Genomic DNA, 138,179 nt, shown 5'->3' with positions numbered 1-138,179 from the left:
GTTATTAGTTACCTTTTATGTTGCTTAAAGTCAACTATAGGCTTGTATATATCTTGTATCAATATGTTATGCATATTAAGTTTTCCAACACTGAAATACACGGCCTCCTCTTATCAAACCCTAAACCCTACTATTCTCTATATGGTATCAGAGCCAGGGGACGGGCCCGTACTGCCACGTGATTGGGTGGGTCCCCATTGGCCCCGCGTGATTGTCCACGTAGGCCCTAAACCCTTTCTCCCGAGCTAACGCCGCCCAACGTTCGATCCTCTCCACGCACCACCCCACTCTCCGCTGCCTCTTCTGCTTCCTCTCCCTCTTCCCCTATGGCCGCATCTCCTGCTTCCCTTCCCACCTTCTTCAACATCTCCCACACCATCAATACTCCCATGGACCGCAATAATTATCTAAGTTGGCGTTCTCAATTTTCCGACATCCTTGAAATTCATGGCCTGGAAGATGTCGTGACCCTCAATACCAAACCTTTCAAGAAACTTGATGATGAAGCTCTTAATCCGAATTATTCTCGCGACAAACTTGTTCTCAGTTGGATCAAGTCTACTTGCTCACCCTCTATCCGTTCTATCCTGCTTCCTTGCAAGTATGCCTTCGATGCTTGGTCTCTCCTGGCAAAACGTTTGTCTCCTGTCTCCAAAACTCACATCCGCACCCTTCGTGAACAACTCCGCACCCTCAAAAAAGACTCCGAGAAGTCCATGTCTGACTATTTGATGCATGCCAAAAGCCTTGCCGATTCCCTTACTGATGCTGGTTCCATTATCTTTGACGACGATCTCATCGAAAGTCTCTTGGACGGCCTTGGTCCTGACTACAAAGAGTTCACCACCGCTGTTCATCTTCGATCTCCTCTCACTTATGATGACTGCTACGACCTGCTCCTTCAAGAAGAACATCTCATCCACAAGATGTCCACACTCTCCTTGTCCAGTATCGGTGCTTTCACTGCCTCTCGTCGTCCTGCTGGCTCGTCTCCGTCGGCTCCCAACGGCCACCGCTCCTCCTTTTCCCATCACTCGTTTGGGCAAGGCAGTGGTCGTGGTCACTTTTGGCGTCATTCCAAACCTAACCGTCCAACACACTGGCATACCCCTCGCCCTACTCCCCGTTCCTCGACCGACACTCGCCCACCTCTTCTTACCACACCGTCCCTACCACCTAAGCCACCAACTTTTGAATATGATGGCTACTGTCAACTGTGTGAAGACTATGGTCACAAAGCCCGCCAGTGTCCCTCCCGAGGCAACTTTGCTTATTTAGCCACTGCGGACTCTCCTTCGTCAACACCTTGGGTGGTCGATTCCGGCGCCACCAACCACATCACTAATGATCATTCCGCTCTCACACAAATTCGTCCATACACAGGTACTGACACTATTATTGTGGGCAACGGCAATCACCTCCCCATTTCTCATGTTGGTAAATCCTCCATCTCTGGTTTACATGGACCTATGTTCCTCAAAGATGTGTTATATGTACCTGCCATTAAGAAGAATCTCTTATCTCTTCGTCGTTTTTGTTATGATAATCACTGTTTCTTTGAGATGGATGATAGTTCTTTTCGTGTGAAGGACAAGAAAACGGGCCAACTCCTTCTGATTGGGCATAGCTATGACGAACTTTACTACATTCGAGCTGCTCCTCACGTTACTCCCAAGCTTGTGTTTTATGGTGAACGGACAACTAGCGACGTGTGGCATGCTCGCTTGGGTCACCCATCCCCTGCTATCCTTCAAGTTTTAGCAAATAAATATCACATTCCTATTAGTGGTGCAGTTTCCTCAAATAACAAATGTCATGTTTGTCCCCTCGGCAAGGCATGTCGCCTTCCATTCTCCTCTCGGACATCTATGACTCACCATCCTTTAGACATGTTACATCTTGATGTATGGGGCCCTGCTCCTATGATATCCAGTTTTGGTTATAAATATTATTTATCTATAGTGGATGATTATTCAAGATTTGTGTGGTTGTTCCCTCTTGTTCGAAAGTCAGATGTCATGCCTACCTTTATCACTTTCAAACGCATGATTGAAAATCGTTTGACTCGCACTATTAAAGTTTTACAAACAGATGGTGGTGGTGAATTCACTAGCATTGCTTTTCGGCACTTTCTTCGTGATCATGGCATCTCACATCAACTTTCTTGCCCACATACGCCGCAACAAAATGGCATCGTCGAGTGCAAACATCGCCATGTTACCAAAATGGGTCTCTGTCTCCTTGCTCAATCACACCTCCCGCAAAAATTTTGGGTGGAGGCATTCACAACTGCTGCATTCCTCATCAACCGGTTGCCTCTTCATCATCTTGGGAATGTTTCTCCTTATGAAAAACTTTTTGCCAAGGTTCCTGATTACCGGTTTCTTAAGACGTTTGGATGCACGTGCTTTCCTCACTTGGTTCCTTACAACAAACACAAGTTGATGCCTAAGTCCATCCCATGTGTCTTCATTGGTTATGACAATCAATACAAAGGCTACCGTTGTCTCGACGTTGCTTCTGGTAAGGTGTATATTTCTCGCAATGTACAATTTGATGAACTCACTTTTCCGTATCACAATCGCATGGCAGATTCTCCTCCTCCTGAGCAGTCTTCTCCACCACTATTTTTGGAACCACTACTGCCTGCCGTCACACCTTTGTCTCCCAGCACCGCTCCACCACCTGCAACAGCACCTGTGTCTCCCTGCCACCTTCTACCACCTGCATTTGCCTCTTTTACGCCCCAATCTTCATCCACGGCCGGTGACGCGCCTCTACTCCCTTCACCAACTGCCCACTTTCAGTCGTCTGCCACTCCCACTGCTGCATCACCGTCACCTGTCCCTTCTCCCGATTCTACTCCTCCACACAAATTTGGGAGCATCAATGCTCTTACTTATACCTCGCCCCGGCATCCCCTTCCTCACGGGTTAACTGTTGTTCTTGCCGATCCACTGTCCATTGAGCCCACTAGTTACACTCAAGCCTCCAAATTTCCTCATTGGCAGCAAGCGATGAAAGAGGAACATGATGCACTTCTTTAAAATCACACATGGTCTCTTGTTCCTGTTACTCCCAATATGAATATTGTGGGCTGCAAATGGGTCTTTCGTGTTAAACGCAAAGTAGACGGCTCCATTGACCGACACAAGGCTCGTCTTGTCGCCAAGGGGTTCAATCAACAAGTTAGTGTTGACTATAACGAGACCTTTAGTCCTGTCGTTAAACCAGGTATTATTCGAACTATTCTTGCCTTAGCCGTCTCACACAACTGGTCCTTGCAGCAACTTGACGTTCGGAATGCCTTCTTGAATGGTATTCTCCACGAGGAGGTTTATATGAAACAACCACCTGGCTTTGTTGATCCCACTCACTCCCAGCATGTTTTTCGCCTTCACAAAGCTCTTTATGGCCTCAAATAAGCACCTCGCGCTTGGTTCCAACGTCTAGCCTCCTTCTTGTGCACTCAAGGCTTTTCCCATAGCAAATCGGATGCATCCTTGTTTACTTACCATTCCTCTACACACTCCCTCTATGTTCTGGTATACGTTGATGATCTTATTGTCACAGGTTCAAACAATGATGCTATTCACAAGTTTCTTGATCAACTATGTACCACCTTTGCTAGCCGCAAGCTAGGTGACCTCCATTTTTTTCTTGGCATGGAAGCTACTCGCCAAGGCAGCCACCTATCTCTTGCTCAAAGCCGTTATGCTTCTGATTTACTCCAAAAGTTTAAGATGGACCAGTGCAAGCCCAGCCCCACTCCATTCCTCTCCTCCTTGCGTCTCTCGGCTTCTGATGGTGCTCCTCTCTCGGAACCTGAAATTTATCGGAGCATGGTTGGTGGACTTCAGTATCTAACTCTCACCCGTCCAGACATTTCCTTTGCAGTTAATCAAGTTTGTCAGTACATGCACAACCCTACCTCCACTCACCTTCAGGCCGTCAAACGTATCTACCGCTACATCAAAGGGACTGTTGAACGTGGTCTTTTATTTCGTTCCTCTCCCGACTTCACTCTTCGCGGCTTCTCTGATGCTGACTGGGCCGGTTCCCTTGATGATCGTCGATCAACCAGTGGTGCCTGCATTTTTCTTGGTCCGAACCTTCTTACTTGGACCGCCAAAAAGCAATCCACCGTGTCTCGTTCTAGCTCCGAAGCCGAATATCGTGCTCTTGCCACCACAGCTGCTGAAATTCGTTGGTTCTGTTATCTCTTCCCTGAACTGGCCATTCCTCTTCGTACTCCACCTTGCATCTTCGTCGACAACATCTCTGCTCTTCACATGGCTGCCAATCCGGTGTTTCATGCGCGTACTCGTCATATCGAGATTGACTACCACTTTGTTCGCGAGCTTCTTGCCCATGGTGTTCTTCAAACTCGCCACATCTCCTCTCATCATCAAGTCGCTGATATCTTCACTAAAGGACTTTCCCGCGATCGATTCTCTTTTCTTGGTTCCAAGCTCAATCTACACTTTGTTTCGTTTCGCTTGAGGGGGGGTGATGAGAGTATTGGATCCACCACCAATCTCTCCACTGCATCTGCTGTCAAGACATGATTCCACCAATCTCTCCATAGTGTTTATGTAAATAATCAAGAGTTATTAGTTACCTTTTATGTTGCTTAAAGTCAACTATAGGCTTGTATATATCTTGTATCAATATGTTATGCATATTAAGTTTTCCAACACTGAAATACACGGCCTCCTCTTATCAAACCCTAAACCCTACTATTCTCTATATTCACAACCCGAACATTGCACTAAACATGCAATCAACTGCGCCTGGCTGTTGCCGAACGATGACAAGAGTTCTTTTATTACTTAAGTGTTGATAAACATGTTCATTTCTATTAGTGTCAGGTGACACATCATTTAGTTTGTAAATTTTGTCTACAAATATAGTCTCCCTAGTATTACCCTTTAGATAAGTAAGTCCCGTTGCTCCATTTGACGTTCACCCTACCACGTATGCAAATTCATAGAACGGTGAAAAATAAAGTTCTTAAATGATTGATTCAACTGACGGTTCGTTTTCTTTGAACATTCCTCATAGCAAGTGGAATGGATAAAATCCTTGACATTAGCCAGATTAATAAGCACGCCAATAGTGGAATTGTAGGCTGAGCTTCTATAATCTATGGTGAAGTAGCTAGCTAGGTATTCAAGTAACCAAGCCCAATGGTTCCGATCTCCATTCCAATAACGACATAGCTCTGCAAATAGTTTGACTACTTTACCCTATGCTTCGAGTGTCTGGCGATTTTGAAAGAGGCAGCAGAAAAAACTGGGAAGTGAAGCAGCCGAGTTATCTAGCAAGGTTGGAACCAAAAGGAAGCTGCTAAATTATACGTTCTTGTCAACTTGTCCGCAGCGCAAGCAAGATCATCAACATCGTCGTCATTACCAACTCATCTATTAATCTCTAGAAGTCATATTTTATTCGTACATCAATGTATAAGCTTTGCATTTTAAGTGACTCATATCTACTTACTAAACTACACGTTAAATTCTTCATCGCGCATTCAACATTGAAATCAATAATGCATAACAGACATTAATATACTATAAAATTTTAACCATACATAATATTGTTTGCAAGCCATTCGCCACAAAGCCTATTCGGTACAATCTCGATATTAACATGCTCTAAGAGAATAATAATATTATTTTTATGTAAGTATTTGGAAGGGAAGTTTTCATGCCTTCTTGTCTTTTGCTTGTATGCCCAGGAATTTGTCAGCGGTGAGGTTTCTCACTTCATTCTTCTTCTTTATTTGTTTGGAAAGTTATTTTTCCTTAAGGTTAGTGCTACAACAAGAGGTAGAGTTTGCTAACGTATACGAGTCTCATCTCTATTGGAGAAATGGTATAAATAGATGGTAAGAATAATTTTTTTTTGTTTTCTTAAATATATACGAAAGAAAGAGATTGAAATAGTATAAAAAGCGGATCCATATGGAACCTATGAATATATTCTTTCTTTGTTTTTTTTTTTTTTAAAAAAAAAAAAGGAGCAAGCTGGTGGCTTCGCCACAGTTGTTCACTCTTTCAGAGATGGGAAGACTCAGAGGCATTTTAGCCTCCCCTGGTCAGCATTTGTGATTCACTAGCGTAAAAAATTGAATTGAAGACGTGCCTTGTAAAAAACGGACCTAAAATTTTCCCAATCACTAGGCCACCCTGTGGTGGTTCTATAAAATATATTCATACAAAATTATAAATTGTAACGTACGTAGCACAAATGATTTTGAAGTAATGCTACACTTATCACTTATTTGTACATTATTTGTATCATCTCTCTAATAGAGGTAGGGCTCGTCAACACATGTGAGTTCCATTTCTATTAAGAGAATTCTCTCCCCTCCTAATCTCTCTCTCCTTCCCTCCTCTCTTATTTGAACGATTACGATTAAATCACGTCAACATTTTATATTGATCTTTTTATAGAGACAAAAAGATAAAAAAACAAAATATAAGAGGAGAAGAGGAAATAGGAGAGAAATAAAAGGGGAGAAACTCCTACTCCAGTAAGATTAACAGTTTTGGGAAAATTATTGAGATGCCACCTTTAAAGATAACTTTTAATATTTTTTAATACATAAAAAAGACTACGATTGCTAATTTTTAAGTCCTCCATTCCATTATCTGGTAGCCTTGACCAATCTGAGGGCCAATTCAGAATTTCCGATCCAGGCTTGCATCTAGAAAACGGGTTTTGAAATTGTTCGGCTATCTGACTCTAAAAAAAATTGTTAAACCGGCTAGGCCTTAAATTGTTGGGCCGGTCCATTTTCTTGTACATCAGGAATGTTTTTCTTTTTGGTACATTGTCATCAAGAAGTTGATTTCATGGTTTGTTAAAAATTTTGACATGTTTATAATAAAAGTATGTCTTGCAGAAACACTTGTGAGTATAAGGCCTCATTTAGTATGCCGTTTAAAGTATCGTTTAGGACTAATAAGATGGAGTAGGTGTTTGGTGTCTGTATGTATTAAATAGTCATCGGATTAAATAATTTAGTTCAATTAATTTTATATAGCTCACACCCGCTTAGTTGTACTCTCCAAAACTACGATATTATTTAGTCAGGTTGCTCTGTCCTCTCTCGCCATCCGCTCTCTCCGTCCCTAGATCCACCACACCCACTGCCAAATCTTGACGCTATGTCCTTAGCGAACCAGAAGGCATCACGGAAGACCAGCTGATGCCTCGCCGACGATCGTATCACTGATGAAGTGATGCCCTGATTACATATCTGAAGAGGATGGTGAAAGAGATGATGAGTAGGCTCTTTGTCTCTACATCGGCTTCATTTCATCCTCCAAAAAAAGGTTTTATAGACTTACCTATCTTTTTGTGTTTAGAATTTCTTTTGATATGGAAATGTGAGCAAAATTGTGAGAAATTCCAAACCACAATATCACCAATGTGACTGGCCATAAAAAAACAACATAACTCTATTTTTTAATATATACCACATAGTATTACAGTCTAATAATATTTATTTTTACTTGCAAGCGAGTTTGATATCAATTTATTCCTCTATTTTTAAATGTAAATATTGTATCAAAAACTCTACTTTTCAATATATTTTGCACACCAAACCGAGGGGTGTCTAGGGTGTGCTCCAGCCCATCCCAACCAACAAAATGTCCTACCTTTAACCTACTCTTAAACTACCATCCTCCCACTTAAATGGCTCATCCCTACCCCAGATTTGGGGCTGAATCCGCGCCTCACTATATCAAACAATTGAAAGAAAAGAAAAAGAGGTTGATCAACTATATAATTTTTTCATTTTAGCATTTATGATTGAGGCTGGTGGGTACATAAAAAAGCCACAAATTTTGCAGAATATAACATAATCACATGAAATAAAGGACATACACCAATAAGTAAAAGTTCCATAAGGTAGCCCTAACCCACACACATCTTATATATATAAACACACAAACATGATTTGATACGAACGAAATAGTCGTCATATCACATGTTTTTATTAGTCACACACATGCAGATAGATCATGATTGCAGCACACAGATTAATCACAGATCATATAATTAAGCCTTAAGCCTTCTGTGCTTATTTTGCATCGGTGCTTGTAAGGTGAGCATCAATATCTTTGGAGACCTCAAATGCAAACTGGAGCAATGTATGTGGATCTTCAAAATCGTCATGGTGCTTCTCATACTCCATAGTCCAGTGCACGTTGCATCCCTCGCCTTTCGGAGTTGCCTGGATGGTGACCTTGAAGCTCTTGTAATGCTCCAAAAGATCTCCTTCAATCACTTTGAAGGTGATCAGATTATTTTCAGCGTCTATGGCTTCAACCAACTCCTCAGCAAATTTGGCTTTTCCATCGGCATACATGAAAATCTCACATAATTAATATGATATCACAAGCTTGAGCTTAGTTAAGTTGGCTAGAACATTGTAAGTTCAAATTCACTCCTCATAAATTAGATATATTTAGTATAAAATGTCGCTTGTGTATTTTAAGGTGGTACATATATATAAAAGAGTAATATAGTTGATATTAATTGAAGCAAGGTAGTTAGGGTTTTACCATGGAAATAATTCCAGTAGACCACAGATCCGACGGTTCCCCAATCACCTTCATGTAGGTCACAGCGCTGAATGTTTCTATTGCTAGCATTGGAGATGTGGTGTGGTTTGTGGGAGGTGGATTGTCTGCCCTTCCATTTCTATACTCTCTCCATGCCCTCCTGTTTATGTGGTCACGGTTAAGCCACGTCAGTATTGTATATTTCTATTACTTTTTGTTTTATTATTTCTATAAAAAAATTAATATAAAATATTGACGTGGCTTAACCGTGACCACACATCATAGGAGGGTATGGGGAGAGTATGGAAATGGAAGGGCAGACAATCCACCTTTGTGGTTCGTGTGTGAACATTTCATGTAACTTAGCAGTAGAAGCCTTGATTTCAATATCGGCCTCCACCTTACCACAATTGCTAGACATTTTCACCAAAAAAGGGTATTTTCCAAGGATTGGCTGTCCTCCCACTTCCGGTGCCCTCCCGTGAGAATGGTGATACTTAAGGATATTTTATCTATATTATAGTAATGTCAAAATGAAAACATAGATATTTTTGTATTTTGTAACTAAACCGAATTGTGAACCTTACATTAGTTTATATTACATGAATTTTGTGTTGTTCCTACATTAATTCTTCATTCACGCCCCTTCTCGATCTCTTAAGCTTGCTTGTTTGTGATGGTTAAAAATATTATTAAAAACAAATGCGAATAAATATTAGAAAATATTGGACTTGACATGTTTTGTCGGCACAAAAACAATTAGCCGACAAAAGATTCAACCAACGAATTATTTTGTCTACACAAGTAATTTGAGCCGACAAACCAGTTTGTTGGCATAGGACTACGCAGCCGAAAAACCATTTTGTTGCGACAAGATTACTTAGTTGACAAAATGTTTTGTCGCGACAAGATCACTAAGCCGACAAATAACTTCATCGTGAAAAAACAACCTGTGCTGACAAAATATTTTGTCGCAATATTGTTTTGGTGACAGGCATAGTTTGACGGCTGAGATTTGTCGCCTTAAAAATGAGCCAACGAAATATTAAGATTCGTCAAGAAAGATCTTGCGCAACATGCTTTTAGCGACAAAATTGCTGACAAAATTTTTCGTTGGGAAAGGCTCTTTGCCAATGAATTTTGACTTTTGCCAACAAACTAATTTTGTCGGCAAAGTGGAAATTTCTAGTAGTGAAGGCAGATAATCCTTGTCCAGTTTCCAAATATTATAGGAGTGTAGTTTGTCGGCAAAGTGGAAATTTCTAGTAGTGAGGGCAGACAATCCTTGTCCAGTTTCCAAATATTATAGGAGGAGTGTAGAGTCATAGAGCCTATATATAGAGTACTTCGTATTTGAATTAAACTGATTGGAACCTTGCACTTATAAAGACGGAGAGGGTGACTACATTCCAACAACAAATAAAACACATGTTTAATAAGTGAGCTGAAATAATTGCCTCCACTCACATTATGTTATTAATTTAAAATATAGCAGGTAATAAAAGGATTGATTGGACATGTCTAATATAACATATTATCTATAGTATAAGGTATATATACATTCATTTTCACTTCCCGCACATCCTTATTATATATATATATATATATATATATATATATATATTTGAAGATAGAGATAAGATAATATAATTTAGCACACCCACTAACTCTCCAAATACCGTTGAAATTCCCATAACAAAATATAAATCTTCAGTATGGCAGTTGTGATCGCATAATTTGTAGAAAAGCTTCTGCAAGCAACAAGGAGAACTTCTGCATTTGGAGTAAGATACTGCTCTACTAAAGATTTTAACCTCCAACACATGAGGTGAACATTCCGTATTGATCACACAGTAAAAATTTTTGTTCCCTGACAGATACGGGTACATGTTCATCTCATATGAAAATACGAGGTGAGGTTCCACCAAGGACATGCTGGTGATATCGACCCCATGCCCAGCGACCTATCTGAATCCAAGGGTGAATGAAACTAGAGCTATGATGATTGTTGTTAATCTAACCACAAGTCACTGCTCATTACAAGCATGCAAAGAGAATCACATGTATCACATGAAAGGGAAAAGGTCTATGCATGCTTAGCTTTATCAAAACCAACAGGATCTTCTTCGGATTATTTTGTTGAGAATTTTAGAGATTCGTGAATTGTATCAGTTCATCATATATTGTGCGGTCAATTTTTTTCAAGTATTGTTTATGTTTAATTTTAAATAAAAATATTTAAAATAATTTCTAACTGCAAGATGTATGATGAACGGACATGATTGACGGATCTTCGGGATTCTTACAAAGAGGATCCGGCGAGGTCTTGAAAGGGTTATGGTACTTTCTCATGATATGATTAATGCTAAGGACACTAAATTTGCAAACTAAATTATGTGTCATCAATTGAAATGAGCACGTTTATTAACACTTAAGCAATAAACCAATCATCAACTTTTATGTCCTTTAGTTTTCAAAATTAGTTTACAAATTGAGTATATGTAGCATTTCCCCCGTAATATTATCTCATAGGGTAATGTTAGGAAAACTAAGTTTTTAAACAAAATTTTGTAAACTAAATGACATGGAAGTTGATGATTGGATTATTACTTAAGTGTTAATAAACGTGTTTATTCCTATTAGTAATACATCATTTAGTTTGCAAATTTTATTTATAAATTTTGTCTTCCTAGCATTACCTTGTTACATATTCAATTATCTGAAGATATATTATATTCACACACCCCAAATTACTTCTCATACACCTTTTTAATTTTTTAATATTTTCTAAACACCACTAACACTTGATAGAAAAATATTAAAAAATTAAAATGACGTGAGAGAAGTAATTTGGAATGTGTGAATATAATCTCCCTTATCTGAAAACTAATTGTTTTTCCTCGATTAATTCGGGTACTTTTTGCATCTTCCCAAGCTGATCTTGAGATTGTATTAAATGTGGATCGCAGTGGCGTTGCGGATAACAAGGGCAACCCCATCAATGGTGACAAGCTGATTGCTTTGATTTCTGCTATTGTATTAAGGGAACACCCCGGAACCACCATAGTGACTGATGCGCATACAAGTATGGTGCTTACAAGATTCATCACGAATCGAGGGGGTCACCATTGCTTATAACGTCTTGGTTATCGAGAAGTGATTGATAAGGGAGGGCAGCTTAATCAGACAGGCATTGAAACTCATCTCATGATGGAAACATCTGGACATGGTGCTCTTAAAGAGAACCGTTTCCTTGATGATGGTAATTAGCATTGTGGTTTTTGCATGTTATGTTTTTGCTTCCTTAATTTTGTTCTAATTTAAATTCCACTGTAGCTTATTTATCGTATTTGGGATTGAATAACCGTTCATTGGGGCTTACATGGTGGTAAAGATCAACATCGAAATGGTACGCATGAAGCTTGCAGGATGGGACAAAAGGGCTGGAAGCATCATAAAAGACCTTGAAGAACCATCAGAGTCCATATAGCTAAGGATGGACGGAGTTTTAGAGCCTAGATATGCAAAAGAAAAAGCGGTTGAGGCCATTGAAATGTTCCAAGAGTACGTTGAGGCAACCGTTTTGAGCTCAATGAATTATAAGTCCATGCAAGGTTCATTTAACTTACTGACATGCGACAACTCTCCACATCCTAATTTTTTATACAGTATGTGCATTGACTTGTAGGAGGGACGACTTGAAGGGTGGGAGTTAGATTTGTGTGGCGATTGTTGGGTCAGCGAAGAGTGTTTGGTAAACTCAATTGTTGCAGCTGCTGGAGTTGATGCTCACATGTACAGGTGCTGTACAGAATAGAGTTGAATTTGCAATTGATCAAGTTAACCATGGCTACATTTCTTCATGTTTTAATTGAAACTTGTATATTTCAGAGCAAAACTATAGGATGAAGAACATGGACAGCATGGTTCGGTACACATTAGGCAGAAGAAAAAACTGGGAAGTGAAGCAGCCTAGCTAGCTAGCAAGGTTGGCACCAAAAGGAAGCTGCTAAATTACACGTTCTTATCAATTTATCCGCACCGCAAGCCAGATCATCAGCGTCGTCGTCATCACCAACTCATCTATTAATCTCTAGGAGTCATATTTTATTTGTACATCAATGTATAGGCTTTGCATTTTAAATGACTCTTATCTACTTACTAAACTATACGTTAAATTCTACATTCAACATTGAAATTAGCAATGCATCACAAACATTAATATACTATAAAATTTTAACCATGCATAATATTGTTTGCAAGCCATTCGCCACAAAGCCTATTTGGTACAATCTCAAGAGATTAATAATATTATTTTTATGTAAGTATTTGAAAGGGAAGTTTTCATGCCTTCTTGTCTTTTGCTTGTATGCCTAGGAGTCAGTGGTGAGGTTTCTCACTTTATTCTTCTTCTTTATTTGTTTGGAAAGGTATTTTTCCTTAAGGGTAGTGCTACACGAAGAGGTAGAGCCTGCCAACGTATATGAGTTTCATTTCTATTGAAGAGATGGTATAAATAGATGGTAAGAATAACTTTTTTTGTTTTCTTAAATATATACGAAAGAAAGAGACTGAAACAGTATAAAAAGTGGATCCATATGGAACCTATGAATATATTCTTTCTTTTTTTTTTTTTTAAACAAGGGGAGCAAGCTGGTGGCTTCACCACAGTAGTTCACCTTTTCAGAGATGGGAAGACTTAAAGGCATTTCAGCTTTCCCTAGCCACCATTCGTGATTCACTAGCGTAAAAATTGAACTGAAGACGTACCTTGAAAAAACGGACCTAAAATTTTTCCAATCACTAAGCCACCCCGTGGTGGTTCTATAAAATATATTCATATAAAATTATAAATTGTAACGTACGTAGCACAAATGATTTTGAAGTAATGCTACACTTATTACTTATTTGTACATTATTTGTATAATCTCTTTAATAAAGGTAGGGCTCGTCAACATATGTGAGTTCCATGTTTATTAAAAGAATTCTCTCCCCTCCTAATCTCTCTCTCCTTCCCTCCCCTCCTATTTGAACGGTTACAATTAAATTACATTAACATCTTATATTAATCCTTTTATAGAGACAAAAAGATAAAAAGCAAAATGTGAGAAGAGAAGTGGAAAGATGAGAGAAATAAAAGGGAAGAGACTTCTAATCCAGTAAGATAAGCATTTTTGGAAAAATTATTGAGACGCCACCTTTGAAGATAACTTTAAAATTTTTTTTTTAATACATAAAAAAGACTACGATTGCTAATTTTTCATTCAGTAAAAATATTTTGGATGACTCGAGATGGGGGTCCTTCATTCCATTGTCTGCTAACCCAGACACATCTGAGGCCCAATTTAGAATTTCCGATCCAGGCTTTCATCTAGAAAATGGGTTTTGAAATTGTTCGGCTCGAAAAGAATTTGTTAGACAGGCTAGGCCTTAAATTGTTGGGCTGGTCCATTTTCTTGTATATCAGGAATATTTTTCTTTTTAGTACATTGAAATCAAGAAGTTGATTGTTAAAAGTTTTGACACGTTTATAATATAAGTATGTATTGCAGAAACACTTGTGAGTATAAGGCCTCGTTTGGTACGTCATATATAGCACCGGTTAGGACTAATAAGATGGAATGGGTGTTTGGTGTCTATATGTATTAAATAGTCATCAGATTAAATAATCTGGCCCTACCAATTTTATACAGCTCACATGCGCTTAGTTGTACTCTCCAAAACTACGATATTATTTAGTCGGGTTGATCAGTCCTCTCTCGCCATCCGCTCTCTCCATCCCTCGATCCACCTCACCCACCGCCAAATCTCAATGCCATGTCCTTAGCAAACCACAGGGCATCGTTAAAGACCATCCGATGCCTCGCCGACAATCGTATCACTGATGAAGTGATACCCTGATTACAAATTTGAAGAGGATGGTGAAAGAGATGATGAGTAGGCTCTTTGTCTCTACATCGACTTCATTTCAGCCTCCAAAAAAATGTTTTACTGACGTACCTATCTTTTTGTGTTTAGAGTTTCTTTCGATTTGGAAATGCGACCAAAATTGTGAGAAATTCCAAACCATAGTATCACCAATGTGGCTGGCCATAAAAAACAACATAACTCTATTTTTTAATATATACCACATAGTATTACGGTCTAATAATATTTCTCTTTACTTGCAAGCGAGTTTGATATTAATTTATTCCTCTATTTTTTAATGTAAATATTGTATCAAAAACTCTACTTTTCAATATATTTTGCATCCCAAACCGAGGGGTGTCTAGGGTGTGCTCCAGCCCATCCCAACCTACAAAATGTCCTACCTTTAATCTACTCTTAAACAACCATCCTCCTACTTAAATGGCGCATCCCTAACCTAGATTTGGGCTGAATCCGCGCCTCACTATATCAAACAATTGAAAGAAAAGAAAAAGAGGTTGATCAACTATATAATTTTTTTCATTTTAGCATTTATGATTGATGCTGATGGGTACATAAAAAAGCCACAATTTTTGCAAAAGATAATATAATCACATGAAATAAAGGACATACACTAATAAGTAAAAGTTCGATGAGGTAGCCTTAACCCATGCACATCTTATATAAATAAACACACAAACATGATTTGATACGAACGAAACAGTCGTCATATCAAATGTTTTTATTAATCACACACATGCAGATAGATCGTGATTGCAGCACACAGATTAATCACAGATCATATAATTAAGCCTTAAGCCTTCTGTGTTTATTTTGCATCGGTGCTTGTAAGGTGAGCATCAATATCTTTGGAGACCTCAACTGCAAACTGGAGCAATGTATGTGGATCTTCAATATCGTCATGGTGCTTCTCATACTCCATAGTCCAGTGCACGTTGCATCCCTCGCCTTTCGGAGTTGCGTGAATGGTGATCTTGAAGCTCTTGTAATGCTCCATAAGATCTCCTTCAATCACTTTGAAAGTGATCAGATTATTTTCAGCGTCTATGGCTTCAACCAACTCCTTAGCAACTTTGGCTTTTCCATCTGCATGCATGAAAATCTCACATAATTAATATAATATCACAAGCTTCAGCTTAGTTAAGTTTGCTAGAACTGTGTATTTCTCCCACTGCACTTAAGTTCAAAACCCCTCTCCATAATTTAGATAAATTTAGTATAAAATGTTGTTTGTATATTTTAGGGTTTAGGGTTATATAGAAGAGTAATACAGTCGATATTAATTGAAGCAAGGTAGTTAGGGTTTTACCGTGGAAATAATTCCAGTAGACCACAGATCCGATGGTTCCCCAATCACCTTCATGTAGATCACAGCCCTGAATGTTGCTATTGCTGACATTGGAGATGTGGTGTGGCTTGTGTGTGAACATTTCATGGAACTTGGCAGCAGAAGCCTTGATTTCAACATCGGCCTCCACCTTACCACAATCGCTAGACATTTTCACCAAAAAAACGTGTTTGCAAATTATAGGAGGTGTGGAGTGCTTTACCCTATATAGTACTTCTTAGTTTGAATAATACTTACTGGAGCCTTGCACTTATATAGATGGAGAGGGTGACTGCATGTTTTCCACTCATAATATGTTATTAATTGATAGTAGATAATAGAAAGGGCCCACCACCAACATGTGGGTCTCATTGCTTTTAAAAAGATGGTACAAATGATGGTGTAAATATGTAGTAAGAGTATTATTTTTGGGTAATAAAAGGATTGATTGTATATATCTACTATAGCATATTATTAAGTGTAATTCTAGAGTGACTAAATTTTTTTTAACTAAATGACATAAGAGTTGATGATTGAGTTTTTATTAACGTGCTTATTTTTATTGGTGATACATTATTTAGTTTGTAAATTTCATTTACAAATTTAGTCTATTTAGCATTACTCTATTATTAGTTATTAGTTATTATTATTATTATATACTTGAAAGATAGAGATGAGATGATTGAGCAAATTAAATAATTTCAGTGGGGAGGCAAGATCGTGACGGGGGAGCTAACTCTCCAAGTACGTCTATATATATATATATATATATATATATATATATATATATATATATATATCACCACATAATTTGTAGAAAAGCTTCTACAAACAAAGAGGAAATTAATTCTGCATTTGGAGTAAGATAACGCTCTACTAAAGATTTTAACCTCCAATAAATGAAGTGAACCATACCGTATTGTTCACAATTAAAAATCTTTGCTCCCTGACAGATATGGGTATATGTACTCATATATGAAATTACTGGGGACAGAAAATTAAATACAAGGTCCTGCCATAGACAGCCTTGTGATATTCAACCCATGTCCAGCGGCCTAGCTGAATTCAAGGGTGAATGAAACTAGAGTGGGAGAGTAATGGCTCTGTCTTCTATGGCCAAAGTATTAAACACACTTTAGTACATAACAGGCTGTGATGATTAATTGTTGTTGATCTAACCACAAGTCACTACTCATTACTGTTGAAGATAGAAACCATATCAGCAGAAGAGTGTCTGTTAGAAATGCTGTTAGTAGCTGTTAGAGTTTGTAAGAGTTTTTTAAGTCAGTTAACTCCAGCTTAAGACACAAGAAAGCTCATGAGAGCTATATAAAGTTGTAGTAGTATCTATGTAATTCACTCAGAAGTAATACACTCAAATATTATCTCTCTCATCAATTCCTTTCTTTTCTGCTTTCTCGTTCATTTAATCTTTCTCTGAGTTCTTCATGTTCATCTGTTAACAATTATAATACTAATTGCATTTCACATAATAACATCTATAGAGAGGTTCTGTTCTAATTTAGGTATTAAACCAAGGAAAATGCTAATCCGACTGGCCCAAAAGATAATAGCATATCAAAGGAGAAAAAACCACTTGCAGAGACTTTCCATTATCGTGCATGCCTTAGCTAATTAATTATCATATCCTGATGGTGGTTTGCTCCATAATTTTCAAAGATTTTCTGGATAATGGTTTATTTTATTGGATTATCAAGTTTACCATCCGGATCTCACTTCCATTGTTTATGTATTTATATGTCTGTGGATCTTCAACGAACCTACCAGCTAGTAGCTGTTAAATGGAAAGTCTCACAGGATATGCTAATAATGATTTATTTAAATTTAGTAGCTGTTAAATGATAATGATGTGTCTTTGGATCTTCAACTAACATTCCACATTTAATAGTACCAGCAAACTTGCTGAGACATACCAGAAGTCTATCGGATCGTGTTGAAAGAAACATTAATGATTGATACCTCCATAGCATTATTGGAGTGAATGATTGTATATGATATTAAGCCGTTAAGATCTTTGGATATGAAGTGTGTGTGTGGGTGTATATATTACATCACGATAAAACTAATTTAAATTTGTATTATTTTAATTAATGATAAGATTAAAGAAATCAATGATTTATGTTAGGGTGCTTTAGATTTAGCCCCTTACAACTGTTGAACTCTAGACATAAACTGTGACATCCCACATCGCCCAGGGGAGTGATCCTTATATGTATATTTCCATCTCTACCTAGCACGAGGCCTTTTGGGAGCTCACTGGCTTCGGATTCCATCGGAACTCCGAAGTTAAGCGAGAAGGGGTTAGAGCAATCCCATGATGGGTGACCCACTGGGAAGTTGCTCGTGAGTTCCCAAAAACAAAACCGTGAGGGAATGGTAAGCCCAAAGCGGACAATATCGTGCTACGATGGTAGAGTGGGCCGGGAAAGTGATCCGCCCCGGGCAGGGATGTGACAATTTGGTATTAAAGCCTAACCCTGGCCGTGGTGTGCCGACGAGGACGTCGGGCCCCTAAGGGGGGTGGATTGTGACATCCCACATCACCTAGGGGAGTGATCCTTATATGTATATTCTCATCCCTACCTAGCACGAGGCCAAGTGGTCCCCCCAGGCCAGGATGTGTCAGTTTGGTATTAGAGCCTAACCCTGGCTGTGGTGTGCCGACGAGGACGTCGGGCCCCTAAGGGGGGTGGATTGTGACATCCCACATCGCCCAGGGGAGTGATCCTTATATGTATATTCCCATATTTACCTAGCACGATGTCTTTTGGGAGCTCACTGGCTTCGGGTTCCATCGGAACTCCGAAGTTAAGCGAGAAGGGGCTAGAGCAATCCCATGATGGGTGATCAATTGGGAAGTTGCTCGTGAGTTCCCAAAAACAAAACCGTGATGGAATGGTAAGCCCAAAGCAGACAATATCGTGCTACGGTGGTGGAGCAGGCCCGGGAAGTGATCTGCCCCGGGCAGGGATGTGACATAAACCCACCTATATTAAAACATCTAAATAAAACCCACATTTTGAATTTGATGCCATGTAAGATAAAAGATGTCCATACATTTAAATTTATTAACAACACCATGCCACCAACATATTATGGCTATTATGGTTTTTTTTTGTAGACTTTTAATTTATTGTCTTTTGTTTGTCAACAACATTCAATTAGTTTAAGTTTTTTTTTTTTTTTTTTGCTTTTAATTCTTTTTTTTTTTTTAAAAGAAGTTCTTTTCTTCTTTTATGTGAAATCGCCTAATCCAAATCTAATAAGTTCAATATACATTCTATTGATAAAGTAGATACATTAACTTGTGAAAATTAAAAAAAAAAAAAAAAAAAAGGTAAAAATAAACTAGTAGATACATTGTTTCTTGTAAAAACTAAACAATTAGTTACATTATTTTCATAAAAAAATAAACCATATGTAAATTTTTTTTTTTAAATTACACAATAGGTGCACAATTTTCGTAAAAATTAAATAATAGGTACTTTATTTTTGGAAAAAAAAAAAACCTAGTAGAAACATTGTTTCTTTTAAAAATTAAACAATGAATTTATAAGGTAAATTAGTTTGCATGTATTTTGTGTATATGGGTTTGTTATTATGTAGGTAAATTATTTTTCATGTATTTTACATATACTGGGTATATTATTTTTCTTTTTTTAAGCAATCTAACATTTTAAAATTTTAATAGTACGTGCACTATTTGAATCAAATGGTTTTTTTAGTAGGTAAATTATTTTGCATGAATTTTACATATATCAGGCATATGCATATATATATATATATGTGTGTGTGTGTGTGTGTGTGTGAAATAATTTACCTACATTAATATGTAAAATATAATTTTATTGACTTAATTAAGCGTGTATAATAACATATATTAGACATGTTTTATGTTATTATATATTAGGCAATGAATTTATAACATTAATGTTTTTTTTATTTTTTATTTGTAAAATCATTAATTCTCTCTTAGCATCCATCCGCATGACATTAATTATATACATCAAACATTCAAAGAGGGTTTATGAATAATAAAAAAAATATTCAAATAGGGGTATTTTATGTCACATCCCGGCCCGGGAAGTGCCCAGGGCGAATCACTTCTCGGACCGAGATGTGACATTTTAGGCATGCAGAATTTTTTTTAATGTGTGAAGTCAAACATAATTAATGAATTTGCTGATGTGAATCTAGTTAATGGGTTTTATTCAAGAAAAAAACTTATATCAGGTTTTATGTAGAGAAAATTAAGTTTTAGGGGCTAAAGTCATATTTTCAGTTTATGTTATCTTGCCATATTTGTAACCTAAGGGCTGGTTTTGAAATGTTAGAGGTCTTGTGCGGAAGATATTAGATGAGTCTTTGTATAAAAATTCATGCTACAAAGCTAAATTATATGTCTATAGTTGTACTAATAAGTGATCTAAATGGAGTACCATTACTTGAGTTATAATTGAAATCAACAAAGCTAATATATACGTCTATAGTTGTACTAATATGAAAATTGGGTTTTCCCTATTGATATAATTGCTAGTGCTGCCCTTTCTGCTATATTCGCAATAATGCAATTTTTAGGATAACATTGCTGGAATGGAAGTGATATTATTATTTTAATTAAAAAAAATCAACAAAATCGTGAAAAATAAATAAATAAAAACAAAAAAGATAGGTTGTATTGGCATACAAAATAAAATTGTGACACGTAAACAAATAATTGCCCATAAAATTGCTAAATTTGATCACACACTACTAGAAATTTGGCTATAAGCCACCCTTTCCATTGGTGACTATTGTCAAGTGTTGCCACTCACATTGGTGGCAAACCTCTATGGCCACCAAGCACCCACTAAACTAGAGAGTGTGGCCTATGTAGAGGACTCTATTGTAACAATGGCTACCAATATTGCATTGGTGCCTTTCCTGTAGTGCCACCCTAATTCACATCGGTGGCAAAATTGCAAAATAATATTAAAAAAAAGGATGCCCTCTGTGGGCACCCAAATTGGAGTATCATATTTCTTTTTCTATTTTTGGTGAGAAACAAATTGTTATATCATTAAAATATAAGAATACAACTATAAATTTGCATAACTGATATTTTATAGAATTTTGTACAAATGTTGGAACCAAACTTTCGAACACCTTGTTTCCAAGAGTTTAATCATCTCAATAACTAAATTGCTCATCAAGTACAATAACTCTTTACCTTCAGCGCTCTTTCTCTGTCCTTCTTGTATTGCTTAAACAGGCTCATCTTCTCTGCCACCTGATGGGTGCACACACATAAAAACCAAATTGAGAAGGGCAATTCGTTGTCACATGCCCAACATACCAACACTTGTATACATCTGTTATCTCTAAAGCGACATATTTAAGAAGAGCAACTTCATGAAGTTGTCCTTACAGATATCTCACAGTTGTTCATTTCATGTTAAGATTGTCATTCCATGTTACGACGCAAACAGAAATATTTATACTACAAAATTTGTCCCCACAAGTAATTTACGTGTTAGAATGATGTCACAAAGTTAATTCTACAAAATCGAGTCAAAACTTATTTCCCAAATGCTACTTGAAAATAATTTTTTCAAACAGAGTTTATATGCACTACTAAACTGAGAGTGATTGAAAATATAGAGACAAAGCGCATATTCTTAAGTGTGAAGTATTCAAAATCACCTGATGGTCAAACTCTGCTCGCTCTATTGCCCGCACGTCACTGTGGAGCTTCAAGTCTGTTGGTATTGTTATTTCTTTTACTGGAGGTTTCAGTAAGCACTGAGATGACAAATACAAAGATATGCATACAAGTTAGTGGTTCGGTCTTGTCTGTCTTGCAATAGCAATAAAATCACTTAAATATAGTTTTTTTCATGTGATTTGGGACATTGAATTGGTATCTATACCTTTAGTTCGTCAGTTGTCCATGGGAGGCCCTGAGTAATTGGTATCCGCTGTCTCTCCTCCTCCATCATCATCTCTTGTAGCTTCTTCGTGAACTCTTCCCCCTTTTGACTTCCCATTTCCTGCAGTGATATCACAAAACAAAGTTACAAGCAACGCAAACCAAGTAAACTTTCGAGTGCTTTTCGATACCATTCATTTTCAGCACACTTTACCTCTATTGTTAGCTTGAATGGCTTAGCACTAGTGTCTCTCTATTGCTTCTTCTTCTTCCATCTCCTTCATCTGATTGTGCTAGAAGATTCAGAGCTCTGAAATTCAAATCGGAATACAGAGGTAACCTGAGTTAGTCAATCATTTTCAATCTCCAAATAATGTAAAAATAGTAAGGACAAGAATTACATTTCTTCGGCTCTTTTGCCTCCCATTCGAAGTCCTGCTTGAGACACTGTTTAGTCAAAAGAGCACAACCAAACTCAGTTAGGACATACAACAAACACTTGATGTGCATCAAATTCTCATGCTAACTTTAATCAAGTATAATTGCTAACCTTCCTAGACTTCCATCCCAAGAAGAAGAGACTGAAGTTTGCCGATCCAGACCGAGATTATTCAACGTTAAGAACAAGTCCGACGGGAAAAACAAAGAAGACGAGACCTGTGTTTCCGGCGCCTTACAAAGAGGCTGCATCCCGGGTAATGCCCACTTCGCCACCTTCTTCCCAATCTCTTCCGCCGATTTCTCCTCCCCATTCGAATCCTTGGAGTTCAGAGTCGAAAGCAGCTTCTCAAACGCCAGAACAAAATGCATCACCTTCCCACTCCTCGCCACGCTCTTCCTTGCCTCTTCTAGCAACTAAGACCTACAAAAGCTTCCATCCTTCTTGGCCCAGGTCGCATGCAACCTTGATTCACCTTCCTCATTCCCAATCTTCGACATGCATACAAAAAATGGAATTAAGATTTGAAATCTAGAATCGATCAAAAAACTGAACGTTTTTACTTTGGAAAAGAACTTACACTGGAGGACAGCCCATGAGGAGAGGATTATCTTTACCTCTTAGGTCGAGGTCCAATTCCGGTAAGCTTGGCCGTAAATTGGCCGAAAAACCCGTGGTTACCGTTTCTTAGATATGAAATTGAGGAAATTCAACTTCGAATTTGATGAAACTAACTTGGGAGTTGGAAAGAGGACGGGAAGAGGATTTTGGAGGCATAAGTTGACGGTCATTGGTGTTCTCATCGCCGTCGTTTGTGTTCGACTCCGGTTGTTGGCACTATTGCGTGAAGAGAAGAGCGAGAGGAGAGAGAGAATGAAGCGAATGAGGTGTTGGACGTTTGTGAAGGGGGAGAGAGATGATTTAGATTTTTACACAAAAGCAAGACACCAATCTCAGCTTAAAAGACACCAAAAATAAAAGGCCACCAATCTCAAATTGGAAGGCCACTAGTATTAGTGGCATTAACTAAAAAGACACCAAAAAAAAGGCCAAGAGTGCCATCTTAATGTCTATAGTCACCAATTGTAAATGGTGTGTAAATATTGGTGTCCTATAACTATAATTCTAGTAGTGACAATCTATTGATTAGTCTCTTGGGTTAGCTCTCCGATCTTTAGATATTGAAGAACGTTGAGGTTATACTATAAAATTAATTGACAATATAAGGAATAGCTCAACTTACTTATAAGCCCATGCAAGATCACTCATTCCATCAATGTGAGATTCATTCTCAATAAGTGCTGATGATTTGTCCGAAGTTGCAACATCCTCAGTTAATTTCTCAAATTCATTCGACAATTTTGCAAGTGGGTGAAGGAGCCTCGAACCCAGATGAGGAGAGATGCTTTATTTCCAATTGGGTAGTGTTATTCACACATTCTTTTTTACCTCCCACACACACTTGTTAATTTTTGTTAATTGATCTTCTTCAATTCATTCGATCTGATGCCACAAATTGAGAAAGGTGTGTGAGAGATAAAAATGAGTGTGTGAATAGTACCACCCTTTCCATTATGGCAACTCTCCTTTTATGTTGGTTATATTCAGCAAAAGAAAATTGTAATTGTCCTTTAATGACCAATTTCCCTTGTTTTTAGTTAATTTTATGCTGATTCAAATATGAAAATTAATTGACTTCGTCTTCCAAGTGCGTGTAACATGTATTGTGAGAATGAATGACTCGAATTTGTTTGTCCACAATATCTTTTTTGTCAAGAATCCTTCTACTTATTTAATGACATATGACGTATGTGCTTGTGTTCTGAACACATTAAAGAATATCTTTTTTTATGTTCAAATTCTCCGTCCGTAATTTAGAGAATTCAGGATATTCTATAACTTGTCAAAACAAAAGATTGTTCAACAGCAACCACCATTATATTAGACATTACGGAGTGTCCACAATCCACATCCTGGAACCATAAACTCGTGGTAGGATGAGGAGGAAAAATTCATCCTCACGCGTTTTTTAAGAGAATTATTGGTACTTGTTGTATATACAATCTTCCATTCACTTTCTCCAATCTTCCACGTAACGATTTCTTGTAATACAAGTCTTCATACACTGTGGCAGCGTGGTGCAATGTTAAATAATTGATATTATTTATAGACAATATTTTTTTATGGTCTGAATAGACTATATGTATAAATAATGCAAGTCAGGGATGATCCATTGGCAATGAAAATCTTCAAAGATCTAAAAATATATATTTTTTTAACAAACGATATTATCTACACTAAGAGAAAGAGATGTGCTTAGCTTCACAATAGACTATCAATAATGTGGTTCAAATTTGCCTTTGCGCGAGAATCGGACCAAAGATCTCTCACTTACAAATAAAGATGAATATCACTAGACCGTAGTATTAAGTGATATAGATCTAAAAACATTAATTTAGCAAGATTTTGTGAATCTAACATTTGTGGATACCCTTACCTCATCAGTCATCCCCCTACTTTTTTTTTTTATCATTTCTATTTTGTTTTATTAGAAAGTCGGAGTTGGTAATGACTTTTTAGCAGCAAGAAAAAAAAAGAAAAAAAAGGTAAATATCAGTTTACTACTCTCATGTTTCGTGATTTTCAAAATTTAGTACATTAAGTTTTTTTTTTTCGTCCTAGAGTCATACCTAAAGTGTCAATTTTGGGACAGACTCATACATCCGTTAGTCAAACTGTTAAATTTGTCGTTTACTGAAGACGTGACGCCTATGTGGACAATGACTAGGCGTCACGTGTCATTAAGGGGTTCATGTGAATTTTTTATATTTTTTTTAGAAGGGGTTCAAAAAAAAAAATTAATAATAATAATAATAACCGAAACAAAGCAACCTCCCTTCTCTCCACCTTCTTTCCTCCTTTCTCATTTCTTCTTCCTTGTAAAGTCCCAGAAACAAAGCAACTCTCAGACCCAGAAACCAAAAAATGTAGAAAACCCATGATTTTGCTCTGGCTGAGATGAAGAAATCAGTGGCAGAAAGATCTTCTTGCAGGGTTTGTCCAAGGTGGGCTCGGGCTCTGATTTTGGCAAAGTAGGCAGGCTTGAGCTCTGAGAAACCGGGGCGCTGTCGAGGAACATCATGGTGGTGGGAAATGGGTGGTGTAGCGGAGAAGATCAGGTCGGGGTCGGGATCTCTTCAATAAACCCTAGAAATTGCAGAGAAAGAGGGAAAGATGCTTTCTCTCCTCCGTATTTGAAATTGGGAAAAGATTGAATCTTTGCTAGATTGGAGAATGGAGGGAGGTACAGAGGTAGAGAGAGAGAGGTAGAGAGAGAGAGAGAGGAGAGAGGAGAGAGGAGAGAGAGACGTAGAGAGAGAGAGAGAGAGAGAGGGGGGGGGGAGGGTGAGAGGGTGCGGGGGTAGAAGACGGTTTCGGTTTTTTTTTTTTAACCCTTTCTCAAAAAAAAAATCCATGTGGACCCCTTAATGACATGTGGCACTCAGTTATTGTCCACATAAGCGCCATATCATCAGTTAGTGGTAGATTTAACAGTTTGACTAACGGATGTATGAGACTGTCTCAAAATTAACACTTTAGGTATGATTCTGGGATGAAAAAAACTTGATGTACTAAATGTTGAAAATCACAAAATATGAGGATAGTAAACTGATATTTGCCAAAAAAAAAATAGAGAAAAATGATTCTCTCTCATTCCATTTCCCTTAGCTCCGGTTCTCTCCTCTTTCATTTTTTCTTCTTTTCCTACAAAAAAGACAATACAAAATGTTGACGTGATTTAATCGTAATCATTCAACTAGGAAAAGACTGAAGAGTGGAAAAAAAATAGAAAAAAAGAGAACCCTGATAAAAAAAACAGACGCATTACAAATCAATCTATCCGAAAAAATAAATAATGATAATAAACATATGTACGCACAATATTTTACTAGTGTGATGGTCAACTACACACAATGTTTTTTTTTTTTTTTTTTGGAAACTACACACAATGTTATTTGTGAATTGATAACATATACCGTCCTATTGTGAATTGGTAACATATACCGTCCTATTGTGAATTGATAACATATACTTTGTCATTGTTTAAAACTGAAAAGACACTATAAAACGGAGATAAATAAACAAACCTTCCATCTATCAATGCATATTGTGAACTTGTCTTCATATGATTCCAATTAGAGAAATACCAAGGAGAATCTCAAAAGTGGAACTCTTTTCATAGATTCTTTGTCACCTTATATTTTTGGCACAATATTTTACAATGTTAATACGAGAATTGATGTTAAACTGTGAGGTGATCGCAGAGAATTCATAAAGAATCTCATTTTTAAAGAGTTGATTTTGCATTCAAGAAGTATGATTTTAAAAATATATGACGTACTGTCTATCATGTGTTTCATGATTTAAATGCTTCTTAAATTGGATGACCCACTATTAAAATATTATGCAATTTAACTCTAGTCACTTGTATTTAAGGAGGTAGGAGCCGAAATTATACACACACTTTAACATTCTTCTCTTATAATTTCTGAGTAGCATCCATCAAAACTGCTCATAAACATGGTGTTGCATGGTAAAATTGGGACTGAAATAGAAATTAAGGCACCAGTTGACAAGTTGTATAACATCTTCAAGAGCGCCCACCTCATCCCAAACATTTCTACTGCCCATATCAAAGGAGTTGATGTTCATGAAGGAGACTGGGAAACACATGGCTCTATTAAGATTTGGAAATATGAACTAGGCAAGTACAAATTCAATTTTTATTCATGTTTAAATATTAACTATATACGTATGACCTTAACAGATGTGCTCAACGTCATCATACGTTCATAGCATGAGTTTGCATGTTTGTATATATACACCATAGGACCTCTTAGTTATGTTACTGTTTCCTTCAAATTTTGCTCCGGGCTATGAGTTTCCAATACGGTAAATACATGTTCCCTACGTACATGCAGTCATGTTGTCCTGTTTTTGCCAATGGAGCAAGATCCTGATCACTGGAAGGGGCTTCGATCTATGTATACACACACACACACACACACACACACACACACACACACCATACAGAGAGTGAGAAAGATTGTATATTTTGGTGTGGTGAAATTAAACATGAATGCGTGCATGCATATATAGGGGACCATGTCGGAATATTCAAGGAACAGGTGGAGCTAGACGATGAGAACAAGGCCGCAACTCTGATTGGATTGGAAGGAGAAATGTTCAAGTATTATAAGAGATTCAAGGGTGTCTATCAATTCACTCAAAAAGATGAAGGCACGGGTATTGCAAACCTGTGGATTGAATACGAGAAACTGAACGAAGATGTTGAAGCTCCAGATAGATACATCGGTTTGATGGTTAACCTCGTCCAGGATCTAGATGCTCACTTTCTCGGGGCATAAATGAATTAATTAATGAATAAAACCATATGGGCAGCATATGCAACGGTTGGAAAGAGCTTCTACTGGCCTTGTTAAACGTAATTATATGTAATCATGCATGCATTTGTTCATCAATGCGTACGTGCATAAATAAAATGCTTTTCTTAATTATGTATGTGTGTATTGTGAGAAATATACGAAGGGATGTCCTATGTATGGCATAGTTATGTGATAGATTATGGTTATGAATCGCATCTATGAAATAGAGAAGTCTTTGTTGATTTCTCCCTAAATTTGTAGAGTTTGACCAACTTTTTCTTTGAACTTTAATTTTAATCAATTTCTTCGTAAACTCTTATAATTATTCAGTTTTGTCCCCTGCTGTTAAGGTTTTTGAATTTTTCATCCAACATTTCATTAACGTTTGCCTCGTTTGCAGCTTCAAAGAGTAGAAAAGTCATTTTTTATTTTATTATTATTTTTTTTTTATTTTTCTTTAAATTTTTATTTTTTTTATTTTTCTATAAATTTTTATTCTCTCTCTGAAACTCTCCTACACGTCCAAGCCATGTAGGAGACCTCCATCATTTCCAAACTTGAACGCTCCTCTTCCAACAATCAACCAGATCGGTGATATCGGACCCTATAGATTTCTGCCATGTGTGGAAAAAGAGGGTGGTGATTGGGAGTTTGGGCCTCTGGTGGTGGTGGGAGAAACAGTGGTTAAGCTGGTGAAAATGTGCGGCCACGAATTTAGGGGCAGTGGAGGAGCAGTCTTTCCTGACAAAACAAGTAGAGTAAAATCGTAAGACAATAGGTTTTTGTTTTTCCATTGTTGTGAGTGTGGAAATGATGTAGGTCAGGGGTGGGTAAACAGATATAGGAACTGCGGGTCGGAGCGGGTAATGAAGGTTCAGGACGGGTACGGGCCGATTCTTAATTTTTAAAAAGAGAAACGGGGCGGGGTGGGGCTTTGAAATTTTAGGAGCGGGCCGGGTTCAGAAGTATAAAAAAAGGGGTACCCGAACCGACCCGTTTGTGTAACATCCCAATTTAAAAATATCATACAACTTGCGAAAATACCCTTGTGTTGGGTTCTGTCTCCCAGGCCACTTCCTTTTGTTCCTCCCTCGTGATAGTTCTCACTCTCGAGAACACTCTCTCCTTGTCTCCTTGTCTCCATCTCTCTTATCTCGATGCTCTTTCCTCTCCGAGAACACACAGACATACCCCCCACTTCCCTGTGTTTCCCCCTTCCCCAATCTCTTAAACCTTCTCCCTTATTCCTCTCCTTGTTTCTTCTTTCCCCATCTCTGCAACTCTCCTTCCTAGAGAACAAACACACCACACCCACACCCCACCGCAACCTTCACCGCCTTTGCGTACACTCCGGCGAGCACTATCACCACATGTGGACCGTTCCTCCTCCCTTTCTCACCTCTCTGCGATCTCACTCCTTCTCTCTCGACAGTCAACGTGCATTGTCTTCCCCGACGAAGGCAGAGGAGTTGAGGGGTCGTGATTCCTGTGATTGGGACTCCAGGGGCTTGAGGGATTCGGGGTTGAGGGGGCGTGGCCTTGGCGGAGGGAGGCGGAGACGTTAAGGGGTCAGGATTCCTGTGCTACTATTTTCCCAAACAAAAAGAAAAAGAAAAAAAAATCTGTGGACCCAGCCCGGACCGGCCCATTTGAAATGGGCCGGGTTAGGTCCGATTCCTGTATTGAAATATAATGTACCCGACTTGGCCCGACCCGTTTCTTTTAAACTCAGGTCCGGTCTGGTTCCTTCAAAATTGGGCCGTGCCCAACCCTATGTAGGTTTCCTCCATGGCCTGGTCGTTGATGAGTTGAGACTAAAGAGAGAGTAAGCATTTAAATTTAGAAAGAAAAAAAATTTAAACAAGCAAAATGACGTTCAGAAACTTAACAATAGGGGGAATTGACTAATTATAAGAGTTTAGGAAGGTAATTGGCTAAAATTAAAGTTTATGGATGAAATTGGTCATTAAGGGACAATTACAATTTTCTTTTGCTGAACATAACCAACATAAAAGGAGGGTTGCCATAATGGAAAGGGTGGTGCTATTCACACACTCATTTTTACCTCTCACACACCTCTCTCAATTTGTCGTATTGGATAGAATGAATTGAAGAAGATCAATTGACAAAAATTAACAAGTGCGTGTGGGAGGTAAAAAAGAATGTGTGAATAACACTACCCAAGTGGAAATAAAGCATCTCTCCTAATTTGGGTTTGAGGCTCCTTCACCCACTTGCAAACTTGCCGAATGAATTTGAGAAATTAACTGAGGATGTTGCAACTTCGGACAAATCATCAACACTTGTTGAGAATGAATCTCACATTGATGGGATGAGTGATCTTGCATGGGCTTATAAGTAAGTTAAGCTATTCCTTATATTGTCAATTAATTTTAGGGAGTTTTAACGAAACACTCCCAGTACTGTTTACTTTTAACGAAAAACCACATTTTTACTTTTTTTTCTGGTACTATTCACTGCACCTTTATTTGTCATTTTTCATTAAAAGTAAATTCTTTTTGAACTTTTCATTAGTTTTCCTTTAATTTTATAGTATAACCTCAACGTTCTTCAATATCTAAAGATCGGAGAGCTAACCCAAGAGACTAATCAATAGATTGTAACCAAATTTAGCAATTTTATGGGCAATTATTTGTTTACGTGTCACAATTTTATTTTGTATGCCAATACAACCTCTCTCTTTTGTTTTTATTTATTTATTTTCATGATTTTGTTGATTTTTTTTAATTAAAACAATAATGTCACTTCCACTACATCAATGCTATCCTAAAAATTACATTATTGCGAATATAGCAGAAAGGGCGGCACTAGCAGTTATATCAATAGGGAACACCCAATTCCCATATTAGTATAACTATAGACGTATATGTTAGTTTTGTTGATTTCAATTATAACTCAAGTAATAGTACTCCATTTAGATCACTTATTAGTACAACTATAGACCTATAATTTAGCTTTGTAGCATGATACAAAGACTCATCTACTATCTTCCGCACAAGACCTCTAACATTTCAAAAATAAAAACCGGCCCTTAGGTTACAAATACGGCAAGATAACATAAATCATTGATTTCTTTAATCTTATCACTAATTAAAATAATATAAACCTAAATTAGTTTTATCGTTATGTAATATTTATACACATACTTCGTCGTGCCAAATCCAAAGATCTAATATCATATACAATCATTCACTCCAATAATGCTATGATATCATATACAATCATTCACTCCAATAATGCTATGGAGGTATCAATCATTACTGTTTCTTTCAACACGATCCGATTGAATTCTGGTATGTCTCATCAAGTTTGCTGGTACTATTAAATTTGGTAGGTTAGTTGAAGATCCACAGACACATCATTATCATTTAAAAACTATTAAATTTAAATAAACCATTATTAGCATATCCTGTGAGACTTTCCATTTAACAGCTACTAGCTGGTAGGTTAGTTGAAGATCCACCGACATATAAATAGATAAACAATGGAAGTGAGATCCGGATGGTAAACTCGATAATCCAATAAAATAAACCATTATCCAGCAAATCTTTGAAAATTATGGAGCAAACCACCATCAGGATATGCTAAGGCATGCACGATAATGGAAAGTCTCTGCAAGTGGTTTAATACCTAGATTAGAACAGAACCTCTCTGTAGATGTTATTATGTGAAATGTAATTAATATTATAACTGTTAACAGATGAACATGAAGAACTCAGAGAAAGATTAAATGAATGAGAAAGCAGAAAAGAAAGGAATTGATGAGAGAGATACTATTTGAGTGTATTACTTCTGAATGAAGTACATAGATACTACTACAACTTTATATAGCTCTCATGAGCTTTCTTGTGTCTTAAGCTGGAGTTAACTGACTTAACAAACTCTTACAAACTCTAACAGCTACTAACAGCATTTCTAACAGACATTCTTCTGCTGATATGGTTTCTATCTTCAACAGTAATGAGTAGTGACTTGTGGTTAGATCAACAACAATTAATCATCACAGCCCGTTATGTACTAAATTGTGTTTAATACTTTGGCCATACAAGACAGAGCCATTACTCTCCCACTCTAGTTTCATTCACCCTTGAATTCAGATAGGCCGCTGGACATGGGTTGAATATCACATGGCTGTCTATGGCAGGACCTTGTTTTTAATTTTCTGTCCCCAATAATTTCATATATGAGTACATATACCCATATCTGTCAGGGAGCAAAGATTTTTAATTGTGAACAATACGGTATGATTCACTTCTTTTATTAAAATCTTTAGTAGAGCGTTATCTTACTCCAAATGCAGAATTAATTTCCTCTTTGTTTGTAGAAGCTTTTCTACAAATTATGTGGTGAGGCTGCCTGATTGAAGATTTATCTTTTGTTATATGAATTTCAATGCGATTTGGAGAGTTAGCTCGCCCGTCACGATTGTTGCCTCTCCATTGAAATTATTTAATTTGCTCAATTGTATGATCTCATCATATATATATGACACACTCCGACCCGGAATGTACACTTGGACTTCGATTCGAGTTGTGCTGGTGGACACCTGGAGGGTGACGAAGCCATAAAGTGTAGTGTAGTATTAAAAGGATGTGAATAAATTTAAACCTAAAAGTGCCTAGTCAAAAGAGTGCGTTGGTGAGCGGGATTGAACCCTTTTCACACGTGATGGCAGAGCATAAGAATGGTACAATAAAGTAGGGTGAGGGTTATACCATTGAAGATTACCACCTATTGAGATTTGCCAAAATCCTCGTTTACACATAAACACAGCTACTAAACCTGGAGGGGCGAAAAACAAAGTTGAGTGGGTCAGCAAAACAACGTTTGTAAGAAAACTTTTATTTTCGAACATAGTAACCCCTCGCTGTAAAACAAGTATAGTTTCCTTAAAACATAATACGTAAGTATGTAACAAAAGTACAATAGCAATATAATCAGAATTATGTCAAGTCATGATATATCAAATGCCCCAGTAATATAATCATGTGATAATCAAGTATAACTAAGTGCTCATCCATCTAAGCTGACACACGAGTTCGTACAGATAATTTCTGACACGAACATGACTGGGTGTAATCAATACGTTTTAGTACTACAATCACGTGAATGCAAGATCTCCCATAGTGCATAGACGCATATATTTTCTCACATTTTTTTTATTTATGTCATTCATATTGATTGAATTAAAAGAGAATTCAAAAAATTAAATTAACTCAAAATGTGTAAAAGGAGAAATGGGTGTGCAAATGGAGATCTTATTCTAAATTTATCCAACTCGATACATATGAACAATTTACTACACAACTTGCCAATTCTCTTTAGCGCATGCCTTAAGGTATTGTGAGTAACCTAACTGTGATATCAGTTTCTTTGTATAACTTTTGACAATCATGTTGTTCAGGATGTATTCTCACTGTTAATTACACAATGAATTTTGAGTTTTTCTTTCGATAGTTCTCCAATATATATGCACTGTGAGGATGTAAGGACAAAGTTCCACATCGGTGAGAGATCAAACCATGTAAGGGTATATTAGAGGTTAGACTGCTTCCTGTATTGTCAATTGATTTTATGATGGAACATGAAGTTTTTTCATTATATCGAAACAGGTTGGTCCATGTGTGAAGTGCCCAACAGCCACTCCACATCACCTATTTGTGTTGTTCATGTGTCCAGCTTGAAAATTGTCATACATGAAGGGGCGTGTGAAAATGTGAGGTCAAAGCCTCACGTAAGTAAGGGACCAAACTATACAAAGATTTATAAAATGTTGAGCTACTCTTTATATTGACACTTGATTTTATTGTGAATCCCAACTTTTTTTCGTTGCACTTGATTAATTACACAGCTTTTAAAAATGGGGAGTTCTTTTTCCTTGATAAAAAATAATAGGGCAAGGGAGTTGGTGATGACTTCTCAACAAAAGAACAAACTTAATACCTAAATTTTAATCTATCCAGAAGGGACAAAAATGTGATAATTGAAAAGGTAAAATATAATATTGTAAAAAAAAAAAAAAATCCAATGATTGGTTAATTTGGGTACTGCCACTTGTACTAATATTTTAGATTACAATAATTTCATGGTGACTCTCTTGGACCTTATCTGTTCGAAAGTAAGAAATAATCACATCATTTTGTACCTAAAAGCTAAGCAAAATAGGGAGTGACTTTAATATTAGGGTGATATTATTGTTATTTAAAAAAAGGGTTTTTGAACTTTAATCCTTGAAGAACATTAAAATTCAATAAAAACCTAATGTTAGATTGGATATTGATTTTAGTCGTCTAATGTGTGTTTAATTCAAATTTATATTATTTTTTAATATTTAATAGATATCTTATTTAATTTCATTATATTAAAATTAAAATTATTTATTATTATACACATTTTAATTCATTATAGTTATTTTAGTTCTTCCAATTAGTCTACCTAATTAAACGTCCGTATCATAATATATTTTACTAAATTAGTGTACCGAAATGTCATTTCCTAAATATATTGTAGTGAATTAGTGGCACATAAGAAAATATGCAAAAACATAAGTGTACCGAAAAATTCCGTACCTAAATATATGATATTAAACTAATGTACCGAAATGTTGGTACCTAAATATATTATAATAAACTAGTGTACCGAAATGTTTGTACCTAAACATCTTATACTAACCTAATGTACCGAAATGTTTGTACCTAAATATATTATAATAAATTAATGGCACATAAGAAAATATGCAAAAACATGTGTACCGAAAAATCTTTACGAAAATATTTTCTTATATAAGATAGTTACCATAATGAGAATTAATATTTATAATATTTTCATAAAATTATAAATAAAAAAGAGAAACATTTAATATGCTGGCATTAGATAGAGTCTAGGGACTAAAATCAACTTTTAATCTTGTGTAAGACATTTTTCTAAACTTCATCTTATTTAAGAATTAAAATCTAGTTTTCTATTTAAAGGATCTTATTTAAGCACTTTTTACAAGTGTATTTTTCATTATAAATATATAGAAAAAATTATGTGCACAATATTTTTTTAAGATATCAACAATAGCATCCTAGAATTATTATTGATCCAAATCATGTACTTAACTGAAAGTTATTACGACATTTGTCTGATTTCCTTTATCTGAATTTTTTTTTAATAAATAAATGTGTTTCATGTTTCCTCAAAAAAAAAAAAAAAAAAAATGTGTTTCATGAAATTCATGTGATCCTTTCAAGCATTACATTTTCAAAGTTATCCAATAAATTAATATTACACAATTGAATATTGTAGCAGTAAGGGCAGCCCTTCAGTTTCTTTAAGAGCCTGCCTTGTACGAATCGCTGAGTACCATAACAAAGGATCATCATAAACATGGCTCTGCGCAAGGTTGAGACTGAGATTGAAATTAAGGCACCCGCTGAGAAGTTCTACAATATCTTCAAGAGACAGGCTCACCACGTCCCAAACATTTCTTCTGGCTGTATCCAGGGAGTTCAGGTGCATGAAGGAGATTGGGAAACTCATGGCTCTATTAAAAGTTGGAATTACAGTGTAGGTAAGGCCATCTGTACATAATATATAAATATCTATATGTATTTGGTGTGTATCTTTTTTCTTGAAGACGAGAACACAATTATATGTTAATCATAATTCAGCAATATCAGCAGGATCGCAATTAACGGAACCCTAATTCACAAGTGAACAACTAACCCATGAGTGAAAAATACATACTGATATAATGGATAATTAAAACAATATATCATATTTAAGAATTGGAACTGATTTTGAATTCAATACTCAAATGTCGGTAAAGAATCTAGGTGTGCCACAATAATGCAGTTGGTTCAACTCAAATTTGAAACTTAGACTCCATTTTGACAACCATTTCATGTTTAGTTTTGAAAAAATGAAAATTAAAATCAAGATAAATTTACAAAAACTCACAAAAATAACTTCAGTTTTCATTTTTGTGAAAACTTAAAACAAATTGTTTATCAAATGTCTATTTTAGTGTTTCTTTGGTTAATATATAGATTTCTTTCTTGTGAATACATAGGGGACGAAGTTGGAGTATTCAAGGAAAAAGTGGAGTTTAACGACGAGAACAAATCCATAACACTGAATGGTTTGGAAGGAGATGTTTTCCAGTATTACAAGAGCTTCAAGCCAGTCTATCAATTCACTCAAAAGGATGAAGGCAACATTGCGAAATTGTCGATTGAATATGAGAAACTGACTGAGAATGTTGCAGCTCCAGACAAATACGTCGGTTTGATGGTTAACATCGTCAAGGATCTTGATGCTCACTTTATCAAGGCATGATTAATTAAGGAAAGGAAAAGCATGCAATGGTGAAACGGGACGTCCATCGTTAATATGTAATATTTGTGTTAATAATGCGTGCTTTGCTTGATAAAAATGCTTTGTTATGTGAGTTTGCCTTATAATAAATGTACGTGAAGGGATATCAGATATAGGATTGTGATGCATAAACTATGATGTGGGATTGTGATGTATAAACTATGGTTTATATGTAAAATAAAACGTGCAGTGCACCATCTTCACCTTGTTGCTCATCATTACATAAAATGGCCTTAATTAGTCTTCTTCTTCTTCTTCTTTCTTTCTTTCTTTCTTTCTTTTTGTGTGTGTGTGTGTGTGTGGGGATATGATCCTGGAAGATATAAAATGAAAAAAAAAAAATATATATATATATATATATATATATATATATCTCCTCATTTTTAAAAAAATTATACGGTGAATTAACGTTGAAAAAATGATTTACATCATATAAATTACGACCAATCACTCCAACAATACTAAGAGCGGAATCGTTGAAGTTTCTTTCAATATGATCCGGTTAAATTCTGCTATTATTGGATACTTTTTTCTTTCCACTTATTGTTGATGTCTCATCATCAAGTTCGCTATTACTTATTAGAATTGAAATATATTGAGCATGCAATGCACCTTAGGGTTTACACATCTCATGATGAATAACGGGATGGGATCATCGGTGGATGCATAATTGTAATTTTTCATGTGAATAATACGCGTAGGTGGAAAGGCCGAGACATTGAAGGAAAAGGCTCTGATACCATGTCAAGATTGCAGAAACCTTGAGAAAAAGATTCAGAATGCAGAAAGAAGAAGGAAGATAGAGAGAGAATCAAGCTAGAGAGAGAAAGAAATCGTTGTATTTCTTGACACACTTGCAACTGTTTACAAAATCTGTTTATATTTTGTTACAAAGCTTTTCACTAAGCTAAGGTTAACTGCCTAACTACCTTATAACAGCCTATGTAATCTCTTGACAAGTGTCATTCATTTTTGCCATAGATTCATCTTTCACTTGGATGTTGGTTTTCTTTACTTCACTATTCGTACACTTTGGAGGGATCAGATGTCCTGGAGCTAGACAAAAGCATTAAGATAATTCTCCAGGTCACTCCAAAGAGTGAAGGAAGTTCCACGAAAATTGCTAAGGAATATGCAAAACTTAACAAGACCGATTCGTCTCCACATAAGTACCTCAGCTTTCTGGTGTCATTCAAGATATTGATGCCCATCTTCTCAAGGAATAAGCGCCAAGAAAAAGGTTTATACATGCATGGAACTTTGAGTAATCTTCAAGAATAAAGACTGGAAGAAGAGCAAGCTAGCCTCCTTGTTTAGTTCCGCCTTGGATTGTCTTTAATTTTATGAGCAAGAATGAATGAGTATAATAGCATTGTTATGTTATGGTGTGAATAAGTTAATCGATTGGCGTGTTTATACTTACATATAAGGGTGGAGTAAAAAATTTCATAAGAGTGGGCTATAATTTTCATGCTTTTACTGTACACCTATGGAATCCAAAAAATATTTTTCAGTTCCACAACACAATGTATAATTCAATATACGAAGACCAAAAATTAGATCCACAACACAATGCATAACACAATGAATAAAAACAAATCTTAAAAGTGAAAACAACTTAAAATATTAATTTGTTTTCAGGTTTCATTTGGTTTGCTTTCCTTTTATACATTTATGCTACATACCCGCTCTTTTGCATCCCACATTTGACTTATGTATTTCTCTCTACCACTAACACAAAAAGTGAAAACCAAAACAACAAAAAAAATTTAAATGGTTACCAAAAGAACTGTTAAACTTTATGGTTTATAATAGAGATTATTTTCTTGTGAAACCATAGGAGATGAAGTCGGGATGTTCAAGGAAATATTAAACGATATAAGAAAAAGTCCGTAACTATAAGGGCACGTTTACGCACTTGGAATCGGAATGAACAATAATTGGATTATGAATGAATCAAAGTTAGCGTGAAATGGAAAGATGGATTTCCATTAAAATGTACCAATTACCTCCCAGGAATCAAAATGATGATGTGAAGGCAGTTTTAGTTAAAAATTTTATTCACATCCCCCTCCTAGCTCAAATCTCACCTCCTCTCTCAATGCAATCCTCAAAATTGGACCATCTAATGCGGGACTCGTGCATATTTTGATTCCTCTAAAATTAGTAAACAAGGGAATGTCATAAAATGGGAATGACATTCCGTGCATTTCCTTTCCCTATGAAATGGATTGAAAGAGATGTCTTCCAGTATTACAAGAGCTTTTAAGTCAGACTATCAATTCACTCAAATGATGAAGGCAGCACCCATTCCCCCTCAGAGCATCACCTAACTATTGACAAAAAAAACATGCCCAACAAAAGGTGTGACACACTTCATGTCTCAAATTCCCATGCATACATACCGCATAGAACACCACGATCGAGTTTCTTACTATTGTTTTCATCTTTGCAAGACTTTGCAGGAGATTGTGATCCAAATTTCTGCAGTGTTAGGCTTCCACCTCCAGAGAAACAAGAAGCAAACATGAAGAATTCATATCGAAAACAAACAAGTACACATCAACCTACAAGATGCTTGGGGATATGATGAAGTGCAGGGGAAAGGATAAAGCCTTAGTCTGAAATTGGATAAAACTTTGCTGCTGACAGTATGCTAAATTCGAAGCATTGCGTTTATTGATGGTATACTTGGTAGTTTACTAATACTAGGTAATGATAAATCAAAATTTTGAGATAGAGATTTTTTTTCCCTTCTTTAGCTGATGAAAATAAAGAGTACTTAACCTAGCACCAGAGCAGCCCCCAACCCAACCCATAGCACCCTACCTTTCCCCAAGGATAAACCATGCAAAAGCAGCACCCCAGACCGGCTACGAACTATAAGTTTGGGTAGTGCTGTTTGCAAATCCCTTTTTATCTTCTACACGCACTTATTAATTTTGTTCATTGATCTTTTTCAATTCATTCCTTCTGATGGCCGAAAATTGAGAATTTATGAGAGAGGTAAATATAGGTGCGTGAATAGCAGTACCCATAAATTATTGCTCTTTTGGTTGCTGATACATCATGCATTGCGGGCATCTGTAAACACTAGTTTCTATGAAAAAAAAAACTTAAGATAAAAAGATACGTTTCAAAAAAATAATATTCCAGAATCTATTTTGTTTGGAAATCCTGGAGGCCACCGGACCCTGCTCCAACGCAGTACCATATTGTGGACATGACAGCAACAACACATACCTGAATGGAATTTAGAACCTTAGAACTGTCCACACCACCAATGAAGATTAACAAGTAGCATTAATCAAGGTGTAATTAACATGGACATAACATAAGGACAACATATACTGATCTCATAACCGAGCAGAGTTAAGAAATTTTCACTTTTCGTGTTTCTTGAAATGTGCTCAGTTCTTAGCATATGGACACCAAAAAACACAGCACTTAAGAAGTTCAACAAATCTCCAACCGGAAAAGGCTTTGTTTGTTACAATTTGACCAAGTAAGCAAGTGAGAGAGATTAATCAGGCCATGGAGATGGAGGGAACTTGCATTGTTTCCACACGTATAACATGCAAAAATAAAGATCTATCATCTTGCGATTTTATTCTACCTGTTTTGGTCAGGAAAGGCTCCGCCTCCACTGGCCTTAAATCCATGGCCGCACAATGTACAAGCTTAACCACCATTTCTCCCACCAGATAATGACTGAGGATGTATGATAGCTTAGTATGCCTTCATGCCATGTCAGCTATAGTATTTGTGATTTCAGTTGTTCTGGGTAGTTGTTTGATTATTGATATTTGTCGAAAAGTTGTGAGAATATTTCTCTGTTTGGAGGCACGAAGCCATTGTTGTTTAATTCTTGGAATGTTTTAGTGGGCACGAAGCCATCTCTGATTACTTAGTTGAAGCTTGTTGTGGGCACGAAGCCATTTCTTGATTCAATTGTTGGTTCAGTTTTCTTGATTGATTTCTATTTGTTCTTGGGAAGTATTGAATTCGATAGTTGGTCACTATAATTCTTGGGTGAAGATTCTTGAAGTTCTTTGTGATAAAGGTGGATTGATTACTTACAGAATATAGACATCATGTCATCATCATCTGTGAATATTGAAAGCCTTTTAGGCATATTGACAATAAAGTTGAATGATAAGAATTTTGCAAAGTGGGTGTTCCAGTTTACTTCTGTGCTCAAAGGCTATAAGTTGTTTGGTCATTTTGATGGGTCTATTAAGTCCAACAAAGTATGTCATTAGTGCGGATCAAGGTGTCACTAATACAGTTTCTGATGCATTCTTGGAATGGGAATTTGTGGATCTTGCTCTCTTGAGTTTGTTGATTGCTACTTTGTCAGATGAATCCATTGAGCATGTCTTAGGGTCTAGAATTGCAAATGAAGCTTGGGTCAATTTGCAAGATAGATATGCATATGTCTCCAAAGCTAGAGTTAATACCCTCAGGACAAAATTTCAGACCATGCAAAAAGGAGCAAGTTCAGTTAATCAATACTTGTCTCGGCTTAGAAATGTCAAAGATTAGTTAATTGTTGCTGGTGAAGTAGTTAGTGACAATGATTTCATTGTTGCAGCATTGTCTGGATTGCCGAAAGAGTATTTTGTTACAAGGACTATCATTTTTACATGAGATACATCCATGTCACTAAGAGAATTTAGAGAGCAGTTATTGTGTGCAGAAAGAGAAGCTGATTCTGTTACTCACAATATGTCCAAATTGCTGGATTGTATATGCAAGGGACTACTACTTCAAGTTCTCACTCTTCAATGACTCAAGGGTTTTCCAGTAACTCTGATAATATGCCTTTCACTACTGGAAGTACTATAACGCATACACCAAATGCAGGTTCCACTTTTGGAGGGCATTATAGTCAAGGAGTATCATCTTCGAATTCAGCATAAATACCATATCATGTTCCTTGTCCAATACATATACCTTTTTCCTCTCAAGGTCCAGTGATGTTTCCTCCTTCATATCCTTTTCCACAGTCTCAGATTCAAGGATATAATGAGGTTGCAAATGCTTATGGCTTTGTTGGGACAATCACTAATCCAAGGCAGTTCAATAATAATGGTCATCGACCTTATTATGGTTCTAAGTCTAATGGGAATGGCACCTATAGACCTCCAAACTATGGCAACAATAGAGGTGCAAACTCTGGGGGACAATCAAATGGAGGAAGTAGGCAATCTTGGATTGGTAACACTGAGACAAGGTCTAATATAGTGCCTAAATGTCAAATTTGTTCTAAAAGAGGGGATATAACACCTAATTGCTAGAAAATGTCTACTCAACCAAGTTCAGTGGGACAAGTAATGGAATGTTAGATTTGTGGCAAGAAATGACACAGTGCACTAGACTGTTATCACAGAAATAATTTTGCCTAGCAAAGGACACCACCTGCTCCTACTCTAACAGCGATGCAAGCTCAAGTTCCACCAACATTCTTACCTAATGATTCTTGGATTATAGACACAGGAGCTTCACATCACTTGATTACGGACATCAATTCTCTGCATTACTCTAAGGAAGTGACATGATTACAATTGGCAATGGTAAAGGTTTGCCAATCAAACATATTGGTTCCACACATTTGAACACATTGCCTCACTCTTTGATTTTAAGAGTGCGGCGGAGAGATTGGGAACAAAAGATTTGATTTCAGTTTTTTTTTTTTTTTAAATTTTTTTTTTTAAGTTTAATTCCTCCTATCCGATATAAATAGTCAGTACAGTCCGAGCTGCCAAACGAGACTTAATTCTATGGAGTCCACCAGACCATTATTTAGCCAAAAGGGCACCAGGCCTGCCAAATGTAGCCCCCCCTCTTGGCCCCTTTTTTGGGACACAGCTCCTCAGTTGCAATAATTAATTCAAATTCAAAGGCTAGATTTGAAAACATTCAACAATATTTTAATTAAATTAACCAATAAATTTAAAATATAAACTTAAAACTAATAAATTATTGAGAGGGCCTATGTTTAGCCCTTTTAGTTGGAGATAATATATAAGTATGGAGTGACATTGTTCATTTAAATAATTTTTTGTAGAGCTATAATTCTAAACGGGGCAATACTTAACCCATTCGGTTCGAGATAGATATTACGTATGGTGTATTTCCAGAGCTTGACAGAGCCAGAAGTTTCCCAGTCCCCTTCATGTACTTCAACATTGTGTACATTATCAGAGGAGGCTTTGGGAACGTCGGGGTGCTTGTTGCTGATGGGGGATGACACTGTACAATTTATCAGCGTCGACTTTGAACTCTACCTCAGCCTCCACAGTCTCCACTCCAGCTTGTAATCACCAGCCCCACTCGCAGCCATTTCTTTAATAAGTTATTAGTAATATGTAATAATTAACAATAACGTTCGTCCAGGGGAAGTTGTACAACTATCAGGCTTCCACTTCTTATATAGAGCCACAACCCACAAAATTCTTAATAAACATGTTTTAGGTCACGACCCAAAAAAGAAAACCATGTTGTAGTTGTGGAGGCAGCCTGTGGATATATATGATCTGATCACTTGAAAGGATAATGACGAGTCTGTGGATCTTCCACATGGGAGGTTTTATTACTTCACCTACCAAATCATGGCCGGAGCCACTAAGGGATCATCCCCTGGCCCGTCCTGCTCTTTTTTTTTTCTTTCCAGATATTACTGCTGCATATCAGTCTAATACTCTTAAAATTTAAGTGTGTTCTCAATCCAAACTCTATTTCGTTCCACGCGAAACCTCATTTTCTCTCCAGCTCTCTTATTGCAGTGCAATCTTCACTTCCCCTTTTTATTCTATTAACTTTTATTTAGCTTTAACTTATATTTTAAAATTTCTTGCTTACTTTTTACCTTGTGTTCGGGTTTCTACAATGTTTTTAAGTGTTTCTATTGAATTTAGGGTCTTTTAATTTTTATGCAAGTTACTCCAATTTTCATATTTTGAGTTCAAATTACTTATGTAATAGCGAACTTGATGATGAGACATCAACAATAAGTGGAAAGAAAAAAAGTATCCAATACTAATAGTAGAATTTAAGCGGACTATATTGAAAGAAACTTCAACGATTCCGCTCTTAGCATTGTTGGAGTGATTGGTTGTAATTTATATGATGTAAATCATATTTTCAATGTTAATTCACCGTATAATTTTTTTAACAATGAGGATTTTTTTTTTTTTTCATTTTATATCTTCCAGGATCATATCCCCATATTTTTACACACACACACACACACACACAAAAGAAGAAGACTATTTTTTCTTTCAAAAAGTACTAATTAAGGCCATTTTATGTGATGATGAGCAACAAAGTGGAGATGGTGCAATGCACGCTTTATTTTACATATAAACTGATGAGTCGATATTTTACTATATATTTTATCTTATTTTTAGTATTAATATATTAGCTATTTTGGTAGAATTTTGATACTTTGATTTATATTCTTAATGTAGGATATTCGACTTTCTCTTGAGCAAAAAGTGATCAAATGGATGAATTTTGGAGTGGTTCTAATTGGATGATGTTTGTGTGCCTTTCAAGATGATTGTATAAAAATTACAGATTTTTCTACCAAGCCGTTTGAATGTGGTGATGAAATTAAGCCCAGCGCGCAGCTTTCCCAGATTGACGTTTGTGGACGTTTTGGGTATTTTGGAGGTCAAGATAATAATTTTGAAGAAGATTCCTTCTAAGGATTTGTAGGGGATGTCTTCAGCTTTCAAAAGAAACCTTTTAGGACCAAATCGGAGTTGATTTGGTCAGTCTGAGAAGTCCAAATTTTAGTTCAAATAAGAAACCTTTTATTTTCTGTTTTATTATTTTATTATGTTTTCTAATTTTATTCTAGGACCTTTTAGGGTTTTATTTTGAAGTAGTATAAATAAGATATTTAGCCAATAGGGTTAAAAAAGGAGAGAAAGGAGGAGGAGACGCACAAACCTTTGACAATTCAAGTTTATTTTCTAGGTGTTTTCTATCCTTATTCTCAATAATATTTTGTTTTATGATTGTTCGTAGCTAATTTCTTTTGCTAGGGCGTGGCTTTGAGCCTTAGAAAAAAATATGTAGTTTCTTTTCAATTTACTTATGATATTATGCATGCATGTTTTGAATTATTAATCACTGTTTTAAACTATCTAATTGTCTTGATGATTGGCCACCATTAGGATCTTTAGAAAAGTAGTTTGATGCAATTTTGGTCGAAAGGTTTCCTGAAATTGGCGCTAGCTTCTTGTGATTAATAATTGTAATTTCACTTAGGATGAACACCACATCTTAAGGGTTGCATGGTTTTTCAAAGGGTTTTCATAAAGCATAATGAGTCTTTCATGTTCAGATTTGATCCGAACGTCTGGACAGGTTGCATGTTAAATATACGTTCTATGTTGGAGGTTCCAAGTAGAATATATATTAGGAAAACCTAACCTTCAAAATATGCATGGGTAATTCATAAGTAATTAGAAGAACTATGTAGAATTGTTAAGGTGACGGCTGAACCCTATGGGGGCGTTTGTTTGCCCTCACTAAGTGTCACTAGACTAGACTAGACTAACTATTAGTCCAATCCTGTGTTTGATATCACGCTGGACTAGTGTTAATGAGACTAGCCCGGACTCGTCTAGACTAAAGGCATCACTAAAGGTTCTTAGCGGGAGTCCCCGAAAACCAGGGACTAGCTAAGAACTGCCTCTCTCCGCTCTCTGTTTCACTCTCTCCTACTCTCCTTGCCCAGAACCCAGAATCATGAGACCTCATATTTGCTTTTCCTGTGCACATCTCTAGTTTATCGCCGAGCTCGCTGTCGAAAGGCAGTGCTTCTCCTCTGTTCAGATCCTCGGCTTCGTCAACTCCCAATATCGTTCTCGACCATCACCTTCATCCGCCGGGACATCGTCGGCAAACTCCACGATGCCAGCCAAAACCCAGAAGACAAAAAATACCAATCTGCCAAAACCCAAATGAAATTCAAAAGCTTGTGAAAATTTTAGGAAAAAAAAAAACCCTAATGACAAATCAGAAGCTTTTGTTGAGAATTAATGAAAAAAAATGGAATTTGAAGATGAGGGAGAAAGTGGTGAAAAAGAATGGAATTTGGTGATGAGGGAGAAAGTAAAAAGAGAGACACAGAGGCAGTTGGACGGGAAGGAGAAAAAAATGGAAAGCATTCTAGAGAGAAAGGGTGTTCTAGAAAGGTAAAAGAAAAAAGAAAAAGAAAAAAAGTGTAAAAGATAGAATTAAATGTTATTATTTTTATTATTTTAGTTCTTAATCCGATATTACACCAAACACTTCACTAAGTTAGTTCAACTTAGTCTAGTCTAAGCCAGTCCAGCTTAGTCCCTAAAGTTAGTCCAGTCCGATTTAGTCCGGTGCAACAAATGCACCCTAAGTTTATACATCACAATTCCTGTGGAAAATGACCTTACTTGAGCTGCTATACTACGACAACCTTGTACTCTTGCAAGTATTTGTGTGATTTTGACTTCCTTTTTGTAGGTGAGAAAAATCCTATCATAAACCATGGTTTATACATCACAATCCCACATCATAGTTTATGCATCACAATCCCACATCTGATATCCCTTCACGTACATTTATTATAAGGCAAACTCACATAGCAAAGCATTTTTATCAAGCAAAGCACGCATTATTAACACAAATATTACATATTAACGATGGACGTCGCGTTTCACCATTGCATGCTTTTCCTTTCCTTAATTAATCATGCCTTGATAAAGTGAGCATCAAGATCCTTGACGACGTTAACCATCAAACTGACGTATTTGTCCGAAACTGCAACATCCTCAATCAATTTCTCATATTCAATCGACAATTTCGCAATGTTGCCTTCATCCTTTTGAGTGAATTGTTAGACTGGCTTGATGCTCTTGTAATACTGGAAAACATCTCCTTCCAAACCATTCATTGTTATGGATTTGTTCTCGTCGTTAAACTCCACTTTTTCCTTGAATACTCCAACTCCGTCCCCCATGTATTCACAAGAAAGCAATCTATGGTTAAACACTAAAATGGACATTTGATAAACAATTTGCTTTAAGTTTTCACAAAAATGAAAACTGAAGTTATTTTTGTGAGTTTTTGTAAATTTATCTTGATTTTCATTTTCATTTTTTGAAAACTAAACATGAAATGGTTGTTAAAATGGAGTCTAAGTTTCAAATTGAGTTGAACCAACTGCATTATTGTGGCACACCTAGATTCTTTACGGACATTTGAGTATTGAATTCAAAATCAGTTCCAATTCTTACATATGATATATTGTTTTAATTATCCATTATATCGGTATGTATTTTTCACTCATGGGTTAGTTGTTCACTTGTGAATTAGGGTTCCGTTAATTGCGATCATGCTGATATTGCTGAATTATGATTAACATATAATTGTGTTCTCGTCTTAGAGAAAAAAGATACACACCAAATACATAGTAGTTTTTTATATATTATGTACAGATGGCCTTACCTACACTGTAATTCCAACTTTTAACAGAGCCATGAGTTTCCCAGTCTCCTTAAAGCACCTGAACTCCCTGGATACTGCCAGAAGAAATGTTTGGGACGTGGTGAGCCTGTCTCTTGAAGATATAGTAGAACTTCTCAGTGGGTGCCTTAATTTCAATCTCAGTCTCAACCTTGCGCAGAGTCATGTTTATGATGATCCGTTGTTATGGTACTCAGCGATTCGTACAAGGCAGGCTCTTAAAGAAACTTAAGGGCAGCCCTTACTGCTACAATATTCAATTGTGTAATATTAATTTATTGGTTAACTTTGAAATTGTAATGCTTCAAAGGATCACATGAATTTCGTGAAACACTTCTTTTTTTTTTCTTTTTTTTTTTTGAGGAAACATGAAATACATTTATTTATTAAAAAAATTCAGATAAAGGAAATCAGACAAATGTCACAATAACTTTCGGTTTAGTACATGATTTGGATCAATAATAATTTTAGGATGCTATTGTTGATATCTTAAAAAATTATTGTGCTCTAAAAAATTTTGAAATTTATAATGAAAAATACACTTGTAAAAAGTTCTTAAATAAGATTTTTTAAATATCAATAATATCACCCTAATATTAAAGTCACTCACTATTTTACTCAGCTTTTAGGTACTAAATGATGTGATTATTTCTTACTTTCGAACATATAAGGTCCAAGCGAGTCACTGAAATTTTTGTAATCTAAAATGTTAGTACAAGTTGCAGTACCCAAATTAACCAATCATTGGATATATATATATATTTTTTTTACAATATTATATTTTACCTTTTCAATTATCACATTTTTGTCCCTTCCGGATAGATTAAAATTTGGGAACTTCAACGAAAAGTTCATGGTACTGTTCATTTTAACGAAAAATCACATTTTTACACTAACAAGTCAATCATGGTAATATTCACTTTACCCTTTATTTTGTCCTTATCTTTAAAACTCAAAGTTTTCAAAGTCTTTTCATTAGTTTTCCTTGAAAATTTAGGTATTAAGTTTGTTCTTTTGTTGAGAAGGCATTACCGACTCCCTTTGCCCTATTAGGCTCTAGGTTGGTACTGAGGTGATTCTGAAAAAAGTGGCTATGTTTGGTAAACATTCAACTTCAGCTTTTTTTCACAATTTTGGATGAAAAAAGCCAAAAACACAAAGCTGCAAAACTCAGGTTTGAAAAACCAACTTTTTTTTACATCTGTTTTACATAAAAGTTTATGAAATAATATAATACTGCTTTTTTTTCTTTTTTTTTTTCAAAAGCACTTTTACAAAAAAGTTTACCAAACACTCTGCTACTTTATTTCACAGCTACTTATTGTTACAGCACAGCAGAATCAATTTTTTTTTAAAGCACAACAATACCAAACCAGCCCTTTGTTCTTTTGTTGAGAAGTCATCACCAACTCCCTTGCCCTATTATTTTTTATCAAGGAAAAAGAACTCCCCATTTTTAAAAGCTGTGTAATTAATCAAGTGTAATAAAAAAAGTTGGGATCCACCATAAAATCAAGTGACAATATAAGGATTAGCTCAACCTCTTATAAGTCTTTGCATAATTTGGTCCCTCACCGACATGAGGCTTTGACCTCACATTTTCACACGCCTCTTCAAGTGTGGTGATTTTCAAGCCGAACACATGGACAACATAAATAGGATGACGTGGAGCACGTGTGGCTGTTAGGCACTTAGGCTTCACATGTGGGCCAACTTGCTTTGATATATACCATGACGAAATTTCATGTTCCATTATAAAATCAATTGACAATACAGGGAGCAGCCTAACCTCTAATACACCCTTGCCTGGTTTGATCTCTCACCGTATTTGTCAAAAAGTAAAAATCTTTGTTCCCTGCAGACAGATACGGGTACATGTTCGTCTCATATGAAAATACGAGGTGAGGTTCCGCCAAGGACATGCTGGTGATATCGACCCCAATCCAAGGGTGAATGAAACTAGAGCTGTGATGATTGTTGTTAATTTAACCACAAGTCATTGCTCTTTTTTTTCTTTTTTTTTTTTGGAAACTAGTCACTGCTCATTACAAGCATGCAATGAGAATCACATGTATCACATGAAAAAGGAAAAGGTCTATGCATGCTTTGCTTTATCAAAACCAACATGATCTTCTTCAGATTCATTTGTTGAGGATTCTAGAGATTCGTAAATCGTGTCCGTTCATTGTATATTGTGCAGTCAGTTTTTGTCAAATACTCTTTACGTTTAATTTTAAATAAAAATATTTAAAATAATTTCTGACCGTACGATGTAAGATGAATGGACAGGATGGACGGATCCCTAAGATCCTCACAAAAAGGATCCGGCGAGGTCTCAAAAGGGTTATAGTACTTTCCCGTGATATGGGTAATGCTAGGAAGACTAAATTTACAAACTAAATTATGTGTCACCAATAGAAATGAACATGTTTATCAACACTTAAGCAATGAACCAATCATTAACTTTCATATTCTTTAGTTTTCAAAATTTAGTTTACAAATTAAGTCTACAAATTAGTTCTTTAATTAGCATATCCTGATGGTGGTTTGCTCCATAATTTTCAAAGATTTGCTGGATAATGGTTTATTTTATTGGATTATCAAGTTTACCATCCGGATCTCACTTCCATTGTTTATCTATTTATATGTCTGTAGATTTTCAACTAACCTCCCAGCTAGTAGCTGTTAAATGGAAAGTCTAACAGGACATGCTAATAATGGTTTATTTAAATTTAGTAGCTGTTAAATGATAATGATATGTCTGTGGATCTTCAACTAACATACCAAATTTAATAGTACCAGCAAACTTGATGAGACATACCAGAATTCAATCGGACGTTGAAAGAAACATTAATGATTGATACCTCCATAGCATTATTGGAGTGAATGATTGTACATGATACTAAGCCGTTAAGATCTTTAGATTTGGCACGACGAAATGTGTGTATAAATATTACATAACAATAAAACTAATTTAGATTTATATTATTTTAATTAGTGATAAGATTAAAGAAATCAATGATTTATGTTATCTTGCCGTATTTGTAACCTAAGGGCCGGTTTTGATTTTTGAAATGTTAGTGGTCTTGTGCGGAAGATAGTAGATGAGTCTTTGTATAAAAATTCATGCTACAAAGCTAAATTATAGGTCTATAGTTGTACTAATAAGTGATCTAAATGAAGTACCATTACTTGAGTTATAATTGAAATCAACAAAACTAATATATACGTCTATAGTTGTACTAATATGGGAATTAGGTGTTCCCTATTGATATAACTGCTAGTGCCACCCCTTCTGCTATATTCGCAATAATGTAATTTTTAGAATAGCATTGTTGTAGTGGAAGTGACATTGTTGTTTTAATTAAAAAAATCAACAAAATCATGAAAATAAATAAATAAAGACAAAAGAGAGAGGTTGTATTGGCATACAAAATAAAATTATGACACGTAAACAAATAATTGCCCACAAAATTGCTAAATTTGGTCACAATCTATTGATTAGTCTCTTGGGTTAGCTCTCCGATCTTTAGATATTGAAGAACATTGAGGTTATATTATAAAATTAAAGAAAAACTAATGAAAAGTCCAAAAAAAATTTACTTTTAATAAAAATTGCCAAATAAAGGTGCAGTGAATAGTATCAGGAAAATGTAAAAATGTGGTTTTTCGTTAAAAGTAAATAATACTGGAAGTGTTCGTTAAAACTCCCTGAAATTAATTGACAATAGAAGGAATAGCTCAACTTACTTATAAGCCCATGCAAGATCACTCATCTCATCAATGTGAGATTCATTCTTAACAAGTGCTGATGATTTGTCCGGAGTTGCAACATCCTCAGTTAATTTCTCAAATTCATTCGACAATTTTGCAAGTGGGTGAAGGAGCCTCGAACCCAGATTAGGAGAGATGCTTTATTTCCACTTAGGTAGTGTTATTCACACATTCTTTTTTACCTCCCACACACACTTGTTAATTTTTATCAATTGATCTTCTTCAATTTATTCTATCTGATACCACAAATTGAGAGAGGTGTGTGAAAGGTAAAAATAAGTGTGTGAATAGCACCACCCTTTCCATTATGGCAACCCTCCTTTTATGTTGGTTATGTTCAGTAAAAGAAAATTGTAATTGTCCTTTAATGACCAATTTCCCTTGTTTTTAGTTAATTTTATGCTGATTCAAATATGAAAAGTAATTGACTTTTTCTTCCAAGTGCGTGTAACATGTATTGTGAGAATGAATAACTGGAATTTGTTTGTCCACAATATCTTTTTTGTCAAGTGTCTTTCTACTTATTTAATGGCATATGACGTATGTGTTTGTGTTCTGAACACACTAAAAAATATCTTTTTTTATGTTCAAATTCTCCATCCCATAATATAAAGAATTCAGGTTATTCTATAGCATGTCAAAACAAAAGATTGTTCAACAGCATCCACCATTATATTAGACATTACGGACTGTCCACAATTCACATCCTGGACCTGGAACCATAAACTCGTGGTAGGACGAGGAGGAAAAATTCATCCTTACGCATTTTTTAAGAGAATTATTGGTAATTGTCGTATATACAATCTTCAATCCACTTTCTCCAATCTTCCACTTAACGATTTCTTGTATATACAAGTCTTCATACACTGTGGCAGCGTGGTGCAATTTTAAATAATTGATATTATTTATAGACAATTTTTTTAATGGTCTGAATAGATTAAGGCTGGTTTGATATTGATGTGTTTTGAAAAAAAACTGCTTCTGCTGTACTATGAGAATAAACTCATTTTTGCTACTTCACATTTTCAGCTTTTTTTTCACCCAAAACTATGAAAACAAGTTATTTTTAAGTGTTTACCGAACATATTTTTTAGCTTAGCTTTTTTTTTATACCCACTTTTTATAAACGCACATTAGTACCAAACCAGTATTATATATATAAACCATGCAAGTGAGGGATGATCCATTGGCAATGAAAATCTTCAAAGATCTAAAAAAAAAATTTTTTTAACAAACGATATTATCTACGCTAAGAGCAAATGGTGTGTTTAACCTCACAATGGACTAGCAATAATGTGGTTCAAATTTGCCTTTGATAAGAATCGGACCGAAGATCTCTCACTTATAAGTAAAGAGAAATATTACTAGATCATAATATTAAATAGCATAGATCTAAAAACATTAATTTAGCGAAATTTTGTGAATCTAACATTTGTGGATACCCTTGCCTCATCAGTCATCCGCTCTACCTTTTTTATCATTTCTATTTTGTTTTATTAGAAAGTCGGAGTTGGTAATGACTTTTTAGCCAAAACAAAATAGAGAGAAATGATTCTCTCTCATTCCATTTCCCTTCACTCCAGTTCTCTCCTTTTTTTTTTTTCTTTCTACAAAAAAGGTAATACAAGATGTTGACGTGATTTAATCATAATCATTCAACGATAAAAAGACTGGAGAGTAGAAAAAAAATGGACAGAAAGAGACTCTTGATAAAAATAAAATAAAATAATAATAATAAAAAATGCATTACAAATCAATCTATCCGAAAAAATAAAAAAAATGATAATAAACATATGTACACACAATATTTTACTAGTGTGATGATCAACTACACACAATGCTAGTTGTGAATTGATAACATATATTGTCCTATTGTGAATTGTAACATATACTATCATATAGTGAATTGATAACATATACATTGTCATTGTTTAAAACTGAAAAGACACGATAAAACGGAGATAAATAAACAAACCTTTCATCTATCCATGCATATTGTGAAATTGTCTTCATAGGATTCCAATTAGAGAAATACCAAGGAAACTCTTAAAAGTGGAACTCTCTTCATGAACTATGTGTCATCTCATATTTTTAGCACAATATTTTATAATGTTAACACGAAAATTGATGTTAATTTGTAAGGTGACAGAGAATTCATAAAGAATCTCACTTTTAAGGAGTTGATTTTGCATTCGAGAAGCATGGTTTTAAAAATATATGACTTACTGTCTATCATGTGTTTCATGAATTAAATGCTTCTTAAATTGGATGACCCACTATTAAAATATGGACAATACTTTGGGTATTGACTATGCAGTACCCAAGAGGGTGGTGCTATCCACACACCAACTTTTACCCCTCACACACCTCTCTTAATTTCAGGCCATTGGATTGAAAGAACTGAAGAAGATCAATGAACAAAAATTAACAATGGTGTATTGGAAGTAAAAGAGGGTGTGTGAATAACACTTCCCTATCCAAAATACTAACCCAATGACAAGGCCCAGTAATATTAAAACACCTGTCATTTAAAACTCTTCCTGAATACTTGTTATCTTGTTAACCAAACACCCAACTTTATCTTCAACCCACATCCAAACACCCATCTTCTTCCTTCTTTCCACGCAATTTAACTCTAGTCACTTGTATTTAAGGAGGTAGGAGCCGAAATTATACACACACTTTAACATTCTTCTCTTATAATTTCTGAGTAGCATCCATCAAAACTGCTCATAAACATGGTTCTGCATGGTAAAATTGGGACTGAAATAGAAATCAAGGCACCAGCTGACAAGTTGTATAACACCTTCAAGAGCGCCCACCTCATCCCAAACATTTCTACTGCCCATATCAAAGGAGTTGATGTTCATGAAGGAGACTGGGAAACACACGGCTCTGTTAAGATTTGGAAATATGAACTAGGCAAGTACAACTTCAATTTTTATTCATGTTTAATTATTAACTATATATGTATGACCTTAACAGATATGCTCAACCTCATCATACGTTCATAGCATGAGTTTGCATGTTTGTATATATACACCATAGGACCTCTTAGTTATGTTTCTGTTTCCTTCAAATTTTGCTCCGGGCTATGAGTTTCCAATACGGTAAATACATGTTCCCTACGTACATGCGGTCATGTTGTCCTGTTTTTGCCAATTGAACAAGATCCTGATCACTGGAAGGGGCTTTGATCTATATACATATACATACATATACATATACATAAATATATATATATATATATATATATTTACACACACACCCCATACAGAGAGAGTGAGAAGGATCATATATTTTGGTATGGTGAAATTAACCATGAATGCGTGCATGAATATATAGGGGACCATGTCGGGATATTCAAGGAACAGGTGGAGCTAGACGACGAGAACAAGGCCGCAACTCTGATTGGATTGGAAGGAGAAATGTTCAAGTATTATAAGAGATTCAAGGCTGTCTACCAATTCACTCAAAAAGATGAAGGCAAGGGTATTGCAAACCTGTGGATCGAATACGAGAAACTGAACGAAGATGTTGAAGCTCCAGATAGATACATCGGTTTGATGGTTAACCTCGTCCAGGATCTTGATGCTCACTTTCTCGGGGCATAAATGAATTAAGTAATGTATAAAACCATATGGGCAGCATATGCAACGGTTGGAAAGAGCTTTTACTGGTCTTGTTAAACGTAGTTATATGTAATCATGCATGCATTTGTTCATCAAAGCGTAAGTGCATAAATAAGATGCTTTTCTTAATTATGTATGTGTGTATTGTGAGAAATGTACATAGGGATGTCATATATATGGAATAGCTATGTGATAGATTATGGTTATGGATCGCATCTATGAAATAGATAAGTCTTCGTTGATTTCTCCCTGAATTTGTAGAGTTTGGTCAATTTTTTCTTTGAACTTTAATTTTAGTCAATTTCTCCATGAACTCTTATAATTATTCAGTTTTGTCCCCTACTGTTAAGGTTTTTGAATTTTTTATCCAACATTTCATTAATGTTTGCCTCGTTTGCAGCTTCAAAGAGTAGAAAGTCATTTTCCTCAATTTATATATATATATATATATATATATATATATATATATATATATATATATATATATATATATATATATATATATATATATATATATTTTTTTTTTTTTTTTTTTTTCCTTAAAATTTTTATTCTCTCTCTGAAACTCTCCTACACGGCCAGGCCATGTAGGAGACCTCCATCATTTCCAAACTTGAACGCTCCTCTTCCAACAATCAACCACGTCGGTTATATCGGACCCTATATTTCTGCCATGTGTGGAAAAAAAGGGTGGTGATTAGGAGTTTGGGCCTCTGGTGGTGGTGGGAAAAACGCTGGTTAAGCTGGCGAAAATGTGCAGCCCTGGATTTAGGGGCTGTGGAGGAACAGTCTTTACTGACCAAACAAGTAGAGTAAAATCGTAAGACAATAGGTCTTTGTTTTTCCATTGTTGTAAGTGTGGAAATGATGTAGGTCTCCTCCATGGCCTGGTCGTTGATAAGTGGAGACTGGAGAGAGAATAAGCATTTAAATTTAGAAAGAAAAAAAAAAAAATTAAACAAGCAAAATGACGGTCAGAAACCTAACAGTAGGGGGCATTGATCAATTATAAGAGTTTAAGAAGGTAATTGACTAAAATTAAGGTTTATGGAGGAAATCGGCCAATCCCTACGAGTTTAAGGGGGTAATTGGCCAATAACTCTAAAATAAAATGTGTGGCTTACTCCACAATATAGGTCCAGTTTTTGCTTTATCATTCGATATATATAGCTTTTTTAATATAAACCCATATTCTACACTAAGGAGGAGAGAAAACGATTTATACTCAAAACGTAGTAAGATGATAAAAAAAAACCCTAACCACCAATGCAATCTCTTTTCATATATAGCCTTAATTGTACTCAACAACTAACATGTGTGAGTACCTCAACCTCACCTGCCCATTTAATCATTTCTTTCTTATTGTGCAATCCTTAACAACCTAAATTATAAGTCGAAAAGATGTCAGTTTAATTTTAAAAATTGGGTTTTTCTTGATTTTTAATTTTTCCGGTCGTTTTAATTTTAGTATTATATTATATATGTGGAACTTCTAAGTTTTTTTGTAACTGAGTATCTTTATCCCGTGGAGGCAAGATCTCCCATAGTGCATAGACGCATATATTTTCTCACATTTGTTTATTTATGTCACTCATATTAATTGAATTAAAAGAGAATTCAAAAAATTAAATTAACTCAGAATTTGTAAAAGGAGAAATGGGTGTGCAAATGGAGATCTTATTCTAAATTTATCCAACTCGATACGTATGAAAAATTTACTACACAACTTGCCAATTCTCTTTAGCGCACGCCTTAAGGTATTGTGACTTGTGAGCAACCTAACTGTGATATCAGTTTCTTTGTATAACTTTTGACAATCATGTTGTTCAGGATGTATTCTCACTGTTAATTACACAATGAATTTTGAGTTTTTCTGTCGATAGTTCTCCAATATATGTTGTTCATGATGTATTCTCACTGTTAATTACACAATGAATTTTGAGTTTTTCTTTCGATAGTTCTCCAATGTATATGTAATGTGAGGACAAACCACATCGGTGATAAATCAAACCATGTAAGGGTGTACTAGAGGTTAGGCTGCTACCCGTATTGTCAATTGATTTTATGATGAAAAATGAAGTTTCTTCATGGTATATATCAAAGCAAGTTCGCCCACGTGTGAAGCCCAAGTGCCCAACAGCCACACGTGCTCCACGTCACCCTATTTGTGTTGTCCATATGTCTAGCTTGAAAATGGCCACATGTGAAGGATCGTGTGAAAATATGAGGTCAAAGCCTCAAGTCGGTAAGGGACTAAACCATGCAAAAGTTTATAAAAAGTTGAGTTACTATTTAGAAATGGCGAGTTCTTTTTCCTTGATAAAAAATAATAGGGCAAGGGAGTCGGTGATGACTTCTCAACAAAAGAACAAACTTAATACCTAAATTTTAATCTATCCAGAAGGGACAAAAATGTGATAATTGAAAAGGTAAAATAAAATATTGTAAAAAATAAAATAAAAAAAAATCCAATGATTGGTCAATTTGGGTACTGCTAGTTTGTACCAACATTTTAGATTACAACAATTTCACAGTGACTCGTTTGGACCTTATATGTTCGAAAGTAAGAAATAATCACATCATTTTGTACCTAAAAGCTGAGTAAATAGTGAGTGATTTTAATATTAGGGGTGATATTATTGATATTTAAAAAAGGAATTTTTGAACTTTAATTTTTGAAGAAGATTAAAATTTAATAAAAATTTGGTGTTAAATTGGATATTGATTTTAGTCCTCTAATGTGTACTTAATTCAAATTTATATTATATTTTTGTTTTAATATTTAATAGATATCTTATTTAATTTCATTATATTAAAATTAAAATTATTTATTATTATACACATTTTAATTCATTATATTTATTTTACTTCCTCTAATTAGTGTACCTAAACATCCGTATCATAATATATTTTACTAAATTAGTATACCGAAATATCTGTACCTAAATATATTGTAGTGAATTAGTGGCACATAAGAAAATATGCAAAAATATAAGTGTACCGAAAAATTCGGTACCTAAATATATGATATTAAATTAGCGTGCCGAAACGTTGGTACTTAAATATATTATAATAAACTAGTGTACCGAAATGTCCGTACCTAAACATATTATACTAACCTAATGTACAAAAATGTTCGTACCTTAATATATTGTAATAAATTAATGGCACATAAAAAAATATGCAAAAACATGTATACCGAAAAATCTTTACGAAAATATTTTCTTATATAAGATACTTACCATAATGAGAATTAAAATTTATTAAATTTTCATAAAATTCAATTTATGAACACCATAAATTTTTTTTATTTTTTTATTTTGAAAGGAAGCGATGAATTGATAACTAAACTCAAAAAGAGTTACATATGTCTTGGAGGAGGAGGAGCTCCTGAATAAGCGTAGGAGGCTCCTCAATCCAAACTAGATTATTACTACTAGACAAAGTAAACTTAGCAAGGCGATGGGCAACGCCATTACATAACCGGAAGCATGAATGAAAATAACCCGAGAAAAGGTGGACGCCAATTGCAACACATCCCCCGCAATCATACCTACCTCTGAAAACCTTGTGTTTGAGCTACCTGCAGACCAAATCGAACCGCTAACATCTCCAACAACGCCACGGAAGTGTTCCCTGAAAACTGGTGCGCTCCAGCCGCCAAAAAACCACCCCTCCAGTCTCGCAATACCACACCCACACCCCCCATATTTGTATGACTCATCACCGCTCCATCCGTATTAAGCTTGACCCATCCTTGATTAGGAGGAGACCATCGCAGAGGAGTCTGCATCACCACCCTGGTAGACTCACAATTTGCAGCCTGGAAAGCCGATAGCCATGCAGAGACCTTCTGCCACACGACCATAGGTAAAACTTTGAAACCCTTCCATACCCATGAATTCCTTTCTTTCCAAATGCCCCACATAATCATACACGCCAACTCAAAATCCACCTTTTTCATTTCCAACACCAAAAGTAACCAATCCTTAAGCTGTATACGCATAGTCCCCACCGACCGAAGGCCAAATGGAGAAATAAACCACACTGCTCTAGCAAAAGGACATGACAACAGCACATGTGCAGCCGTTTTGTCACATCCCGGCCCGGGCGGGACTACTTCCCGGGCCCGCTCCACCACCGTAGCACGATATTGTCCGCTTTGGGCTTACCATTCCCTCACGGTTTTGTTTTTGGGAACTCACGAGCAACTTCCCAGTGGATCACCCATCATGGGATTGCTCTAGCCCCCCTCTCGCTTAACTTCGGAATTTCGATGGAACCCGAAGCCAGTGAGCTCCCAAAAGGCCTCGCGAGCAACTTCCCAGTGGATCACCCATCATGGGATTGCTCTAGCCCCCCTCTCGCTTAACTTCGGAATTTCGATGGAACCCGAAGCCAGTGAGCTCCCAAAAGGCCTCGTGCTAGGTAGGGATGGGAATATACATATAAGGAACACTCCCCTGGGCAATGTGGGATGTCACAATCCACCCCCCTTAGGGGCCCGACTTCCTCGTCGGCACACACGTGACCAGGGTTAGGCTCTGATACCAAATTGTCACATCCCGGCCCGGCGGGACCACTTCCCGGGCCCGCTCCACCACCGTAGCACGATATTGTCCGCTTTGGGCTTACCATTCTCTCACGGTTTTGTTTTTGGGAACTCACGAGCAACTTCCCAGTGGGTCACCCATCATGGGATTGCTCTAGCCCCCCTCTCGCTTAACTTCGGAGTTCCGATGGAACCCGAAGCCAATGAGCTCCCAAAAGGCCTCGTGCTAGGTAGGGATGGGAATATACATATAAGGATCACTCCCCTGGGCGATGTGGGATGTCACACGTTTCCTCCTCCCCTTGACACACCCTACACTCCATCTCTACCCCCACCCCTTTCCTTCGGAGATTGACTTTGGTCGGGAGTATATCATGGCATACCTTCCAGGTGAAATTCTTAACTTTAGGAGGGATATGAGCCTTCCAAAGATGCTTCCAAAGCTTCTCATAAGCATTGCCATTAGTAGAAGAAGACGCACTACTATTCACTGATTGAAGCCATTGACGAGCTACCTTATACCCACTCTTCACTGAATACAAACCCCGCTTATCATAATGCCACACCAATCTATCCCCCGGGGCACGAAAACTAATAGGCAGAGATAGAATCAAAGCTACTTCCTCCAGGCCAAAAAATTCCGATAACAAATCGGTACGCCAAACCCGTGTAGAAGTATCAATGAGTTCCTCAACCTTCATTTGAAGTCTTCCAGGTGGAGGCGAAGAAATAACCTTGAAAGTACTAGGCCGAGGCAACCACCTATCCAACCACACCCTAACTGTCCGCCCATCTCCCACCACCCACCTCGATCCACGAACCAGAACCTCTCTTGCCTTCATAATACTTTGTCAACAAAACGAAGCAGATCCAGTAGCTTCCGCATCCCAAAAGGAAGAATTGGGGAAGTACCGAGCCTTGAGAACTCGCGCCACCAAAGACGTGGGTTGATGGAACACCCATCACCCTTGCTTAGCCAACACTGCCATGTTAAAAGCATATAGATCTCGATACCCTAACCCGCCTTCAGCTTTGGGTTTACACATCTTGTCCCAAGACCACCAATGGATTTTCCAATCCTCTGAGCCATTACCCCACCAAAACCGCGACATGAGTTGATGTAACTCATCACAGAACGTCTTCGGGAGTAAAAAACAATTCATCGCATAAGAAGGAAGGGCCTGAGCAACAACCTTGACAAGAAGCTCCTTTCCGGCACTACTCAAAAGCTTACTCTCTCACCCATTAAGCATTTGCGTCACCCGCTCCTTAATAAAAGAAATTATAAATAAATAAAAAAAGACATCTAATATGCTGGCATTATATAGAGTCTAGGGACTAAAATCAATTTTAAATCTTGTATAAGACATTTTTCTAAACTTCATCTTATTTAAGGATTAAAATCTAGTTTTCTATTTAAGGAATCTCATTTAAGCATTTTTACAAATGTATTTTTCATTATAAATATCAAAAAAAAAAAAAATTATGTGCACAATAATTTTTTAAGATATCAACAATAGCATCCTAGAATTATTATTGATCCAAATCATGTACTTAACCCAAAGTTATTACGACTTGTCCCTTGAAGAATTACATTTTCAAAGTTATCCAATAAATTAATATTACACAATTGAATATTGTAGCAGTAAGGGCTGCCCTTAAGTTTCTTTAAGAGTCTGCCTACGAATCGCTGAGTACGATAACAACGGATCATCATAAACATGGCTCTGCGCAAGGTTGAGACTGAGATTGAAATTAAGGCACCCGTGGAGAAGTTCAACATTGCTCACCACGTCCCAAACATTTCTTCTGGCACTATCCACGGAGTTCAGGTGCATGAAGGAGACTAGGAAACTCATGGCTCTGTTAAAAGTTGGAATCACAGTGTAGGTAAGGCCATCTGTACATAATATATAAATATCTACATGTATTTGGTGTGTATCTTTTTTCTCAAAGACAAGAACACAATTATATGTTAATCATAATTCATCAATATCAGCAGGATCACAATTAACAGAACCCTAATTCACAAGTGAACAACTAACCCATGAGTGAAAAATACATACTGATATAATGGATAATTAAAACAATATATCATATGTAAGAATTGGAACTGATTTTGAATTCAATATTCAAATGTCGGTAAAGAATCTAGGTGTGCCACAATAATGCAGTTGGTTCAACTCAAATTTGAAACTTAGACTCCATTTTGACAACCATTTCATGTTTAGTTTTCAAAAAATGAAAATTAAAATCAAGATAAATTTACAAAAACTCAAAATTCATTGTGTAAAACAATGGAGATATGATCCTGGAAGATATAAAATGAAAAGAAAAAAAAACAATACCCTCATTGTTTAAAAATTATACGCTGAATTAACGTTGAAAAACTGATTTACATCATATAAATTACAATCAATCACTCCAACAATGCTAAGAGCGGAATCGTTGAAGTTTCTTTCAATATGGTCCGCGTAAATTCTGCTATTATTGGATACTTTTTTCTTTCCACTTATTGTTGATGTCTCATCATCAAGTTCGCTATTACATATTAAAATTGAAATATATTGAGCATGCAATGCACCTTAGGGTTTACACACCTCATGATGAATAATGGATCGGGTCATTGGTGGGTGCATAATTGTAATTTTCCATGTGAATAATCTACATATATACGTGTACGTGGAAAGTCCGAGACATCGAAGGAAAAGGTGGAAGTGGACGAAGCAAACAAGTAGGTGATGAGTCATACAGCTTTGGAGGGATCAGATGTCCTGGATCTAGAAAAATGCATTAAGATAATTCTCCAGGTCACTCCAAAGAGCGAAGGAAGTTCCACGAAAATTGCTAAAGAATATGCAAAACTTAACAAGACCGCGATTCGTCTCCACATAAGTACCTCAGCTTTCTGGTGTCATTCAACATATTGATGCCTATCTTCTCAAGGAATAAGCGCCAAGAAAAAGGTTTATAAATGCATGGAACTTTGAGTAATCTTCAAGAATAAAGACTGGAAGAAGAGCAAGCTAGCCTCCTTGTTTAAATCCGACTTGGATTGTCTTTAATTTTATGAGCAAGAATGAATGAGTATAATAGCCTTGTTATGTTATGGTGCGAATAAGTTTAATCAATTGGCATGTTTATACTTACATATAAAGGGCGGAGTCAAAATTTTCATAAGGGTGGGCTATAATTTTCATGCTTTTACTGTACACCTATGGAATCAAAAAATATTTTTAAGTTCCACAAACACAATGCATAATTCAATATACAAAGACCAAAAATTAGATCATCGACGGAAGGAATAAAAAAAAAAATTTAAGTGAAGACAACTTAAAATATTAATTTGTTTTTAGGTTTCATTTGGTTTGCTTTCCCTTTATACATTTATGCTACATACCCACTCTTTTGCGTCCCACATTTGACTTATGTACTTCTCTCTACCACTAACACAAAAAGTGAAAAACCAAAAAAAAAATAAAAAAATTAAATGGTTAGCAAAAGAACTACTAAACTTTATGGTTTATAACTTTATAATAGAGATTATTTTCTTGTGAAACCATAGGCCATGAAGTCACGAAGTCAGGATGTTCAAGGAAAAATTAAACGATGAGAAAAGGTCCATAACTAAGAGGGCACGTTTATGCACTTGGAATCAGAATGAACAATAATCGGATTATGAATGAATCAAAGTCAACGTGAAATGGAAAGATGGATTTCCATTAAAATGTACCAATAAACTCCCAGGAATCAGAATGATGGTGTGAAGGTAGTTTTAGTATAAAAAGTTTATTCACATCCCCCTCCTAGCTCAAATCTCACCTCCTCTCTCAATGCAATCCTCAAAATTGGACCATCTAATGCGGGACTCGTGCATATTTTGGTTCCTCTAAAATTAGTAGACAGGAATGACATTCCGTGCATTTCCTTTCCCTATGAAATGGATTGAAAGAGATGTCTTCCAGTATTACAAGAGCTTTTAAGCCAATCTATCAATTCACTCAAATGATGAAGGCAGCACCCTTTCCCCCCTCAGAGCATCACCTAACTATTGACAAAAAAACATGTCCAACATAAGGCGTGACACATTTCATGTCTCAAATTCCCATGCATACATACCGCATAGAACACCACGATCGAGTTTCTTACTATTTTTTTCATCTTTGTAAGACTTTGCAGGAGATTGTGATCCAAATATCTGCACTGTTAGGCTTCCACCTACAAAGAAACAAGAGCAAACATGAAGAATGCATATTGAAAACAAACAAGTATACGTCAACCTACAAGATGCTTGGGGATATGCTGAAGTGCGGGGGAAAGGATAAAGCGTTAGTCTGAAATTAGATAAAACTTTGCTGCTGACAGTATGCTAAATTCGAAGCATTGCGTTTATTGATGGTGTACTTGGTAGTTGACTAATACTAGGTAATGATAAATCAAAATTTTGAGATAGAGATTTTTTCCCCTTCTTTAGCTGATGAAAATAAAGAGTACTTTACGTAGCACCAGAGCAGCCCCAACCCAACCCATAGCACTCTACCTTTCCCCAAGGAGAAACCATGCAAAAGCAGCACCCCAAACGGGCTACGAACTATAAATTAGCGTAGTGCTGTCCACAAATCCTTTTTTATCTTCTACACATACTTGTTAATTTTGTTCATTGATATTTTTCAATTCATTTACTCTGACAGTTGAAAATTGAGAATTTATGTAAGAGGTAAATATAGGTGCGTGAATAGCGGTATCCAAAAATTATTGCTCTTTCGGTTGCTGATACATCATGCATTGCGGCCATCTGTAAACACTAGTTTCTATGAAAAAAAAACTTAGGCTAAAAGATACGTTTCAAAAAAATAATATTTGAGAATCTATTTTATTTGGAAATCTTGGAGGCCACCGGACCCTGCTCCAACGCAGTACCATATTATTGACATGACAGCAACAACACAGACCTGAATGGAATCTTAGAACTGTCCGACAATGAAGATTAACAAGTAGCATTAATCAAGATGTAATTAACATGGACATAAGGACAACATATACCAACCTCGTACCCAAGCAGAGCTAAGAAATTTTCACTTTTCGTGTTCTTGAAATATGCTCAGTTCTTAGCATATGGACAGCAAAAAACACAGCACTTAAGAAGTTCAACAGATTAATCTCCAACCCGAAAGGGCTTTGTTTGTTACAATTTGAGATTGAGAGCAAGTGAGAGAGACTGATCACCAAAATTATAACAAATGAAGATTATTCTCTATCATAGAAGTTCCACTGGTGCATTGCAACTCCTATGATAGACACAAGAGCTCCTAATTGTTCAATGAACCTAATTAACTAACAGTAATACCATCAAGTAAGGGTTCTATAACTACCTGTTAAATTCAACATTGAATGAATATTATTTGGTTTGGTATTGAATTGAAATTGATTTTTTCCCGTTGAGCATATAGGATCATTACTTGAAGCTCAAATTTAAAATTTGATTCAACCACACAAATTTATCAATGAACTCAAAGAGAAATATCAAAATGAGAATGAATGACATGGTGATAGAGTTGAGTTTGAAACTTGTAGAGAGAAATATTACTAGACGAAGTATTAGCGATACTAGTTCAATAAATTTAAAAGGCTTTTGTTTTATGTCCCCAACTAATGTTTGACGAAAAGATTTGTACAATCCAGAACAAAACTGGTTCGGCCCAAAACAGACCCGGTCCACTCCACCGGTCTTCCAGTTGGACACGTGATACCCCTATGCAAATTGGGGAAGAACGATGAGGTTCAAGTCATCCTCTTGGGAAATACTAACGACGACGACTTGACAAGGCAAATGCAGATACCATGGTCGCCGGAAGCCGCTCCATCACGACCATGGCGAAGCTTTGCTTCCCTCTCCCGCTCAAACCATCTCTGCCATTCTCCTCCCTCGTCCAAATCCAAAACCCGGCCAACCCACGAGTTGGTTTGACCAAGCAAGCGTTGACCGCCCTCCTGCAATCATGCTCTGCGCACCCAAACCAACTCAAACAAATCCACGCCGTCGTCCTCACGACCGGCCTCTCGATCAAGAACAGCCTCCTCACCCAACTCCTCACCAATTTCGCACTCTTAGGTGACATGTCGTATGCCCGCCAACTGTTCGACCAAATGCACAAGCCACGGGTTTTTCTCTGGAACACCCTTATCAGAGCGTATGTTAAAAACCGTATCTTTATGGAGGCTGCGTTAGTTTACAGGCAAATGCACGTCCTGGGTATTCGTCCTGACCAGTTTACTTACACATTTGTGGTGAAGGCATGCACCGAACAGCCCGAATTGTGGGCTGGATCGGCTGTTCTTGCCCATGTGGTGAAATATGGGTTGGAGTTTGTTGCCATGGTGAGGACTGAGTTGGTTGCAATGTATGTGAAATTTGGGGAATTGGGTGTGGCGGATTTTCTGTTTGAAACTATGGTTGAGAGAGATTTTATTGCTTGGAATGCTTTCATTGCGACTTGTGTGCAGAATGGACATGCCGGTAAGGCTCTTGCATTGTTCCGCCAGATGGATGCGGCTAGGATTAAGCCTGATGCTGTTAGTGTTATGAGTGCCTATTCGGCTTGCGGGCAATTGGGGTGTTTGGAGACCGGGGAAGAAATCTACGGGATCATGAAAAAATATGGGATCGGATGCAATATAATTGTCGCCAATGCGCGGCTTGATATGTATGTGAAATGTGGTAGCATAGGAATGGCTGAGACTTTGTTTAAGGATATGTCTCAGAGAAATGTTATTTCCTGGAGCACTATGATAGTAGGATATGCTATAAATGGGGAGAGTGAAAAAGCGTTGGATATGTTTTCGAGGATGCGAAATGCAGGTGTGCAACCAAACCATGTCACCTATCTGGGAGTTTTATCTGCATGTAGCCATGCTGGGCTGGTGAATGAAGGCAAGGCTTATTTCAGTAACATGGTTCAATCTGGTGACAAGAGCATCCGACCAAAACTTGAGCACTATGCTTGTATGGTAGACCTTCTTGGACGGTCAGGACATCTTGAAGAGGCCCATAATTTTATAAGAACTATGCCAATTGAACCAGATTCTGGAGTATGGGGAGCTTTATTGGGTGCCTGTACAATCCACCAAAATGTTGAACTGGGCCAGCGGGCGGCTGATATGCTTTTCAAATTAGCTCCTGATATTGGTTCATATCATGTCTTGATGTCAAACATGTATGCGGCTGCTGGAAGGTGGGATTTCGTCGACAAGTTGAGGCTCAGAATGAGAAAAGGAGGTGTCAAGAAAGTGGCTGCCTACAGCTCGGTTGAATGTAATGGAAACTTCCATATCTTCTATGGTGGAGACAGGTTGCACCCAGAGTCAGCAGAAATATATGAGAAGTTGAAGGACTTATTGAAACAAGTGAAGAGTATAGGTTACGTTCCAAATACCAGTTATGTGTTTCATGATGTGGACATAGAGGAAAAGGAAGCCACGGTAAGCACCCACAGTGAAAAGCTTGCCGTCGCATTTAGTCTCATAAATTTAAGGCCCGAAAGCCCCATTAGGGTGGTGAAGAACTTGAGAATGTGTGACGACTGCCATAGTTTTTGTAAGTTTGTCTCTAAGGCTACCAAAAGGGAGATTGTCATGAGAGATAAAATCCGTTTTCATCATTTTAGAAATGGAGATTGTTCGTGCAACAACTTTTGGTGATCGCAAGAAACAGTGATGACTTAGAGGTGATAAAAGGTACAGAGATGTAATTTGGTTGTTGGTTTCCTCTTAATTTTCAGGTGTGTGATTCGAGAAGAACCACTGATGAGCTCACAACGGATACTAACTATTGGCTACGTAAATAATACTTGCACCAGCTTTTGCACTTTGTGCTGACATGTGAAAGGAAGGACAAAGTATCAACGCCAGCAGATATCTCATCTTTGGCAAATGCCAAAAAGTTGGATTTCCAGCATGAGCATCTGCACAGCACATTGGTTTGTAACGTTTCAGTTAAACTCATTTACAGCAGCCAAGAATTTTGGCTCAGAATGTGAAACTTGTGTGCAATGTTATCCCCCAACATTCATAAAAAAACGTTACCAGCTGTTCTAGTTTTCTTCCTGATTCCTTAGCATGCCTAAGGGAAGCATTGAGAAATGGTTTCAGTCCCACAACTGATAGATTGCAGAAGCTAAACGCGGTGGCGGGTGTTGCCTTGGCATTTTAACATCTCTATCATGGTTATTCATCATATTCGGTTCACAGTGATACAATGCCAACTATTGTCCTTCTTGATCAAGTATGGTTGCAGATTCATCTGACTTTGGCTTTCCAAACTCTAGGGAAAGGGAGCATCTACTAACCAAGACCCTTGCTACGGTTGGACATACGGCATCATGTAACGTTTCTAACTACTTGATTAATTTACTTTTTGTGTTTTCATTGAAATTATGTTCATTATATTGTCGTGAAGGAAATCAAATTTGATTGATAAAAACTAGTCAAAGTTGTGATTTTTCTTGCTAGGTATTGAAGAGAAATGTAACATGCTGTGCATCACAAATTGCGGTAACAGAAGTCCATAAAATAAGAGAGATTTCTAGCAAATGTAGCAAGGCCAAAAATTGTAGCTTGAGCACTTTAAATGTACAATAAGAGATCAACAAAAATGCATATCTGCCAACATTAAAAGTTTTCATCTGCCAGAGAGCCTCCCTTTTTGGGGAATCTCGTACGAAGTAAGACTTACATGCAATCTCAGAACGTCTCTCTCTTTCTTTCTGCTCGCTCTTGGGGTACCCCCAAGCCCCTTCTCAGTTTATGCCTTTTTCTTTTCTCATCCTCTACCAAGTCCCTTCTGATACTACACTATAAGCTCCTTAAAATTCCCGTTGGACAATTCAGGGATGTTTTAAAGAGATTTTTCAATATACTCAGAATACGGTACAATAGGCTATATGTTATTATGCAAGTGGAAGGAAACTTTTTTTTCAAATATCTCTCCACTTATATAATAGGTTTATTATACAAAATGGTCCCTGAGATTTGCATGATCGATAGAAATGGTCCCTGAGATTGAAAATCAATAGAAATGGTTCCTGAGATTGTCTACCATCCATGATTTTGGTCATTCCGCTTCGTAATTCAACTAATTCTTAACCAAATTTGACCCATAATATATCAAAATGAAGATAAGAAAGTGTAGAACAAGATTATAACTATTAGGAAGCCCAATGATTGCCAGACATGGCCGGTAAATAACCTGAAAGGTGACTGGTCCGCTGGAAAACTAAAAAACTCGTTGGAAATTGGGCAAACTTTAAACGTTCATAACTTCTTCAATACTCAACGAAATCGAGTGATTCAAAAACGAAAATCATACTTCTCGAAGAGATGAAGAGCATGATATCTTTCTTTACTGCTAACTTGCAGTGATTTGGTCGGAAAACTGCTCGAAAATGGTTAGCCACTTTCGAGTCGTTGTCCAACTAAACCACGGCGAGTTAACCTTCGAAAAAGGTACCATTCTCTTCATCTCGTCAAGAAGTATTATTTTTGTTTTTGAATCACTCGATTTGGTTGAGTATTGAAGAAGTTATGAACGTTTAAAGTTTACCCAATTTTCGGCGAGTTTTCTAGTTTTCCTACGGACCAGTCACTTTTTAGGCTATTTTCCGGCCATCTCCGGCAACCATTGGGCTTCCAAATAGGTATAATCTTATTCTACACTTTCCTATCTTCATTTTGATATATTATGGGTCAAATTTTGTTAAGAAACGATTGAGTTACAAAGCTTTGAAAATTGCTCAAAATTGTTTTTAACGGAATAATCAAAATCAGGAATATGGACAATCTCAGGGACCATTTCTATTGATTTTCAATCTCATGGACCATTTCTATTGATCATGCAAATCTTAATCATCATTTTATATAATAACATATAGCGCGTGTCCGTGTTCCGGACACATCTCTCGATGATTTGGTAGAAGGAACTCCGTTTTGGCAATTTTATGGCCCTGCTAGTGTTTTTTTTATGTATTTATTAATTTTTAACTTTTCAAGCATAAACAAAAAAAAAAGTACTTATATGACTTGATAAATTGTAAGGCCGGTTTCAAATGACTTGTAACGTTATCCTTACAGCACAAGCAAAAAAATCTTAAGAAAACTCAAAAATCGATATTTTCACAAAATCTATGAGTTATAACTCATGGTTTTTTCACAAAAACCGAGAGCTATACTTATGATATTAAAGTACATAAATTATGAGTAGGAAAAATCTGCAGATGTTATCGTGTTGTTAAAACGAATATAATAATTTAAAATACAAGAGGAGAAGAACAAAACAAAACTGATGATATACAGTGAATGAAAACACTATCTCAAATTCGGGCATTTTTCTGGGATTCTCTGTAAAAACAAAGTATCCTGCTCTCTTTTGAAGCTGTCACAAAACCCAACTTAGACGTTCCTTATTACCGTTCTTCCAAGAAACATGGCTGTCGTTAAACGAAAGGAAATGCCAAATAACCCCCTCTATTCACTATTTGTTCAATCAGTAAGTACTATGACTCCCCCAAGGTCTTAATCTACTTGTTTGGTGGGTGCATATTATCTTATATTATTATGCTGCCATTTGGGCTTTGAGTTTTGAGATTAACTTACATGGCGCAGTATATTGTTACAGTGATGTCTTATGTCATTTGATAAAGAGAAATTTACGCTAATGAGAGTAATATTGACACGAAACATCACGACAGTACTATCTTGTATTGTGCAAATGCAAGACCTTCTCAGGTGTTTCTTACCACCACTTGTTTAAAATTACCGAGGATTGAAGAAGATCCATTTTGTAGGATATATCAATCCTTGAAACCAATTATCATTACCTATATCATCAAGCTGTAATGATGCTGAATGCGACCTACATTGATAACATATATGATGAATTATATATATATATATATATATATATATTCGCTTGTTAATTTTGTGATAAACTTGGCCTTCCGGTCAACTTGTCCGCCAGTACCCTTTGTATTTATTCTCATTTATCTCTACGCTAGTCCCACATAACTAAATGTATTACCCTCTAGAAATGTCGGCTCACACAGACTATAAATATATATATCTCTTCTCTTTACATCGTTGATCAAGTGATACATCACATATCATTAAAATGTAGAGAAAACGGTGATAACAGATGATTCAATGAAGATGTTGATTGAAGGACCCAAAAATGAAAATAAAAATGTCTTTGAAAAGACAAAAACAAAAGACCTAGCAAGCCATAGAATGCAAAACCTTGGGGGTGGGTGGAAGCAATAAACGGGTTTTATGGGAGTTGACATAGAGAGAGATGAGGTGGTTGCATTTCGATCAGAGCCTCCTTAACTCTCTCATCACACATTTATGAACGACTCCAAGCAAACATTCATTTCATGGGGAATGACCCACTTTAATTAACTGAGTAATTTCCACAAACAAATTATTAACCTAATTAATTGACACCAAAATGCGAGTATGAGACGTGATTCAAAGTACAAAGAGTAGATGATGGTTTAAAAAACCTTGGAAAGAAACTTTTAGAAGAAAAAAAAAATATAAAATATTTAAAGCTAACGAAAGACATGAAGTAATATTAAACACAGTAACATTTTAAAATTTATACAACCAACTCATTCAACATGATAAAGGTATAATTGTTACTTTGTTTATTATTAGGTGCCAGAATCTTTTGATTTTTGAACTCTAATTAAATAAGTAGTCAAAAACTACTTGATTCAGTTAGATGAAATAAACACCTTTTTCTGTTCTCTGGCCAATTTTGGGTTTGCGGGCTCTTAGTTTTATATATATTTTTATAGGATTCACGTATATTAATTCAGTTTCTACACAACTCAATTCCAAGGAAGTTTCCACGGCTTTGTTTAATTGTGGATCAAACCTTGAGAGCTTGAACTTTGTTTTGTCCGCAGGTGACATTGAAAACACTGAGGGACAACTAATCTCTATTATGCAAAGCTTTTTTTTATTTTTTTAAATGCATAGAGTACGGAGTTGGATTCTCTACCTTCAACCTCCTCTCTCAGTTTCATCTTCTTCTTTCTCTGTCTACAAAGAAAATAAAACAAGATGATGATGATGTGGTTTAATTTTAAGCATTCAAATAAGTGGGAATCAGTGCAGAAAGAGAAAAATGAGACGGGAGAGAATCCAGATTCCTAAAGGACCACAAGTTGTGGCTGCCCTCAATTTTAATCTAACAAGAGCAACCCTACTAAAACAAGGCAAGAAGAGTTGTCCTAATACCCTAGAGTTGTCGTTTCTAGGATTTTGGGACAATCCTCACATAAACTAATTAAGACAAATGTGAGGTTGGATGAACTAAAATACAGAGGATCTCATGTTTTTATGAAAATTACGTACTTTACAAATGATGGAAGTTACAATTAGAAAAGTAACTTAACTTATTTTGCCCATGCACAATGTTTTTTAAACTTTTCAAAGATCTAAAACATTAACTTCGTATCTTAAAAAAATGACGTGGTCCAAAATTCTCTTTGTAAGTTTCTTTCCAAGGAATGGGAGGGGCTTTTTGAAGTTTAAAAAGTGGGGGAGTGCCCGATGAGTGCTACATGCAAGAAAACCTTTAGCACCATTAGTTCATGTTGGGAGAAATGCACCCTAAATCCTGAGGAAGCGTGTTGGCCCATAGGGACGGGCATCCTCTTTGAGAGCAAAAAAAAATGATGCATTTAAGTCAAATGCAGATCTAGGAACAATCAATCAAAAATAGTCCAATTCCCAGCCAATATTTATTTCAGAGGACTTACAACCACATGAGCCATGCCCTACTTGCCCACGTGGCTCATTATTAGACGTTCATGTTTTACCCTAATAGGTTGATTGCTAGATGTACCTTAGACCAGTGGTCATGATCATTTGCTTTGAATCAGCGCTGTGTGATTAGGTCTAATTGCACTGTTGGAGAAGAGGCACTGATTGCACGGTTGGATCTGCCTAACAATAAACTATACACACTCCAATTTATACTGTTTTTAGCCTTATTTCTCCCTATGTATTCCAATTCATTTCCAATCTTTAAATTGAATACCTCAAAAAATAATTAATAGACAGATATACACAAAGATGGGAGATAATCAATTTCTTATTTAGTCTACAATTTAGATGTTCATGCGAAGTTTGGTAATATGTCATATGATGTATTGGACTGATGCAATAGTTTATCAAGGATTTAATAATTCTTACATACAAAAACAAGAAACCCTAAATCCAACACTTTATAGACTTACATCCAAAGGCATTTACAGTCTAGCTAAGATTGATTCTGTAGCTATACATTCTGTGCTGCAACAATGTAAATGTGTAGGGTTATGGGGGAGCTCTGAACCATGACATAAACAAAATTAAAGAGGAGAAGAATATATAATGACTAGGTGCAGCAATGAATTGAAGCTCTCTCACAAATTAAAAGAATTTCTAAACATACAGAGAGAAAGGGTATAAGAGCAATTTTATGAGTAACTGCAAAAAGAAAACAAGAGCATTAACTAGCCTTTCCAATTTTTTTCCTCCCTATTACTAGTCTCTGCATTTGCTCCTCTGCCCGTAACCCTAATCGTCAAACCCTACTGGAAAAGGCTAAAGCCATGCTCTCATTCTTTCTACCTCAAAAACAACAAAAATAAAAGAAAAAAAAAACTGATGACATAAAGATGTTACAGTCATATTTCACTTGAAAATTCTAGCTAGCTAACTGTAGCTAAGCTAGCAGTAGTTCGTACTGGAATACACAGGAGAAGCAGCAGCAGCGGCAGCAGAAGCGGCCGTGCAGTGACACAGTAAACCCTAATCACAACCACTGATATCGAAATCAGAACATTAATTGAATTCGATATTAGTTAGTTGTGAAGAGGGTTTGGACCTGTATGAACTATTCTCTTGTCATCTCCGTATAGCTTGCCCGGGTCACCGTTGATCGCCGGAAGACGATGAACATGGTGAGATGGACTACTCGAAGGTGCGTAAAACGATACCTTGCCCAAAACTCGTGCTTTCCTCTGCGGCGATGACCTCATTATCGGACCGGTCCACTCATTGTCGTGACTGGTACTAGTAGTAGGAGTACTGGCAAAAACCATCAAATTACTCGTTTGAGCAAATATTAAAACGACACAGAAGATGAAAATCGCAATGCTTCTAGCTTCTCTACGGCCATTTCTGCTTCCTTTTCTTGTTCCACCTTCTCCAGCAGCTCTCATTGCACCAACTACAAATTTTGTATAAATGCCAAAGACTAACAAAGCTCATAAAACTAAAAATGTAGTGTGAGTAATAGTACTACTTCTGGGAAAAGTTGCTTTTTTTGGCAGTGATTATCAGTGAAGAGAAGAAAGAAACAAAAAAAAAGCTTAAAACCTTTTGCTGCTTGTTGGATTTTCCTCGTCTTGTGGGTCTGAAGGCACATGAGCTTGACCCTTGATCCCTGGAACCTTCTTATATTTTTTTTATTTCATCACTTCTGAGAGACTTGGGAGTCTGCACCTTTTACTCACCCCACCACCACTCACCACTGCTTTGCTTTTGCTCTTCGGTATCTGTTTGGTTTTTTGTGTGCTTTGATGTTTTTTTATATATAATATACATATTTATAATGTTTCTCATATATGCTGCTGGCTTCGACTTGGAGACGGTGGGGACTGTCCAGTATTAATAGCCGTTGTCCCCGGAACATTTTCAAATCTAATCTAGCAATGTGGAAAGGAAAAAAAATGGAGCCTTATACTAAACCAACTACCTCTTATGCTATGTTTACTAAATCGTAATCGGCACTTAAATAAAAAGTTAATCTCGATTATGAATCATTCTTGTGTTTATAAATCATAGGGTGAATTGCTAATTTAGTCTTTGAATTATCACATCAATGAAAGTTAGGTTTCTGAACTATTTTTTCAAAAAAAATATGTCATTGAATTATAAAAATATGCCAATTACATTCATAATATTATATTCAAAGCTACTATATTCCAATTTTATGTCAATTTAAGTTACGTTACTTGCATGTGATAAACATTGGAGGGTAGGTTGGTAGTTTTTCATAAAGAAATAGTGTATGTAGTTAACTTTGAAGGGTAAATTGGGAGTTTTTCATAAGAAATAGTGTAAGTTAACTTTGGAGGGTAATTTAGACTTTATATTCGCAACCTATATGAAATGTTAAGGGCTTATAGGCGAGAAAAAGAACGGTATTACACTCTAAAGCGTGTCAAGTGACTTAAGTTGACGAAAAATTGGATAAACTAGCTTTGAATATAACAATAGGGATGAAAGTAGCAATTGTTTAAAAATCTCGAAACTTATTTTACTAAAAAAATAATTCCAAGAACCTAATTTTCATTGTGGTGATAATTCAACAATTAAATCGGCACTTCACCCTAAACCATATAAGATTGAAAGTAAGAATGGAGCCTATTCAATATAATAAATTTAATTTAATTCTTGATTTTGGAGAAAATTCGACTTTTGGCTGGATAGGAAGTGGCATTCTAACTTCTAGATAAACAGCACATTAGAATTCATTTTTTATCCAGTTTATCCTCGCATTATTTCTAAACTTTCAAGCTTGCCCAAGAAAATAATTTTTTCCAGAACAAGAGCATCTTAGTAATTAAAATAGTTTTAAAATTGATTGAGAGAAATCAATAAACAACTTACATGGAATCCAATATTATTCTTACTCCAATTAGAGGTATCTTAAGTAAACAACTTTAATGCAAGTCCCAATTCCGACTCCTACTCAATCCAATTCATAATTACTGACTTGAAACTAGTAAACATGTCATCAGTATAGTAGTACTTCTCTTCTTAACGTGCACGACATTTCAAGTTAAAATCGCACATTACAATCACTAAAAAAAATAGTAAAACTCAATCGTTGTACCGTCTTATGGTTTATCCATTGCTTGTGACACCAATAATTTTTTCTTTTTGGTATGTAGCTAGGGATGTACTATAATTTACCTGAATCTCTCTCTCTCTCTAATTTCATGGACTTTACTATTCTTTTACCATGCTTCAACTCTTTTGTCCTCACTAGCTAGGTAGGTACAATATGAAGATTTTGTTTTTGTATTGCACAGCTAATACAAAAACGCCTTGAACTTGATCTGATTGTTCATTGTTACTTACGTTACAGACACTTGATCATTTTGATTTTAATTTAATTAATTAACACTTACCCAAACTCCGATCGAGCCTATGCTTAGCGGGCCTACGGCCTGCAGTCTGAATATGGGCCGTCAAATGCATCCTGACATTCCGTCTGAGGAAAAAGGCCCACTATTTGGACGTGGAGTTAAACTCTGGTCTCTGTATATATCTAAGATTTTTAATTTTCAATTTTCGACCAATAGAAGAAAGTTTTCAACTGAAAATTAAAAACATAATTTTTGTTTGATAATTTTTTTTAGTTTTCTAATTGAATGAATTATCAAATAGATTATAGAAGAACAATATTACTATGTTTAGAAGAGAGAAATAAATTTGAAATTTGAACAATGTTCAAAGTTTATAAATTAACATTCACTAATTATTTTGTTTGAATTATAAACATAAAAATCTAAATTTTTTGGGTGGAAAAAAATCTTAAAATTTGAAACCTCTAATTTTCATGTTTAAATTATATATAAACATGTGTCATTCCATAAAGTTTTATGAGTGAGAATTTAAATATAACAAATTTTGTATTTAAATTTTATTGTTATTGATTAATCATATAAAAAAAATCATAAATTCTAAAAAAATAAAACTCGGCTGTTCTTAAATTTTTTTTCGTCGAAACAGAGTGTATAAAATTTCATAAAATTATAAATTGACAAAAAAAATAAAATCCATTGGTGGAGAGAAGAGACAGAGAACGAAACGCTTGGTCACCGACTCACCCTTTGGCTTTATCATTGCTTATGAAATTAGAATTTTGGTAAGATTTGGATGCGAATTGGGGAATATGCGCATCAGGAGGGGAGATTCCCAGCGTCATGCGCATCTTCTTCCCCTTTCTCCTTCCTCCCAACTCAACTGAATTAACTCCCCTTCCTTTCCTCACCTCCGCCAATCCCACCCAGGTTCTCGTTTTGGTTATACAATTTTCTGTGATTTTTCTGATGTGAATGTTGGTGTCTTGCTTGCTTTGTAATTATTGGGTTTCTTTTGGTTTTATTTGCTTTCTGGAGAAAATCAGGTAATTGGTTTTGGTCCGGGGTCGGGATTTTATCATGCACACAACCTGTTTGATAAAATGTCGCTTCGAAATCTCAGTTGCTTCTGGGCCGTCCGGTTATGTTGGTTTTACCATGACATGGGATCTTGCTATGACCATCTGCATTTCGGGTGTTAAATAACTTAAATTATTCATGTGCGTTTTGATTCAAAATTGCACCTCTAACCACATTTGCTCAAACTAATTCCTGCTCCATTGAATTGATCCAATTGTCTTGCATGTAGCACTACAACACCTGAATTCTGGGCCGGCCGGTTATCTGGTCTTGTGGGTGATTTCGGGTTTTTAGTTCTTTAAGACCCTACGTAAGTTACATTGAGGTTTCTGCCTGGTTAGGTTTAACATCATTTCCTATGACCAGGCTCTTACTTTGATTGCTTAAAAGATGCAATGCAGCAGTACAACTTAGAAACATACACGGGTCCGGGATAGCTTGTAGTATACATGTTTAGATTAATTTCCAGGGTAAATTTGGCGATACACTTTAAAAAGATTCGAGCTTTTCTTTTCAATGCACGCTTTATTTGTAGCTTCAGTGGTTGCTCAACATTATGATTTGTTCTGCTCTTAATTTGTGGAAGTACTGCTGCTGTTTTGTAGTGGTGCACTTTTAAGCAGTATATTGGCTCGTAGCCAGCACGCTTCTTCCAACACTTGCCAGCAAGTGATTGCTGGCAATATGAGTCCCAAAAGTACATTGAACTCGAGCAGAGCCCTACAGGGCATGCATGGGGTGCATGTGGTGTCCAGTTCTCGGTTTGAATCAGAAGAGACTACTCAAAATGACCTTTCTCACTCAACTTGTGGAACCTCACCTATTGGAGCAAATCAGCAGCTTTTTATGCAGTGAGTGAGAAACCTAATTAATGAGACTTGTTTATCAACATACGCTATTAATATTTTGGATTATGCATAGTTCCCATCAACAGGACAAGACTAAGCAATGAGTAATATTTATTTAAGATAATTGTGATGAATTTCCGCAGTCTTGATGTCATGCTACATTCAAATACTTATTTAACTTTGTCTACTTGTTTTCAGGCGAGTGTGGCAGCAAAGACCGCCATGCTTGAAGCCCATCCAGGGCTGCTGCATTCAAGGTATTTTAGATATAAAAGCATTTTTTTAATCTTCATCTGGTTTGCAATCCAATTTCTTGCATGACAAACAAATATTTGCTTACATATTTTCCCATTTTATCAGGTGATCAGAGTGTTGCAGAAACATTCGTGAATGTGCTCACTTCACTTCCTTTTATAGTTCTTGGAATCCATGCCCCAAGGTAATACATTTTTGGAAGTCAGTTGATAGACATAAACATAATCTTACTGATGCATCAGGTTTAATTAAATTTATCCTCCTTGGGGAAACAGGAAGAATCTAAATACCAAGCTATATGCTAATTCATTAATCGGAGTTGGAGTCGCCTCAAGTTTATATCATTCTTCAAGAGGAAAACTAAGGAAATATTTAAGATGGGCCGACTATACGATGATAGCCACAACAACAGTAGTAAGTCAGATAAAAGTCCCTAAATATAGTTGGCCGCACTCTTTATTATCAGCATCTGTGAGCTTTTTCTGGACGATGGCAAATTGCTTGAGTCAATATTAAACTCATAAAAATATTGTAATGGCAATACTTCCCTCAAACTTGAATGTATGGAATCATGTATCATATATAGAATTGTTAGAGCTTAAGAGGGATTTTCCACTTAGAAATCATTGCTCGATTCAAGCACTAAAAGTCTAAGATATAATGCTTCTCCACCTCCTGCTCTCTGAACATTTACCTGGATTTTATTTATCTGAAGAAGTGCTAGGATTAATTTGTACATACTCAAAACTCATCTTTGGCATGTTTACATGGATTATGCCCTGCCAGTTGCCAATGTGTCATTTCTTGTACGAATTATTAGTTGTATCTGTATATTTTGTTTCTGTAAAGTTTCTCAGTTGCTCACTTTTAGGCATGTAATTGGAAATGGATCAACTCAAATTTTTGCAGTGTCTATCAAGAGCCCTCAGAAATGAAAACCCAAAGCTGCTGACGGCAGCTTCTGCATTATTTTTACCTTTCCAGCCTCTGATGGTTTCTGCCGTTCACACGGGATTAATGGAGGTAACTTTTAAGATTTAACCACCGTTCTTTATCAATTTTATGACTAGTGTCATCCTTGTTGGAAATGGTGCGTGATCAGCTAGTAATAGGTAAAATCATCCGACCATGATATTTATGATTTGAAAAATCTACGGTTTTAATGCATTTACAGAGTCTATTATCTACAACTCTGCGTTGTGGATGAAGCTTGACAAATCTGGAAACATGTTTTATGGAAGTAGGCTGTTAAATATCACAAAATTCAGACTTAAGCTTGCAACTTTCCAGTAATTGTATGGAAAAGGACCATGTTAGTAATTAGTCATAGCCATAGGTAACCTGAAAAGTTTTATGTTAAGCTCCTCTCACTTTCTACTAAAACAGTTTCCCACTTTTCTCATCACCCGTTACTTCTTGTTTTCAGGTAGCATTCGCCAAGAGAGCATTGAAAGATCCAGAGCTAAGAAATGCCCACTATGTACATAAGATGTCATCACTATTGGGAGGTGTCTTGTTCATTGCCGATGACATGTTTCCTCAGACTCCGTTCCTTCATGCTGCGTGGCACCTTGCTGCAGCCGTCGGTGTTGGCACCTGCAATAAGCTTCTGGAGTAGCCATCATTCAAACAGATAGAAGACCTGGCTAGCAGGCTAGATACAATTCTACAACCAAATTTGTCGATCCAACCTTATTATTTTGCAGAATGCCACCAGAATTATTATTTAGTTAATATCTAGGTAAAATCATAGGCGCAGGGACAAGGTACGATGTACGAGGGTTGTCTGGGAAAGTCGGAACAATATTAACTAAAATTATCCGATTGACATGTAAATAAGATAATAGCATTATTATTGTTGCTGGTGGATATTCTGTGTAATTGAAAGATAGTGGCAACCAATTTCAGTACTAAAAGGGAGTATGAGATCACTCAATATTTTGTGTCATTTACTGAACAAACAGTGGCTTGAGCGTCAAAGTGTCTTATACAGGTACCCTTCCTCCCTCTATGACGACAAGGGAATATGTGTGTCGTGCTTCTCAACATGTCTACAAGATTATTGTTGGAGGATTCGAATTTTTCCACTCCATATAAAAGCGTATAAAAGTGAAAATAAGTGTGCATAAATCATTCTTAAAAGCGTATAAAAGTGAAAATAAGTGTGCATAAATCATTTTCTAAAGAAGAGAGGGGAAAAGCAAGAGAAGATTATAAATTACAATGATCAATGACTCAGCTGTATTCATCCAAAGAAACAAATGTCTCAGCGTTCATCGACCTTCTTGTCGACAACCCCTTGTAGATGTAGATGTTCTCGGGAACTTCGAATACCGAATACCTCGATCAGATGGCCTGCTTGAGATCTAGAGATCAAGTTTTAGGTCAGAAGAGGATACGTACAGAGGCTCTGGCTCCACTTTTCTCCTGATCCTGCAGGTTAAACAAAAAACCATGCACATTCTTCAGAATAATTCAGTTCAGACTTCAGAGGTCGGAGAAGCTCAAGCAAACGCGGAAAATTATTCCAAATCCAGAAGAGACGTTTAAGTTACAATCCTAGACACCGCACGAGCCCTACGCCTAAGGTGGTACTCGGGAGATTCACTCATTCGTACCACTAGCAACCGGTAAAGCTCAGTAATTCTACAAAGAGAGATGTAATTACCAGTTATCTTGAGACCATCTGCAGCCATCGGTATCCACCACGTGCAAGCTGTACGCGTGCCTGGATTTTGAGGACTGATTTTCGAAACTGCAGTTGAAGCATTTGACAGGAAAACGGCAAAATTAAGCTCCTTAGAATCACCCGACTACAAATAAATATTTAAAGCATCAACAGAAAGAGTTTATTTGAACTCACCTTTGATGAATAAGATCACCGTGAATAACAACTAAAGACCCAGCTTTCACTTCGATGGGAACAAAATCCTTTTGATCATACTCGGGGGAAGGCCGATCAAAGGTCACACCGTCTTCACCTCTAATGAACCGTCTCATTAGCCCATCTGTTAAACAACATAAAGACCGATTACAAGAAAGAATTACTAAACAAAACAATTTCGAAGCCTTTCCGACTCAGAAGCAGAAAATTAAAATAGGCAAAGATATTATTTAGGAAAAAATAGACAGAGTTCGAGGAGTATGCTACTCTTTTGCGATCCAGGAATAGCCCATAGGCAGCCATTCGTTATTGTTGCATCTTCTAAAGCCAGCCACAGCCCCGTGCAAGTTGGTGGATCGGTATAAAGAAATGAGTTATCCTGATGCGGCACTACCTCACCTCCGATTCCTGGTTGCTGCCAACAATATTCTTGCAGATTAGTTTATGCATACTTGAAGAAAAACAACCAGTATAAACATATAACATAACCAATCTCTCGAACACATACTATGTTCCGACCCTATGTCAACTTAAAATCATGCGATCAAGGTTTAGAGCCTTCAAATCATAATACTGCTAACTCACAACTCCGTGGACACAAGTGTTCCCATTGTAGACCTAGTCCCAACAAAATAACAAAAAACTTGTTCTAAGCGGGGTGAGGCAGGTATCTCGATAAAGACTTGCCCCTCTCTCCCTGATTATGTGTGTGCATAACTGTATAAAAACTTTTGAACACATATTTTTATATGCAAGTGTTTTCATATTAGTGTAGAAATGTCGATCAAGTGTTCCCCATCTGCAACCACGAACAGCAGTCTATATGTACAAGCCTCCATGCCAATTGTAAATTGTATCTAGTTATTCCAAATGCATTGTGTCTAATATTTTTAGGGTTCTTCCGACCTGGTAGCCTTATTGTTAGAAACCAATCCTTTCATCCAAATGGACCTTAAGTCTTCATCAATATAAACCTTATAAAAGCTGCAGAACTAAGCGTTATACACGAGAGAAGATGTAATGTAATACCTTGAAAATGTACATAGACTGAATGACAATGGGCCTTCTGTAACCCAAGGAGATGAACAAGCCTGAAACTTTCTCAGAAAAGGTGAACCCTTTAAATACTGGATCGAGCTCATGTAATGCTGCACCAACAGACCACACGCTTTACACTCTCAGTTCGAGTTAAAAACGCAGAGACAAAAACTACAATCCATTTCTACAACTTTTATGATAAAGATAAAACTAAAGGGTTTGTGGAAGTGGTTCAGAGCTTACCATGGCCAACTTTGTTAATCGAAAGTTTCTTCGGCTGTCGCAGTTCTCCATCACTCCCAAAAGCTTTCTCTGCCAAAATTAACAAGTCCCAACATGTTAAGCTGTGCTCATTAAGTGTTCAATTTCACTATTGGAACAAATTCAAGCTACTTAAAATTCAAAGTTTTTTAACAAAGAAATGGAATAAAAACATACAAACAGGAATCCAAGTAGGGGCTCCGTTGGAAGTGTATTTAAAATAACATAAAGCGGTTTTAATGAAATTGATCATGGTTTCCAAAAGCATTTAAGTGTTTTTTGGAAAAAGCACCAGATATGTACTTCTTGCAGGAAGCAATTGAAGTGTTTTTCAAAAGTCCAATTAAATTTTTTCTAAGGACTGGTTTCGAAAACACTTTCAGTCATTTTAAAAACACTTCCAAACAAACTCTAAATGATTTAGAATACTGATTACTGAAACATAAATCATACCTTCGAAGAAAAACGAAATTTTGTCAACGCTATCATAGAAGTAATTGTCAGTAGACTTCTGCTGCAAGATATAATTAAAAGGGAAGATTTAATTACAGAGAAACATACACAACTAGCTAAAAATTATGATAAAAACATGATGAATTAATCAAAAAGAAAAAAGAAACAGAAACCTGGTTGGTGGTGGAGAAAATAGAGGCGGTGGAAGAGCAGTCAAAGTCCTGGAGCAATTGGTCCATTCAGTTCCTCATGGCCTCGATGTCCTCCGCGCTCGCAAACGATTCCATCACAAGATAACCTGCGTAACCATAAAAACAATTTAACAACAGACATGATTCAAGTCAAAAACATAAGACTAGTGTTTTCTTAGGATAATAGGAGGTAAATAGGAGCTTAATTAAGGTTTGGTTTGGTTTGGTTACCTTGGGAGTGGAAGGTCTGGAGCTGGTCAGGACTGAGACTTCCGACGATTCCCATGGCGTCTGAGACAGAGAGGGGCAAGAAAACAGGTCGTCAAACGTTGGAAGTTTTTGGAGGCGTTTCGGAGGTGACCGTAATCTCCTCCGGTCCTCTGTGCTCTTTTATATATATATATATATGAAAACGTGCAATGTTGGATTCCATATATTCACGCGGGAGTAAACTGCCGTTTAGTATCAACCCAGTTGAAACTGAGCCACTCCACTAATTTGTTTTTGATAAATTAACCTCATGAATAATATGAAATTAGCCATTAATCTCTTGCCGTCGAATTCAATGAAATTTCATTCATTTTTCCGTCAAATACTGACATGTGACCACCACGTAATTCACTCTTGAGAGTAAAGTCGTGCCAATATTTAACAGCAAAGTGAGTGAAATTTCACCAAAACTGACAATGAGGGGTTAATTGGCTAATATCAAATAGTTTAGAGAGTTAATTTACCAAAAAATTAATTCAGGAGTCAATTCAACTAGAGTAATAATCCAAGGAGTCAAATGATAGGTATACCCATTATCGCAGGATTTGTCAAATTTACTCGTATCTTCTAATAAGATCAAAAGTCAAATTAATTGTGGCTAGTCTCGTTTTGATATTAAGAGGTTGTTCAAATTTTGTTTGTAAATATCTCATCATTTGTAAATAATAATAAAAAATCAACAAAATTTCGACAAGAGAAAAAAATAAAGTAAAAAATCTTCAAATTAGTCACGCAATGCAAGTAAAAATTAACGAATTGCATCACCGATTCGGTTTATACCGTTGAACCCTCACCAATTTTGGGTCAGGCCAGCGAAATAAATCCCCACCAACGGAAAAACTGGATCAAATCACGTTCTGCCTTTTGAAAGTGGTGTAATGGACAAAATCTCCACATGCCCACGATCCGTATACCATTCCCATAAAACGCTTCATGAAACGACACTGTAACGAGTAAGTCAATCACGTGTTGTTACATGTTTTATAACTTTCCTCTACATGACCCTGTTGCAGATTGGCCACGACCGAAAACGCAAGTCCAAAGAATACACAATTAAGGAAAGACAACGAAGCACTAGCTCTGGCCAGAACCACAGAAGAAAAGAAAACGAAACACACTACAATTTTAAAAAATTTGAGGCCAACTGTAATTACTTTGAAGCTCCCTGTATCACAAAATGTACATACTGATGGAGTTTAAAACGTATCCTGGGAGCGTCCGTAACGAAGGTAAAACTTCGATGGAAGGGATAGAGGTCAGGAAATGATACACATATGAAACACCGAAAGAACCGTAAGGAAAAAAAAAAAGAGAATCAAAATAAAACGAATGCCCTGATCTTGGATAAATGTACAAAAATTATCCTACCTGATCCTGTTTGCAATTGCAGATCAAACTCCTAACTAACCTACAAACACGGCCAAACCAGGGTGTGAAAGGAATGTGATTTGTCAGTGCACAGCTTGTTAAATACAGCAGCTGCAGATATGAAACAATGCTCCGTCAAACACCCGGGAAACTCTTGTGATGGAAGGATTTATTTCTCGCTATCTTGTCTTCTGACATCGTATACAAATTATGCAACTTCCTCACCGTACAATCCCGGGTAAAGAATCAGGCAATTGTGACCTCCAACAAATTCCTTGTCTCTCCCAAAAATTAGTGTATGCCCTCTCCGCGTCCGGACAGGGGAAAAAAAATGAAAGAATGGCAACACAAATGTAGGGGGGTCAGCAGTAAGGTGTGCTCACATAATCAAAGGCATCTTCAAGCAAAATCATGTAGCTGATGCTGCTCTTGAATCTTCTGTCTTGTTTGAGCGGCACATACAATCCGGGCATGGGAAGGTATATATAGAGTCATTAGGCCTCTTGATCTCATAGCCCTTTGAATCACTATGGGACCTCATGCCCAGCAAGTGACGCTTGAAAGTCTTCCATCTGAGGAATAAACAACAAAGCCAAGAAATGTTTACTATGGTGTCCAAGACATTTTTGTTCATATAACTCAAATGCATGACAGTAAATAATGTATTTTCATCTATACTTAACCCACTGCGTCGGCTAGAACCTCCTGCCTACTGCCGCAACATCCATAAAAGGCTTTGACACAAATATCAGCAAATGTAACCAAACTTCTAGCCATTCAATACATACAAAGACGCATTTTTAATGAAACTAAACTAAGATTCACCCTCAAATAAACTAAAATGGCAGCAGTAGTCATGTATACATACCCAATTTGTGGATTATCAAAGAGTAATGCTAGCTTCCGCTTGTCGGGCCTGATAGTCTTTGAGTGTCCACCATACATGTATCTTCTGTGTCCGATCAAAAAATGGGGAAAGTTCCCTCCTTGAGTTGTCACAAATACTTCACTATGTAGACAAACAGTGTAATCTATCGCAGCCATCCTGGAAGAATAATTCTAGTAGCAGTAACTCAAAGTCAGAACAATCGTATTATACCATACCACAGAGACAGTAGAACCAAACAGAATTAAACGATTTGGACCTTGAATGGAGCAAGCTCCTCTTCTGACGCTAGCATCTCTTTTGTCTGCAAATTAGGAAACATTTCCAGTAATGGGGCCATTGACTTCTCAGCATTATATATCTTTCCGGATGCCAAATATATAAATGTGTTCTTATCAAAACCCATTCCCCTCAGCATCAAGCCAACCTGATTAGATGACACAGAAAAAGAAATAATCAACTATCCAAATCAAGAAATACAAAAGAAACTTGAAAAAGTCATAAAATCTTTCCGAAGTAATAACAAATTCAACAACGAAAAAAGACAGTTGCAATTGTCTTCGAAAACATCAATTTAGGGGACCACAGCTGGCAGATGGCATCATAGCACAGTGGTATAGTCTGCCTTGCAATGCAAGTGCCTCCTATTCTGGATTCCAATACAGGAATGACACAACGGATAAGGGCGGGGCGGCTAACCCCCTGTTATGTTGCTCAACTCGAATGTGACATTTACATTGCTCAATTGGAATTCATGCAAAACTTTTTTTCCGTTAGTCAAGACTCAAGAAGAAGTTCAGTTTGTAATTAAACACACCAGAAAGAACTACCCAAAAGCAAAAGTTATACCTCTAAGGGAGTGAGGGGACATTTGCCATTGACCCTAATTGCTCCAGGACGTATAACCCTACCAGGTTTGGTAAATTTCCCCTTCCAACCTCTTTCCCTTGCTGCTTTCATATCTTCATTTTCTTGCTCTCCACCATCAAAAACACAACAAGAGAACGCAACCATGTCCTGCAAATAGGATATCAGCAATTCCGCTTGTGAAAGAAAGATAATACCTTCTTCATGAGGTTATGAAAAAGTCAATTACAATGCCACACTTCTAGTTTATCAGGACAAACCTCCTCAAACCGCAGATGAACAGAAATATATTTTCCACCATAATTTGTGCTGCGTTCTTTCATTCTTACAACCAAAACTTCTCCCAAAGTTAATATAGGACTTGAAAACTTTAAAGCTTCATAATTTGCCAAGCATCTTAGCCGTTGGACAGCAGGAGGAGAATCAAATGATAAACGATTTGCAAAAGGAGAAATCCGTATAACCCTGTTTCATCCACCAATATAACCATAAGGATCATTTTATATAAGCATCGCTTGAATCTTGCCACACCCATTCACAAAATTGATGAAGGATGAATATGTCAGATCATCAAAAAAGAGATGGAAATATAAGCATCCCTAGAATATGCAATGGATTAAAAAAAATGAAAATTTTCAACTCCTGCGCAAAGTGCATAACAGTCCATATTAGCTCAATGCCCCAGAACAAAAACCTTTTTAAGTATTTAATACCAAAAAATTAAACGGAACATATAGTTACTGGATCTCATTTAAAATAGTGATAAAACAACATATAAAGAATGAATTTATGATTGATGGCCACTAATAAAGTTGAAATCAAGTACACAAGTTTATTGCGCCTCAACCCAAGAAACCTCATCTACCATGCAGAAATTTGTTAAATAAAAAACACATCGCAGAAAAAGTGTCCAACCCAAAAACATCAGATTCAAGTGGGGTGATAAGTCAAGGTTGAAATTTACCACCTCTACCTGCACACAAATATAGGACTCGCACCTAAGGCCTCAGCATGTCTCATTTGATGCAAAGTTTTCATTTTTAGCACAACATTTAGCAGGACAACATAATGAGAAAGTATCTTTAAATAAATAAAGGCAATATGAAGATTAAGAATTTCTCACTCACTTTTCTTCAAGTAGCCTTGGGAGAACAACATCCTCATAGTACAGAATGGGAGACCATGCTTTAATTCTGAAGTTGTAAACATTGGTCATATTGTGGTCAAATCGTTCCATTAAATATTCAGGAATCTTGTCAACCACACGTACATCATTTTCCAACATACTGATGAAGTAATCTTCGTCGTAAATTTCACTGAAATTACTGGACAAAAGTAATAAAAAAGAGAAGACAATCAGATTCCAGTCTATATGAGAATGAAACTGTCAATACTAGATTCATATTTTTGTTCAACAGAAAACTCCTGATCAATCTATGGGGTAATAAGCAAGGTCAGGCCAACCCGATAAATAAAAAAATGCTGTATTTCACCTTATATCATTTTATTCCTTTTATCTCATAATGTAACTTTACACTTTTACCCCTCCTTCAGTTCTGTTTTTAAGCTGAAGTGTTAAACTGAGCCAAGTTGTATGGAAAACATGCCAAACTTCACACACTGTTTCTGCTCAGATTCACACTCTGTTTCTTATATACCTAAGAATTTTGGCATGTCATCCTTACAAAAGCATGGATATTTGTTGTAAGGCACCCTGATCGTACAAGCGCAACAACAAAGACAAAGTTATGACAAACCTTGGATCTCTCCAGATGCTATGAAAATGAAATTTGGGAATTACAAGTGTCGCATTAAGATAGCCTGCAACAGCAACTGCATTGCATATCTAGAGAGCATCAACAACAACCATCCATCAAGGAGTCAAGAAAGTTGTTACAAGAATGATCTTCCTTATGCAATAGGCAAAGCACAAACTTAAACATGAAAAGAAACACTCAACAAGACAGCAGTCAAACTTACTGAAGTCCTCTGCTGATTTAGACCACCATTTGCCTCAACGTATATATAACCATTTGACTCGGCTAAACCTACAAGTATAAACAGTAAAACCACATTAAAAACGTACAGAAATACATAAATGTGCCAAACTAAATAAAAAAGAAAACAAAGGCATTGCTACAGTAGGGGAAAATGTCAAAAAGCAGGGCTGTGAACGCATAGAAATTCAAAAAGTGTACCAGCAGCAATCAGTGTATAAAATTGCAAGAACTAGTTGAGATAACTCATACCTCCAGAGGATTTGTTTACACATGGTCTCCACTCGCCACTTTTATAGGAATGTTTCCAAACAGTTGAAATCTACACAGAACCTGATGGGGTCAGTAAGTAGCACTGCATATGAGGAACCTAGAATTCTAAGTCATAAGCACATCGAGAGAATCCAATATCTCTAAGAATAGCCTACCGAACCTAGTAGGTTAACAAAGGGAACATTCAAAAAGATCAACAAGAAATCTCCTTCAAAGCCCACTTCTACATTGCTTCCCATGTAATAGGGGCATTATCTCTAAGTTTTTTCTATTCCCGGCATTTTCTCTTGATGGTGATTTGCTTATTGTTGTACAACCCAAGGTTAAGATAACTAAATAGCACAAAATGCGTTCATAATAAGTTCAAATTCAACTCCCCGGCATTTTCTCTTGATGGTGATCTACTTATTTTGTTCTAAATAGCACGAAATGCAATCGTAATAAGTTCGATTTCAGCACAATGAAACAAAATGAGAATGTCCAACTTATACCAATACAAATAGTTCGCCAGCGGGTTACAGTTACTAGCTTGATTATCTATGGCAAGTTGGCAACTTAGAGATTGACTGTTCAAATCCATAGTCCATTTACACAAGATTTCAAATCCCTAGAATAAATAATAAGCAGTGTTGCCGATTAAGTACTAATCACTAAGCAATTTGGAACGCCCAGCAATCCTATCCAATGTGATCAATGATTTGAATTTCCTCATTAAATTATGTTGAACAATAAACAAAGCAAACAAAAAAAGCAGATTCATTGAAATTCGAATTCATGTATTTTGAATAAGATCTCAAACTGTAAATCAGGAAGGAAGGAAGCAAGGAAGGAGGAGATGAGACGCACCGCATCGGCGGAGGAGTTATCAGCATCCATTTCGGGGCGGAGCTTGCCGTAGAGTTGGGGGCTGCGGTAGACGGAGCCGGGGGCGAGACGATGCGAGATAATGGGAACGACCTCGAAAGAGACGGAGCCCATGTAGAGGAGCATGCCGGCGATGTAGAGGAGAGGGGCGAATAGGAAAAAGCCCTGGCGGCGGATAAGAACGGAAAGGAGGTGCCAGACGATGCGCTGGATTAGGGTCCGACCCGGCTGGTTGAACCTGCCACCTGGTTTGGAGCGGCCGTGTCGGAACCGGGGCGAGCGGAGCGGCGAAGGCGGCGGCGATGGGCTGTTGTGTCCGCTACTCGGTAGCCGGTTGTATGGGTGCATTGGGATTTCTGTACTGCTCTCTCTCTCTCTCTCTCTCTCTGCTACGTCATGTGGCCTTCTCTCTCTCTGGCTGTGTGTTTCTTGTGAATTGGGTTTTCTGAGAAAATTTTGAGAAAAAGTGGACACAGAAGAATTTAGAGAGAGAAAGAAGAGAGAGAGAAGTGTTTGTATTGTATTGATTCGAACAAAATAATGAGTTTGGAGTGCACGTGCTCGGCGCTTCTCCTCTCAGGGTTTTTCATTTCTTCAATTTTTTTTTTTTCTGATTTGAATTTTCTTTTTCTTTTTCCAAATAATTACGTCAAAGTGTTGTCAAATATATATATATATATATACACATTTTATTATAAATAAATTCAACGAGCATTATATTAATTCGTATCGAACTCATAGTGAATTCAATTGGATTTTGATTAATTATTTGTAATTCTAGATGTATTTAATTAGAATTTTAAAAGAGTTTTTAAAAGTTCAGATGTATTTAATTAAAAATTGACTTTAAAAAAATTTAAAAAGGAATGAAACCATATGAATTAGAGAAATTTACAGTATATTTTTTAGGGGTGTGATATTCATATTTTTTTTTTTTTAACTTCTCACACGCCCTTGTTGATCTCTGTCATTTGATATTCTTTAATACATGGATAATGCTACTTATTTGGGTTAGGAAAATTGGAAGGAGGATTATGCTACTTATTGTATACCTTATCTCTAATCCTATAATTTTAAATTCTTTCATGTTTTATTGGACGGGTAACTTTATATAAGAGGATTTTATTTTTGTATATATAAAAGTTTATTCGATCCTTTGTGAGAGGGAGACTGCTAAATAATAATAATTAATTGCATAATATTGATATCTTGGCCCTCGGTACAAGTAATTGGACCACCATCTCAAATTCTCAATCGTATTTTTCTTATTTAATTGGGTTAAAATATGATATTCTTGGGTTGTTGGATAAGAATTTAGATGGTTGCGGTATACCGTCACAGTAACGTTGTGGTTCAATAACACAATATTATGTAGAATAAAATTAACAAATAACATTGTGTTATTAAATCAGAACTGCACTATAGCAATATACACAATCTATCTAAATTTGTTATTTGGTTGTTGGCATCAATTAAAGGCTGTTTAAAAGTGCTTTTACAATGACGCTTTGGTAAAAATGTTTTTGAAACTATCAAGTTAAAATGCAAATAAATCTTTAAAAAATACTTAAATGCTTCATGCAAGAAGCACATTGTAGGAAATATTTCAAGTGCTTTTTGATCTAAAATATTTTCTCTAAAAATATTTTTATTCATTTTAAAAGTACTTTCAAACAATCTCTAAGTTACAAGAGCCTTGAAATTTGGAATATTTTCTTATTTTAATTGGATATTAGCATTATCAGTGACCACTAACCACGTCGAGCATGTTTCCTTTTGTTTTTAAACAAATTGGCTGTATTTGTATCACTCCATCCATCATGATTCTTTCATGTTTGGCAACCATGTGGACATTTTAATTACAATTATTCTTTTTTTTGTTTTTCTATCAGTGATGGTTTTTTATTTAATTTAATTTAATCGATCAGAGTCACTACGTGGCTGCATTACTGTCCCAGTTCCTTATTTTATTTTAGTTTTTTATTTAAATTGTGGTATTTTAGCTCGACAAGAACTTGGGTCATTTTCATTGGTAATTTTAAATTTCAAATTTGATTGATACTTGATAACGAGTTCAAATTTGATTAATACTTGATAACGAGTTCAATACCATAATTTCAATTTATAACGATTACATATTGAACTCTTTATACTTGATAACGAGTTCAATACCACAATTAATATAAGAGAGATTATATTCACACACCCCAAATTACTTCTCCCACATCCTTTTAATTTTTTAATATTTTCTACACATCACTAGCACTTGATAAATAAATATTTAAAAATTAAAAAAGTGTGGGAGAAGTAATTTGAGGTGTGTAAATATAATCTCCCTTTATATAACTAGTCAATAATGACTAGTTATATCAATTTATGCAGTTTTTAAATATGTCGAGTTCAAATTTGACTAATACTTGATAACGAGTCAAGTATCATTATTTTAACTTAGTTCAATACCACAATTGATGACACACTCCGACCAAAAATCAAGGCGTGTTGGGCGTCACGTGAGGGTGACGGTGCCGCACGCCTTGATTTCGATCGAGGTGTGTCAATTGATATAACTAGTCAATATATTGAATTGCATAAATTTGAAATCGTTATTTCAATGTATTAATCAAATTTGATTAATACTTGATAACGACTTCAATACGTAATCATTATATATTGACTAGTTATATCAATTTATGCAGTTTTTAAATATGCCGGACTAAGTTAAAATAAACTAACCCTAATTTGTTTGTTTTGATTCAATAATTGCAGTAAACTTTTTTTTTTAAGTGTGAATATAGATCAAATATTTCGAATTAGTTTGGATGCTTTTTACAAACGATAAGATACGTAATAACTATTTGTGAATCCATGCATCTTTTTCGTAATAACTTACAACTTAGTATCAAACTCTCTACGGACATATATATATATATATATATATATTTTTTCCTTATCTATATAAATTGAACTTAAACATATTCCAACTAGTTTGAGAACCAATACCGCTAGACCAACTAATCACTTCCTGTAACAACTTACATATCATGCAAAAGACGAACGTTAAGACCAATTGATCATATGCAGCGCAAAAGCTAACTCATTAGCGAGATACACAAGATAAACGAGTTAGTTGTTGTGTTTTAACTATTTGCATCGGAACATAGCATGCACTATAGCTTTAGACCATTGAATCCTTTAGATTTTTGACCAAACATAAAGAGCAAAAATGATCTAGTCTCCCAACTCACCGATGAATACCATGCTCCAAAACATAATAAAATTTTGTCGGAACCCAAGTCATAAATTTGGGGAATATTAATTCGAATAAGGCAATCTCAACATGGACCCACTAAATCGTCTTCATCGCCAGCTTTCGATTTGGAAAACTGAAGTTTCGATCTGGAATGTGACCTCTACGCACGCTTGCACATGAATGTTAAGAGCAGATGTAACAATTCTCAGTTATATTTTAATATAAAGAGCAAAAATGATTTAGTTCGACTTGACACACAAGACATGTTTGTTGTGTTTGTCATTGTGTAAAAATCTTATAATCCAACGGGTCGTATTGGAGCACCCGAATGATCTTAAAGGATTTAAAAATCCATGAAGAATACCACTTTTAAAAAAGTTCTCTTAACATTTCTCTTTCCATTAAGCACTACATGCTATAGGTCTACATACCTCATAAATATTACTTTCAAAACACATCATAAAAATATAATACGGATATAATACATGAAACATCGTACGCATAACACATAAAATATATGTATAATCTCTGTATTATACGCAAATTTACTACCATTTCGTTAATTTAGAATTATCTTCTAATTCTAAATAAAATTATTTATTAATTAAATATGAATTATTTTTGAATTATACATAATAAATAATAACATTATTAATTATATTATTATAAGATTGTATTATACAATAAAAATAGAATAAGTGAAACAATACCTAAACCCAAAGATGCTCCATAATCTTTTCAATTGCTCGTTCAAGAAATACGATCTTTGAAGAATTTCCAAATTAATAGGAAGGAAGCTTAATCGGAATGATGTGAATCAAAAATTTTCTTCTATGATCGATTGGTATAGACCCGAATCAGTTATTTGACGGATCCTTAACAAGTTGACCGGATAACCCTACCTATTAAGCATTGACCCAAAACCTAATAGTTTCGTGTCATTTCGTATCGGGTTAATAGATTGTATATAAAATTACCAAGACTATTTGTAGTTGAGGTTCGAAAACGATATATACTAATATAATATCTAACACAAAGACTATAACCTTCGAAAAAGCATTAACTTCCCGCTTACACTAAGAAAGTAGGTCCAACGTTTCAATCAAACTCTAATAACAGAAGGCAAATCTGATTAATAATACAGAAATTCCAGAAGACAAATCATATCCATCGGAATAAAGTCTGCCACTGAAAATTTGAAAGCAACCGCTATCTTGCAACATTCAACAAACAGCCAGCAGGCACCGCAGATTCGGCTCCACAGAAGCATCATAGATAAGAGAATGTCTAAGATTTGGCCACATCCAAAGTGCCAAAAAAAAAACCACAGATTGCTAGCTAGGGGCCCCCTAATTTCCTTTCTGTACGAATATATTCCAGGAGAAGTGATTTTTGCACTCTCGTCTTAGGCTGTTGCCTAAACCGAAAAATAAGTACACACAACCATTACATAGTTTGATTTGATAATTTTGATTGCGAACGGAAACACCACAATAATGTTTAAGGATAAGTTTCCTTCATGTCTAATCCCCTCAAAACGAAAACTATTCACTTGTACCCTCAATAATATACGAATTGTCCAATCCAATGCAATCCTAGGCACCAATCAAACCATAATGTACACCATATGAAATGCATTATAAACTGGAACGGCTTCCTTAATTACACTGTGAACAAAAGATGACACATTTCACTGAGAAACCGAAGACATTGGAAACGGATACAGATAAAAAAGGGAACGGACACGAAACCAAGGAAAAGGCTCACAATTACGAATTCCGTATCCAATCACTACTTTTGGTTATGATTGGTTAGCTATGTATTGCAACAAAGACAATGCGAAATGTTCCGAGTTTGGAAGCAATGGAAAGTTCACTAATATCCAACAAAGATGATACCATTGTCTCTACCAGTTTGAAAAGAAATTTAGCTCATAATTTCCAGTGCCAAAAATCCAATCCAAACAGAAGATGGTAAAATAAACGATAAAGATGCTTCAAATTAGTTCATCAAAAAGAAAACTAACATCCCATTAGATTAAGAACTTCCCAGTCCGCTGTTTCATTAGATAAAGATACGTCTGACCCTCGTGTTCCGATGACTCAATCGTGGAGAGTGCCCAAGATGTCCTCGTCCCTGTATAAATGGAACCTGCAAAACAAACCAACCAACCAAAAACCCAAATATAAATGCCAGAACCCTAATGCAAAAATTTGCAGAAACTGGGCAGAATTGGCACAAAAGACATACTCTTTGTCACCAAGCTTCACTTCGGTGCCTCCATACTCGGGCAAGAGAACGGTATCACCTTCTTTCACGGCCACCGGAATCAGATTCCCGGCCTTGTCCTTGGCTCCTGGTCCCACAGCAACCACCTTCCCTGAGTTTAGCTGCACCGATTGGACCAATCGCAACGGTTAAAACTCAAATCAAGATAAAACCCTAAACCCGAAATACATTTATGCGAAGAAGAAGATGATGTCATAGAATTTACCTTGGTGGAGGACTCGGGGAGGAGAATGCCGGCGGTGGTTTTGGAGGGCGGGATGATTTTCTCGATCAGGACGCGGTTGAGAGTTGGGATCAAACGCCTCGCCATTTGGGTCTCTGAGAACACTGGAGCTACTGGGTTTAGGGTTTGGGGGAAGAGGACGACTGCTGATGGTTTACAATGTGAGGGTTTGGGGAGGAGGGGGACTGCTTGTTGATCAAGTTCTAGGAGATGATGGAAAGTTCTAGGTCTTAGGGTTTTTGGGGTTTTAGGCGTTGGGAGGTGTGGGCTGTGGGCGTGGGTCTGATAGTGGAGTTTGGGCCTTTGTTTATTGATGTAAACAGTCCAATGCTTAGGCCTTGTTTGGTAATAAAATAGCCCAATACATTGGCCTTGTTCTGTTGTTTGGGCTTACCTTCATTGAAAATAGCCCAATGCTTTTAAGCCTTGTAACTACTTCTGTGTCATTTAGTTTACAAAATTTTCTCTACAAATTTAATCTCATTAGAAAAGAGAAGAGAGAAGAGGAGAGGGTGACGGAGACGAAAGCTTGCGCTCGTCTTCGAACTCGATTCCGAGTTCAGGTTTTAGAGTCCAAGTTATTTTGGAATTGGTTCAACACTAGTGTTTAATCCGAGTCCTACTTAATCCCACCAAACAACACTTGAAACCCATGTTCCTTTTAATTGGAGAACTATAGTCCAGCCCGACCCACCAAACAAGTCCCTAGATGTTACAAAAACAGAAACCATCAAATTTGTTACAAATCTCTTGTACTTGGTTGTATCAAATTAACCAAGTCTCACCCCTAAACGAAGTGTTCATACGTAGGGATGGGTCGGGTTTGCCCTTCCCATCCTTATCCTGACAAAATCTCATCTCCATTCTCCGCTCCATTCTCCACTGAAAATTCACCATAGAAAACCGGCCCGTTGGGAATCGAATAACAGATAACTGTCTGTAAGTGGAAGCACCGATCATGGTGGCTTTATCGGAAAACAATGTGAGGAACTTTTGAGCTATTCCTTGGAAAAGATACCTCTTTAGGCTTGACAAGCAGCTAAAGTCATGACAACCTCATGACTTGTCCGAGACAGGAATTCCAGGCCACACCCAATGCTCATGGCCATTTCGATCTATTTGCAGCAAAAAGTACTTCATGCATGTAAATTTTTCCCACCAGTTATTCGTTTCGTGCCAATATATATATGTGTGTGTATGTATGGACCATAAACTTTATGAAATATATATACAAATATATATGGTTGACATACTTTAGGTCCATAAGCATTCTGCAATCCCACATTGGTCATTGGTCATTGGCCATGCCATCCCATGCGCGTGATAGGTTTCTGCGGTACCCATTAAAAGGAACGGAGCACATATATTTGCTTTTTTAGGACCATCCCATTTTCTGATTTTTTTCAGAAAATTGGATCGATGCTTGTCATCATTCCGAAGACATGTATCCTTTTTCCTTTCTTTTTTCAGTGTGTGGGCTGTGGTGCTTATGATTTTCATGCAGATTCTTAGCTTTATTGATTGTTTTCCAGCCGGTCAGATTATTTGGGATAAGTTGCGTGTACGGTTTGTATTAATATTGTTCGTAGAGATATGGATGAACCAATCAGCATTGCCTTTAAGTAAATAGAAAGCCGAACCCATCATTGCCACATAGATCTGGACGTGAAATATATGCTAGTTTGAAGAAGTTGAGGTTCTATGGGGAGTAATCTAACTTCTTATAAACCCTTAAATATATGGTTTGGTTTCTCACCGATGTGAGATTTTGTCCTCACATTCTCACAGAGTTGCTGCTTAAAATTTAGGATTTCAAATAGTCAAAGCACTCTAGCAAAGATAGGCCCCAACTAAACACAACCTCAACACAAGCAAGCAATGTCATTCATAATTTTTCAGAAGCAAATGTAAGTGGAACTTGTTAGATATTGTAATTTTCGTCCTAAACTTAAGTTGCACTTCTGGCCCATTATAACACGATAAAGGAAGAAACGTTATGGGTATCGATGATTTTCACATGAACTTATTTAAACGAGTCTGAATGCCAATCTTCTATAAACACGGTGCTTATATCAGATTTTAGATTCAGGTTTCCCAGCTGGAGTGGGATTAAACTAGTACGTATGATCAAAGGTTTAAAGAATTTTGGGTTTACATGGTTTTCTTATCTGTGATCTGTGACAATTTCCTATTAGGGTTGAACCGTGGATCCGGATTAACATGCATCGTGCAATATGTAAAGTAATTAACCGTGTCTTTTCGACAAATACGTAATCAAACTAATCATCATCGACCGTAATGATTTGTGAGATCATCAACTTTCAACTGTACGTCTTCCAATATCTTTGGTGATCGCTCATGGTTTCTGAGTTTGACTTTGGTGAATGGTGATCCAACTAAGACATTACATATTGATTATAGCTCCTTAATGTGTCATTAATTCAAAAAAATTAATGTGCATTTTATTTAATGTCTCCCATTAAATATTTAAATTTATTAATGTACAAATTTAAATTTATTTTTGACACACCCCGACCGAGATCGGAGCGTGCTGGCCGTCAGCGTGCTGGCCGTCACACGAAGGTGACGGCCAGCACGCTCCGATCTCGGTCGGGGTGTGTCAGTTTGGTATTAGAGCCTAACCCTGGTCGCATGTGTGCCGACGAGGACGTCGGGCCCTTAAGGGGGGTGGATTGTGAAATCCCACATCGCCCAGGGGAGTGATCCTTAAGTGTATATTCTCATCCCTACCTAGCACGAGGCCTTTTGGGAGCTCACTGGCTTCGGGTTCCGTAGGAACTCCGAAGTTAAGCGAGAAGGGGGCTAGAGCAATCCCATGATGGGTGACCCACTGGGAAGTTGCTCGTGAGTTCCCAAAAACAAAACCGTGAGGGAATGGTAAGCCCAAAGCGGACAATATCGTGCTATGGTGGTGGAGCGGACCCGGGAAGTGGTGCCGCCCGGGGCAGGATGTGACAATTTTTTGACCAAAAATAGTTTTTTTTTTTATTTTAAATTTATTAAATTTATTTAATATTCTTCAAACTTGAAAGACTCAATTAATGTACTTAAATGTTAGTACCAAAATGTATTATATTGAACTAATGTATTTAAATGTTAGAACCGAAATGTATGTATTAAAATATATGCACCGAAATGTATTATATTAAATTAATGTACCTAAATGTGTGTACTGAATTGTATGCACCATAATGTTAGTACCGAAATGTATTATATTGAATTAATGTACCTAAATGTTTGTATCGAAATGTATGTAATGTATGTACCGAAATGTATTATAATGAATTTAATGTACCTAAATGAAGAAAACAAAGTACATCGAAATATATTGTATAACAAAAATTAGTTTATCTAAATGTTTACAACAAAATATATTACGACAAATGAAAAAAATTATAATTATAATGAAATAAAGTTAATACATTAAAATTAGGAAGAAAAAGAGAAATAATTAAAAAAAATCAAAATGTAATTAATAAATTAAGGTTATTAATGTATCAATGGACTAAAATTACATATATACATATATATATATATATATATATATATAAATACACACACACACACAGAGCAAAATCTAATCTGAAATTCCCTGTATCCATCAGTTGGTGGAGTTTCTTATGGCTAATATTGCTAGGGTTGGCTGAGAATCTTAATCGAGGGCTGCTTAGAACAAGACCACCGAAAGGCACTGAATAATATGATATGAGAACCATAGATGGTGTGTTTTGATAAACTGAAGCATGATCATTGGAGGACGGGGACTCACTAGAAACGTGGAGTTCACCAACGGGTCCTTTTCATTTATTTTAGGCGTCAATGGTTTGAGTGATGACGTGGAAATCCTTAAATACCGGAATCTGCTTTACCTTTGGCAAAGGGTGAAACCCACTTTGAAAGTGAGTCAAATAAATTAGAAAAATTCCAAAAATCCGAACAGAAAGTGGACGTGCCGGAGTGGTTATCGGGCATGACTAGAAATCATGTGGGCTCTGCCCGCGCAGGTTCGAATCCTGCCGTCCACGTTTTTATTTTCTTTCTTGTTGTTTTTAATTAAATGTTCTTCAAAACGAGATGTTTAGGATTTTATTCCATCCCTTTTAATTTTTATTTGTTCCAAAAGAGGTGATTTGGATGTATACTTCCGCTCATGTTTTGACCATTTATATTGAATCGTTGATATATTCTGCTTTTTTTTATACAACGAATTTTTGTATAAATATTATTATATGTCATCGTTATTCATGTAAGTCGAATATAACTTTGTCGTTTAAGAGTAGCTTAACTGCAAATACATGCAAAGTAACAGAAAATGAACAATCTAACTTTGCGGTTGGTGCTGATCAAGAACAATGGAGGGAAGGCCCATGAAAAGCTAAGTAGCTACTTGCAAGCTCATAATTCATCTCCCACTTTATGTCGTACATTGACTTGCCATTTTTGGCCATGATGAAATGTAGTAGGGTTTCAATAATTGAGAGAAAATCCAGCATCATTCTCTGGGTTTAGTGCCGCTTGAATCTCCCATACATATTCGAAAAGTCCCACTTATCTCTTTCAACTAAACCCTAGTTTGCAAAGATGTAATTAGTATTCGGAGGTGAAGCTGCCTTTTTTCTTTTGTTGACAACAGGATATAAACTCGAAACAAAAAGAAAGATTACATAAAAATATCACGACCCCATAACTTGTAATAATTGAAGTTGATTAATTAGAAATTATGCAGTAAATGTTTAGTTCATTTTTCAAGCCACACATAAGTTATAACTGGGGATCTGAGCCGAAGATTGCTTCAACCCTAAATTTTGGAATTTTCCTATTTTTGGTTCAGAAATTTATTTGATTGGAGATATTTCGAAAACCTTACCTTTTTGCTCATCATATATTCCAATTACTTTAGACTTATGGTTCTGGGGTTTGCTAGATTTCCTGGTATTCTTTGAAAGCAACAAGGTATTTTTTTTGGTAAAAAAAGCAACAAGGTTTTGATCCTTAATTTCTCTAGGGTTTGATTATCTACACGTTTTCCCTGCATCTAGTTCCAAAGTAGGAATACTAATTATTCTGCCTCTGTATCAATAAGATATGGAGGATGATTCCTGAATTGGAATTAGTACCTCGAATTTTAATGGAAAATTCAACAACTTCTAAAGTGGATTGTAGATTACTTGAATTCGTAAGTGAATTGCATCCAACCGGAGGAGGATGAATTTTGGTATGTGTTTCTAGAGCCCTACGTTTATTCTTTTGATAATTGTCCCGTGTTTTAATTAATTTAGAATTTACAGTAAGGTAGATTCAACCCATATATTATTATGTAATTATATTTTGGCTCATCTCCATAAATATTCCGACTGGCAAATCCGTGCACATTTTTATAAAATGGCAAGTAAATTTTTGTTTTTATTTTTTCTTTTGGAAGGGGTGAATAAAATTCTCAAACCTTTGAGCTTTTGTCTGTTCATACGCATACGGTGGTTGGCAAGAAAGAGTTATATCGTAAACAAGTAACTTTACGTACGAAGATCTGAAATAAAACAGTATGCATTTCCCTAGCCCCGACCAGAAGTCACATTGTATTGTCCTCATCTCCTTTGGTTTCTTTCGAGCACAAAGTTGGCTCTTGCAGGTCTATGTTTTTAGTGGAAATCTCGTAGCTGTATTTAAACTGTTTACTTATCAAAACAAATAGTTAAACTGTTCGTTTATCTAAATATTCTTACATTCCAAAGTTCAAACAAATATTTGTCTTAAGTTAGTAGAAATCAAATTAAAGGTGATTGATGGAATAAATCTGACAGAAAGTTTGAACTTTTTTGTTGCAGAAGATACGAATATAGAGTTTATGGCATCACATGTTGTGGCACGTCATAATTAAACATGTTCTTGATCGCACTTATTTACCATAAATTAAGTTAAAGATAAATAATGTACTGGGGTTTAATCAAATTGATTAGATCATTTTCTTCTTTGCACTCGATTTGAAATCCCACTCCTTTTAGGTTAGGTTAGAAAATCAGTTGGGTTTAGAATCACTCTCCGTGGATTAGGTTAGAATATCAAACGAGTCAAAAAATTTATGCGAAGACAAATAATTAGAGAATGGTGCTAGGCTGCTAAATCCTGACCAGAACAAGCTACCGACCCAAACCGAATTACAGATAAAGTGATATAATATAATGTGTGTATATCTATATATTTATATTATATACACACAGCAGCACCGACTCTCTTCTTCTCCTCTACACCTTCTGAGAGATTGAAAGTTTGTAACTTGTGCGTTTGTATTGAACATGCCCAGCAGCTGCAACCGTCCACATAAAATTCATACAGTTTGGCCAAGTGTGCACCATTTTTTACACGTCTTCTTCCACCGTGTAATTATTTCTACAAACTGATGATATTCAAGAACACAGAGAATATCCCTCGAATATTACCTGCTGATCGTCTTCTCCACCCAACCGTAAAATTGCATGGCACACTCCTCTATGTAACCTTCTCCAATGTCCATCAATCTTTTTCCCCTCAAAATTAAATCACTACTGCACACACACACACACACACACACATATATGGGTAATGGGCGGTGAGAGGTATTTGTTTTCCCATCATCAGGTCCAGTACTTTTTCAGCAATATTTTCCACTTATAAGCTGTCCTTTTATCGTCTCCTTATACCTCTACTTTTTTTTGCAGATTCCTCCCTATATATTTTTCATTGTATTGTTTGACCACCCAATAGCCTAGCTTAGCTTAAATGTACATATATGTGCAGGTATCGAGAGATATCAGATAGAGATAGGTGAGCTGATTAATTAGAGAATTAAACATAATTAGTCTTATCATCAGCAGTAGTTAGCAAAAGTTGTGGGGGCTAGTAGTAGTAATTTGTTTGATAGTGGTTCTTTGGAGAAAGTTGATTGATGGGAGAAGTTTCACATGATAAAATAAAGGACTGCTGCTCTCCCACAAGGATAAATATCGAGAAGCAGCAGCAGCAGCAGCCCACCATGGACATGCAGCAGCAGCAGCACCGCATGGAAATCCCAATGGGGATGGAGGTGCACAAGGTGGTTCCACCGCCTTACAGAAGCACTTTTCGGAAGCTGCTGGCCAGGCTCAAAGAAACCTTCTTTCCAGATGACCCTCTCTACCAATTCAAAGGTCAGCCACCAAAGAAAAAATGGATTCTTGGAGCGCAGTATGTCTTTCCAATCCTTGAGTGGGGCCCTAATTACAGCTTCAAGCTCCTCAAATCAGACATCATTTCTGGTGTCACCATTGCCAGTTTAGCCATTCCTCAGGTAGTTCAATATTTATTAAAATTTTATCTTTACTTTTACTTTTGATTTCAGCAAACGTGTGTTACGCCAGTTGACGAGGACACAGTGTTAGGCTAATTCAGGCACAATGTCTTAGGCCCATTAGCCTATAGAGTGTCCTAAGTCAGTTGACAAGATCAATGTCTTAAATCAGTTGGTCACGTCACAGTGTTAGCTTAGTCGATCAGGTCAGTGTCTTAGGGTGATTGGCCAAAACAATGAGCAAAGACAGTGCATAGATCATCGCTATGTCCAAGTTTGAATCACCCTTCCCGTACATTAGTAATTGAGAGAGACAGAAAATTGCCTTGTCTACATGTGCTCTGCTCTTAATAAAGCTCTGTTTATTTATTTATTTTTTCAGGGAATCAGTTATGCTAAGCTTGCGAATCTACCTCCAATTGTGGGTCTCTGTGAGTAATTTTTTTTTTTGGTGGTATTTCTTTACGTACTCATATGTATAAATTGAAAATTTTTTTATCCCTTTTCTCAATTTTTTTTTCTGTTGCATTTGTTAACTAAATGACTTGGGCGCAAATTCGAGCGTTGTGACATTCTATAATTCATACAGCCAACCTCGCTTAGTGGAATAAGGCTTTGTTTTTGTTGTTGTGCGTTGCATTTGTAATTATTGTAATGGAATTTGTAGATTCAAGCTTCGTTCCTCCTTTGCTGTACGCTGTGCTTGGAAGCTCAAAGGATCTTGCAGTAGGACCTGTTTCCATTGCTTCTCTAATCATGGGATCAATGCTCATGCAAGAAGTATCTCCATCCAAAGATCCAAGCTTGTACCTCCAACTTGCCTTCACCTCAACCTTCTTAAGTGGCATCCTCCAAGCTTCCCTAGGTTTATTAAGGTAATTGGTCCCCCACCTAATTTTCGATACAAGCGATATTGAGGAGGGGGAATAAAAAACCCGAAAATTTAGCGTCAGAAGTTGAATGATCTTAACCAACTGAGCTGCTATAATTTTGCTTTTTTGTTTTTAAGACCCGAAATGATTTAAGATTGATGTGTGCAGGCTTGGATTTATAATCGATTTTATTTCGAAGGCAACTCTTCTTGGTTTCATGGCCGGAGCTGCTGTGATAGTCTCTCTGCAACAGCTTAAGAGCCTCCTTGGAATCGAACATTTCACCAAGAAAATGGCAATCGTCCCTGTTTTGAGCTCCGTTTTTCATGAACGAAAAGAGGTAATTAATTAAACACACAGCAAATTAATAAAACAGTTTGAACAGTGATTACTCTGTTAATACAGTGTTTAGCTTTTCTCAGCTATCATTTAGTAGATAACTATCAACTAAGATATTATTCAAAATCGAAGATAATGTTCCTTTCGGTATATTAATCATATCTTGTTGCCCTAATTTGGGTGCTTTTTCTGTGCAGTGGTCATGGCAAACCATATTAATGGGCGTTTGCTTCCTTGTGTTGCTCCTAATCGCAAGACACGTTGTATGTTTTCCTTTCCACTGTTGTCTTAAAACTTATCTTCGCCTTAGATTTTTCGCTGGCAGTATCATAATTTAATCGAACATTGTCATGTTTGAAATTTTAAATCCGGCATACAATAAATTATTTACTTGCGTATCGCCACGGTGACATGTTCTCAACATGCATGCTAACTCTGTTTAATAACTTCATTCATGACTATTATAACAACAATTTTTCTTCGATGATACGTAGTATTGATGACACGAAAAACGAATGGTTGAGATTAAAAATAAAAAATCTAACGATTGTGGAAATCAAATCTAACGACTAAAACATCAACGTTGAAGCCAACAGATCAAACTTCGAAGTCAATGATGCAATTTTCAAATGTGTTTCATGATCATATTGGATTGGGGTGCGTTATTTTACCACTCCACTATAATTTCAGTTGGCAAAATGGCCACATACCTCTGTAATTTGCAAACAAATAATTCATTCGGATATTACGGTGTCAATGTTTTCTTTACATGTAAGTCCATCTTGAGGAGGAGGAAGAATTGACAAATTTGATTAATTTAGTAGGATAACCAAGCGTAATGGCTTTTAGGGTTCATACGTTCGACCTAAATAAGACTCTGTTGTTGTTAACTAACCTTACATCGGGCTGTGTGCCATGGAACGCAGAGCTTAAAGAAGCCAAAGTTGTTCTGGGTCTCAGCTGGAGCCCCCCTGGTGTCTGTGATCCTCTCCACTGTGATTGTCTTTGCATTCAAGGCCGATCGCCACGGCATCAGTGTGGTAAGTTGTTTGCTGGGACCAACACTCCACCATCCGTATCCGGACCCACACCATATTCTGAGATGATGATTTTCTTGGGGTTTTCTTTATTGGCAGATTGGAGAATTACAGAAAGGACTGAACCCACCATCATGGAACATGCTGGTTTTTCATGGATCCCACCTTGCACTTGCAATCAAGACCGGGATTGTCACCGGCATTATTGCCCTCACTGTAAGTTGAATTCTGCAGTTATCGATACTGTGTCAATATTATTAGTGATGATGAAAAATATCGACATGTTATCGATATATTTTTTACCGTATCAATACGTGATTGGTTTGACTGATTGGTTGATTTTGCATCAAATTTATAGGAAGGTATTGCAGTAGGAAGGACTTTTGCTAATATAAGAGAATACAGAGTGGATGGAAACAAGGAGATGATAGCAATTGGGATCATGAACGTTGTTGGCTCCACCACTTCGTGCTATATTACAACAGGTTCACACTCATTGATTACAGATCACATAAATTAATAATATCGAACAAAGAACACTATTCAGACTCTCTCGAGAACAAGTTTACATGGACTTGCTGATACTCGTAAAATTTTATCTTCATCGTGTCAACATATACCGTGTCCAAACTGCAACGCGAGTTGTAAGGCAAAAATTATAAGTGAGGCTTTCGAGAGAGTGTGAATAGCAATCATCTGCCATTTGCAAAAATTGTAAAATAGAGCGGCTCATAACATGGATCAGGTGAATGAAATGCTGGATGTGTGGCCAAGGATTCAATGGCTACAGATCCAACGACCAAGAATCCCGACGCATGCCACGCTCCGGTCCATAGTGGAAAAGCCTAGAATCTGATAACAAAGTTTTGATTTTGGTGATGGGTTTCATTTCAGGATCATTCTCAAGATCAGCTGTGAATCACAATGCTGGAGCAAAGACAGCGTTGTCCAACATAGTAATGTCGGTGACAGTCATGGTGACACTGCTGTTTCTGATGCCTCTTTTCCACTACACACCCAATGTAATTCTGGGTGCAATTATAGTCACCGCCGTGGTCGGCCTCATTGATGTCCCAGCTGCTTACCACATTTGGAAGATCGACAAATATGACTTCCTTGTCTTGATCTGTGCTTTCTTGGGAGTCATCTTTATCTCTGTCCAACATGGCCTCGCCATCGCGGTATTTAAACAAACAGTGAACCGTATATTATTTTATTAAGAACCGGTTATTAGAGAAGACACTAAGGAGACTGTAAGCCGCATGTAAACCATAGTTTCGTGCGCAGTTATTGTTTGTTTAGTGTTCTTCCGAATAAGTTTGTAGCAAATTTTGTTTGTGTATATTTTCCGATGAAACCCTAAATATAGATTAATTTGACGATATGAACAGGTTGGGATATCAGTTTTCAAGGTTTTGCTGCAAGTGACAAGGCCGAGGACGGTGGTGTTGGGAAACATACCCGGGACGGACGTATTTAGAGACCTGCACCAGTACAAGGAATCAGCAGCGAGTGTGCCTGGTTTCCTAATCATACTCATCGAAGCTTCAATCAACTTTGCCAACACCACTTATCTCAATGAAAGGATTTCGAGATGGATAGAAGAAGAAGATGATGGGAACAAGGTTTCAAACATTAGATTTGTTGTTATAGACATGTCAGGTAAAGCTTGTTAATCTTGAGCATCAATTCTCTCCTCTTCCAAATAGAAACTTACATGCGTGGGGATGTCACGGCATTCTAAACTAATCACGCACTCTAGTGTGTTTTAACTTTCCAACATGGTAGTGCATGGTTGGGGATGTCATTGCATTTCAAACCAATCATGTACTCTCATGCATTTTAACTTTCTTGCATAACAATGCGTGACTAACTTGAAATATGGACACAGTAACATTTATGTTGCATGAAAGTTCTTCCCGCCAATTGGGTATCTCAGGCTCCTTTGTGTCCTTTATTTTCAGCTGTGAGCACAATAGACACAACTGGGATCACACTTTTCGCAGATATAAGGAAATCAATCCGAAAGAAGGGAATTAAGGTAAGTTGGTAGATTTGATGTCTACATATGTTGTTCTTGATTTGGATGTTAGGTGAAATGGACAGTAAATAATGAAATAATTGCAGCTGGTGCTGGTAAATCCACTGGCGGAGGTGATGGACAAATTGCAGAAGGTGAACAATGGAGGCGAAGAGTTCATGCTTTACCTGTCGGTCGGAGAGGCAGTGGCGTCGCTGTCGATGGGAATGAAGAACAATCATGCATCGTCAAATTCAAACACGTACGATGAAGAAATGCAGACGGTTGCCAATGGTGTTCCCTAATTAATCATTAACTAAACCTAATTACTCCCGAGTTAAGCAGCATCGCACGTTCCAAGTTTTGGCTGTTGGCTGTCTTTGGTATCAAGTTCCTAGTTGGTGACCAATAATATTGTCAAGTTAGGTTGTAAGTCTGTACCACCATGTAGTTTTTGTGGGTCGTTTTCGTTCATTATAAATAGTTTTCTAATTTGGTCTTTTTCAGCCTCGTATATACCCTTGTTTAATCTTGGTCATTGCTAACAAAACGTGTGTTACTGTCACTTCCTTAAAATTTTCGTTCTAGTTTCCTCCATAACTCATGCATGCACCTTTATTTTATTTCATTTTACATGAATAATATATTACACTAAGATGGCAGAGGGATAAATTGATTGCGGATTTGAAATTTTTAAGATTCAAACCTAAGACCTCTCTCATACAAGATTAGTGTGAGATATGCATTAACTATATCATAAAGGTAGAGTTGGGCTTCAATGGGCCAAGCCCAACTCATCAATGTCCCATTTATCCAATTTTTTATCCCATAACAAGAAGCCCGCAAAGACAAAATTCTCTATCATATTTATGAAAACTTGAACGAAAAGCTCCCGTAATGTTCAACTTAACAAAAAACCACATTTTTACACTAAAAAATCAATCCTAGTACTATTCACTTTATCCTTTATTTTATCTTTATCATTAAAACTTAAAGTTTTCAAACCATTTTCATTAGTTTTCCTCATATTTATCACAACCATGAAGCTGTTTTCTGCGAACTTAAAATCCTTTCAATGCCGAAGGCAACTTGTCAGGATTCTTCTGGAAATATGCAGCAATGGCGACCAGGATGATGAGTATGATGACCCATAAGCTCAACACTCCTCCTGCAACCAAACCAAAGAGAAATATGTCTCATTCTCAATGAACTCAACATGTAACGACGTTAAGGGACTTGATACTCGTCCCGCCATACAAACAAAAGAAGTTTAGGCATTTTCGGGTAGAAATAACGGACTCAAAATTTCACAATTCAGAAAGTTCAGCACTGGTGATCCTAATCATCCTGTTACCGTCCTAATGTTGTATGGTTGAAATCAGAATTAGTTATTGTTTCAACTTTGCATTTATTCATACCGAGTTGGTGTTTTAATTTCTAAGTTCCTAGATAGCAAAAAGGATAAAGTGAGTTGGAATTTAGTTGCTTATACCACCAGAGCCATGAACAACCGGAACGGGCTCCAAATATTGGTTAGGTTTTCTTCTACCATGATGATTCTACCAGGTTGTAAATAGCAATTCCACAATTTCGAAGAAAAGTGACGACACGTGATTGAATCATCCAACTAAAAATCATGGTAGGCACTTACCATTTTTCTTCTCCTCCTCAAGTGTGGACACCCTTGCACTTGAATCCATGGATGCCGAAGCCAAAGCTCTGTATTTAAAACCACACACTTTACTAACAGTTCAAGGGGTAGAAGAAACATAAAGTTGAGACGTTCTTTACCTTGAATCATGAGAGAAACTCAATGCAGTTACCAAGCCCATGTGTGCTTTCTTAACCACTTTATGAATCCGCATTCTGGTTGGATTTACCATCACAAGATCTCCACCAGCTGTCCCACTGCATTTTCATCGATCAAATGTGTTAATTTTCTCCTTTAACCAGAAAATCAATGCAAGTACTGTTAAACTGATGATCTCAAACAACATGACATGCAGTCTCATTTGACACATTGCACTATATGAAAAGCATCTCCAAAAATGTTAACGGTAAGCTTCTAATATAAATATTACCATCCAAGGAGTTTTCCATCAGCTGAAACATCAAAGGCGGAAATAATGTCTCTACTAATGATCTTTGATCCAATCCTCTTCCAAGTGGTCGTGTTCCATGTTACAATGCTTCCCGATTTATCTATATTATACAATAGGTACAGATAAAAATAATTAACTCATGCAAAGGTAGAGCGATGGCAGTTATCGAGAAAACAGATGAATTATTTTTTATCTACCTGCAACATATAAAATATGACTCCCATCATCAATTACAGAAAATCTGCATCCGCAAAAAACCTCATCCTGCATTTATTATACTCATTGGTTATATTAATGAGGAACCTCTAATTCATATTTAACGACCAAGTGGTAACAACAGACATGTAGGTTAATGATTCGCAACAATGCAGAGATATAGGTGTCAGAGGCTCGATGTATTTTTCAGTCGGTGTTCAATAAGCATACAACTAAATACAATACAAGCACCCAAGTCAATCTACAAAGTCGAAGATAATTTCCATCCACATAAAGTTGGAAATCAAATATTTTTATTTAGGAAAGAATTTCAGATATTGCTAACCTTTTCCGCTGGTAGAGAAGCTACAACAGTAGATGAAGTTACATCCCACACCCTACCAGGGCCTCTATCTCCTAAGGAGACGAGAAATTTCCCATCAGGGCTGCAAGATAACCAAGCCAGATCATCAGCAACGACTTTAAAAATAAAAGACACACAAAGTAAGTTTTTCAACGTTGCCAATACTGCCGACCTGAAATCTAATTGCTTCATTGTAGTATGAGCTTTAGCTTCATCGAGAATAATTTCCATGCTAGGCCACTTGAAAACCCTTAACTTGCCATCCTGTGCTGCACCAAAGGAGAGCATTATCATACGGTATGCTATCCAATGTCACGTCTAAAAACAATCCAGAAAATAAAACTGTAAGATACTAATAAATTTCGACAAATGCAATTGAATCCAAAAAATAAAAGGTGAAGGATGGTCCATACCTCGCCTCCAGCAGCAAGCATGGAACCGTCTCTGTCAAACGCCAAAGCTAACTGTTGTCCAACATCTTGCAATTGCTCCAGCACTCTCCCAGACTGCCTCAATGCCAGTTTAGGCACTTCATCCCTTTCTTCCTCCAATTCAAACCATCTGCACAAGAAAATATATATGCTCTTATAGCATCCTACAGCTCAAGAACCTGAAGATATAATCATAGAAAAAATAGTAAATCTGAGTTGGGTTTCACTTGTTTCAAGCCAAATGAATTGGTAAATAAAGATAAATCAAATCAGTAAAAGATTGAATCTTGTGCTTTCAGTATGACAGATAGATGGGAAAGTTGAACAAAAAAGACCTGCAACTATCGGGGAAAGAGCAAACAAGGCCGCTACCGGCGGGGTGAACCGCCATTCTATACGGCAAAGCAGAGCCAGTGTTGAGCTTAGCCACCTGAAAAATCAAACACCAAACACCCAATTACACGCAGCCAGGCAAATCTATGCAACACCACACCACACCACATATATGCAAAAACTGGTACGGTGGGATTGGGGATTGAAGTATTACCGGCTGATTGGAAAGAGAAATGGAGGCGGGATCGAATTGGGCAATAAGGATGGCGTTTGGGACGCCGCTGCGGCCCTCCCCGCCTCCGCCGGAGAAAACGACGTGGTTTTGGCTGGAATCGAATTGGGCTAGTTCAGTCTGGGTCTCTGTCTTCTGCGTCTGAGTCTCGGTTTCCTTTTTGTCGTCGCCGGCGTCGTCTTCCTGGTCCGGTCGTTTAGATTTGCCGAGGCCCGGAAGCCAAGCGGCGGCGTAGAAAGGGACGCCGTACTTCTGGTAGTTATTGGGAGTGTCCATTGGCACTTGGGATCTTCGGATCAGATCTTTGTCTGAGAAAAGACGGTCAAACTGAATAATATATAAATAAGCTCCCTTTTTTAAATTTATATTTTCCCAACAAAAAATTATTTAGATTTGATGAAAAAAATAAATTAATCCAGAACTTAAATTAGGATATCCTTTTTCAAAAATAGCATTCTTACGTCCTACATTTTGAGATATGAACAAATATTTTGATAATTTACTTCTGCATATGTGTAAAATTGTTACGTATATAAATGAAGAACTATCGTTACAACTTTCATTTTGAAATGACAATGTTATACTCAGAAATGCACATCCGTTATAACCAATATATACATCAACGAGTTGATATTAACTCGACCATCGTTTATGAGATTTCAACTCAGGACGTCCTCCTCCAATCTTCACTAATTAGTTTCACATTCGGTAGTCAAATTTGGCTGTGGGTTCAAGACAAAGCGCGAAGGCTCTTTCTTTGCAATCAGAACAAGTCCGTCTGCCAGAGTAAATGGGGCCGCCCATCAATAATCTGGACACAAATTTAGCCACAAAAAATATGGATGTGTATTCTCCGCCTGTAATTTTCATCTTCATCAGAGTATTCCCGGAGAAAGGATCACTTAATACATTGATTCATTGCGACTTAAATCGATCCTGGTTCCGAAAACCAGATAAACTGAAACCGTAGTTAGGAAGTTACTGTTCAGACTCGGGTATTCGGCAATTGATTTGAACCCACAAAAGGAGATGGAGGGGCTCTCTGTGGCAGCCGCAGTAAAGATGATATGATCAGTGCGACACGAAAATCCCTTTCTTGCAACGCAAAACAGAAAACAAAACGACATCATTGACGCTTCCTTTCGTAGAGTGAGTAACCAACGAGCGCAGACATTAAAAATGTCCACAGTACCTGTCACAGAAGCACACGAAAGGATGAGCACAAGTAACACCTCTTTATCCAACAGATGGACAAATAGTAGTTCCAGCTGAACTTTGTGTGGAATAAGGTATTGGAAGCACCGTATTGATTGTATGCCACCGCTCAAGTCTTCTAATCCTTGACTGCATGTCTTCGATAACTCCTTCAACCGGAGAAACTTCCCTGATTGGTGAGGATTCAGAAGTTGAACTGCTGCCCTGTTCATTACACCAACATTAGAAATGCAAAATTATAAGAATTGAGTTTCTCTCGTTGGCTTATGCCATAATTTCTCATTCGCAATGCCTGCCAAGTCCATAAAAGTCAGCACAATTCATGCGGGTTTTTTTCTACCATTTGACATCAGTTGTTACATCAACCGTATTTGTTGTGACAGTTTTCTCAACTAAATTCCAAAATTAAATGGGATGCCATCCATTAACTAGATAGCAAAATACCTGAGATTGAATAAATTCCACAAGTTCCTGCAACCTTGCGGCTTGCTGAGTGTGAATTCCACCTGAGCCTCTTCCCAATGCTGGCAATCTTTCCAGAACTATTTGAAGATAGCTCTACAACAAACAAGCCAACTACCAAGTCAGATGAAATTTAACCAAATCTGAAAAAGGAGAAAAGTTTCATCCAGAATTCTGAATTCGAAACCATGCAAGAACAGAAACTTTGCAGTGTAAATAAAGGCAAAAACCTTCGTAGTATATGAATCATCCAGTTTAAGCATTGACGCTGCAGCTGCTACAGCATCTTTATCAACCCCCTTGATTTGCAAGTAAGGGTTTGGGGCATCTTGTAGATGATCGACCTCAACCAAAATCTAAAGGGGCAATCAGAACCAATTCTAAATTAAACACCAACTAAAAATATACATGTTACAACCACAAACAAAGTACTATCCAGAAAGTATACATGTAAAAAAAAAAAAACAGGATAAATCTCATAGAATATGATCTGACCTTTCCATCTTGGTAGATAGATGCAGATGCTTCAATATAAGCTACGGCTTGATACCCAAGGTTAAGAAGCCCCGCAACTGTGCTAATGCTAATATCAAAATCCACTTTAGGTTGGATGATGAAGTTTCCTTCTCTTATAGGCTAAACCAAACCAAATTCGGGAAAAAGAAAAATAGAAGAATTAAGTGTATACCGTAGGTGGAAAGAAAAAACACTTTATTTATTAACAAAAAGAGCAAACTATATATAGGACACATTACAAACCTCCCGTATCAGCAATGCAAATCTGCCCTCACATATTCTGACCCTAATGCAGTCACCCTCTGTTAACTGCCCATTAGTGGGAAGTCCAGGAAGCTTTAAGTACATATCAATGAAATTCTGCACGGAGCTGCAGAACTTTGAAGGATCCAGTATCTTTAAAATATCTTGGTATGCCACCTGTAAGTAAATGGAAAAAGTTAAGAGTATGTTAGGTGCAAAACAAATTTTATGGATCAAGACAGAAGCAAGATGATTCCCGTACTTGCTTGTTACTCTTCAATACAAACAATGAGCTCTCAGGGGAAAGCACTGGATCAAAGTCATTACGAATTTTGAGCTGCATTAAGATAAGGAGAAACAAACACCAGATTTAGCCCTCGAAAGTTGCAACCAAATATCAGCAGTAAAAGAAGTTCTTTCACATGGTGACAATTGAACTACTTTTCTAATAAGGTTAAAGTCCTAACGTGTGCACGAACAAGATGGGGTTCAATGAACTGCTGGAACATTGGAAACACCGTCATCATGATCTCATTCTGGGACATAAAACACCCCACTCTACTTTTATCCCTTTGAACTCTAGAAATGAGGTGTGAATGAACACCTCCAACCTAACCAAAAAACAACAATGGATAGTTCCTGGTCAGTCTTTCTCATAAACAGCTCAAACTGACTTAGAAACCCAATGAATACATAGATATCAAAGTTCTAACGGTACAGTGGGGGTTATACTTACAACAGCAATCCAAAAGTCAAGTGATTTTCGGATATCTGGATGCAAAGCATAAACTCCTTCAAAAATAATCTGTTAAAGAAAATACAAAGTATAAACTAATAGATTTGTTTAAAAGAAAACACAGAACAATAAAATATTATCCCAATGGAACAAGCCAAAATTCTGGGAGTACTGTCAAGCCTGTATGATAACTGACCACTCCACAGTCTTCAGAAACTTCAAGTTCCTTAGAGCCACTCCGAGCACCAGTTTCCAAATCAAATACAGGTACTTTTGTCCTTTGACCATTCCTTATATCATCAATGTTCTGCAAATGGTAATGTAAGACTACTAAGTACTGCAACAAGAAAGCCAGGCGCACACAGTATATCTAAATTTGGCGCTGTGCATTTTGAAGTCAATGAAATCATATTTTCATTGTTGTCATCATAAGTTGTAAGTTAAGATGTGATTCAGCAAAGTTCAAAAGGATAAGCCATCAAATTGGCAGTTATTTGGCAACTGGAAAAACAAATTAGGGAAATATGACCGTCACGGCTTCAACAACCTTAAGGGCTTACTAAGGGATGAACTTTGCATGGTAACTCAAAAAACATAAACATAATGGGCATATGGAAGAAACTAATATAAAACAAGGCATGCTTTCTGTTTCTTCATGAGGTAACAATTTATTGTCTAGCACAATTATACCAATCATCTGACTGGCCTTCCCATATGGCCCAGAGTTGTACTAAAAAGAGAATACAGAACTAGTAAAAAAATATCCAGTCATCAAACCTTACTTTTGAAAGCAAAGACATATCGAGTGAGCTGAAGTCATCATACTTGAAATCCTTAACTTGTTCAGATTTATAATAGCTTTCAAGCGAAACAACTTCACATCCTACTATGTTTGCCAATTTATGAGCCAAACTAGTTTTTCCAGAACCACTTGGACCTCCTAGAAGGACAACACCAGCGACAACATAAGGACGTACTTCAAGCTCAATCAAGTTGGAATGGTAAAAGGTTCTGAGAAATAACAGTTCTTGAAATGAATTAGGACTGTATTATTCTGTTTACAGAATGGAATAGCATAACATGAACAATGGTACACCGGTGACAAGCAAAAACACAAAAAGGAGAGACGGTGAGAGTAGATAAAGCCTGTATTACCAATTCCAACTATAACTGGAAACCCTTTATTCTCCAACAATGCCTGCAAAAGACGAATAATGTATGAAGGTACAATCCAACAAAAACATACTACTAAGTTTAGTCTTTTTTATACACTTTTGAGTTTTCATCATGGAAATCTCTCAGACAATTCCTTATTCACTTCACTCCTTACCTGTATTGCTTGCACAGCAAGAAGCAATCCTCGATCCAAGTCATACGAGTCAGGCATTGGAGCAAGTTGCATGGTATCCCTGAAAGAGGATGGATCTGTGGTTGCTTCATGAGAGAAGTCGAAACACAAAGAGATGTAACACATCCAAGAAAGATTTATATCTCTAAGTCAAAGTATCTTACCTATGGTTGAGCTTTCGGCTTGGGAAGGATCAGATGAGATGAAATGCCATGTTGCTAATATAGGTTCCATCTTAGATTTTGTTGGAGATCTAGTCCATGGCTGAGATAGATCCTCAAGCCGAGTAACAAGGTTTGGAGGAACGCGAATTGGTCTTGGTGCAACAATTGTTTTGTCCTGATTACTGGCCATAGATGTATTTGGCAAAAGGGGTGGTGTATTAAGGCGAGGTACACCTGCATCATGAACAAACATGATCTACGTTACATACACAGCAGAGAGAGAGATAAATAACAATACAAACCCTCGTGTCTTAGTGAAATAATTAGTTTAAACACCAAAGGTGTGGTTCAAGACCAAAAATACAAAAATAACTTGGAATTAAAACGATGAAAAGATGAGCTATTTCTAGCTTCCGACCCTTGCTCTCAAGAATCATTTCTAGATATGATTTAGTGATCCAAGGCTCAGTGATACCCATCTTCAATGCTTCAGTTCCAACCGTCTGCACAAGAGTAAGAAACAAATGAACGTTTAGTTGTTAACAAATGACAAGCCAATATCTCAGGTTCCAGAATCTATATTTCCTACATTTCAAAACCAAAAAAATGCTATAACGACTATAGTAAAAATACAAAGTTCATACTTTTCTATTTGTGCCCCTCAGCACCATGAAGGTCTCACCAAGGGTATCAATGGTTTCAAGTGACAAGGAAACATTGCCATTATCGACTGATTTTGATGCTCGTTTGTAACTCACAACCACAACATATCCCAAAGCCAGTAACCCGCCCAGGGTCATCCTTCCAACCTGCTTTCAATGTTAAAAGGAGCAAACAGATAAGAGTTATTAAACATCTAGAAATTTTACAGTACTATTATGCAAGGAGTCAGCCTTTACAAAATTTCACATATAAACAGACATCTCATCTAAAATCCCCAAAGAACAACCCTATTATTTGCTCGTCACTGACCAGAAAGCTTGCATAAGAACCATAAACCCTAAAACAGAATGTAGATAGATGAGGAACCAACCTAAAGTATATCCCGATGATCAGTGGCTTTGTGTATTATCTAGTGTCTATACTATAGTCGAAACCTATGAAAACACTTCTTACCTCAAACTCAGCTTTTGGCCTGATAATGAAATTTTTGTCAACAATCCTCTGATCCCCCAGTGACAGATAATATCTTATACCCGATTGACGCACCTTGATCCAATCATTTATCCGTGCTTCTTCACTCGCCGAAGGAGGCCTAAGATACATCTCAATAAAACTGAAGGAAAATAAATTGTACAAAAGCTTCAGTTGCAGTAGAATTCAAAAATTTAAGAATAAAAACAATTTATTTTTCTTTAGTTCTATAACATCAAAAGAAATAGACAAGATATATATATATATATATATAACAATCATCCACTAGAGTCCCAGACTCACTTATCTATTTGAGGTTCACCTCCTTGAAAGGGATAAGCAAAATGCCCCTCTGCTGCCTGTAACGAAAATGTGAAATGTAAGTCCTATTGATGAATGCATGAGGGTGATGAATAACACCCTATCTCAAACTAAAGTTTCCAGAAATAAGATGGAGCACCACTAAAAGCTAAAGGAAAAACAACACTGTAATTGACAACACTATTGCCCACACGCATACACAGTACAGTTAAAATGATTTGATAGGCTGTATCATAGTAAAAACTCACTTGATTCCACTATATGCATTCATCTTAAAAATATTGGGCCAGTTTATTTCTCAAACAAAAAGATAAAAAAGTGGGCCGGTAAAAAAAGCCATTTTCTCTCAGCAAGTTAATGTCGTCAAGGAGTTAAGATAATACAAAAAATGTTAAACACTGAAAGGAGGGTCTTTTCAGGCTTTAATCAGATCACCCAATCATATAGCCAAAAGAGAAATTTAAATGGCCCAATATCCATTGAAATAAATTATTTAAGGCACATACAGACCTCACTCCGGCATTTCAGCTTGTAGATTGCCTCCCTAAATGATGAGACAAAGCTGTTGTTAATCCTAATCTGCAAAATAAATGCTATATATTGAGAATTAACAGTGAAATTTCAAAGGTAAGATCAGTCAAAGACCAACCTGTGCATGATGAAGGTCTGGTTCAATGTGCTTCCTGAACAATGGGAAAATGCTGTCAATAAGATAATCCAGTGAACAAGAATCTCCGATATCATATCGAACTTTGGACAGAAGGCTAAAATGAACACCACCAACCTGATATACCAAAAACACATATTAAATGTCATGTCAATTTTCTGTTAACTGATATTCTAGAAGCCCCAACCCAACCAAATAGGATTAAGAAGATTTTACCACTGCAACTCGAATATCTAGCAAAGAGCGAAGCTTTGCATGCAAAGCATAGGTACCATCAACTATTACCTGCAGACAAGGGGAGGATAAGAACCTAGCAATAAAGGAAAATCATACAGGTTGAGGGCCAAACAAACTTACCACGCCAGATGAAGCACTCTTTATTGTTTTTGAACCAACACGTTTCTTTTGTTGATAGTCAAATACTGGAATCAATGTATCCCCACCCTTTGTCAAATCCTGTTTTCAGCGTACGCTTGTCTTATTAAGTTCACAGACATAATCAAGTAATGTGAACATTGCCATAAAGAAGTGGATGCAAACCTCAAGATTTCTGACCAGCATATCAAAATCTATTGAACCCAAATCATTCCCTTCATCAAATCCATCACGATAGTTCTCCATTGACACAACAGTGCAACCAATAACAGATGCCACCTTTTCTGCTAAGCTTCAGGAAACATTAAGATGGAAATAAAAATTAACACCACGACAAACACGAGAAGGAATGCTTTTTTCCCTACATAAAACTCTATACAAACCTTGTTTTACCAGAACCACTTGGACCACCAATGCCAACTGTTACAATGCCCTCTTTTTTCTCTCTAAGTTCTTGGATAGACTTTACTAGCAAATAATATCCGTGATCGAAAGACTGCACCATCTCAACAACAGCAGTAATTAGGGCATCTCATATAATATCAGAAATGAATAGTTTCAAGTAATGTATATATGTAATGGCATCTTAACCCGATTTCCAGATTTAGGTCAGTTCCTAGAATTCTCATTTCCTACAACCTAAAGAATTGAACCCGCAAGCAGCAAATGAGAACCCAAACAAGCCCAAAATCTCACCTAACCAGTAGAAACAAAAATTACGGCTCCAAAACACGAATCCCAATTCCATGAAAACCCAAAATTTCAAAGCAAAAAATCACTCCAACAATTCAAAATTACAAGCAAAAAAAAAAAAAAGGAAAAATGCTGAACTGCGAATCAAAGCACAAAGAAGCCAAGTGCTAGGTGAAAGTCTGAACTGCCATACCACATGGAGAGGAAGCGATTGGAGAATTGAGGAAGAGGAAGAGGAAGTGGAGGGTTGCTGCTGAAAGTAGTCGCGGCCTCCTTCTTGGAAGACTCGCTGTACGACGTCCTCGTCCATTTCTGGGGTCTCGACGAAGAAGATGAACTCCTGGAAGTGGAGGATTCGCTGGAGAAATCGCAAATCCCCAACCAATTCGAGCTCTGCACCTAATCTTTTCTTTTCTTTTTTTTGTTCCCAGATTGTTTGCTAGAGAGGAAACTTTTGCTCCAATTAAAGACAGAGAATCTTTTATTATTCTTTTCCTCGTCCCGCCTTGTTTCTGTTTCATCTCTTTGTGTTGGAATTTTGGTTAGTTTAACGTTTAATTTAACAAAATTTACCAACCGGAACGAGGTTGTCGGTAGCGAGATTCAAACTCTCTTTTTTAACTCTTGGTTTAAGCCATTGTAACGATCTTTATCCAACCCAATCAATCATCCCTGATTTAGCAAATGAAGCCATTCCACTTGTTAGATATTATTTAAAAGCATATTTGGACGAGGAAATTTAAGCCAAACTCGGATTTAAGAAGACTTTAAAATTTTAGTATAATCAATTAAAAGATTTTAAAGGATTTTACAATCCATTCAAATCCAGGTGTAGTCAATTAAAGGATTTTATAATCCTTTAAAATCTAGGTGTAGTCGATTAAAAGATTTTAAAAGGATTTTAAAATTCATCCAAATCTAAGTGTATTAAAAAAATTAAGATTTTGGAGGATTTCAATAAGTTGTGGATTTTGTGAGATTTGAGAGCCAAAAGTATATATAACCAACACTAAAAAGAATCCAACCTCACCCCCTAGGATTTCAAATCTTTCCACCACAATCCATTCAAATTCTTTAAAAATCCATATGAATTTTGTAGAAGTCTCTAATCCTCTTAAATCCTATCAAATCTATCACTTTTAAAATACTTTGAAATCCTTTAAAATCTTAGTTTGACTACTCCCCTAAGATTACTAAAGAATTTCAAAATGAGAGAAATATAAATGATGAAATTTTATTTTTTAGAATTTGTAAATTTTCTTGTTAATTAACTTAATAGAATAATGGAGTTTGAATACAGAAATTTTTTTTTTTAACTCTCACTCATGAAAATTTGGAAATTAGACCTGTTTACATGAAATTTAAACTTAAGAATTGAAAGTCTCAAATTCCAAAAAAATTTCCACGCGAAAATTCGAAATTCCTATGTTATGAATCTAAACAAGAAAACATGTATATTTAGAAATTTCATTAAAATTTCTAAATTTATTTTCCTCGTTCGAATATAATGGAAGTTAAATTTATATGATTGACATGGATAAAGGGGAAGGGATCCAAATCCTTTCCACCAAATTCACTCAATCAATCAATCTGAATCCTTGAAATTTAATCTAACGGCTAAAGTTATTATAATTTTTAAAAGAACCTTCTGTTTTTAGCCGTTTAATCAAATTTCAAAGATCCGGATTAATTGATTTGATGAATTTAGTGTAAAGGATCTAGAAATGATTCCTTTTCAGGATAAAGAATGTTGGCACGTAAACCAAATTCATTTTCAAAAAATTCTAAGTCTACATGAAAAGAAAAACTAGAGATTTAAAACTACAAGAGCCCAAAGGCCACATAGATGAGAACCCAAAAACAGATGAGGAAAGTCCAGTCCCAAATGAGCCGGGCCGAATACTATTTCAGCATCCAATAAGGAAAGTCCAGTCATATCCATGTTATAATTCGTAGATTAAATTAAAAGCTTTTTGTCATGGTGACTTGACATGTATTCACAACTATGGATCTCTTTTCTATTCAAGCGATGTATTTATAGTCCAAAACATGCTATTCTAGACAATTTGGGTAATAGGTCATATACGCAAGTAATGTTACGGAGACTAAATTTGCAGATAAAATTTTGAAAATTAAACGACATGGAAGTTCATGATTGGTTTATTACTTACATGTTGATAAACATGTATATTCTTATTGGTGACACGTCGTTTAGTTTGTAAATTTAGTCTCCAAATTTGGTTTCCCTAACATTACCCCCTATACGCACATGAGGGACTTTAGTTACAAGAGTTTATAGCCACGGTAAAATATCAGGTCACTTATCAAGGTCATGTGTTGAGAGTTTTTAAACCGTCATTAATAAAACCCATGTGAAAATAGTCTTATACATCATTTGTGTTGGTAGCTCATGATGTTATAATCTATGCTATTATTAAGAGAAGAGCCATTGTCAAATTTTTCCCCCATTTTTTCCAATTTTGCTCTCACTTTTGAATACACAATATTGACATGAGGATGGCAAAATAGTAATTTTGTACATTTTGACAAAATGACAATCACATCCCTATTTTTCCTATTTTACCTTCTTTTTTTTTCTTTTTTTTTTCCAATTTTACCCTCACTTTTGATACACAATATTTACATAAGAATGACAAAACAATAATTATGTAATATTAAAAAAATATGTATTTATTAAGATAAATTGTTCACACACACAAAGTATGTGTTCTCTGCTAGTGATAATAAACTCGTCTTACTCTAGTTATTATCTAAACGTACAAAATACGATCAACTTGCATAATACGAGTTTATTTTTTCATGACATTCTAAATCCAATGTACAGTGCTAAGCGTCAAGAAACTTAATGATTGAGAATGTAAAATATAATATACTCGTTCCATATAATTTTTTTTTTTTTACGGTCGACAAGAGGATAACGATGGAAATGTAACAATGATGATATGTAAAGTAGAGATGCAAAGTTTCCAAAAAAAAAAAAGAAAAAAGTAGAGATGCACTTTCTGACTCTCAGGTACCCGAAGTCAACGGCCTTTCTCGCCACTTTTATTATGTTGGCTCTTTGTCTTTTAGCGCTGCCTCTTTTTACGCTCATCTTTTTCTATGCGCATGTTCGGTCATTGACTTTCAGTCCCATGTCACCATCACGCGCCACATTCGACCACCAAAGGCATGTTCCTATGTGCGCGCCCTCAACTCCCTACCATGAGCTCTACCATGAGCTCTACCCATTTGAAGTTCGCCAAGATTTCATTTCAGTCCTTGTAAAATATTTTTTCACATTACTCATCCAACTTAATGAATTGGGTGAGTAATAAACAAAATTGATCTACAAGGACAAAAATGATACAAAATATCCTAAAATGGTTACAGTAATTTAGCGTATATAAAATAGAAGAAATTACACATAGAATCAAATTATAAGACTATATTTTAGGGAAAGACAAAGTTTTTTAGTTATATTAAAGAGGAATGTGGCATGATGTCACGGTTGTTTTTTTTAATTATCTTTGCATTTATAATTTTACGTCTCTATGTTTGAAACATGGGTCTCTTTCTCCTCATTCTTCTCTAACTTCTTTTTGTCTTCATTACTTCTCTCTCTCTCTCTCTCCTTCTTCTTCCTACCTCTCCCTCATCCTCGTTCTTCTTCCTACCTCTCTCCTACTTCTTATTCGTACTTCTCTCGTTCCTCCTCTTCTTTGTATTGTTTCTTAGATTTATGAATGTTTCTTTTTCTTTTATGAGAACAATTGAGATTTTTTAATTTTATAATATTTTTTTTTAAGTGTTTGATTTTTTTTTTTTTTTAGTTGGATGCATACATTTTTAAACTGATATGGCAAAAGTGCTAAAATTTTGAAACTCATCTTGTAGAAGTGATGGAATTTTGAAATTGATATTGCAAAAGTGCTAGAATTTTGAAATTGATCTTACTATAAAAATGATCTTGCAAAGAGGCGTGACTGGTGAAATTCATCTTGCAGAAGAACATGAATTGTGAAACTAATATTAAAGAAATGCATAAATTAATCTTTATGAATCTAAAATCAATTTGAAGTTTATAAATGCATCAATTTGTAGTTTTGGCTTGATTAAGTAATATGTCTATTATAGGCATGTGTGAAATTTTCAAATTTTAGTTTGTTTGTTTTTTAACTAGGTTTTGTTGAAATTTTAAACTTTTGTATATCTTTGAAATAATTTAAACTACTTGTATTTATATGCAAAGCTTCCTATAAAATATTAGATTGCATGTCGACGTATGTGAATTCTTGGTTGTCAAACTTCATAATTTTTTTCAAACTTATTTATTTCATGAGAAATATTAAGACACAAAAGAAAAAAGACACTGTATGCATGTGAGACGCCCATCATGGCAAGAAAGTGAGGGGAGTTACGTAGAAGAGTACGCTTGATTGGGAGAAAAATTTTTAAGTTATTAATTTTTCAACCCATATATTTTATTATTTATATAACGATACATGATATATTATTTTGTGTTTCGATCACAATTAAAAAATTTTCGAGAAAAAAAGTGGAGAACAACCCACGTGGGTTTTTTATCTAATATATTTTAAAATTTTTCTTAATGTATTATTGAATTAAGATATAATATTATTACATGATTGTGAATTTATTTCATATAAGTTGCTTTTGAGAGGTGCGCAGGATAAAGAGTCTGATTCATCATTTTGTCACGGCCAGCGTCACTAATTCCCACAAACCCAAACCCCCACTATTTTTTATTTCTTGGGATTGGGCTTCTGATTTTCTGAGGGTCAATCATTCGCAGAGCAGAGAGAAGGAAGAAGAAGAAGCAGAGGAAAATGGACGATCTGCCGCCTGGTTATCGTCCCAACGTTGGCGTTTGCCTCATTAACTCCGATAATCTGGTACCCGAATCTTCTTTTCCCTTCTTAATCTCTTTAATTAACTTAATTAATTACCCACTTAATTATTCTTCGACTCTTTGGTGGGGTCTTGTATGCTTATGGGTTAGATTTGATCTAATGTTGTTACCATGTTAACACCCAGTAAATCAAATCCGTTGTTCTTGCTGTTGCATATGAGTTTGAATCACCGTTGTAGATTAGAGTAGTTTAAAATATCGCTTTGTTTAAACCATCTTTTGATGAAGAAGAGCGGTTGTAAATTTTGAAGTAGACATATTTGAGGAAGGAAATTTTAACGGGTGAAGATTTTACTGCAGATTTTCGTTGGATCAAGATTGAATGTTCCGGGTGCATGGCAGATGCCTCAGGTAGTAACCACTAACCGCACTCAACGGATCTCTTTCTTTTTCAACCATGATAGAGCTTCATATATAACCAATATTCTTTTGTTGATGTACAAACGATATTGGGAGGAGGAGGAGGAGGAGGAGGAGGAGGAGGAGGGGGGAATCAAACCATGGACTCCGGCGCTTCTTAACCAATGTCGAAACTTGAAGATGATTATTCTTTAAGCACATAGGGTTTATGGTTAATTTATACTTTACATTGATAAGTGAATTGTTTTTGGATCCTCATTTCTCAGGGGGGTATCGAAGATGGCGAAGAACCCAAAAACGCAGCTATTAGGGAATTACGAGAAGAGACAGGGATAGAGTCTGCTGAAATTATTGCTGAGGTTTGTATAGCTTGGTTAGAGTTCATAACTCAAGAATTAGGCTGAGTTTTATAACTATGCTGGGTGAGCAGCTTGATGTTGCAGTCAATTTTGCACGCTCGTGATTAACGAGGTTGCATATTGACAGGTTCCGAATTGGCTAACTTATGACTTCCCACCTGCCGTGAAGACCAAAGTTAATCGTCTATGGGGAGGTGAATGGCACGGGCAAGCACAAAAATGGCATGTCCTTATTCCTTCACATGCACACACTTGACGAACTTGAAACAACATGAATTTTAAGTCCTGCCTTCCTAAGCTTTGCAACTTGTTTTCCAAAACTTCTATTTCCTGTCTGTCTGAACGTGTCTGATCGATATACTAGGATTATTTCCTCGTTAGTCACCAGATATGTATTGTTGCATTCTCGAAGTATCCGTCGAGAAACATTTTGCTAGTAATTTACTGCAGATGCGTTCCTATGAATACTTGGCATGTGTAGTAGTGACTCTGGTACATGAAATACCTTTGTATTTGTTGCGATGACTGATAAATTGCGATATTGAGCTTGCTAACCACGTAAATGTTCAGTCATCATGCTCCTCTCTCGGTTAAAATATGAACTTGCTTGATGTAATCTGTCAGTTGTTAGAATGTGCTTCATGTGTTGCTACAAATCTGTATGGACGAGTATCTGAATGGATGGAAATAAGGACGCAAAAGTTTCCGCTTCCTAACAACGAGTTAGTGCAATTGACAGGTTTCTTATGAGGTTCACCAAAAATGAGAGCGAGATCAACTTAGCTAATGGGGCAGCTGACCCAGAATTTGCAGAGTGGAAATGGGCTACCCCTGAAGAAGTTATCGAGCAGGTACGATGAAAAATCATCGTTCTACTCAATTACTTTTCCAATAATGTTTCACGGACATGATCAAATATGGGTTGTTTGATGATTACAGGCAGTGGACTACAAGAGGCCAACGTACGAGGAAGTGATGAAGACCTTCCAGTCCTACTTTGACGGAAGTAGTTTATCTGCGAAATGTAAATCGACAAAATGGTGAACGCCATGGGTGTGCTTGTGCAGTTATGTCCTCAATGGATTTGGATCAAGTAGGGCTCCTGCTTTTTGTAAATGATAAGGAGATAACTTGGTAATTAGATTTATGTTTGGGTTGTTGTAACTTAGATCAATAAAATTCTATGTGGAATTACTCGTTGCTTCAAATGCTTTTGCCTGGCATGTTGATTGCATAGAGCATCAGAATGCAAAAATATGAGAGATTTCAGTTCCATTCGAAAGAATCGAGCCATTAGGCCATCTCCAACACAAGGAGGGCCAGAAGGCTCCATTTAACTAAGAAATTATTTTTAATGAACCTTGCTAGGATATCATTTTCAACGCCAAAAGATCATAGACCAAATATAATTTATTATTTTAATTAAATTAATATGGTTAATTAAATTAAATTATCTTATTAAAATAAGGTTTGCGGACATATTTTGAGTTCCACTTGTTGCAAAATGAATAAGCTTTTGGATTTCTTATCTTTATATAATCTCAATAATTTTTTTGATAGGATTTCGAATGACACATGTCGCTAAAGTGAGAAACTCTCCAGATTTTTTATGTTTATGTAATCTTAATAATTTTTCGGATAGGATTTTGAGTGTCACATGTCGAGATGTAATTGGTTGTGCAAATTTTAAATAGGATTCTTATCTACGCGGCACTTCTTATCTTCAGCTTTCAATGTTGTAAGAATGGTGTAGGTATTTATAGGAAAAAAAATTGGATTTTTTTTTTTTAAATCCGTCCAAAAAAAAATTCAAATTCCAATGGTAACCTGACACCAGATAGCCGTTAACATTCAAATAGGCTGAGCTAGAGGGTTGGCAAAATGTCAAGCTTGACATTCTGGAGCTGAGGGCTAGCAAAATGTCAAGCTTGACATTATGGCACTAGAGGCCTAGTTGGAAATTGCCAGCTCTCTGGCCTGATTTGGGGGTTTGGGCCTGGTTGGGCCCGCAAGTTCTTTGGCTTAGCCCTTGGTAGGAGACGTTTTTCGTGTCATTTTAAGCTATTTTTAGCCCCATGACCCTTTGGCCGGGTCAGTTGGAGATAACCTTAGATTTGGGCCAAGTAGCCTTATAAGCCAGGATAAAGTCTAAAGTGGTGGTGATGCTCACCATTTTATTTATCATGGTTGAATAAATTTAAGTTTTTCAAATTTATATTTATCTACCGACAGCTCAAAAAACGAATAAATAAGAAGGGTGCACAAAAATATTCCCATTAAAATTTCAAACGCATGAATATGGATTAGCATTCTCATGACTGTACTTGCCGAACATCCATAATCATGCTCAAAGCCTCTGAAAATTGGATTTGGATCCTCTCCGGATCTCCTTGGGGATCTCGGGGATCAAGACAGAAGAACCGTTCATCAAAGATCGTGCGGTCACAATTAAATGATTTTTATATTTTTAAAAATAAAACAATCTCGTTTTACGTAAAAAATATTTAATTATAATCGTATGATCTTTGATGAACGGTCCTTGTATCTTGATTCCCAGATCCCCAAGAGGATCCAAATCCCTGAAAATTCTAATGCTGAGAAGAAGAAAAAAAAAAAAACAGAAGAAGAAAAGCAATTCTAATTAAAGCTTAAACAAAAAGTTGACTGATACATTGTTACACAAAGTTGACTGATATATTTTTCAACATTTAATCAGAGTACGAACGATCTCACAGTATATACAAAGTGTGTCTCCACTCTCCACCCGCTCTCAATTCTCAAACCCCAAAAAATGGCAACCCTAAAACCCGACCCGCTCCTTCATCGTCTTCGAAACGCCGATGACCATAGGCTAAAACACTTCAGGCGCAGGCTCAGCGACGCCGTTTTGGCCCGCATTGCCGCTTCCGAACCCTCCAAACCCATCGACTCCTACCGCCTCAAGTCCAACATCGAGCGCGGCCTCCGGCTGCTCATCCCGGCATTCCACATTCCGAATCACCCTCCTTATGCCTCGGTAAAATTCACTTTAATAACACATCAAAGTCGTTTAATTTCTTGTTTCACTTCATTCAGTACATTTTAAAAGTGCTTTTACTGTTGGGACTGTTTTTGTAAGCAACTCATCTGCTCATAAGAACTTTACTAGAAGTGTCGAAGTGATTGTAAAGAATTTAAGTGCTTTCTGGAAAATCACCTGGCTTAGAAAGTGCTTATACGACCGAAGGTAGTTAGAAGCTTTTTTTGTTTGTCCTGAAGGGAAGGAAGCATTTTTGCTCAAAGGGGCTTTTGCTAGAAGTTCTTTTACCGTAAACATGCTGACAATATTTATCAAAAATCCTAACTGCTTAGCCCAAAAGTCCTTTTACGACGTAGAAGTGAGTAGAGCCTGTTTTTCCCCTCTTTTTGTGTGTGGTGTGATTTTTATGACCTCGTTTGTTTGCTTTGTGTTTCCTTTTTAATGTAGATGATTCAGAGGGCAATAAAGGCGTTGAATGAGGATGGTGGGGCGAGTGAAGGGGGCATATCGGAGTTTATCAAAAGGGAATACAAGGATTTACCAGTGGCACATGAAGGTTTTTTGAGGCATCATTTGAGGAATCTTTGTGAGAGTGGAGTGGTTGTGAGTTTGAAATGTGGGAGGTACAATGTTGCGAATCAGGATGATGAAGATGATGATGGGAATGTGGAGGACAGGGAGTGCCATAGCAAAAGGCGGGAGGGGAAAGGAAGAGTACAGGGTAGACGGCAAGGAATTGAGGATGGAGGTAGGGAGGAAGAGGCGCAGAAAAAAGTGTTTGGAGAAAGCATTGCAGAGATGCAGCTAAAAGATAAAGGTGACGCGGGGGAAAAGCAAGAGTATTTTGGAGTGACTGAAGACCAATGTGAACCAGAAACAAAGCAAATGCAAGTGAGTGGAGGACAATTTGTTTACATTTTTAACTGCTTATCTGGTAATCTTTTGTTTGGCTTGAATTTTGTTGAGCAATGCTGTTCACGTATCACCATTATTGCATCTTCACTTGATATTTTCTTGTTGGATCTTGTTTTTTACTTTCCGTTGATTTTCAGGTTCTTTCCATCATTAGCACTATCGTTCTTTTTTTTGCTGCTGGCAACATTCTGTGTGTCTGTGTGTGTAATTTCTGTTTGACAGTGCAGATGGTCAGCAAGGAGTTGGATGAAGGGGGTTTGAGTGAAGAAGGAATAGTGGCATTTGTCGAACCGAAATATAACCATGGAGAAGTGGTTAAAAATGAAACGGTAAAAGAACATATTGAAGCTGAAGTGATCAAAGAAATTCATCATAGAAAAGAAGAGCAAAGTGGGAAGATATATAAGCAAAGCGAACCACAAGCTCAACATGTTAAAGTCGGAACTAAGATATTGGGCATAAGTTTGGAAGGTGAGAGGTACGATGTTGTGGTTAAGGATGGTGGTGATGGGGGCGTGGAGGACAGAGAGTGCAGGAGCAAAAGGGGGCCGGGAAGGGTACTGGGTAGACAGGGCAGAAATGAGGATGGAGGTAGGGAGGAAGGGGAGCAAAATGAAGGTTTTGGAAAAAGCATTGTGGTGGGAAGACGTAATGAAGAAAAGCAAGAGCATTTTGGAGTGACTGAAAACCAATGTGAATCGGAAATGAAGCTAACGCAAATGATTGAGGAACAATTTGATTTTGAGGTACGGCCTGTGACTTTTCGTTCTCCGCATTTGGTTTCTATTATATTCATATTTACTTTGCTTATCTGGTAAATGTATTTTATTGGTGATACTGTATCGAATTGGAAGGTAGTAGTAGTAGGCTCACTCAACTAAAAGAGAAATATTGAAACTGCCAAGAAAAACGAAAACCTTTCGTGACTTTCTGTTTGTGTATGGTTTCTGTTTGACAATGCAGAGGGCAGGCATAGAGTTGGATGGAGAAGTGCAAAGTGGGGAGACCTATGAGCAAAACGAACCACAAGCTCAAGAAGTTGAAGACATCGAAAATCACTGTCATCCGCAACCAGTAAAAATCAGAGAGATTGGAGATGTAGTCCAAGGGCAAAATGTTGAGGTTGGAAGTAAGATATTGGAATGCCATGGTGATGAAAACCCGAAGACTCAATCAAAGGGACCCTTGGCTCCTGATGGTCAGCAACAGAAACCACCACTGCAAGGACAGGTAAAGGGACGTAGAGGAAAGCCTCGTAAACCAAGAAAAGATTCGGAAAGATCTTGGCAATGGGTACCCCTTGTTCTTGAAAGTCATCATGAGGAGCAGCCACCAAAGCGTCGAGGCAGGCCTCCTAAAGCTAAAAACAATGTGGATGTAAGCACTAGGGCATCGGTACCTGAACATGATCAAAATGAGCAGCCACCAAGGGGCCGAGGAAGAGGGAGGCCTCGTAAGCCAAAGCAAGGCGGAGGGGTGCCTTCTCTGCCTCCTCAACCCCATCATCCACAGAAGCAACCGCAGCGCAGAGGCAGAGGAAGGCCTCGTAAACCAAAATTAGTTGCAGAAAATGTTGAGATCGAGCAGTTGCAGTGAGGACCAAAAACAGAAAATTTGCTCCAAATGCGTCCTGGAAGTGGTAGTTACGTATTGCTCTTGTTTTCTGTGCCACGAATCACGATGATCTCACTAGTAAACAGTAATAGATATGAAACAATCACCACTAATTGAGCTTTTGATGTTAATTTATAACAGTAGAAAAGACTTTGCATATCGACTAATGTCGTAGTGAAGTTAATAGGTTGTTGGGTTATCATTGATGCGTTTAGGTTCGAAAATCCCCTTCTAAATTCGAACCCTCCCTCTCCCATTAATAACAATAAAATTTTAAAAAATAGAACTTTGTGAAAATATCATTTTAGAATAACCATCCTCACGGGCATAAATTTTTTTTCAGCATGCCGGAAACATGATCCGGTGTACCAAATGTTATAAAATAAGTGGATGAATTTTTATTTTCAAGTATCTAATTATTTGTATTATAACACATAATAAATCGAGTCGTGTTTTCTGCACACAAAAAAATCTTGTCACAGGCACACCTCTTTGCTTATTTCAATTATAATTAACGTATTTGTACAACGAAACATCATCCGTTCAAAAGAAAATGAAAACACTTATCATCCGTTCAAAAGAAAATGAAAATGAAGTGTTTTGATTATAATCGAAAGAAAGATAAACCACGACAGAAGGTGCAATCGTGGCGCGGCAGCAAGTGTTACCCAAACAGACAAATAGGTGGTCGGCATCTTATCCAACAGAAAAAGTAATTAATTAGTAACCTAGGAAGCCAGCGATGTTACTCGTAATATTTAATGTTTCAATATTACAAACGCCCGATTGATAGAACGGAAAACCAAAAAAACAAACGGCTGGTTAAGTGTAGACAAAGACACAGACACGGATAGTCTTTGAAATCTCGGACGTTTCCCGAGCCATCAAAACAGGGAAAAAAACAGAGTACATAGGAAGAAAAAGCTAAGCAAAACGCGGGCAGTAGATTCATCAACTCTCGATTCTCGACTCTCGACATGGAGGGCATTCGCCGCTGGTTTCAGGGCCTCTCTTCTTCTTCCTCCGCCGACCACGGTGATGTTTCTTCAAACGACGCCGTCGAACGGCCACCGCCGTCATCGGCCAGCACCGATGAGGAGCAGAGGGAGTTGGTGATCACGGTGGACCTGGACATGAGTGGATTGAAGCCCATCAAGGTGCCGATGAGGACCAATCACAGAGTCGCCACTATGGACTATCATAAGGTCAGCCGCACTAGGATTACAGACTGTAACCCAGTTGTTGCTCAAATCATAATATATTCTCTCTCCTCTCTCTCTCTCTCTCTCCCCCCTCTCTCTCCTCTCTCCGTGGTTTTCTGATAAGATAAGGTTCGCGTTTCTAGGGGATTACAGAGCTGAGTCGGTCGCAATAACTTGTCTTTTGCTCAATTTTAATATTTTTCGGCTTCCATTCGTTCTTTCCCTCATGACTCTCTCTCTATTTCTTTTTCTTTACTTTTAATTTTTTTGACTTTTTTTTCCATTAATTATTAATGGGTGATCGCTCATAAGAACATTTCTGTTGACAAGTTCAAATCTGCACTGCTGTATCCTGCACACAGAGAGAGAGACACACACACACGTATATATACATATACATCTGATGGGTTCATATCCTTGATCATTTCATACCTGTCATATGCTTTTCTGGGTATTTTTTTGTTCCCGGAGAGGATCAGGCAATCTTATCTTCTGGGTGGTTTAATTGTTGTCTAAAATACAACGAGGTTCTTGAAAGTTTCCCCTTTTTTTTTATGTAAAATCCTTTTTTTTTCTAATTTGGCTCATAATTTGCTATCTGGCCTTATTTTTCTGAATTCAGAAGATGCTGGACAAGGAATTTTTCACAGAATATGGGGAGGCGAGCCAGTACGAAATCCAGGAAGTGATTGGGAAAGGTAGCTATGGAGTTGTTGCGTCAGCAGTTGACACTCACACAGGTGAGAAAGTGGCCATTAAGAAGATCAACGATGTCTTCGAGCATGTCTCCGATGCTACGAGGATTTTGCGCGAAATTAAGCTCCTTCGGCTGCTGCATCACCCCGATATTGTCGAAATCAGGCATATAATGCTACCCCCTTGCCGGCGAGAATTTAAAGATATATACGTTGTGTTTGAGTTGATGGAATCTGACCTTCACCAAGTTATTAAGGCGAATGATGATCTCACTCCCGAGCATTATCAGTTTTTCTTGTACCAGCTTCTTCGCGCCCTCAAGTATATACATACAGGTTTGACGATCATTTTGTTGCACTACTGTGGGATTTCCTTCGTTTTCGCATAATCTATGGATCTGATGACTTTGTTTTCTTCTTTTTGCAGCAAATGTCTTCCATCGAGATTTGAAGCCGAAAAATATACTTGCTAATGCAGACTGCAAACTGAAAATTTGTGACTTTGGGCTCGCTCGTGCTGCGTGTAATGACGCTCCATCAACCATTTTTTGGACTGTATGTGTAAATCTTATGGAGAAAAAAAAAAAGTTGTGGGTTGCCATTGATGTAGTAGTTATTAGCCTTTTTAGCTTCCTTTTCGTTCTTAATGCTGTATTTTTCCTTTTGCTTGTTCCAAGGATTATGTGGCAACTCGATGGTACCGTGCTCCTGAACTCTGTGGTTCCTTTTTCTCCAAGGTGAGTGTGTAAATATGGTGTTGTGAGATTTTCAGCTTGCAGTGATATAAAATGAATAATTTGCTGACAGTGATATAATGCTCTTTGCTGCAAGGCTTTCTGAATGTTTTAACTCCGATAATTTTCGCAAAGTTTGTTCTAAAACTAAACCCTTTTAGATTTCGGCTAAGCATTTTGTAATTTGTATATGCAGTACACCCCTGCTATTGATATATGGAGCATAGGGTGCATATTTGCGGAAATGCTAACAGGAAAACCGTTGTTTCCCGGGAAAAATGTTGTGCATCAATTGGATCTCATTACCGACTTACTTGGCACTCCTCCCACTGAATCTATTGCAAGGGTTTGTTATCTCTTTTTGTCGATGTCATTCTTTATTAGGACAGTGTTAAAAGAACTTGTTCCTGTGGGATCATCTTAATGACTGCAGATTAGGAATGAAAAGGCCAGAAGATATTTAAGTAGCATGAGGAGAAAGAAACCAGTTCCTCTCTCGCAAAAAATCCCAAATGCGGACCCATTGGCTCTTCGTTTGCTTGAGCGTTTGCTTGCTTTTGATGCTAGAGATCGCCCTTCTGCTGAAGAGGTAACATTGTAATGAGAACAGTTGTTTACCACAATTTCATTTCTTATGTATCTGTGTCCTGATAAAAGTAATTGCTTTCTTTACAGGCCTTAGCAGACCCATATTTTGTTGGATTGGCAAATTTGGACCAGGAACCGTCCAGACAGCCCATTTCAAAGCTCGAGTTTGAGTTTGAGAGGAGTAGACTGACAAAAGACGATGTGAGAGAGCTAATTTATAGAGAGGTATGACTATCGTCAGTGATGGTTTTCTTCGGTGGCATTATCCTTCACTTCTTCTTGTTGGTAATTTCTTTCCTCGCCACGTACTCATAGCGAATGTTCTTATTGTTCAGATTTTGGAGTATCATCCGAAAATGCTGCAGGATTACCTTCAAGGTTCAGATAATATTGGCTTCATGTATCCAAGGTCAGCATTTGTTCGTAAAACTACTACTTGTTCATGATGCGCATCCTTGCATATGTTTATATTGTGATTTCATATTACATGAGAATACGTATAGTGAAAATTCATCTTGTGTCCACCAGTGGAGTTGATCGATTTAGACGACAGTTCGAGCATCTTGAGGCACACTACAGCAAAGGTGAAAGAAGCACTGCGCTTCAAAGGAAGCATGCCTCGTTACCTAGGTAAAATTTTGAACAAATTGCGTTGAATTCCTTTTTTTCACTTCTACTCGAGTTCCATTATCATCTTCACAATATTGATTTCTTTCCATTTTATTGTCCATAGGGAACGAGTGTGTATGTCGCAGGATGAGGCTGCGGAGCAAAATGGTAACGTTAAAAAAAGTACTACGGCTTCAGTGGGTCGTGCAGCTGTTCATAGCCCTCAAGGGTCCCAGGAGGTAAAAGTACCAGAACCAATATATCAAAATGGATCAACTATACCGAATGGCGTTAATAATCGAAACCATAGTCCCCACAGCCTGTGGAGGAGCGATAGCATTAGCGCTTCTAAGTGCGTGGTTATGAAAAGCCAGTACTGCGAGGTAAGAGTTCCCGGATTTTTCAGTATATTTAGGTAGCTGCCTCCCGATTTTCTTTGAAATCCAAATTTGTAAATGCACATTGTCCACCTCTGCAGGAAGATCGAATGGCAGGGAGAAACGAAGAGATGGTCAACGTGCTGTCGTAGAGGATTGCAGCAGCACCATACCACATTACAACTGGTATTGATATATCTGATAAGATTGAGCCTGCATTACCAAGTGGGATGGATTTATTTTGTTCGCCGTATTTTCCCGATAATTTACGGTCTTTTACCGCGGACTTGCATTTTATTTTCATCTTCTTCTGTTTTCTTAAGGCCAGAAGGCAAATGCCACTCACTTGGCAGTGACACTATTTGTAAAACCTAGATGATGATTTGTTCTTAAACCTATGTGCCGGAAGAATGCTAGTAAAGTTCACAATTGCGGTATCGGAGAGCTGTTAATTACTTTGATTGATTGTGATTAGGAAAGCACATAAACGGATTATACAGGAAAACGCTTCATGCAACAAAAACGGATTATTCAGGAAACGCTTGTTACAACCATGATTTAGATTAAATGTATGTTGTATTGGGTGATAGAACAACAAAATGATTCAAAGGAAGTTCCAGCATCACGGGATTCATCTGCACTATAATCCTCACATTTTACGATTGGCATCGTGTATACGTAAAATATCAGCACGAGCGTCAAGTTTAGTAGAGATGTGGTAAACTTGACGCTCGTGCTACTTGTCATCCGGCGAACAGCTCTAGTTCTATCCACTTCCGTCGAGCTGCCCGTGTGACAGAAGGTGTGCCATGTAATGCTGCAACCATGCAGACAAAATGCATAAGTGAAAAAAGCACTGAATGAGCTTTCATTCTATGTAACAGTTTACCCATGGAATTGTTGAAGCAAAATTTGGGGCATCAATACATAACTGAGCTAACAAGAATCATAACCGCTTCTTACGAACGCTGAGGAGAGTTCACAAAACAGGTCAATCGACATAAAAGTGAACTCTACCCTTAAGTTAACAAAGACGAGGAGGGTGGAGGAAGCAGTTTAGTGAGCGTATAATGGTGCTTGTTAACGCTTGCATAAGACCAAAGGTGTCTCTTTTGAGATAGCTGAAAACCCTACACACGATTCCTATAGCCATTCGTTTGGGAAAGAAAACAAGTATAACAATGTAAATGTAGATAGTCACCGCTCTGGTAGGGGTCGAAACTTTATTTTCATGACAATGTTTGACGCAGCACATTTTTCATGTTCGTCTCCTTCAGTTTGTAATTGTCTTACAATGGGAACATATGAATTCTTAAACCAAAACTGAGAACCACTCTACCCTACGGGATACGAACAAGATGGAATGACGAATGAGAATGCTTATGCAATTTTTCTAGCTTCTAAAAACAAGAGATGCTGAATCCGGAAGCGTCAAAACACCAGCAACAGAAAAATTTGTGCATTAACATAGCAATTCTCACAAGAAAAACAGAATATCAAAACGTAACTAGAAATGCAAACTCAAGAAGAATCGAGTAACTTACAGCATGGTACGCATAGGGCCCCTTCCCCTGTCGCTCGAAGTGCTTGGCCATGATGCAGTACTCAATCGGACCCCATTCTTCGTTTTCGAAACAATTACCAAGCGCAGCTTTATACAACTGAGCAACAAACCAAGAATTATTCACGTAGCATATCAAACATTCAATTTTTTGTTTGAGAACACGATATTCTGAACACTTTAATCTAATACGAACTCGGGTGCAAGGGCACGGACACAGAGAAGACGAAAATAACACAAAACAAATCAAACACATAGAAAGCTAAAACCTTTTGCATTCAAATAAGTAGAGTTCTCTCACAAACCTTTGCCGTGTCCGTCAAGAGCTCGGTTCCAGCTGGGTAAGAAGCATAGAACTGGTCGGCTCTCGAAAACCCAGCTCGAGTTCTGCAACACCAAACACAAATACCATGGATGAAAGCAGTTAAAAACAACACGAGCTTCAAAACCCAGAAATATTTTTCTTATTTCATACGCGTTCGAGGTAGGCTGAAAAGCGACTCACGTATTGCTTGTGTAAGCGTAGGTCAGGACTGCTGTGAAGCAGTAGAATCCGGCATACGACACGATTCTCCGAAACTTCTGAATCTTTAGAATTTCTTTGCATCCATTGAACACATTCATCGTGATTTGAGACTATAATTTGAGTACCTGAAGGCCAAAACGTTTGGGAATTTTCAGCTCGACATTTGATCAAACAGGTGGTGTGCCTTTCACTTTTCAGGCGTCTTGGGACTGGGAGGGGTTGCAAAATGGCGATATAGTAAGCAACTTGGGCCGGGCACTATATGTTCGGAACCCGGCTGGGCCCAAATTACTCTTTTATTTTTTTAGACAGACATGTTATTCTTTTTTTTAATAACAAAAATAGTATATTTACATGTCGTTCCAAACTAATGAAACACGGACATTTGAAAAAATTACTTATATTTTTATTTTATTGACACGAAATGTCAGTGTAAATACTAATCCGAAAAAAATGTAATATTACGTGAGCGTGATGATCTCCTTAGGTAATTTGTATAGTTGTTGTTGTACGGTTGTATCTAGAGAAAGCAAGAAAAGAATATAAGTTGCATAGCCGGCAAGGGCAACAGAGTCCAATCAACAAAGCTTGAGGCGAGGAGGGTGAGAAGCCAAAGCAAATGAATGTTACAATAAACACGTGCAATTTATTTGGCATCTTGCATTTGAAAGATTCCCATCATTGTAATATGAATCGAATAATTATTTAAAATCCCAGTATTTTTTGTATGATTAGTTTAAAATACCGTTAATTTTCTTGTTTGGTTCAAAATCGCATGCATTATTCGATAAATTTTTAGTTGTGACAGAAATACAAGTGATACACCACGTATTTTAATAAAAGTGGTGGAAAATTTTATTTTCTAAGTTATTAACATTTTAGCACACATATCCCACCATTTGTATAATGACACATGATGTATGATACATGTACCGGTCACACTGAAAAATCTCTCTGTAGCCTTTATAGTGCATTTAGCTACGTGTCATGCAAATGAAGAGTCGTACGTAGGTACCTTTTTTTTTAAGAGGTCTGTAGGTACTTATCGTCAAAGAAAGTGTCTGGACTCCCTCCCTCCCCGTATCATCGATGGAGTCAAGTGCCCGAAACCATCTCAACCTCCTCTTCCTCCTCCTCCTCTTCTTTCTCCGCCGCGTCGCCGCCGCATCGTCCCCCCCTCTGTTCCCCAAACAAGCCCATCCGACCAAATCAGGCTACCTCCCGGTCAACTCCACCAGCGGCTCTGCCATTTTCTACACTTTCTACGAAGCTCAGAACCTCACAACCGACGTTTCCAAAGTCCCCCTCCTCATATGGCTCCAGGGCGGCCCCGGCTGCTCCTCCATGCTCGCCAACTTCTACGAGCTCGGTCCATGGCGCGTGAATTTCAACAAACGCCCTTCCGATCCCCTCGCTCTGGAACCCAATTCTGCCACCTGGAACAGAATCTTCGGCCTGATATTCCTTGACAACCCGATTGGTACCGGATTTAGCATCGCTGCGAACTCCGCAGAGATCCCGAGGGACCAGCACTCCGTCGCGATACACCTCTTTGCCGCGATCACCAAGTTCATTGAGCTCGACCCGGCCTTCAAAACCCGACCCATGTACATAACCGGCGAGAGCTATGCCGGGAAGTATGTTCCGGCGATCGGACACTATATTTTGAAAAGAAACGCTGAGTTGCCAGCTGGGTCTAAAGGGGTGAACTTGCAGGGCGTTGCGATCGGAGACGGTCTCACAGACCCCATAATTCAGGTGAACACTCACGCCGTCAACGCTTTCTACAGTGGTTTGATCAATGAGAAACAGAGGAGGCAGCTGGAGAAGCTGCAATTGGAGGCGGTAGGGTTCACGGCGGCGATGAACTGGAGCGCGGCTGCGGATGCGAGAAACAGAGTGTTGGATACGCTGCAGGACATGACGGGGCTAGCCACATTATACGACTACACGAAGAATGAGCCTTATAAGATGAGTTTGGTGGATGAATTGCTGAGCTACGAGGCGGTGAAGGTGGCGCTGGGGGCCAAAGGGGAGGCACCTTTCGAATCGTGCAGTGATTTTGTAGGGGGCATATTGCACGAGGACGTGATGAAGAGCGTGAAGTACATGGTGGAGTATCTGCTGAAGGAGAGTAAGGTGTTGCTGTACCAGGGGCAGTACGATTTGAGAGACGGCATCGTTTCAACGGAGGCGTGGATGAAGACGATGAAGTGGGAGGGGATTGGGAAGTTTATGGCGGCGGACCGGAAGGTTTGGAAGGTGAGGGGAGAGGTTGCTGGGTATGTGCAGAAGTGGGGGAGCTTGAGCCATGTTGTGGTTTCCGGGGCAGGGCATCTTTTGCCGGCGGACCAGCCGTTGAGGGCGCAGGTGATGATAGAAGACTGGGTTTTGGACAAGGGGGTGTTTAAGCCATGCTGTGGTTTAAGGGGCAGGGCATCTTGTACCTGCTGAACCTTTGAGTTCTCGGGCAATGTGTGACATTCTTGGTTTCTTGATGGGTGATATTATTGTGAAGTTTAATTTTCGTGGTTATTGTATTTTGGGTGATAATTTTGTATATTAAGCTTGATTAATAATGTGTCCTTGGCTTTGTTCACCGTCACATAACATTTCTTATTTAATAATTCATTGTTATGCACAAGTTTTTCTTCATATAACAATGTATTATTAGACCGAACACATCAAAGTTATTTTTCTTTTTTAATTCTATTATTATTAGAGGAATGAGAAGAATTCAAAATTATTACAATAATTTAGGAAAGAGAGTTTGGAACATATGACGCATTGATATAAATTTGACACCTTATCCACTAAGACCATCTCCAATCGACCCGGTCAAATGGTCATATAGCTAAAAATAACTTAGAATGACACGAAAACTATCTTCAACCGAGGGCTAAGCCAAAGGGCTTATGGGCCCCACCCCAGCCCAAACCCCCAAATCAGGCCAGCAGGCTAGCTCTCCAGCGCTAGAATGTCAAGCTTGACATTTTGCTAACCTTCCAGCTCTAGAATGTCAAGTTTGACATTTTGCCAGCCCTCTAGCTTAGCTCATTTGAATGCCAACGGCTACCTGGCTTCAGCAAGACGCCAGCTAGCAACGGCTAGCTAACACCATGCTGCCATCAGGTTACCGTTGGAATTAGAAATTTTTTTTTTTGGACGAATTTAAAAAAAAAATTAATTAATTTTTCCTATAAATACCTACACCATACCTATAATATTGAAAGTTGAAGATAAGAAATGTCACATAGATAAGAATCCTATCTAAAATTTGCACAACCAATTACATCTCAACATGTGCCACTTGAAATTTTATCTGAAAAATTATTAAGATTACATAAAGATAAGAAATCTGGAGAGTTACTCATGTTAGCAACATGTATTACTCGAAATCCGATCCAAAAAATTATTGAGATTGTATAAAGATAAGAAATCTGGAGGCTTATGCATTTGGCGACCAGTGGGATTCAAAATATGTTTGAAAAATAATAAATTATGTTTGGCCTATGGCCTTGTGGCCCCTTCGGTTGGAGATGGTTTTTTGTTAAAGGGCTA

General features: G+C 36.9%; 21 protein-coding genes and 1 non-coding gene across 29 annotated transcripts; 12 read left to right on the top strand and 10 right to left on the bottom strand.

The window, feature by feature from the left end:
• The first annotated feature begins 3,083 nt into the window (after positions 1-3,083).
• On the top strand, positions 3,084-4,568 carry LOC137736391 (uncharacterized mitochondrial protein AtMg00810-like). Its single transcript, XM_068475669.1, has 2 exons — positions 3,084-3,234; positions 3,574-4,568. Exons 1-2 carry the CDS (start codon positions 3,084-3,086, stop codon positions 4,566-4,568), a joined length of 1,146 nt encoding a protein of 381 aa, XP_068331770.1.
• Positions 4,569-8,073: 3,505 nt separating this feature from the next.
• LOC137736390 (MLP-like protein 31) lies at positions 8,074-9,000 on the bottom strand. The gene is made up of 3 exons (XM_068475668.1): positions 8,909-9,000; positions 8,582-8,704; positions 8,074-8,375 (listed from the first exon to the last, which is right to left on the bottom strand). Exons 1-3 carry the CDS (start codon positions 8,998-9,000, stop codon positions 8,096-8,098), a joined length of 495 nt encoding a protein of 164 aa, XP_068331769.1. The 3' UTR covers positions 8,074-8,095.
• Positions 9,001-15,063: 6,063 nt separating this feature from the next.
• Positions 15,064-16,056, bottom strand: LOC137737471 (MLP-like protein 31). Its single transcript, XM_068476962.1, has 2 exons — positions 15,817-16,056; positions 15,064-15,593 (listed from the first exon to the last, which is right to left on the bottom strand). The coding sequence occupies exons 1-2, from the start codon at positions 16,004-16,006 to the stop codon at positions 15,316-15,318; spliced, it is 468 nt and encodes a 155-aa protein (XP_068333063.1). The 5' UTR covers positions 16,007-16,056; the 3' UTR covers positions 15,064-15,315.
• A 4,987-nt stretch (positions 16,057-21,043) lies between these two features.
• LOC137736389 (microtubule-destabilizing protein 60-like) lies at positions 21,044-22,573 on the bottom strand. Its single transcript, XM_068475666.1, has 5 exons — positions 22,314-22,573; positions 22,007-22,073; positions 21,765-21,884; positions 21,538-21,636; positions 21,044-21,124 (listed from the first exon to the last, which is right to left on the bottom strand). The coding sequence occupies exons 1-5, from the start codon at positions 22,571-22,573 to the stop codon at positions 21,044-21,046; spliced, it is 627 nt and encodes a 208-aa protein (XP_068331767.1).
• Positions 22,574-26,783: 4,210 nt separating this feature from the next.
• Positions 26,784-27,721, top strand: LOC137737472 (MLP-like protein 328). The gene is made up of 2 exons (XM_068476963.1): positions 26,784-26,967; positions 27,363-27,721. Exons 1-2 carry the CDS (start codon positions 26,784-26,786, stop codon positions 27,629-27,631), a joined length of 453 nt encoding a protein of 150 aa, XP_068333064.1. The 3' UTR covers positions 27,632-27,721.
• A 7,320-nt stretch (positions 27,722-35,041) lies between these two features.
• LOC137737473 (MLP-like protein 329) lies at positions 35,042-36,026 on the top strand. The gene is made up of 2 exons (XM_068476964.1): positions 35,042-35,225; positions 35,727-36,026. The coding sequence occupies exons 1-2, from the start codon at positions 35,042-35,044 to the stop codon at positions 35,990-35,992; spliced, it is 450 nt and encodes a 149-aa protein (XP_068333065.1). The 3' UTR covers positions 35,993-36,026.
• A 9,747-nt stretch (positions 36,027-45,773) lies between these two features.
• On the bottom strand, positions 45,774-46,715 carry LOC137736388 (MLP-like protein 31). The gene is made up of 2 exons (XM_068475665.1): positions 46,590-46,715; positions 45,774-45,905 (listed from the first exon to the last, which is right to left on the bottom strand). Exons 1-2 carry the CDS (start codon positions 46,713-46,715, stop codon positions 45,774-45,776), a joined length of 258 nt encoding a protein of 85 aa, XP_068331766.1.
• A 6,306-nt stretch (positions 46,716-53,021) lies between these two features.
• Positions 53,022-54,256, top strand: LOC137736454 (MLP-like protein 328). The gene is made up of 2 exons (XM_068475719.1): positions 53,022-53,245; positions 53,669-54,256. The coding sequence occupies exons 1-2, from the start codon at positions 53,062-53,064 to the stop codon at positions 53,935-53,937; spliced, it is 453 nt and encodes a 150-aa protein (XP_068331820.1). The 5' UTR covers positions 53,022-53,061; the 3' UTR covers positions 53,938-54,256.
• Positions 54,257-64,320: 10,064 nt separating this feature from the next.
• On the top strand, positions 64,321-67,226 carry LOC137738299 (pentatricopeptide repeat-containing protein At2g01510, mitochondrial). The gene has a single exon (XM_068477937.1). It carries the CDS (start codon positions 64,349-64,351, stop codon positions 66,203-66,205), a length of 1,857 nt encoding a protein of 618 aa, XP_068334038.1. The 5' UTR covers positions 64,321-64,348; the 3' UTR covers positions 66,206-67,226.
• Positions 67,227-75,399: 8,173 nt separating this feature from the next.
• Positions 75,400-78,841, top strand: LOC137736838 (uncharacterized). 2 transcript variants are annotated; one of them, XM_068476123.1, is made up of 7 exons: positions 75,400-75,636; positions 76,392-76,637; positions 76,833-76,891; positions 76,995-77,073; positions 77,165-77,303; positions 77,799-77,912; positions 78,316-78,841. In XM_068476123.1, the coding sequence occupies exons 2-7, from the start codon at positions 76,471-76,473 to the stop codon at positions 78,505-78,507; spliced, it is 750 nt and encodes a 249-aa protein (XP_068332224.1). In that variant the 5' UTR covers positions 75,400-75,636; positions 76,392-76,470; the 3' UTR covers positions 78,508-78,841. The 2 variants fall into 2 exon arrangements, with proteins under 2 accessions (XP_068332224.1, XP_068332223.1); XM_068476122.1 differs by lacking the exon at positions 75,400-75,636 and adding an exon at positions 75,659-75,752.
• A 196-nt stretch (positions 78,842-79,037) lies between these two features.
• LOC137736837 (phytanoyl-CoA dioxygenase-like) lies at positions 79,038-82,113 on the bottom strand. Of its 2 annotated transcripts, none has more exons than XM_068476120.1 (9): positions 81,948-82,113; positions 81,699-81,823; positions 81,526-81,586; positions 81,055-81,123; positions 80,803-80,921; positions 80,041-80,188; positions 79,753-79,897; positions 79,558-79,644; positions 79,038-79,322 (listed from the first exon to the last, which is right to left on the bottom strand). In XM_068476120.1, the coding sequence occupies exons 2-9, from the start codon at positions 81,762-81,764 to the stop codon at positions 79,256-79,258; spliced, it is 762 nt and encodes a 253-aa protein (XP_068332221.1). In that variant the 5' UTR covers positions 81,765-81,823; positions 81,948-82,113; the 3' UTR covers positions 79,038-79,255. The 2 variants fall into 2 exon arrangements, with proteins under 2 accessions (XP_068332221.1, XP_068332222.1); XM_068476121.1 differs by having other exon boundaries at positions 81,526-81,583.
• A 996-nt stretch (positions 82,114-83,109) lies between these two features.
• On the bottom strand, positions 83,110-88,751 carry LOC137736836 (protein ESMERALDA 1-like). The gene is made up of 10 exons (XM_068476119.1): positions 88,224-88,751; positions 87,357-87,426; positions 87,088-87,155; positions 86,865-86,953; positions 86,235-86,432; positions 85,368-85,572; positions 85,090-85,257; positions 84,500-84,667; positions 84,223-84,413; positions 83,110-83,926 (listed from the first exon to the last, which is right to left on the bottom strand). Exons 1-10 carry the CDS (start codon positions 88,587-88,589, stop codon positions 83,764-83,766), a joined length of 1,686 nt encoding a protein of 561 aa, XP_068332220.1. The 5' UTR covers positions 88,590-88,751; the 3' UTR covers positions 83,110-83,763.
• Positions 88,752-93,344: 4,593 nt separating this feature from the next.
• Positions 93,345-94,216, bottom strand: LOC137738069 (10 kDa chaperonin, mitochondrial-like). Its single transcript, XM_068477672.1, has 3 exons — positions 93,986-94,216; positions 93,742-93,881; positions 93,345-93,642 (listed from the first exon to the last, which is right to left on the bottom strand). The coding sequence occupies exons 1-3, from the start codon at positions 94,088-94,090 to the stop codon at positions 93,594-93,596; spliced, it is 294 nt and encodes a 97-aa protein (XP_068333773.1). The 5' UTR covers positions 94,091-94,216; the 3' UTR covers positions 93,345-93,593.
• A 3,751-nt stretch (positions 94,217-97,967) lies between these two features.
• Positions 97,968-98,049, top strand: TRNAS-AGA (transfer RNA serine (anticodon AGA)). The gene has a single exon. It is a non-coding gene; the product is annotated as a tRNA-Ser (tRNA).
• A 2,817-nt stretch (positions 98,050-100,866) lies between these two features.
• LOC137737515 (probable sulfate transporter 3.3) lies at positions 100,867-106,094 on the top strand. Its single transcript, XM_068477026.1, has 12 exons — positions 100,867-101,327; positions 101,710-101,758; positions 101,995-102,202; positions 102,368-102,539; positions 102,736-102,801; positions 103,465-103,578; positions 103,675-103,791; positions 103,934-104,060; positions 104,470-104,756; positions 104,967-105,237; positions 105,540-105,616; positions 105,703-106,094. Exons 1-12 carry the CDS (start codon positions 100,947-100,949, stop codon positions 105,898-105,900), a joined length of 2,067 nt encoding a protein of 688 aa, XP_068333127.1. The 5' UTR covers positions 100,867-100,946; the 3' UTR covers positions 105,901-106,094.
• Positions 106,095-106,439: 345 nt separating this feature from the next.
• On the bottom strand, positions 106,440-109,593 carry LOC137737516 (SEC12-like protein 2). Its single transcript, XM_068477027.1, has 10 exons — positions 109,235-109,593; positions 109,023-109,117; positions 108,670-108,817; positions 108,429-108,520; positions 108,239-108,338; positions 107,895-107,961; positions 107,677-107,797; positions 107,387-107,503; positions 107,247-107,314; positions 106,440-106,763 (listed from the first exon to the last, which is right to left on the bottom strand). Exons 1-10 carry the CDS (start codon positions 109,526-109,528, stop codon positions 106,657-106,659), a joined length of 1,209 nt encoding a protein of 402 aa, XP_068333128.1. The 5' UTR covers positions 109,529-109,593; the 3' UTR covers positions 106,440-106,656.
• A 173-nt stretch (positions 109,594-109,766) lies between these two features.
• Positions 109,767-117,754, bottom strand: LOC137737514 (uncharacterized). 4 transcript variants are annotated; one of them, XR_011068827.1, is made up of 25 exons: positions 117,320-117,754; positions 116,817-116,929; positions 116,599-116,725; positions 116,416-116,514; positions 116,275-116,343; positions 116,041-116,175; positions 115,902-115,970; positions 115,374-115,429; positions 115,053-115,212; positions 114,581-114,748; positions 114,355-114,439; positions 113,937-114,170; positions 113,755-113,849; positions 113,580-113,622; positions 113,207-113,364; positions 112,621-112,731; positions 112,425-112,493; positions 112,156-112,299; positions 111,951-112,025; positions 111,689-111,865; positions 111,425-111,565; positions 111,160-111,285; positions 110,912-111,025; positions 110,555-110,666; positions 109,767-110,444 (listed from the first exon to the last, which is right to left on the bottom strand). XR_011068827.1 is itself a non-coding variant. In XM_068477022.1 (25 exons), the coding sequence occupies exons 1-25, from the start codon at positions 117,434-117,436 to the stop codon at positions 110,379-110,381; spliced, it is 2,868 nt and encodes a 955-aa protein (XP_068333123.1). In that variant the 5' UTR covers positions 117,437-117,753; the 3' UTR covers positions 109,767-110,378. The 4 variants fall into 4 exon arrangements, 3 of the variants coding, with proteins under 3 accessions (XP_068333123.1, XP_068333124.1, XP_068333126.1); XM_068477022.1 differs by having other exon boundaries at positions 110,555-110,671; positions 117,320-117,753; XM_068477023.1 differs by having other exon boundaries at positions 110,555-110,671; positions 114,581-114,745; positions 117,320-117,753.
• A 4,060-nt stretch (positions 117,755-121,814) lies between these two features.
• LOC137737166 (nudix hydrolase 25-like) lies at positions 121,815-124,053 on the top strand. Its single transcript, XM_068476559.1, has 6 exons — positions 121,815-122,042; positions 122,360-122,410; positions 122,686-122,778; positions 122,906-123,000; positions 123,518-123,629; positions 123,718-124,053. The coding sequence occupies exons 1-6, from the start codon at positions 121,977-121,979 to the stop codon at positions 123,820-123,822; spliced, it is 522 nt and encodes a 173-aa protein (XP_068332660.1). The 5' UTR covers positions 121,815-121,976; the 3' UTR covers positions 123,823-124,053.
• A 1,482-nt stretch (positions 124,054-125,535) lies between these two features.
• Positions 125,536-128,647, top strand: LOC137737163 (uncharacterized). The gene is made up of 4 exons (XM_068476554.1): positions 125,536-125,794; positions 126,245-126,688; positions 126,940-127,458; positions 127,676-128,647. Exons 1-4 carry the CDS (start codon positions 125,570-125,572, stop codon positions 128,306-128,308), a joined length of 1,821 nt encoding a protein of 606 aa, XP_068332655.1. The 5' UTR covers positions 125,536-125,569; the 3' UTR covers positions 128,309-128,647.
• Positions 128,648-129,108: 461 nt separating this feature from the next.
• LOC137737164 (mitogen-activated protein kinase 9-like) lies at positions 129,109-132,969 on the top strand. 3 transcript variants are annotated; one of them, XM_068476556.1, is made up of 11 exons: positions 129,109-129,531; positions 130,154-130,559; positions 130,651-130,778; positions 130,901-130,960; positions 131,154-131,303; positions 131,391-131,546; positions 131,633-131,770; positions 131,881-131,954; positions 132,074-132,175; positions 132,279-132,537; positions 132,633-132,969. In XM_068476556.1, exons 1-11 carry the CDS (start codon positions 129,304-129,306, stop codon positions 132,681-132,683), a joined length of 1,752 nt encoding a protein of 583 aa, XP_068332657.1. In that variant the 5' UTR covers positions 129,109-129,303; the 3' UTR covers positions 132,684-132,969. The 3 variants fall into 3 exon arrangements, with proteins under 3 accessions (XP_068332657.1, XP_068332658.1, XP_068332656.1); XM_068476557.1 differs by having other exon boundaries at positions 129,110-129,531; positions 130,151-130,559; positions 132,279-132,393; XM_068476555.1 differs by having other exon boundaries at positions 129,110-129,531; positions 130,151-130,559.
• Positions 132,970-133,067: 98 nt separating this feature from the next.
• On the bottom strand, positions 133,068-134,901 carry LOC137737167 (uncharacterized). Its single transcript, XM_068476560.1, has 4 exons — positions 134,598-134,901; positions 134,398-134,479; positions 134,076-134,192; positions 133,068-133,348 (listed from the first exon to the last, which is right to left on the bottom strand). Exons 1-4 carry the CDS (start codon positions 134,714-134,716, stop codon positions 133,298-133,300), a joined length of 369 nt encoding a protein of 122 aa, XP_068332661.1. The 5' UTR covers positions 134,717-134,901; the 3' UTR covers positions 133,068-133,297.
• Positions 134,902-135,646: 745 nt separating this feature from the next.
• LOC137737165 (serine carboxypeptidase-like 50) lies at positions 135,647-137,330 on the top strand. The gene has a single exon (XM_068476558.1). It carries the CDS (start codon positions 135,708-135,710, stop codon positions 137,070-137,072), a length of 1,365 nt encoding a protein of 454 aa, XP_068332659.1. The 5' UTR covers positions 135,647-135,707; the 3' UTR covers positions 137,073-137,330.
• Positions 137,331-138,179: the final 849 nt, after the last annotated feature.

Source organism: Pyrus communis, chromosome 6 (genome assembly GCF_963583255.1).
Source record: "Pyrus communis chromosome 6, drPyrComm1.1, whole genome shotgun sequence".
Classification (NCBI taxonomy): Eukaryota; Viridiplantae; Streptophyta; class Magnoliopsida; order Rosales; family Rosaceae; genus Pyrus; species Pyrus communis.
Note: the sequence above shows the minus strand (reverse complement) of the source record. Positions and strands in the feature narration are given on the sequence as shown.

Coding starts and splice junctions, on each gene's coding strand:
- LOC137736391 (XM_068475669.1), top strand. CDS start 3,084: ATGAATATTGTGGGCTGCAAATGGGTCTTTCGTGTTAAACGCAAAGTA. Junction 3,235..3,573: donor TAGTCCTGTCGTTAAACCAG/GTATTATTCGAA, acceptor TTATTGTCACAG/GTTCAAACAATGATGCTATT.
- LOC137736390 (XM_068475668.1), bottom strand. CDS start 9,000: ATGTCTAGCAATTGTGGTAAGGTGGAGGCCGATATTGAAATCAAGGCT. Junction 8,705..8,908: donor TTCACACACGAACCACAAAG/GTGGATTGTCTG, acceptor ATGGAAGGGCAG/ACAATCCACCTCCCACAAAC. Junction 8,376..8,581: donor GTCTACTGGAATTATTTCCA/TGGTAAAACCCT, acceptor TTTCATGTATGC/CGATGGAAAAGCCAAATTTG.
- LOC137737471 (XM_068476962.1), bottom strand. CDS start 16,006: ATGTCTAGCGATTGTGGTAAGGTGGAGGCCGATGTTGAAATCAAGGCT. Junction 15,594..15,816: donor CTACTGGAATTATTTCCACG/GTAAAACCCTAA, acceptor TCATGCATGCAG/ATGGAAAAGCCAAAGTTGCT.
- LOC137736389 (XM_068475666.1), bottom strand. CDS start 22,573: ATGCATTTTGTTCTGGCGTTTGAGAAGCTGCTTTCGACTCTGAACTCC. Junction 22,074..22,313: donor TGGGATGGAAGTCTAGGAAG/GTTAGCAATTAT, acceptor TTTGAATTTCAG/AGCTCTGAATCTTCTAGCAC. Junction 21,885..22,006: donor GAAGCAATAGAGAGACACTA/GTGCTAAGCCAT, acceptor ATATCACTGCAG/GAAATGGGAAGTCAAAAGGG.
- LOC137737472 (XM_068476963.1), top strand. CDS start 26,784: ATGGTGTTGCATGGTAAAATTGGGACTGAAATAGAAATTAAGGCACCA. Junction 26,968..27,362: donor GATTTGGAAATATGAACTAG/GCAAGTACAAAT, acceptor ATGCATATATAG/GGGACCATGTCGGAATATTC.
- LOC137737473 (XM_068476964.1), top strand. CDS start 35,042: ATGGCTCTGCGCAAGGTTGAGACTGAGATTGAAATTAAGGCACCCGCT. Junction 35,226..35,726: donor AAGTTGGAATTACAGTGTAG/GTAAGGCCATCT, acceptor GTGAATACATAG/GGGACGAAGTTGGAGTATTC.
- LOC137736388 (XM_068475665.1), bottom strand. CDS start 46,715: ATGACTCTGCGCAAGGTTGAGACTGAGATTGAAATTAAGGCACCCACT. Junction 45,906..46,589: donor GCAGTATCCAGGGAGTTCAG/GTGCTTTAAGGA, acceptor TTCACTCAAAAG/GATGAAGGCAACATTGCGAA.
- LOC137736454 (XM_068475719.1), top strand. CDS start 53,062: ATGGTTCTGCATGGTAAAATTGGGACTGAAATAGAAATCAAGGCACCA. Junction 53,246..53,668: donor GATTTGGAAATATGAACTAG/GCAAGTACAACT, acceptor ATGAATATATAG/GGGACCATGTCGGGATATTC.
- LOC137738299 (XM_068477937.1), top strand. CDS start 64,349: ATGGTCGCCGGAAGCCGCTCCATCACGACCATGGCGAAGCTTTGCTTC.
- LOC137736838 (XM_068476122.1), top strand. CDS start 75,682: ATGTTGGTGTCTTGCTTGCTTTGTAATTATTGGGTTTCTTTTGGTTTT. Junction 76,638..76,832: donor AATCAGCAGCTTTTTATGCA/GTGAGTGAGAAA, acceptor ACTTGTTTTCAG/GCGAGTGTGGCAGCAAAGAC. Junction 76,892..76,994: donor CCAGGGCTGCTGCATTCAAG/GTATTTTAGATA, acceptor CCATTTTATCAG/GTGATCAGAGTGTTGCAGAA.
- LOC137736837 (XM_068476120.1), bottom strand. CDS start 81,764: ATGGACCAATTGCTCCAGGACTTTGACTGCTCTTCCACCGCCTCTATT. Junction 81,587..81,698: donor TTTTCTCCACCACCAACCAG/GTTTCTGTTTCT, acceptor TATATCTTGCAG/CAGAAGTCTACTGACAATTA. Junction 79,898..80,040: donor TATTCCTGGATCGCAAAAGA/GTAGCATACTCC, acceptor GTTGTTTAACAG/ATGGGCTAATGAGACGGTTC.
- LOC137736836 (XM_068476119.1), bottom strand. CDS start 88,589: ATGCACCCATACAACCGGCTACCGAGTAGCGGACACAACAGCCCATCG. Junction 87,427..88,223: donor ATAACTCCTCCGCCGATGCG/GTGCGTCTCATC, acceptor GGTTCTGTGTAG/ATTTCAACTGTTTGGAAACA. Junction 85,258..85,367: donor TTCATCTGCGGTTTGAGGAG/GTTTGTCCTGAT, acceptor TCCTATTTGCAG/GACATGGTTGCGTTCTCTTG.
- LOC137738069 (XM_068477672.1), bottom strand. CDS start 94,090: ATGGCGAGGCGTTTGATCCCAACTCTCAACCGCGTCCTGATCGAGAAA. Junction 93,882..93,985: donor TCCCCGAGTCCTCCACCAAG/GTAAATTCTATG, acceptor CAATCGGTGCAG/CTAAACTCAGGGAAGGTGGT. Junction 93,643..93,741: donor GTGAAGCTTGGTGACAAAGA/GTATGTCTTTTG, acceptor TTTGTTTTGCAG/GTTCCATTTATACAGGGACG.
- LOC137737515 (XM_068477026.1), top strand. CDS start 100,947: ATGGGAGAAGTTTCACATGATAAAATAAAGGACTGCTGCTCTCCCACA. Junction 102,540..102,735: donor TTTTTCATGAACGAAAAGAG/GTAATTAATTAA, acceptor TTTTCTGTGCAG/TGGTCATGGCAAACCATATT. Junction 103,792..103,933: donor CCGGCATTATTGCCCTCACT/GTAAGTTGAATT, acceptor TCAAATTTATAG/GAAGGTATTGCAGTAGGAAG.
- LOC137737516 (XM_068477027.1), bottom strand. CDS start 109,528: ATGGACACTCCCAATAACTACCAGAAGTACGGCGTCCCTTTCTACGCC. Junction 108,818..109,022: donor TCTTTCCCCGATAGTTGCAG/GTCTTTTTTGTT, acceptor TTTCTTGTGCAG/ATGGTTTGAATTGGAGGAAG. Junction 107,504..107,676: donor GATGGAAAACTCCTTGGATG/GTAATATTTATA, acceptor ATGAAAATGCAG/TGGGACAGCTGGTGGAGATC.
- LOC137737514 (XM_068477022.1), bottom strand. CDS start 117,436: ATGGACGAGGACGTCGTACAGCGAGTCTTCCAAGAAGGAGGCCGCGAC. Junction 112,026..112,155: donor CCCATCTTGTTCGTGCACAC/GTTAGGACTTTA, acceptor ATCTTAATGCAG/CTCAAAATTCGTAATGACTT. Junction 111,026..111,159: donor ATGATTCATATACTACGAAG/GTTTTTGCCTTT, acceptor TGTTTGTTGTAG/AGCTATCTTCAAATAGTTCT.
- LOC137737166 (XM_068476559.1), top strand. CDS start 121,977: ATGGACGATCTGCCGCCTGGTTATCGTCCCAACGTTGGCGTTTGCCTC. Junction 122,411..122,685: donor GTGCATGGCAGATGCCTCAG/GTAGTAACCACT, acceptor CTCATTTCTCAG/GGGGGTATCGAAGATGGCGA. Junction 122,779..122,905: donor CTGCTGAAATTATTGCTGAG/GTTTGTATAGCT, acceptor GCATATTGACAG/GTTCCGAATTGGCTAACTTA.
- LOC137737163 (XM_068476554.1), top strand. CDS start 125,570: ATGGCAACCCTAAAACCCGACCCGCTCCTTCATCGTCTTCGAAACGCC. Junction 125,795..126,244: donor ATCACCCTCCTTATGCCTCG/GTAAAATTCACT, acceptor TTTTTAATGTAG/ATGATTCAGAGGGCAATAAA. Junction 126,689..126,939: donor CAGAAACAAAGCAAATGCAA/GTGAGTGGAGGA, acceptor TTGACAGTGCAG/ATGGTCAGCAAGGAGTTGGA.
- LOC137737164 (XM_068476555.1), top strand. CDS start 129,304: ATGGAGGGCATTCGCCGCTGGTTTCAGGGCCTCTCTTCTTCTTCCTCC. Junction 131,771..131,880: donor GAGAGCTAATTTATAGAGAG/GTATGACTATCG, acceptor CTTATTGTTCAG/ATTTTGGAGTATCATCCGAA. Junction 132,176..132,278: donor AAGCATGCCTCGTTACCTAG/GTAAAATTTTGA, acceptor TATTGTCCATAG/GGAACGAGTGTGTATGTCGC.
- LOC137737167 (XM_068476560.1), bottom strand. CDS start 134,716: ATGAATGTGTTCAATGGATGCAAAGAAATTCTAAAGATTCAGAAGTTT. Junction 134,193..134,397: donor TCTTGACGGACACGGCAAAG/GTTTGTGAGAGA, acceptor TTTGTTGCTCAG/TTGTATAAAGCTGCGCTTGG. Junction 133,349..134,075: donor GGCCCTATGCGTACCATGCT/GTAAGTTACTCG, acceptor GCATGGTTGCAG/CATTACATGGCACACCTTCT.
- LOC137737165 (XM_068476558.1), top strand. CDS start 135,708: ATGGAGTCAAGTGCCCGAAACCATCTCAACCTCCTCTTCCTCCTCCTC.